The sequence below is a fragment of the Myxocyprinus asiaticus genome, chromosome 3 (assembly GCF_019703515.2).
Source record: "Myxocyprinus asiaticus isolate MX2 ecotype Aquarium Trade chromosome 3, UBuf_Myxa_2, whole genome shotgun sequence".
Lineage (NCBI taxonomy): Eukaryota > Metazoa > Chordata > Actinopteri > Cypriniformes > Catostomidae > Myxocyprinus > Myxocyprinus asiaticus.
In genome coordinates, this window is record NC_059346.1 from 33602259 (window position 1) to 33735000 (window position 132742).

Below are 132742 nucleotides of genomic sequence, written 5' to 3' on the forward strand. Positions count from 1 at the left end.
AATTTCGGGCGTCACGTGACGCACGGTTTGCGTTTCAGGAGCGCATTCATGTAGTCAGTCACTTGGGGAAAGCTGTAGAATGTAACTATTAACTATTTTCTCAAAGTACTTCATTTGTGTTTCTCCACAAACATTTAAGTTAGGTTACACTACGGCACACTTCTACATCTCACGAAAGAAGTGTACTTTTACTTGAATATCCTATAACTTCAGCTGTGTTCCAGTGTGAGGTTCTGTTCACCCCCATGAGTCGCTGTGTGACGGTGGAGGAGGGCTGCTCTGCAGTGGAACATTCGCAATAAAATGGGTGTGGTTGAATCGAGCATTTGTGATGCGACGTGTTTCTGGTGCAAACCGAATGATTTCACAGGGGACTGAGTTGACAGCAGAGTGAGCACACATTATTTGAATTATTTAGAAAACAACTGTACTGTTACTTATGCAGAATTCACCCCGCCTCTTATTCTGGCACAGTTATATGTGAACTGATGGGTGGGTTAAATGCTTCTCCGGAGAGATAGCCAAGTCGATCGCGGTTACTTTGTTTTATTTTAATCTGTGTATTTGAAGCCTATTTGTCTTTTCTTTTTTTTTCTTTCTTCTTTTTTTTTTTTTTTTTTTTTTTTTCTGTGGAAGAGGAGGCGACGGTCAAAACGAAACGGGAAAGACAGAGGAAGGAGACACTTGGGAGGAAAGAGGCGAGGATCAAGCGACGCAATATACAGACAACGACGGTATTTGCTCAGTTTGCAAGCTTTACTGTTTACTTGACGATATATCACCTCACAGGGGCTCAAAAAGTCGTTTCAGAAGCAAGATGTGCTGGAATCAGGAATAACTGTGTGTTAAAGGCTCTCCCCCATCCTCTCTAAACGATCGGAGGACGAAATAGTGGCTTCATGTTTCACGATAACATCGTTTTGATGAAACGGAGTCGCTGAGGCCTAAACAAACACCAGGAAATAACGAAGAGTATGTTCATGCAGTCCTAATCATTTTTCCACAGAAACATTCCCTGTGAATTACTTCCGCCACGCGCTACAGCACTTACAGGACGTGGAGACTAAAAGTCAAACAGGAAGATTAACAGGTATTCAGCTATTAAATGAGATTTATCAGAATGTTGAACATACTGTATGGATGAAAACCTCCATCCTCTGACGCACGCATCATCAGCATGGTGTTATTTATAGTGCATAGGAATATTATGGAGATTATATATCCCATCACATCTGTATTTCAAGGTGCGATTCAGCTACATGGCCATCGACTCATTTCAGGGTTGAGTCGTGAATTGATGGAGTCTCCTGTTCTTCAGTTGGCCGCAGCTCCAGCATTTCACTCAGATGCTGAACGCGTGTGTCGTTACATACAAGATAATAGGACGTTAACCGTGCAAATTGCTTAGTGCGTAGACTGTCCTGGAACTATCTGGGAAGGTTCGTTTATGGTTTTAAAAAACTGAAAAACAACGTTCTTAGAACGTTACGAGTCCCCAAAAATAACAAAATGTCTACACCTGGCGCGTCCGTTGACGCGACGCGCCGCATCGGCTTGAGGCTGTCTACTGGACGCGTCGAAGTGAACATTCTAAATGACGTGCGGAAAGCACGGATTAATCAGCTGTGAGCTGGGAAAATAACCGTTATTTTTAACGGAAATCCACTGGTGTAAATATTTACTTATTATATCATTATTATTGTAATGTTATTGTCGCTAAAGCTGCGGAAACGTGTGGTTAGACACAAAATATTATTTAAATAAGTAGACCAGAGATCATAAACATCACGAACTGGGTTTAATGTAGCAGTCAGAAGTTCTTTAAATATGTAATAAATAAAATCCATGACAAAAAGATAAGAAAAAAAATATGATATTTGGAAAGTAAAATCATTTTATTTAAAGGGGCTGGAGTAGCTCTGCAGCGCGTCAGCAATAGAACACGACGCGACGCAACGGACGCATACAGTGTAGACAGGGTGTAACGTTAGGGGAACGTTCTGTGTGTGTATTTGAACGTAACCCCGTGCACATTTCGGCTGTTTACAACTGTCTCTCAGGTTGCAAGGCAATCACGAGTCACGACCATAAACGGCTTACATAGGTTACGGTGTCCGTGAAAACAGCAGTTGCGGCCTTGGTGGCAGTAAATGGAAGAAACCGCTTACTTTCCTCCCTCTTCCTCGCTATTAGATGCCCGCAGAATGCAGTGTGACAGTGTGCTTGTCATTCCGCATTGAGTGGTAAGGGGTGGGGTCAAGCCTGGCATTTCTCTACTCCATTCTACTGGACCAGTACTGAGACACAACTGCATTTAGCATTATGACGTGTTATTCCCGTGAGTATCGGAGCGTTCGTGTCTGAAATGGAACTGTGTTGTTTCAGCCAAAAATTATTTTGTGGATTCGCCATCATGTGACGCGCTAAAATGTCTGCGCTCGTCTGCTCATGATGATGGAAGACGGATGCAACATCCTGTTTCATCATGTGTGGCATTTCAGACTTCTGTCTGTGAAATAGTCGTGGAAATCGTTTTACTTGGGTTTTATGGCGTTGGAGAAAGCCTCACCTTGAACTAGGCTTTGCCTACACTGACGCGTTGGCCTTGTTTGTTACTGCTCCCAAATTTGTGTTCGGCCGTAAGTCCCATGAAGTCGTATTATTTTACATAGTGGTGCTGGGAGTAACCTAACCCCACTGCAGAAGAATAAAGAAATACAACAGGTTAAATAATAAATAGGCCTAGATGTTGTTTGTTTTTACTGTTCTGAATGATGCTTACTGAGGTGTTATCTGTATGGCGTCATTTTTATATCAGCAGAACTTGAATTTGAAAAAGCCTCCGAATTCATGATCTTGAAGAAAAGAGTAATTTGGTGTTATTGAAAAATGTTGCTGTTCATTTTAAATATTTGAAAATGTTTTGTGTGAATTCACCTAAAAAAAAAAATCAGGTTGTGAAATTCAAGTTTTTATTATTCAAGTGCTGGATTTCAGGTCTCAATATTCAGGTTATTGAATACAGGTTGAGAAATTCAGGGGGTAAAATTCGAGGATGACATCCGGGAAAGCAAGGAAGAGCAAACCAGTGTTGATGTAATCCATTTCTCTCTTGGACAATCGCAAAGCGATGGAAACCGCACAAAAGTCATTTTAAATGAATATATACTCGCTGTCTGATGAAAAACACGTATCTCCAAAAAACTAATTTTTTAAGAGTATGGAAAAACTATTTTTCTCATAAACAATCTTACAAGATACTTGTTAAACAGACAGCCTGATTAACATCTTTTCATTGGTCATTTCGATGCACAATTCAAACAGTAGGAAGAGTATTCAACCTGAATATTGAGACCTGAAATCCAGCACTTGAATTATAAAAACTTGAATTTCACAACCTGAATTTTTTTTTAGGTGAATTCACACAAAATATTTTCAAATATTTAAAATTAACAGCGACATTTTTCGATAACATCAAATTACACTCTTTTTTTTTTTTTTTTTTTCAAGATCATGAATTCGGAGGCTTTTTCAAATTCAAGTTCTGGTAAAATAAAAAGTACGGCATATATCTGTAGCTGAATACCAATAATGGTGTTTCAATTACACATCAGTCAAGAAGGCATTATGATGCACTATGCGCCAATGGATAATTAAAGGAATAGTTCACCCATAAATTAAAATTCTCTCATCATTTACTCACCCTCATGCAATCCTAGATGTACGACTTTTTCTGCTGAACACAAACAAAGATTTTTGAAGAATATCTCAGCTTTGTAAATTGATATAATGCAAGTGAATGGTGGCCAGAACTTTGAAGAGCCAAAAAGCCCACAAAGGCAGAATAAAAGTAATCCATATGACTCCAGTGGTTCAATTCTTGTCTTCAGAAGCAATATGATGTGTGGGTGAGAAACAGATCAATATATAAGTACTTTTTTTCCTATCAATATCCACTTTAGCTTTAAAGGTGCACTCATTTTTTGCTCATTAAAAAATCTGTACTCCTTAAGAAATTAATTGTAATTTGAAAACATATGTAAAAAAATAAATAAAATCATGCACTCACATGGGATGAAGACTCCTGTCACACCTAATAGCAAGCAGTTTTATTCTACATGGAGAGAGTCCCCTCATGGGGGCTGCCATGTTAGAATCAAATGACCAGCAGAATACTACTCTCTTAGTACTCACTACTCTCAGTAACTGCCCTGTTATTGGACACTTTTACTCATGGATAAAATTAATAATGGCTGATTGTGTATTTGGAATTTTTACAATGGCATCTGTAAATTAAAACTATTGCGTTTGAATGATGCTGTATCCAGGCCACTAGGTGTCAGTGTAAGTCCCAGATGACGTGAACAAAAAACGTTAACTTTCACTTTCTTCTTCTTTTGTATTTGGCGATTCACATTCTTTGTGCATATCGACACCTACTGAAAAGAGAGGAGAATTTATTGGAAAAATAGACTTAAATATTTATCTGTTTCTCATCCACACCTTGATACACTTAAAAAACAAACAAACAAAAAAAAATGTTGGTCACCATTCACTTGCATTGTATGGACCTACAGAGCTGAGATATTCTTTAAAAATCTTCTTTTGTGTTCAGCAGAAGAAGGAAAGTCACAGACATCAGGGATGGCGTGAGGGTGAGTAAATGATGAGAGAAGTTTCATTTTGGGGTGAACTATCAAGCCTTCTTTCCTTAATCACTGCCCTTTTCACATTTTTAGAACGTGCAGTAGGATTTAAAAGATAGGATCTGGATTCCTCAGATTGAGTGCAATCATGACATATAGCTGTTTAAAATGTTTTGTGGGAAGGTGGAATTATAACATCACTACCACTTCTCTCTTAGTGATAGGCTTTGATATGAGTTTTTCAGTGGGTTTTGTGGGCTCTTTATGTTTGTTCTGAATGATGGGTTAGGAACTTATACTGATACTGCTTTGAGTTAAATTCTCTCAGATTGACTCTTGGAGATCAGCACATTGTTGATCAGCTTTCTGCCTGCTGTGGTGTTGTGTTACTGTGTGTGTAAAAGAAGTTAAGGCACTTTAATACTGTAAATACCTGTCGTAAGGGGGTAATAACAATGATTTTTGCATCCATGTGCCATAGCTCCCATTAGCATTGCTACGGTAACCATACAGATATCTGAATGATTCTAACAGGAAAACATGCAAATTAAAACTGTTCAGAAGAACCAAAAGAGAATGTGACTGGTTGGTGATTTGAAACATAGTTTACTGTGAAAAATCCTAAGCATTTTTGCATGGCAGTCTTAATATGCAAATGTATGTAAAAGTTTAGGTCAGGCTACCTTTCCCCATCTCTCTCAACCTATTTTATTATATTTTATAATGTACAGTCGCTTCTATTTACCATGTATTTTAATCCTGATTCCTGATCTTGTTTCTGTGTTTGGAATGGCTCACGGAATGGTAAGCCTATTATATTATAGATTCTTAGCCAGATTACATCAGATTAAAGATTATGCTGTAATGTTAATCTAGACCCGACAGCAAATCTGCACTATAAAATTATGTTTCAGTGTTGCACACTGTTTGTTCTCTTTTAATCTATCTATATATTATACATGTAAAATATCTAACAGAAAATCTTTACACACAAATAATCTTATTGAATGTTTTTGCTCTGACATCTCAACTACTGATATCACATCACTAATACACCAAAAATAAAATGTGAAAATATTAACTTATTAAGTCAGTGTTATAAACCATGCGAGTTGCTATTATACTTGATTTTCACAAATCTGGGTGTCCTGAGAACGTAAAATGTAAAACGCTATTCGATCTTTACGGCTACACAGATGCTGGTTTATGCTCAGCGTTTTCATGGGTAGCAACTTTCCATAAGTGAGTTTAGAATTCAGTATTGTGTGTAATATGAACAGTATTTCCTGTTTTCTTACGTTTTGTAAAACCTGGTTAGCAAAGTATGATTTTTTTTTTTTTTAAATCTCTATAAATAATCTCAAATTGCTATTGAGTCAGATGCTCTTCAAAGTCAACAAACAGCACTGTAAACCCTAATGCTCAAAATAAATAATTGTTTTGAATTAGTTCAAATAAATGAACCTTAATGAGTATTTAGAACTTTCTCTTTCTTTTGAGTTCACGAAACTGACACCTTTTATGTAACCTGAATTGTTTTATTGTTTTGAATTTAATTAACTAACTAATTAATTAATTGACGCTGACTACCACCCCTGGAGTCACGAGTTCGAATCCAGGGTGTGCTGAATGACTCCAGCCAGGTCTCCTAAGTAACCAAATTGGCCCGGTTGCTAGGGAGTGTAAAGTCATATGGGGTAACCTCCTCGTGGTCGCGATTAGTGGTTCTTGCTCTCAGTGGGACACGTGGTAAATTGTTCGTGGATCACGGAGATTAGCATGAGCCTCCACATGCTGGGAGTCTCCGCTGTGTCATGCACAGCGAGCCACGTGATAAGATGAGAAGTGGAGGCAACTGAGACTTACTCACCTCAATCCGGGTGGAGGAGGATAACTGCGCCACCACGAGAACTTACTAAGTAGTAAGAATTGGGCATTCCAAATTGGGAGAAAAGGGGATTAAAAAAAAATAAGAAATATGAACAGTTTTTATGGCATAAAACATTTTTTTTGGCGGCCTCCAAAGCAAATTCAGTGATTATTCATCTTGTGTTTGCCACATCATAAGTGCTTAATATGCTTCTCCTCTGACACGCACATCTGTGTTTCATGTTTGTGTCGCGCACGCTATCTCTGGAGCACGGAAATGTGCCAGCAGGCTTCCCGATATCAGGGAGCGGGATCACTTGCGCTACTGAATAATTTTTTGACCCAGGAAAAACCAGAATGGGAGAAACACTTCTCCACAGAACGGGATGACTCCCAAACAAGACAAGAAAATGAAGAGGAGCTTGCTATTAAAACAGGTGCTACATATGTGGTGTGGGTTCACAAAAGCCAACACAAAGCAGAAAAATTAGATTTGCAAAATGTATCTCACGACGATAATCATTCCTAATACAAGCAATCTATTTTACCTTCTCAAATGAACCACGCAAAAAAATATTATGAAAGCCAAAAGATGCGCTCCGCAGGCTGCTGAGAATGTTTCCTCATTTTGTAAGTCATTTTGAATAAAAGAATCTGCTAAATGAATAAATGTGATGTAAATGTAACTGCATTAATTGTCATAATTTTTTTGCAAGGTGTTTATATTTATTTATTATTTATTTTCTGCTAGAAGTGATATTGTGATATAGAATGACTCATATCGTGATATAATATTTTGTCATACTGCTCACCCCAAATTGGTATGTAATTTTTTTAATCCACAGGTGTCTGAGGGGGTGAGAGAGATCAGAGGGTAAAGGTTAAAGGTAATTTCAAGATGAGTGAGCTCGAGCAGCTTCGACAGGAGGCTGAGCAACTGCGGAATCAGATCAGAGTGAGTCTTAATACTTACAGTACTGCAATAAGCTGTTTCCTTCTGGTGTTTTTTTAAAGATTAGAATCAGTAAGAATACAGCATGTCATAATACAGTATATGATGATTATACCATTCATATAAAAACTTGCTTTAATTTGACTGTGTAGTTACATACGCTTCATATCGGGGTTCCTTATTACCCTGTCTGGGTTTATTTTGCAATAATGTTCAACAGGCTATACATTGCTATTAATGAACTAGAATGATAACTATGTAAATACTATGGACACTTAGGAAATATAAAGTTGAACTTGGGACTCTATCATTCTATTAATATTGTCTTAACAGTATTTATATAGAGCAGGGTGTGGTGGTGGGGGCGTGGTTAAGTGCCGGTGTGTGAATGGAGAGCGAGATCAGGAGATGAGAAATGTTAGGATCATCACCTGGCAATGATTGTCTCTAACAGCTGTTTGTAATTGCAGTGAGAGTTGAGATGGCTTTTAAGAGTGAGCCAGATGCCAGTAAGGGGGAGAGAGCTACCCACAGACACACACTGAAGGAGTGTGTGCTGAGTTGCTCTGAAAAGCGAACTGTGTGAATTTATTCTAAAAATTAATTATCTTTTGAGTTTCATTTTGCCGTCTCCCTCTTCCTCCTTGGACCCCATCCTAAGAACTTTGTTACACAGGGGTTGTCAAACAAACATATTACATTATGTTAAACTAGTGTTGACTTGGTTCCTCAAACTTGGTTACCTCCTTTGCCATATCCTGGATTCATCATTAACCAAAGATGATAGAAGAGGATGTTCCTTATATAAACTATTCAACAAATTAACTGATGCATTGATCCATATTTCCTGACTGTATTAGCAGAGTCCACTATGGGTGCCATAATACAATGTCCAGTGAGGCTAAGGTGGCTCCACTCTGACTCTAGTCAAAATTAAGTGTGTATTGCGATTATCATAATTAGAAAAATAAGCAGATACAATTCTCAAGTCATATCTCAATTCCTCTTTCACTTAAAAATAGTGACAGCACAATCAGTCAGCTCACCTTTTAACACCTTTTGTCCCACAGGATGCCAGGAAAGCATGTGGAGACTCCACACTCACTCAGGTGAGACATAATTACATTTCATGAGCCAATTGGGAATTATGACTTGATCTTCAGATATCTGGTGGTCTTCACTCATGTAGTATTTGTGTGTTTGGTAGATTACTGCAGGACTGGACCCGGTAGGGCGAATAAAGATGAGTACGAGGCGCACACTGCGTGGGCATTTGGCTAAAATCTACGCCATGCATTGGGGCACAGACTCCAGGTATCTCTATCCACAACCTTCACACAACTTTTTTTCAACCAATTTACAGTCTGCTCATGCCCCTGCCATCAAAGAGAACAATAAAAAAATAAAAAATAAATGTATTGTCCTCAGACAAGTGCAGATGTGCATGACTCAATGGTTTTGCAAGTAGGCATTGGGTTTGCACTTGTTGAAGCACAGAAGACAATGAACAACAAGACAAATTGACCCAAATGTTAGCTAATCTTCAACTGAACTAGCGTCAAATTGGAAATGAATTTCTTCATACAAATGTGATTGAATTGAGCTGTTCTTTGAGGTAATTTTAAAATCCCATATTAGGTTTAGACAGGACACACCCTGTACTGTTACTACTGTAAGTTTTTCTAATAGCCGGAATAAACAAACTATTTGGTAAATAGTCGTGAACTGTTTATAAAATAGTTCTTTTGTTTGATAGAACTGTTATCATTATGCATGGTTTAATTATTTTAAAGGTGCACTCAGTCATTTTTTAAATTTTTCGTCTTGGACATACACTAACACCTAGTGGTGTGGATGCAGCATCATTCAAACACAGTTTTCAACGCCATTATACAAATTCACTATTCACAGTCAGCCATTATTAACTTAATTCATGAGTAAAGGTTCCAATAACAGGGCAGTTACTGAGATTAAGCCAGTTGTATGTGGCTGGTCATGTGATCCTAACATGGCAGATCCCATGTGCGGACCCTCTCCATGTAGAATAAAACAGCTTGTATTGGTTACTGATATGATTGGAGTCTTCATCTCATGTGTGCTTATGATTTTATATATACAGTATGTTTTAAAATTACAATTAATTTCTTAACGTTTTAGTAAAACGTTTTAAATGAGGAAAAATTACTGAGTGCACCTTTAAGATAGAAAAACTGGCCTCTGTTTAAATTTACTTATACATTTAGGCATAACATAGGATATCAGGTGTACATTTATCTGACATTTCATGAACATGTCAATGAGTGAATATGCGGTATAATACTACAAGGCTGCTTGGCTTTAATGTATACCAAAAGAGAGATCGGTGATTCCCAACCAGGGTGTATGCATACCTCAGGGGGTACTCGAAAAGATTTAGATTTTGCTTTGTTAAACTAATACAGAAAACAGAAACTAAAACAGAAATTAAATAAAAAAGATTAAAAGAAGTAATCACAACTAATCTCATGATTTTTGTAATCTACTCAGGCTTCTTGTTAGTGCCTCACAGGATGGAAAACTCATCGTCTGGGACAGCTACACTACAAACAAGGTCTGTTATGCCCTCAAAGTATTTACATATTGTATAAAGCACATGAAACTGTTGTAAACATGTTGTAAACAAGTGTTGGGAAGATTACTTCTGAAATTGAATCTGATTACATTTCAGAAGATTACTGATTACAAATGACAAGACTAAAATTGTAATCAGTTACATCTTTTTAGGTTATCTAATCTGATTACAATCTAAGTTTATTAAATAACAGTTTACATAATTTCATTAAACATTACTTAACATGACAGCATACAACAATTTAAAATGTGTCATTCATTGACAGTCAAAACTGATAGGTAATGTAATCAGTATGTAATTATGTAATCTATAATAAAGTAACTGTAGTTTGCAATGTAATCTAATTAGAAGTACTTTTTTTATTTTTATAATCGTTTTTGATGTAGTCCATTACTACCCAACACCCAAGATTATCAGCATGATATCACTGTTATTGTCCAACAATTTATTTTAATGTTTGTTTTAGTAATATTCATTAGTTCCTTATGAACTTCAGATTCATGCCATCCCATTACGGTCATCATGGGTGATGACATGCGCATATGCGCCATCCGGAAACTTTGTGGCCTGTGGCGGTCTGGACAACATTTGCTCTATATACAGTTTAAAGACAAGAGAGGGCAATGTTAGAGTCAGCCGAGAGCTGCCTGGACACACAGGTATGCTTACACACACATCTTTATTTAGAAAGAAGTGATAAACATTGCTAAAAAGTAGAGCTGTCAGAATTAACACATGCGATTAATAAAAAAGTTAACATGTTAATTTTCCTTAATCGTGATTAAAACATTTACAGTTAATACAGCATAAACCAGCATAAAAACTGGCCGGAAGGGCAGAACCTTTGCAATGTGTCTGCCCAGAGTCATTACACTGATGCACACTTTACAACAAAGACAGCAGTGATTCAGTGTCAGTGATAAAGTGATGGAAAAAGGACCTCCTAGCACTATTTGATGTACAAAACAAGCCCAGATAGGACTTGTGATAGAAAGCAAGTATTTTTCAGCCTATTTAAGGTGCATTTTAATTGGCAAAGAAGCACGGCAATTCTTAACTATCACCAAAACGCAGAATGAGATGCTTTTGTCTGCAAGCGTTTTCATGTGGAGTTCAAAGCGGCGTTGACGCCCTGACGTGAATCATGAACGCGTCTACATGATTGCTGTAGCAAAGCAGATAGCCACAGTCTGCCGGCAGATTAGTATTGTGGAGGATGAGAGTTTAAGAGATTTAATGCCCATTGCAATGAAAATGCAACCGATGGGGAGACCAGTTATTTCAATTAGTCAAACTCCCACTTAGACTTTGGGAAATGTTTAATTTTACTTGAATTGGTGATATTTTAGTGTATTTCAATCTTTATACTGTGGAAGGCTTTGTTTGGAAATTGTTAATAAAACATGATATTGTTACATATTGTTTTGTTTTCTTTCCTAAAATGGAATTAAATGCATTTTTACAGGAAAATAATATAGTGTCAAAATCCATGATTAATCGCGATTAACTATGAAAAATTATGCAATTAATCACGATTAAAAAAGGTAATTAACTGACCCTACTAAATGAAAAAACAAAACAATGTTTAGAACAATTTGGTTTTGCATGTGGCATTCAGCTGTATGTTTTTGATGACTAACTGTAAAATATATATATATATATATATTTCTTCCTGTATGTCTGTAACAAAGGGAATCGGATTGCAGATGTTTCTTTACATCCTGTGTAGTTTCAGGATGTGACATGTTGACTTACTGTCTTGTTAATTTCCTAGGTTACCTTTCCTGTTGCCGTTTCATTGATGACAATCAAATTATCACGAGTTCAGGAGACACAACCTGGTGTGTTCACATCACCCTAAATAAATATGTACACAAGTGCACATGAACATATAGTACTGCTGAAACAGTATAGTACACTATGCCATGCTCGTAACAGTTGCTTGTATGGTTACAGCTTGTTGGCTTTCTTGGAATTGAATTTACAATGAAAGAAAATAACCATAATAATACTTTATAGCTTGAAATGTACAGAAAATACAGAAATATATAAAATACAGAAATGTATTTTCTACCAGATAATACACAGACAGCACCATTAAACACAACTTTAAAACATATGACAATATATAACATACAGGCATCAAATAACAATCTAATGAACACAATCAAATGGTCTTAGGGAAAAACAAACAATTCAATTTCTTTGGTCTTTTCTTCCTGAAAGTAATAGTTGATACTCGGAGTGTAACACATGTAGGCTGTCACCAATGATGTTTTGTGCTATTCTCAGTATACTCTGATAGTATCAATTCAATCCTCTGTTCAGGTTGTTTTACTGTTTAACCTTGTGTTTGTATGTGTTTTCCAGTGCTCTGTGGGACATAGAGACCGGTCAGCAGACGACGCTGTTCTCGGGTCACAGCGGTGATGTAATGAGCCTGTCGCTGGCTCCAGACTCGCGGACCTTTATCTCTGGGGCCTGTGATGCCTCGATTAAACTCTGGGACATCAGAGACAGCATGTGCAGACAGACGTTCACTGGTCACGAGTCAGACATCAACGCTGTCTGTGTGAGCACAAAGAGAAACACCAAGCGGACACTAATGGGCTTTCAACACCTTAAATTAATTTATACCCTTGGTTAATGTAATCCTGAGTTATCTCGTTCCATTTTTCACACTTTTTACCAATTCACCCCCTTTATAAATTACAAATGTTAAACATTGCTTAAACCAGGGTTGTAAGTGGCCTCAACAGGAGGTTGAAAAAAGTCAATCCAAGGTTAAGCATAGTGTGAAAATTATTTTAAAAGCTAAACTCTACTGATATTTCTGAGTCAAAGTATTTCTCCTTTACTTTTATTTATTTTCTCTTCTGTCTCAGTTCTTTCCCAGTGGCAGTGCATTTGCAACAGGTTCAGATGACGCCACCTGCAGGCTGTTTGACCTGCGTGCCGATCAGGAGCTGTGTTTATACTCCCATGATAATATCATCTGTGGCATCACCTCTGTGGCCTTCTCCCGCTCTGGCCGCCTGCTACTCGCTGGCTATGATGACTTTAACTGCAACATCTGGGATGCCATGAAGGGAGACCGAGCAGGTGAACTTAATGCAATTATTATTATGCATGAATGCAGTACCTCTTTGCACAGTGTTTAATTGGTAAATTATGAGGTCCAGGAATAAGGAAATGGTGTCCGGTGATCCGGCAGTTTGGGGGGAAATGGAACATAAAGGAAAAGGAGTCGTATGTAGTGTTGAACAGTTTTGGGTGTAATCCAATTACAAAGTAATTTGTTACTGTTATGTAATTACTTTATTAAAAAAAAAAAAAAAGGTAGTGTAATGCATTACATTTTAAATTCTTGTAATCAGATTATAGTTGCAGACTTTAATTATTTTCAAGTACATTAAAGAATTATGCTCATTTCTAAAATATTATTTATGGAGAATACATGAATTATGGCCCTGTAATAAGTTACTGTGAAGGAGAAATGTGAGATGCCAAATGTCTGACTTGAGTGTTACAATGAACAAGAAAGAAATTACATTATTTTGAATTTGTTGAGTGGAAAATTGTTTTAGAAAGTAACTTAAAAGTAATCAGTAATGTGATTACTTTTCCAATTAAACAATTAGTAATCGGATTACAATTTTAGAGAAATAGTTTGTAGAGGATTACAATTGTTACTTATCCAACACTGGTAGTGTAGATCGCTGTAATGTAGGGTGTGTATGTGCCATGATATCTGATGTCATAGACTACACGTGATTATCAAAAAACTGCATTGCTACTTTTTGTTTGACATTTGTTGAGGAATATTACAAGTTATTTAATATTACAAGTTATTTAATTATTCATGAAACATACACTGGCGGCCAAAAGTTTGGAATAATGTACAGATTTTGCTCTTATGGAAGGAAATTGATACTTTTATTCACCAAAGCGGCATTCAACTGATCACACTGTACAGTCAGGCATTAATAACGTGAAAAACTACTATTAAAATTTGAACTTAAACTACTTCAAAGCGTTCTCATCAAAAAATTCTCCTTGTGCAGCAATGACAGCTTTGCAAATCCTTGGCATTCTAGCTGTCAGTTTGTCCAGATACTCAGGTGACATTTCACCCCACACTTCCTGTAGCACTTGCCATAGATGTCGCTGTCTTGTTGGGCACTTCTCATGCACCTTACAGTCTAGCTGATCCCACAAAAGCTCAATGGGGTTAAGATCCATTACACTCTTTTCCAATTATTCCAATGTCTGTGTTTCTTTGCCCACTCTAACCTTTTCTTTTTCTGTTTCAAAAGTGGCTTTTTCTTTGTAATTCTTCCCATAAGTCCTGCGCCCCTGAGTCTTCTCTCTACTGTTGTACATGAAACTGGTGTTGAGCGGGTAGAATTCAATGAAACTGGTGTTGAGCAGGTAGAATTCAATGAAGCTGTAAGCTGAGGACATATGAGGCATCTATTTCTCATACTAGAGACTCTGATGTACTTATCCTCTTGTTTAGTTGTATATCTGGGCTTCCACACCTCTTTCTGTCCTAGTTAGAGCCAGTTGTCCTTTGTCTTTGAAGACTGTAGTGTACACCTTTGTATGAAATCTTCAGTTTTATGGGCAATTTCAAGAATTGTATAGCCTTCATTCCTCAAAACAATGATTGACTGATGAGTTTCTAGAGAAAGCTGTTTCTTTTTTGCCATTTTTGACCTAATATTGACCTTAAGACATGCCAGTCTATTGCATACTGTGGCAACTCAAAAACAAACACAAAGACAATGTTAAGCTTCATTTAAAGAACCAAATAGCTTTCAACTGTGTTTGATATAATGGCAAGTGATTTTCTAGTACCAATGATCAATTTAGCATGATTACTCAAGGATAAGGTGTTGGAGTGATGGCTGCTGGAAATGGGGCCTGTCTAGATTTGATCAAAAATGACTTTTTTCAAATAGTGATGGTGCTGTTTTTTACATCAGTAATGTCCTGACTATACTTTGTGATCAGTTGAATGCAACTTTGGTGAATTCTAGTACCAATTTCCTTCCGAAACAGCAAAATCTGTACATTATTCCAAATTTTTGGCCACCATTGTATGTGCAGGTCAAAGCATTAATTTCGTTCAGTGGCTATTGAGGTGGGGAATCCACTAAAGTAGGTGCCGGAACTGGTTCCAGAATTTGTTTCTAGCACAAATGAAGCAGTGTCTTTGTACTATAGCCCTTCCTCTCTCTCTCTCTTACAGGTGTGTTGGCTGGCCATGACAATCGTGTGAGCTGTCTTGGGGTGTCAGATGATGGCATGGCTGTGTCTACAGGTTCTTGGGACAGCTTCCTCAAGATCTGGAACTGACAACACACATGCACTGCTCACTTATCTTACACAGTATTCACTTCTCATACACACTGTATGCACAGTATGTACTTTACTGTACATATAATGTACACTTACCTACACATATTCACATGCCTGACAAGGACAAAAACTGTACATACTATATATAATGGCAATTAGTTATACGTTTACACCAAATCTTTTCAGTGCCACATAATTCTATACAGTATATATTGCGAGTCACACTGTAGGCAAGTTTGGACGAGTTTTAAACAGGAATGTTTACACGCACATATTTGTTTCCCCTTAAGGTTTGCTGGACATATACAGTACTTACACAGTACCATAACTGAAAGTGACATAAGTGCACTTGGAGAAATGTGTGTTGAGTTTCAGATGCGTCTAATTTGAGTGTACAATCCAAAACATTTTTCTTTTTAAACACCACTCTTACACTTAGCATACTTTTGATCAAGTGATGGCAGGAGCACCATTTAAGACTATTCATCTTATTTTGCATTTCTGGTCATTCTGTCCTCAATACTCAAATATAAGCCTTCGGTGCTGATGTTTCCATGATGTAGAGTTTGAAAAATGAAAGACGTGAGGCAGGGTGGAGTTATCCAGCAGAAATGTCCTAATGACACAAATCACACTTCATGTAGTCATGTTTTATAGATGCGTATGCCGGCATATTACAGTATATAAGATATGATGTTTGTCTTTAACTTTCATGTTCATATTTTACATTTTTTAAATGCTTATTTTATTAATGTTTCCCTGTGTGCCACACCCTAAGGAGAATAAAGAAAACAAAACAAATTTTTTTTAAACTTGTGCCACTATATACAGTAACCACATGTATTTACAAGAGGTTGTGAGAATCTTGATTATTTTAATGTACTCAGTTAAGTTTACAGTAAGTACATTTTCATGCACAGTTAAAATCGAGCTACAGTGGGTTTTGAGCTACAATCGTAATCTCTCCAAGTACACGACACGATATGTAATTGCATATATGAAGGACGTCAGCTAAGGAAGTGTTGCAAAAAATGTTACACACCACATCTGTCTGTTGGAGCATGTGCACAACGCAGAGGCCAAATGCAGACTGATTAATGTGTATACAGTACATGCTAGACCTAGCCAAGCTTAAATAACATTATCTAGGTCTTTTAGTCCAACTTCTCAAAAAGTAAATTGGTATAATTTCTGCCGGATTAAAGCATTTACACATTTAATAAAGATTGTTTTGGTCTGACTGAAATGGAACTATAAAGTGCATGTAAACGTACTGAAAGTGTTGATGGAAAACTATTTTATTGACTATTCTTTAACAGACCATAAAAATACAGTGCATGTACAACAAAGTTAAAAACGTGTTTCAAACAAGTTAAATGTATTGTTTTTATAAATAAAATTAATAAAGTGGATTGAAAGGGGAAAAAAGGAGTAACAATCTTAACAGAGATCAAGTAATTTTTATTCTCAGATAATGCTTTAAGACATTACAGACTTGTGAATGCATTTTAAGACTTAAAATCATCTGAAACATTCACTCTCCTAAACATAAACACTAAAATATGGCTGACACATCAACTTTTTCTGAAACAAAGACTTGGGGGGGGAAAAGAAATGAAAAGAATGATAATCAACCCATCACAGAGGATCAACTTTATTAAGACCTCCAAAACAACCTTTAACCTCTCCTGGCTACTATAAGATGAACCCAAAAGAACAAAAACAAACTACAAAGGCCCCCCCCTCTTTGGAGTAGTAAATATTTTACAAAATCAGCTAAGGGATTAATTCGTATTACTAGAGAACAACAAGAGAAATGCCATTTGTTAGCATAGTGCTAATAGCATGTAGAATAGATAAATACCTCAAACACAGCAGTAAAGGCCTTAATCTAAAACCAGATAGCTCCAGACCTTTCTACGACTGCTAAACACAACCTGGTCTAGCATTTGAAAGACTGGCTATTGTTGAACATTAAAGTGAATGAGCAAGTGGATTTAACGATAATGTCTGAGGAGCATTTGTTCAAATTTGTTTTATCTTGTGGACTGTGCAGGAGGGAACTTGTGGAATGGAATGTCAAATCTCATCTTCACATATTTCAAATGAAGCATGTGCACCTGAGCCAGAATGAAGACAACTGCAGATATAGACATCTGACCCAGCTGTCTGATAAGTCTTCAATCCAACAGAGCTCAAACTCAGCATCAGTTCTTCCCCCATTCATTAAAGAGCACTCACATTTGAGAATTTCAAAAGTTGGCAACATTTTATCCCAGTCTGGCTTTGGGTGGTTGAACAGACCAGGATAAAACAAACTGAATACATTCATTATGCCTGGAAAGTTTCCAATTAAGCCAACGACATGTGTACCTGTAGAACTACCCTCACACGAGAGAAAACATCCATATTAATCAGCTATTCGAGCTAGTAGCTTTAATTCTGAAGTCAGTCTTATACTGTGAGATCAAGAGTGTGGTCCATTGCTATAGAATGGACTAAAATGTTAAATTTGGATATTGATGGCTTTTATAAACATGACGCAAGTCATATTTGTGGCTTGAGTCCAGTGATGATGATTTGAGTGCATGTTTGACCATACTGGTCCTCAATAGCTTTTGACTGGTCTTCTTTTCTCCCCCCACTCTCTTTCCACTAAGGGAATAATGAACAGCACACACTCGGATCAAAAATAGCTCTCCTATTCACACATGCACATTCGCACTCCCACACTCTCTCTTTTATAACACTCGCTGGGAAAAAGAGGGGAGAGAGAGGAGTCTAACTGAATGTACAGCCTTAGGTACAGCTTTGACTGCGACACAGAAAGAAGCATTGGACTCATATCGTTATCCAGCCAGCAAAATGTTACATGTACAAATGCATTCATTTATTTATTGATTTCTATGGTTATGTTCATTAAATTCTTTTTATAGAAATGTACATATATTTTAGGTCTAAAAGAAAAATAATTGAGGGATTATATAATAATTTCCTCAGTTTTTCCAACCAGACAGGCCATTATAATCCTAATATAAACTCTTCCATTTAACTTAGTGTCATAAAGCATGTTTCCTCTCTATAATAATTTCTTTATTACATCAAAAATCTGATATAAAAACATAAATTGTCATCCAGTAGCGTGAAAAATGTGTTGTATGCATTCACTAGTAAGCATCAAGGCAAAATCTCACCAAATTTCAAGAGCTTTCCGGAATGCTGGGAACCATTACATCACAATGCATGAATCAAGCTCCTCACCATGACAACCCAAACCCTTTATAAACGTTTGTGCATGAAAACCAGGAGGATTCCCCTCTTTGGCAAAATTATAAAGCCAATGAAATTCAAGCTAAAAACATAATCATCCACTCCAGAATAAAGTGCTCGATCTTGTTATCTAACTAGTTTTTCGACTAGTTGTGTGGCGTTTAAACAAGCTTAGTCTAAATACTGTGGAGGAATGCACTGCACTAAAACTGCAGCAATGAACTCTATATGGCATGGCTTTTGTGCTAAAAAAGAGTGAGAGAGGAGCCTGTCTTGGTGCTCTGGCTTTTGTCAGTTTAAGTGCACTTTGTTGGCACAAGACCCCTAACTGAACAACGAACTGGATTCGGCTTCATTTATTTTTCATCTCTATCACTAACTTTTCTCTTCCCTGAAGGACAATCACTTGCTCATTCATTGCTCACACATACACACAATCAAGCAAATACACCCAACCCCAATCCAAGGCACTGTTGTTTCAGTAAACATGGCAGTTTGATTTACTAAGCACGAAAATGCTTAAAATTGTATAGTAAGAGATTGAAAGAGTTACAGATAATAAGGGAGGTGGACAAAATATTTTAAATGTTTGAAAAAGAGAATCTGTGACAATGGCACAGTAGTGTCCAATTCAGATATACATATTTAAGTTTGGTTTGTTTTTCTCCAAAATGCAATTTTAACAATGTATAATTATTTGTACTTGTCTGAAGTGTTCCACTCAACATTGCTTTATTTTAATGATGACTGACTGAATGTGTCATCACCGTTTAGTGCTTGTCTAGACAAGTGTCACTGTGTGACAGCAGCCAATATGTCCAGCTTGGGGAGGGGAGGGGCTATTAGGTAACTGATGATGATGATGATTGTACTGCCACAAGCTAATGTACAAATCAGTGCTTAAAAATTATTTATGTTTATTAACTAGAAAAATGTTTAGGAAGGACCAAAGTGCATCAATGTGTTCAAATAGAATTAGTTCATCATACACAAGCCGTTTTTTTTTTTAAAGGCAGCATTTTTAAGTATGTAACATACCATCTTGTATTTAACAAACCATCTTTGTTAAATAGGGATAGAAGAAAATACTAGATTCTGAACAGGTATTCTAAAATGTTTTAGACCAGTAAGCAGGTAAATACTATGATTATGTTCAGTATGCTGTAGATGTAGATGAGGGAATAGCTAGAAAATAATCTCTGGTTTAGTATTGCAAAGCTGGAGACATTAATACCAGGCACAAACCAATCACTAATCATTATACTGTACTATTGCTTTATACTGATCCTACTGTAAGTTACCGAGTAATATTTCCCATTGATACATACACAATCACACACACATCTTTCTTTTGCACACCATCAGATAAACAAGAATATTTTTGCTCAGATCCACGCCCAAGTCTTTGTCTAAAACATTACATTTTTGTTACTAAAAATGGTGGGTCCAAACACTTCCCTGATGCAGCCAGCATTAAAAAAAAACAAAACAAACAAAAAAAACCCTACATTTCCAAGAACATCAAGCAATTTTGACAGCATAAACACATGACACAGTTATGAAATCACTATCAGAGGTGAGAAAAATGCTAATGTTGTATTATGCAGTAGTGGTGTTTTAACTTTAAAATAATCATGTGCCTAGTGCATACAAACAATATTTTTATCTAAATGCATTCATGGCTGCTATGTACAATTTACACAGTGGTAACTGAACTATACATTTATGCTGCCAAAAAAAAAAGCACTTAATCATAACTTCCTGCCTCTAGAATTAGAATAACCAAAGAGAAACTCCCTCGTAAAACTTCATACAAGAACGAGCACACAGCACGTATTGCAATAGAACAGCTATAGAACAGTAGATAATAAAAGTAGGAGTAATACAGAGTACGTTTACGTACAGAGAATATCAAACTGTAGTAGATGATGATAGTTCTTTGAAAGTGCTTTAAAAAGCAAAACAAAAGACCACTGTGGGTGACTCGTCTCACCAGCTGACAAGTGGAAATGCAAAATGCTGGATTCTGCTCTGTAAGCGGCCAACAAAGGTGTTTCCATCGAACAAACAGTTTGGCAAAACAGGCGTCGGATTATTGTTTATTTATCGAGAAAGCAAAACCCATTCTCTTCCCTCCCTCAGAAGGGTAACCATCTCAGAATGTTAAAACTGATATTGTTTGATTTCTGAAATCATTGTCTTAACTTCTACTTCTTGAAAAGAAAACATTATATCACTTGTATCCGAAACTTTGAATGCAACCAGTTACAAACTACTACACTATACAGTGGAAATGGAAAATTACAGATGTTGAAGTACCTCTACCACTGCAGAGTTTCAAGTTGTTTCTGCTGCTCATAGTAGCTTATAAAGTCTCTCAACCACACATACACACTGCTGCTGTGTCAGACATGCAGAAATGTTGTCATTCTCTTAGCTTGCATACATTTCTAGAAAGAAAGTACAGTAAGCCTTTTTGTCTGGTCTTAAAAATGTCACAAATTATCAGAGAGGGATGTTGTTACAAGGCTAAGTGAGCTGAAAGCGAAACGTTTGGAATTAGCTGTACACAACATTGCTCTGTCAGAGGTCAGCAGTGCTCACAGTACATACACACACTCCTTGTACAGTTGGCTCAGCGATCAAAGATGGTGAAGGAGTGTTTTCAGGAAGTAAATAACTCTATGTAAGTGTATGTATGTTACGTCTGTAGGCTTGTGCAAGATTATGTGTTTGTATTTACAGAGTGTGTATGTGAGAAATTGTAGTGTGTGAGGACTCTTCAGTGTTTGTATGTGTGCACACAGCAGAATCTATATTTAAGTGGCAGCTCTTTCACCAGTTCATGATGCAGTTTCTATTGAGGGTCATGAAGTAGACCTGACTACTGCCACCAGAACGCACTGATGCAAAAAACACCTGAAAGAAACAGAGTAAGAAAGAGATGAGGAAATGATGATTACAGTAGTGGATGAGTTTTAAGAGAAGTAATTTTTAGTAATCAATTTTTAGTAGTCAAGTAAAGATGTATCCCCGAAAGTGACATAAGACCCCGATATACTTCCAAAGTTCTTCTTTCGTTCTTCGTTCAGGGGTAAAAAGAGGTTCTAAACAGTCGAGCAACGGTATACTGTTTGCAAACATTCAGACACCCGCCACACCGCTGTGGGAAGCGTTTAGAAGTACATTTATATATGAGGACGCTCAGTAAAACCTTAACTAACGTGACATTCAAATGAGATATCAATTAATTATGCCTCATTCTATGAGTAGAATTCACATGAGGTCAGAAAAAGTTGTTGTTTTAGCCACTAGATGATGATTTCAATAATATCTATGTAGTAGAAAACGTTTAAATCTGTCATGTTTACATTATGAATTCATGAAGCTAATGCGCTAACACGCTATACTCGGCCATAATATGAGCCGATTACACTGTTCTTGTCATTTATAATGACACTAATACGGTTGCAAAGATGAATATAAAGTTGTTAATGTGCAGAATAAGGACAAAAGATTGATGATAGGCTTATCTTACTTTGGGCAGATGTGTGAATGGCTTTCAATGCAGATGTCGTACCGATGTAGGTAAAATTGCGCCAGCTTGCTAAAAACTCTGCCCGCCGGTGTGTTCATGCTGACTGATTTTGACTGACTGAACAACGTAAACAGAATGAGCTGTCTGCCTCAAAGTAGGTGGAGCTCTAAGTCACATCTACCGATGATGTGGACCAATGGCAGTAAGAAGGTGTTTAGAAGCCAGTTAGAAGTTTTCCTAAAAGTTTGCACAGGCGTGCTGTTACGAACCACCGAAACGAACGCAAAAACACTTTTTGGCCAAATTTTGTTCTAAATGACGTCACACCCAATCATTCTTCGATTTTGTATGAAGTATATCAGGGCCTTTATGGGGCGTCCTCAACTGGAAAAACAATTTATAAATATAGTAAATGGTGTTTTGATGTTCTAAAATGCAACAAGTTTTTCCTTTAGGGGTTTACAATAGTCTAGTAATAACTGTATAATTCTTTTTATAAAAACAATAGAAGACTGTGGTATGTCCCTATTTAGATAAATAATTAAATGTGTGTGTGTGTGTATCACCTTGTCATTTCTTTCACACAAGAACTTAAGCCTCTGAGCTCTCTTGTGCATGAAGACTCCATCCAGGTGTCCCGTCTCAACAGATCGAATCTCAATGGCTTTCTCTCCCCAGCCCATAATCTGATTAGAGCAGATATGGGCTACACGAAAAACACAAAAACACACCAAAAAGAGAGCCTTGTATCATTCACTTGAATAATAATGTCTCCTTAAAAGGCATCTACAACAACAAAAAACAAACTGCATTACAATACACAAAACCTATAAATATTATTACTTTTACCTAACAGAACATAATCCTCTGCTGTTGAATTACTGTTTCTTTTTTAATTAAAATTGACTATTTTACACAATATCACAGTGTTAGCTTAACAATGTGTTAAGATCATTTTTATAAAGTACGGAGCTGCTATGTAGAGTGTTTCAAATCAGCCATTTCAGTTAGGATGCTGCATTGTATGTAGGCAGTAGACAGAAAGGCAGCTCATGCTTCTCACCAATTTTGCTATTCTGCAGAAAGAATATGCTCCAGACATTGTGTGTGTGTGTGTGTGTGTGTACGGTATATGACACCCACCCACAGATGTGGGCATTTCTCCCCACTGCAGCACCACATCTTTAATGATGCGTCCATATGTGTTGACATAAACCCCCTCGTCCTCATAACACAACAGCATCTCCATCCCATCGGAGTTGGGCAGGAATACAATTGCATGAGGAGTCACCTGGGACTGGATCTACAGCATCAGATAGATGTGCAGAGAGCAAGAAATAAACAGAGCAGACTGTTGGACAATAGGTGTAACTTTTAAGTTTTAAGATTTTGTTCAATTTAAAATTCCCTGATATTTCCAGTTTTCCATGACCTGAAACCCTGTGTATAAGACCTGTACAAATAAGACAATTCATCTGTCTGCAATCGTTCATAAAATATAATTTTTCAATTCACCCACAATTTACAGATTGCTTCAATATGACCCACTATATTTTTGAGGGGGGAAAAAAGTGCATCACATGACCAGTGTCTAACTCACATGCACAGGAATGTAGATGTCATAGTTGTTTCCGGAGTCGACATCAATGGCATGGAAGCCAGCACTTGACCCATAGATGACCTTTAACCTTTGGCCTTCCTCCACTGTGAGGTCAACCAACAGAGGCCTATGAGGCAGGTCACCAAATGACTGGAAAGAAAGACACACACAAATGAGGCTCCAATATAGTACATTACAAAGATTATGTGAATTGAAAAAAGAAAATATATTTTTACAACACTTACAGTAGTTAATAAAGTAATGCAACTCAAAACAACTCGAAGTGTACCTGAAACATGATGCTAATAAATCAAAAGATGACTGCTGCTTTGAAAACATTAAGAAAACCACTCATAACTGTAACAGTTTAGGAAAAATACTGATGGATATTTGATGCGATATCAAATAAACTGAAAATTTCAGTATCTTCATAACGATAAAGCAATGGTCCTAGATCTCTTAAACCAGAGCACATATCTTACACAAATATCAAAATAGTTTGAAAAACTTTGACTGTACCTTGAAGGCCATGAATTTGTGGTAAGGTTTCGGAGCCCAAGCATAAACCTCCACGGCATTCTTCAGCGCGATAACCAAAAACTTAATCCTTTCATATTTCACTGGGAAAACAAACATAAAAAAAAAAAAAAGAACATTGTAAGCAGAGTCAGAGGCCTAAGACGAAGACAAAAGAAGCTGAAATAAACGTGGCTGATGTCTTCCGAGCTTGTCTACTTTTTAATTTTTTTTAATTTTGGTATGCCCTTGTAGTGCACACTTATTCCTCTCTCACTTGACTGAGAACACTTATCCATTTTGCAGTGCACATTCACTCTCCATATTTCACATTTTGCTGTGCACAATGTAGCATTTCAAAGTAAATACATTGTAGCACACATGTAGCCAAGTAAGTATACACTTACCCACTTTGTAGTGGACACAGCCCTCCATTTCCCCTACAGTGGTCCAGCCCTGTTTCTTCTCCACCTCTGGGTCATTATGGAGGATTTTGTTCCTCAGCCAGGCCAGATAATATACACGCACCTTATTTTTCTTTCCTGAGAGAGGGAGATAAGGGAATATGAAAATTGCATGTATTTTGCCTGATCATGTATTTGTGTGTTAAGAAAGACTGATGAGTAGGCATGTATATGAATGTAACCTTTTACAGTGATAAGTTCACGGTTATATGAGCATAACATTCTAGAGTGGGGAGTAGGTATGTGTGTAACATGATATACAGTAGTGAAGAGTTGGTGTGTGTGTGTGTGTGTATAAACAGGTTTGCTGCGGAGTTTTTAAAATCAAATTTAAGATTTTAAGACCTTTTCAAGGCCTGAACAAATAAAATGAATACCGTATCCCCATACCAAAACAAACAGACACAATCTCAAAATAAATCATGCATCACAGACTCTTAAACAGGCAGGGGCACACATTCAACATGGCTTTAACATTGCTTATCAGTAAAACAGGGTAGGCTATATGCAAGTTTATAATACTCAAGACATATTTTCCACATACTGTATATCACACATTAAAATTGGTTTACATACCTTTACATAAATAGATACAAATTAGAGGTTGACCGATATTGGATTGTGCTGATTCAATAATGTTGAAAGAAAGCCAGTTAATCTGACAATAGTTTTTTAAAATTGGTAGCCCATATGAAATATTCTTAGGCTTTTCTTCCTATGATGGGGCGGGCCAGACAGAGGCTACAAGAGTCCCAATTTATTTGTATTTTTTTAAAATAAAAATTGGGAATTGGGAATGCCCAATTCCCAATGTGCTCTAAGTCCTCGTGGTGGCGTAGTGACTCGCCTCAATCCGGTTGGCGGAGGACAAATCTCACTTGCCTCTGTGTCTGAGACCGTCAATCCGCGCATCTTATCACGTGGCTTGTTGAGTGCGTTATTGCGGAGTCAGTGCGTGTGGAGGCCCACGCTATTCTTCGCGGCATCCACGCACAACTCACCACGCGCCCCACCGAGAGCGAGAACCACACATTATAGCGTCCATGTGGAGTTTACCCCATGTGACTCTACCCTCCCTAGCAACTGGGCCAATTTGGTTGCTTAGGAGACCTGGCTGGAGTCACTCAGCACACCCTGGATTCAAACTCGCGACTCTAGGGGTGGTAGTCAGCGTCAATACTCGCTGAGCTACCCAGGCCCCACAAGAGTCCAAATTTAATTAAATTCCAGATGCACTTTATGGTTTGGCGGGGGCAGATTTGATTAACAGCATGGAACTTTTAACTATAAAAGGCACTTTAACTTTGAAATACAACGGGAACTCTTATTTTGAAATGTTTGCGCTTCACTGCTTCCAGCTGCTCATTCAAACAAATAAGGGATATAAAATGTGCACTCCTACAATAATCTACAACGTATTACAATATAAACAATTAAAAGTAAACACTGTCATATTTCATCAACACTATATCATCATCAATAATGGTTGATCTTTAGTGATAGTTTGTCAAATTTCCGATATGGCTTAATGATTGTGAACTGCTCTGCAACAGCTGAAAACACTCACAAGCCCCCACGTGCTTGGAGAAAACACAACAGTGCCGCATTTTCACTTTGAAGGATGCAGTGCATGCATTTATTGAATTTAATCGTATTCTTTTGAAGTCTGATAATCACATTAGATCATATCATGAGTCCTGTCTTTCCGCCCCAAAATTTAAGACCTCTTTAAATAAAAATTAAGATCTTTGTTGAATCATTTAAGTTAAGATTTATGACCTTAAATTTGAGAAAACTAAATTCAAGCCATTTTAAGACATTTTAACCCATGTTCAACCTTTGGGACATTTTTGTCTTTTTCATTTTCATTTCGTTTCATTTTGGCTGTTAATGCCAACGGCATAAATTTTGCCAAAGGTGTGCATTTTTGGGGGAATTTTGATATTTCAACCTCAGTTCCTAAAATACATCTATAATACACTGTGTACACAAAATAGTTACACTCGGGACCTTCAGGACAAAAATGTCCCCTTTGAAACTGCAATATTTGATCCCAGTGCCATTAAAGCATAAAATCATGAATTCTATGATATTATGCTTTCATTCCGGAGCCATGGCTTTATTGTTTTTGTTTTGTTTTATATTTTCCACCAGATGGCGCCATTTTTCTCATGTTTAGCCTATGGAGCAAATACATGCTTTTTTCCTATTTTCTGTTTGCTGTATTATAGAGCACTGCAGGCCAATTGAATTAATGATGCAGTGGGTGTATTGGTATGGATGTCACAGTGTATTTTTTATGTGTGTATGTGTGTGTGTGTGTGTGTGTGTGTGTCAAAAAACAATAGTGGCATTATATAAACAAACTAGCATTTAAAGGGTTAAAATCATGAAAATGAATGAATATTTGGTAGTTATGATCAGTCAGTGAGTCAGTGAAAGTGGAAAATAATATTAATATATAATATTATGGCAGTTTTTTGACGTGGCATTTTTGTCCTCGAAGGACCTCTGAGTAACTATTTTTAAATTGACGCACAAGTGTTAAGGATCTGCGGGAACCCTGATAAAGTAATAACCTTATATAGTGAGTGCATTTAAATTAGAGCTGTCGAAATTAAAGCGTTAATGCATGTGATTAATAAAAAAAAACAATTTAATGCAGTAATTTTTCTTAATCACGATTAACGCATTTACTGATTTTCACATTCGATTCTGACATTTTATTCAGCTCCGTGTGAGTGCTGAACCCTGGTTGGAATAAGGCAGAAACTTTACGATGTGTCTGGGGTCATTGCACTGATACACACAATTGCAATTCCGCCTCAATGGTCAAGTGATGGAAAAAGGACCACTAATTTCTGGTACAAAACAAACCCAGATGGGACTTGTGATAAGTCACATTCACACAACCCACTGGAATGAAACATTAACACATCCCCGGTGTCACGTTGCAGACAATTCGGATTAAGTATCATTACACTGACAGTCCCAGCACTAAAAACAAAGCAAGATGTTTTCTGCACGTGCTTTTATGTGGAGTTTAAAGCAGCAAATCATGTAAATGCGGCTTCACGATTGCTGTAGCAAATAGGATAGCACCTATTAATACTGTGGAGGATGAGGGTTGAAGAGATTTAATGCCCATTGCAATGAAAATGCAAACTACCGGGACTATATATTTCAATTAGTTAACCTCTTAGACTTTGTGAAATGTTTAATGTTACTTGAATTGGTGCTATTTCTTTATTTATACTATGGAATGCTTTGTTTGGAAAATGTTAATAAAACATTATTGTTGCATATTGTTTTCTTTTCTAAGAAGGAACTAAATGCATTTTCACAGGAAAAGTATACAGAGACACTTTTAAAATCTGCGATTAATCACAATTAACTATGAAAAATCATGCAATTAATCGCAATAAAAATTTTTATTTGACTGACAGCACTGATTTAAATACAATATTACTATGTTTAAGGTCATGTAAACACCATGATTGTTTTTCTTTTATCTAGAAAAATATAAATGTTTAAGCAAAAACTGATTAGAGCACAAAATTTTTTGCCCATTACCCACATTTCGCTCTGCATGTAAACACCTTTACCAGTGTTCTGTTGACTCAAACAATGTGTGCATGTGTTGTGCAGATGTCTATGTTTTGATGTTAAAACCAGAAAAAAATTCAGTGTTGTCGGCTTTTTGGAATGAGCTGATTTTTATAGGGTATTGTGCATGCTGTGATAAGTAGAGTGTGTGTGTGTGTGTTAGTGTGATAACCTGATATTGTAATGAGTAGATTGAGACCCTCCAGAACGTCCATCTGCTGAAATCTGCGCGAGTTGATCAGTGGATAAACTTTCCCCTGTCCACTGCGATCCAGCAGCTTCAGACCGTTCTCTGTTCCTACCAGCAGATTCACACCTGACAGAACAAACACATTACACACAAACATTTACTATTTAGATAACTAAATGAGTAGTTATGTAAATATATAAATGAGAACATACCATAGACATGTATTGTTTTAATACAAAGCCATTTATAATGACTACAGACTATTTTAATATCCAAATAAGGATCCCCAAAGGAAGGTTTTTATATTTAGCTAAATTCTGGGGACAAGTTTCTTCCAAAACTATAGCTAATTATATACACCACACACACAATGTTTGAGAAGCTACTGTACCAAGCTACAGGCTACAAATACTTGAAAATAGTTTAGCTACAAGTTTTGTTATGCTGCACCACTAATTGTTGGGAAAAAAATAGCTTGTTACTGGAAATGCAAAACAGCTATCGGAATAGCTGAGCTAATGAAATGCAAAAGGTAGTTAAGTTAGTAGCACTGCTGCTTAAGTAAACTACACAGGCAACCACACAACTACATAGACAAACTGTTGTCATTGTGCTCTTACCCCAGAGAGCAGCACACAGGATCTCAGAGTTAAACCTCTTCTTGTACTTGCGGATTTCAGGAGTGTCACTGACTGGACGAGTGTTGGTGGGATTGACATTGACCATAGAGCCCTTCCTCACCTCCAGCTTCAGCTGCTCAAAACGAGAGCCCAGACCTACAACACCCACACAACACCACCACCAGAGAACAGAGAAGTACAGCACAGAGAGACTTGAGTCATAGAGAGAACAAAAATCAAGCAAATTATTCATAATCAAACAAAAAACTTCAGTATCTTCAATCAAGAAATGGCTGAATATCTATTATGTCTGTGCAGTTACACTACCAGTCAAACATTTTAACATGATTGATTAATTCTTTATTATTTCTAATTTTTTCTTCACATTTTATTATTTAAGTCATAAAAACTGTGAAACAGCACAAATGGAAGTATGGAAATTAAGTAGTAACCAAAAATGTTAAATTAAAAATGTATCTATATTTTAGATTTTTGCAAAGATTACATCTCTGCACACTCTGGGCATTTTCTCTTAACCAACTTTGGGAGGTATCCACCTGGGATGCTTTTTAAACAGTATTGAAGGAGTTTCCATGTATGCTAGGCAGTAGTTGGCAGCTTCACCTTTAGTAACGGTCCCAAAAATGTCATTAAAATGTACGTTTTGTAAAGAAATTCATACATAGGCACAATTTATATTTGTCTACAAAACTAATTTCAAGCATTCAAGCATAAGCCTTCTGATCAAAAGGTTTTTATTAATAACAAATTCAGTTAAACGTGCCCAAAAGTTTGACTAGTAGTGTATCTTAAACAAATAACACTAAGTAGTTATCAAATAGTTTTGTACTATACCTCCAACAGGCATGTTATCTCCTGTGCCTCCTGAAGGTTGGTACATTCCAAGGTCCACAAAAGTAGTAAATGAGGATTTTCCAGAGGCCTTCACCAATCCCCTGGACTGATACTGCAATTGATTGCATAATCTGTATCAGCTGATCAACTACACAGATGTTGTACAATATATCTTATTTATGACTCGAATAAATAATACAAAGTAAAAAAATAAAAATAAAAAAGTGCAAAGAAAACTTAAATTCTAAACTGTTAAGAGAATGAAACATTAGAAGTTGGGTGGGCAGAGAGCTCACATCATATGTAGAGTCTTTCCCTGGAGAAGAGTGGGAGGCCGAGTCTGTGGGAGAGTGGGAGGGCTGAACCACATCAGGCAGGTTGGTGTATCCATTATGACTACGCTTCTCTGGGGTCTGCCAGAACAAACACAACACAACATTGGTATTTGGGGGGGGGGGGGGGGGTCCTGTGGGGCTAGGCATATATTATTAAATTTATAATTAAGAAATAAAAAGTATAGATAGGAAATGGTTATATCTTAAACTGTACTATTTTGCATGATAAATCATTAGCTTAACAACATGGTAAAATCAGAATTTTACATTTACCATGAACTGTGAGCCTCACACCATGTCCTAATTAGGCACAATACAATACAATTCCAGTAATTTGTCTGCAATAACTGAACTTGAAACTGCTGCACGACATGGCACAATCAAGAGAGATTTCACCAATCAAGAAATTTGTTATGCAAGGGATAATGTACAGTCAGCTAGTTATCGCAAAAACAAAACAAAAATCTCAAAAAAATTAATAACATTCAACTACAATAATGCCTTCCAAAATGCTCAGAAATCTAAGGGTAACCATTGATAACCAACTCAATTTCACAGACCACATTTTAAAGGCAGCACAAACATGTAGATTTACACTCTACAATATCAGGAAACTAAGACCTTTGCTCTCTGAACGTGCCACACAACTTCTTGTTCAGTCACTTGTCATAACTAGACTGGATTACTGCAACGCTCTCATTGCAGGCCTCCCTGCATGCACAATTAGGCCCCTGCAAATGATCCAGAATGCAGCAGCACGTCTGGTCTTTAATGAACCAAAGAGAGCACGTTATACTACTCCATGTCTATCGTCACTAGCTGCCGATTGATGCACGTATCAAATTCAAGGCTCTTATGTTGGCATACAGAACAGTCACTGGGTCTGCTCCAGCATACCTCAAATAAATTCTGCAGAGCTACGTTCCCACCAGAACCCTGCGGTCAGCTAATGAGCAGCGCATAGTTGTACCAACACAAAGAGGAACCAAAACACTTTCCCGGACATTCGATTTCACTGTACCTACCTCGTTGGTGGAATGACCTTCCCAACTCAATCCGTGAAGTAGATTCACTCGCGGTCTTCAAAAAATGGCTAAAAAAACACATCTTTTCCATGAGAAATTAACCATGCACTAAATGTTTTTAAAATAATAATAATAATAATAATATTAAAAATATTCTTGTTGCACTCTAATCTGTCTTGGATGCTATTGTTTTGTTGCTAGTGAAACTTTGTAATGCAGCACTTTTCGTACTGCTGTCTCCTTAAGATGAATCACTTACGATGTATTATTCCTCTTTTGTAAGTCGCTTTGGATAAAAGTGTCTGCCAAATGAATAAATGTAACTGTAAATTTAAACCCTGACAGGGTGATTAGGATCCGGACGCAAAGCGGGGGCTGAAAAGCTGATTTGCACCTCCAGTTTGCATCAAAGTTAGAGTGGTGTTTATTTGCGAAAATGTCTTGACTGCTCATTATCCTACTTATTATAGGACTTACTACTTGCCAAATAAATAAATAAATAAATGGACATGAAACATTGATATAAACTGAAATTATTTTATTAGTTTACTTGTAGTGATCGCAGAGTGATTCGAAAAGTAGGAAAGATGACTTGCAATGCCCTGATAACCAGTCTGATATGACTTAATTCCCGGAGGTGCAGTTGTTACTCAGACCGCTAGATGGTGTCATTGACCAAACAGAAGAGTATTCCAGAAAGCAGTGTAATAACTTGTTACATATGTAATATAAAATGTTATATATACATATACACTCACCGGCCACTTTAGTAGGTACACATGTACATCTACTCATTCATGCGATTATCTAATCAGCCAATCGTGTGGCAGCAGTGTAATGTATAAAATCATGCAGATACGGGTCAGGAGCTTCAGTTAATGTTAACATCAACATCGTTTGAGTTTTCTGTAACTGCTGATCTCCTGGGATTTTCACACACAACAGTCTCTAGTGTGTAAAAAAAAATGGTGCGACAAACAATCACATGAATAATTAGATGTACAGGTGTACCTAATAAAGTGGCCGGTGAGTGTAGATAGATTTCACGGTGACCAGGACAACACAACGCTACAGAAATAGAAATCAAGCAACTGAAAACAAATTTGTCGCAGCTGGTTAGGACAAAGAAAAAAAGATATAGCTTTTATCACTTGGTGCTTTATTATGTCATCTGGTTAGCACACTGCATTAGACAAGTCTATTGTGCAGTTAACATGAGAAGTGCTGTTTGTGTGGCAAATGTAAGTGTTTGTTATCGAAGCTGCTTGTGATGAAGAGCATCTCCGATCAGTTATCCAGTAGTTTGTATTATATATAGGATTCTGTTTATACAGAGAGCAGCCCATATAAGAGTTTGACAGCGGTCATTCACTAGGTTTTGAGACAAAGCCAGTTACACAAATATCCTACCCTCTGTACAAGCATGGTTTGGTCCCCATATCCTCCAGCACGTTCTTCCTCTCCTCCACCTTCCTCCTCCTCATGGACCACCATAGTGTTCACAGAGTCAGAATCTGCATCACGTGGGCTAAAAAACACGTTCCAAAATGGTGAAATTATCAAAGCATTAATGTCCATAATAAGATTTCTATTAATAATCTAAAATAGTTAATATTTAGTCCATATTAGATATTTAGATTTTATTTACATAGCTAAAGACCCCATGAAACCACTTAACGTATTTTCTATTGAAACAGAAGTTTGATAGGAACATTTTGAAGGGCTTGTCTTTTTATTTAAATAGTCAATAGGCTTTAGCCACTAGGGATGTGCCAGGGCGGTAGACTAAACAGTTCTTAGATGACTAGTCGATTACTAACATTAATATTTTTAGTGGTGGTGGTTTTAATGGGAGACGCAATTTTCAAATTAATTGAGAGAACTACTTAGAGAGCATTTTTGCGTAATGATTGAACAGTCAGCAGCACAGTTGTCTCTTAAATGCTTTAGGTTTAGTCTTTTTATGTGCTGTTGTTAAAGAAAAGTGCTGCATCAACAATACATTTAAAGACGATCACTGTCAGATATGAAATCCTCTGCTGTGATTAATATTCCCGTATTTGTGAGGTGCTGTTGAGAGATTAAAGTCTTTTGCCGATTTTGTCTGACACTGCTTAAATAAATAGTAGCAATAAAAAAAAAGGTTTAAACTGCTCGATGTTGTGAACTGATATGTAGCCAGAATATTATCTGGCAGTTCTGCACTTTTGAATGCGTAGCGAGGATCACCCTGAAGCACTCCAGTTACATTGAAGTGCGTCATTCTGTGTTCAGGATGTGAAAATAAGTGTTTTCCTGCAGCTCTGTATTGGAGCCTTTCTATTTTCGTACTTTTCTTACTTTGATAGTTTTGTGCAATAAGATTTTATAGTTATTTAGCCTATTTATCTGTTGCATAACCGTTGGTCACCATGTTGAAATGCTGCATTTAGTAGGGATGCACCAATCCGATATCTGGATCGGTATCGGCTCCTATACTGAAGCTTTTAGACAGATCGGGTATCGGTCCGACGAGCCCGATCCAAATCCGATACTGTGTGTTAGTCGTGTTCATTACTGTCAAGCTCCAAAAATGACAAAAAAGAACCATAAAAACACTATTAAAGCAGTTCATATGACTCGTGCATTTTATTCAAAGCCACTTGAAGATGTGCAGTAGCTCTGTGAATCACAAAAGGCTGTGTTTAATAAGTAAATATATAGTATGTGCAGTGCCAGCACGTTAGTGAATGGTGCTGCTCTGCTCACACAAACTCACGCACAGGCTGGTGATGCACTCGTGGCTATTTTTAGCCTTCACAGCGGTGCGCAATATTTGAGTGCTACTCAAGAACAGCATCTCAGATGTAGATGCTCAATAGTTCGGTTCACTTATAATATGCATTTAGAATGGCACCGGAGGTGCATTTTTCCAGAATTTGAATAAGAAGTGAATTAAACTACTGTGAACTTGCCTACAAACAGACACATACAGGACTTCCTGGAGAGTTTAGAATGACAAAATAAAATCGTGTGGGTTTAAAAATTGCACGATTTAAATATATTACTGTTGTATTTAAAAGTCAATAATAATAATAATAATATTAATAACAATTTATTATTATTATTATTGTCATCATTAGTATTTCTTTACAATTTATAACAATATTTAAGTTGAATGGGTTCCAAAAAATAACTGTGTGAATGAAAAGTGGACTGATGTCTTACAACTAAATTGAACAAAAAAGAGATCTGAATCCTTTAAAGTCCAGATACAAGTTGATAATTTTTTGCTTCTTTTCTACTGATGACTTATACTGGAATTACTGTTAATTTTGCTGCTACATTATCCAGTATACTAGTTAATAATAAAGTGTTTCTTAATAAGCTATACATTTATATTGAAATAATGTGTAGTTAGAGGTTTGTGTTTCTTTACATATTAAAGAGTACTCACAATTAATTCCACAAAATAATGTAAATATATTCTAAACTGATTATGCAAAAAAACAACACTGGGATCGGCTTGGGATCGATTTCTGATATCAGAATCGGAAGAGAAAAAGTGGTTTCGGTGCATCCTATATACCTCTAAAAGTCATCTGATCGGGGTCACGTGACCATAATGGAGACTATTTATACATTATTATCCTTAACACCGACTGATCGTTTAAACAACTGACCGACTAGTTGAACATAAAAATTGGTAGTTTTACACATCCCTATTAGCTACATCACAGCCATGAGCCATGATCTGCAGGTGGTTTTAGGGACATTCTCATTCTAGAGAGTATTTGATTCATGGGGTCTTCAAATATTCACACATTCTGTTTACCGGTCAGTTGGGCTCTCCTCTTCGACTCCCTCTCCACTCTCACTCTCTTCACTGCTCTCACTGCTTTCTGAGGAAGAGGAGTAGTCATTAGCCTTCACCGGGGGCCGTGGCTGCTCCTCTGCCCGCTCCTTAGAGTATAGTCCATGGTCCTGACACATTCACACAGAGATCAAGAAGACATTATTATTTACCTGCATTAATCACACTTCACATATCTATAGTCATAACCAGCCCAGACGGAACCTGCAGACTTTTTTCACATTTTCTGCGCCAATTTTAGGGGAAAATCTGTGGAATTCTGTGAAATGTTGATTGAAAACTAGTTAAAAAAAATTAACACATAAGGGGCTGGACATGAATAGAACTTTGTAAATGAGTGACATTCAAATTCTGTGAAAATCTGCGCAGTTCGGTGCGTGCAGATTCCGTATGGGCCTGCCTATAACCTCCAACAGTCCCAAAAATCAGGAACATTCTTGTGTGGTGTGGGATAGGACTTTTGGGTGGACAGGTTCGATGTGGTCACACAGAGACCGAAAGATGGGGACTGTCGCCTCAATGGAGGGTGGTGGTTGAATTCTGGTTTACACTGGTATTCAGTTGAAATAAAAAAAAAGAATGTAGAAATTTAAGTGTAAAGGATTTCAGTAACAGATCACCAGTTACCCTCCTATATTGCAGTGATTCTGCTTATTTTACATTTACATTTTTTAAAGTGATTACAGAGCAATTATGCAATAATTACCAAGAATATATATATATTTTTTTTAAATAATTATAGTATACAGGTATTCAATGTAGGGCTGTCGATTTAACAAGTTAATTTAGTGTGATTATATGAAAAATAATGTGTAAAAAAATGTATGCAATTAATCATGCCCCCTAAATTCTGTAATAAGCGTAGATGTTTTTGCGATCAGCAGTCAGCAGGGGGCAGCCTCAGCTTGGACTGTTCTCTGAACTCCTTGGCCTGTACAGTCAACACACCTCATCAAACCATCCAGAGCATGCAGTACAAAATAAATACGAAGCCTTTCACAGATGACGCGCACATCAGGTTATTAATATGATTAAAAATTAACCGATTGACAGCCCTAATTTAATGTATTGATAAAGCACATCATCAATCTGATATTCAGCCACATCCACAAGGACATCATCATGAAATGTAAGCATGCAAGAATACACACAGACTCATGCTGTTACACGCATGACATGTGGGCACTGACCTCTCCTATTGCTCTCTTATAGCTCTGAGGACAGGGGAAGAGCAAGGAAAAGAGATTGATGTGAGAGGGTGAGGAGGTGATGCAAGGAACAGATTTTAGTGTTTAGAGTATAAATAGAGTGTTCATTCTATACAAGATACAGACAAATAATTTGGGAGTCTATGTACGTGAGCGCGTACGTTTTTATGTTTATATGCAAATTAGTTTTTGTATACGTGTTTTTAACCTCCTGAGACCCAGTAATTCATATTTGTTGTTAGTGTTTAGTGAATATATCAAATGGATATAGAGACCATTCATGCCAAATTCCTGGGCTTTCCTGTGATACCATTATTTTTGTGATATGAATCTAATTTTAGGGAAAATGTTTAAAATCTAAATGCAAAAACCAGCCTTTTTCTTGATCTCAGAAGGATATGAAAAAAATAAAAAGAGGTAGAATAAACTTCTGTTGGAATGTGTGTGTGAGTGTGTGTGTGTCTGTGTTACCGCTGGCCTGCTCGGTCTGGATGAGGTCCGGGATTCTCCTGGTTTGTGTCGACCATCATGAGACAGGGTGGGGGAGGTGTCCATCTTTGACGAGCCTGAAATGAACCCAACAATATTACACACAAAAATTCAACATGTACCTTAGAACACTTTTTTATATATCCTCACACACTTAAAAGGAAAACTACACAAAACACACACTCACTGAGTATGCGATGTCTCTCTAGAGAGCCAGTCTGTGGCAGGCTGGACATGATGCTCATACTGTCGCCTCGCTCCCAACGCTCATTACGACTCAGATCTGGATTACTGACAAAGAAACAACAGACAGTGACAAGAGTCATTGCAGTCACCTGAGTTACATGACTTCAGTCTCTCTCTCTGTGTGTGTGTGTGTGTGTTACCTTGCTCGGACTGGGTGTCTGATACCAGAGGAGAGATTTGTGTTCAGTGCAGTGGCTATAGAGGCTGTTCTCTGAGGAATCTTAGGGAGAGAGAGAAAGAGATCAGGAATTATGTACAAATAATACATTAATCACATTGATAGACTTTAGTCAGGGTAGACACCATATTACATGTGACACAAATGAACATGAGTCTGTGAAAGATAGACTTTATGGCTGGGTATTACCAACCACTTCACAATACAATACATGTAAAGATTGGGCTGAATGATTTGGAAATAAAAATCGAATGATTTTATTTGAAAAACATTTCTATTTGAACTGCGATATGTTAAACATGAAAAATTTTTGTAAGTGATTCCTTTTAACCAAAATTAAACCACGTTTTACCCATACTCTACTGCCGACCAGAAATGCTGTTCTAAAAAGAGTATTCACACTTGAGTCCTTTAAAATAGAAGCAAACTAAATAAATAGATCAGTAAAACACAGAGGGAAAAAAACATCACAAATCACATTGCATCTGTCTGCTGTGTACATAATTTTTTTTTTTACAATTAACTTTTTTTTTTTTTTACTATTTGTGAAAGGGTCAACCCACTTTTCCTCATGTTTTTGAAACCCAGTCAAATTTAATATTATATTATTTTAATATAACAATAATAATAAAAAATGTTAAGTTAAATTATTATTGAAATACACTCACTGAGCACTTTATTAGGAACACTATGGTCCTAATAAAGTGCCACACATGGTCTTCTGCTGTTGTGGCCCATCCGCCTCAAGGTTCGACATGTGCATTCTGAGATACTATTCTGCTCACTACAATTGTACAGAGTGGTTATCTGAGTTACCGTAGCCTTTGTCAGCTCGAACAAGTCTGGCCATTTTCCGTTGACCTCTCTCATCAACGAGGCGTTTCTGCCTGCAGAACTGCTGTTCACGGTTTTTTGGGGGTTTTTTGTTGGCGCCATTCTGAGTAAACTCTAGAGACTGCTGTGTGGGAAAATCCCAGGAGATCAGCAGTTACAGAAACACTCAAACCAGCCCATCTGGCACTAAAAATCATGCCATGGTTGAAATCACAAAGATCACATTTTTTCCTCATTCTGAAGCTCCTGACCCATATTTGCATGATTTTATGCATTGCACTGCTGCCACATAATTAGCTGATTAGATAATCGCATGAATAAGTAGCTGTACAGGTGTTCCTAATAAAGCTCTCAGTGAGTGTAAATTCTTTTTATTAAATAGTAATTTATTTCTTTAATAATTTCTTAACTTGCTCGTGACACAGCTATGCAGTCCGGTTAAACCCTCAAGCCTCTATTTTGGTGGAAAACTGAAGGAACTAGAGTTTCTGTTGTTTGTAGTCGAGATGACAACAGCCTTTTAATTAAGTGAAATGCTCTCATCTCCCTGTTTCATGGGGTTATTTCTGATTTGTATAGTAAACTGTAGCGGCCAAATATATGTGAAATCAGGATATTAAATATAATGCGCTTAACACATGTTAGCACACCGAACTCCAAGCACACACCTGTCACTCAGGGCACCAGATAGAATTAGTGTTTATCGAGTACAGAATCGCACTGAAACCACTGAAAATGTGTAATACACTGACCACATGTATTTAAGCTCAACACAACTAGGCACATAAACACAACACAGCAGGCAGCGTTTTCAGACTATTTATATATTTAATTAAATTGCAGACCTCGTTTGATAATCGCACTGGGTCATGTTGCGATTTCAGCTTTATTTTAATTCATTGTTCAGCCCTATGTCATGATTCAATATAATTATTTAATCAACTGTGCCAATTTAATAATGAATACATAAGTAGATGAATAAAAATATTGATACAGTGATCTTAAGTATCGATAAATATATATTAGGAGAAAAAGTATTGCAATATATTGATATATGATTGTATCGGAATAGCCCTTATCGATGTTCAGTATGTTTAACTGTATGTACTGTTACGTCTTAGGTCACATCTAATTTTCACAACCTGCTTTTTTGAACACTGGAAAAACATTTGGAATTTTTTGTCAGCAGAAATATCGACACCATGGTATACAACAGTAAAATCCATTGATCAGTCTGTGCATCTATCACTCACAGCCTCCCTTACATAAAAAATGGTGTCAACCTTGACTAAATATAACATTATGCAGCCGAATGAGAAAGAGATTATTTTAAAGTCTTATGTTATATTCTTAAAGTCTTACTTTAGGAGGCTGCTCAATCTCAGGAAGACGGATCCAGGGTCCTCGGTCATCTCTCATTGGCCGTGACTGTGGGGCGGGGGTCTCGGAGGTGGGGTCAGAATTTTGACGGACTAGTTCTCTGGAGTGTAGAGGGCGAGGTGTGGGTGTGGGAGAGGGATCCTGGGTGGGGAAGGCAGACATGGTCTTAGTGGGCTGATCGCAAAGAGACTGAGAGCGAGGGACAGGAGCAGCGTACGGTTTTAACGGCACCAGGTGGGCCATCTGGAACTAAGGCAGATGGGAGAGAGGACAAGAGAAAAGATAGAGGAAAAGAGAAGAGAGAGAAAGAGCAGCAGCATGCCGATGTAAACCGATGTGATCAGTGTGATAAGGTTGGGCATGGGCAATTGGGCAGAGGTTTGAATGGGAATTGGGAAATGATCAGGAGTATTATATAGTGAATTTTGAGAGTGTGTTTTAAAGGAAGGGGAACAAAAGTGATGTTAGTGGCAGGAATAAAGTACATTTGTAGAAACGGAAACAGGAGTGTGTAATACAGAGAAGGGAAATGACCCGGGGGGGTTGAGCAGGAGAGCAAGGTAGAAGATCCAACGCAAGTGAAGAGGATGTCCCCGAAAATGATGGAGGATTACAGAGGAAGCGAGAGGGCCCCGCAGCAAAGAAAGAAAAGAAAAAGTAAGTCACTGAACAGAAGCAGAGAAAAGATTTAGCAGAGCAGTACATGAAAACATTAAAGGAAAGAACTGATCGCATCTTTCCATTTTGAATTCGCTTTCTTACCTTTCTTTAATATTATAATTTTTTTTAGGTCTGAATGAAATGACTTGTGAAGTAACTCACTACATTTATACTGATTTATAGTGGGAATAAAAACAACAGGTAGCCCACCTTTCCCTGTCCACCCTGCAGTTCCACAGGTCTCTGCATGGGTGGAGTCTGAGCAGCTCCTGATTGGTTGATTGATTCAGAACGTGATTGGATGTTGGTGTCAGAGACTGTAGTGCAGATTTTGGGAGAGCCTTGTCTATTTAATTTACTGCGCTCCTCAACCTAAGAAAGAGACAGAGAGAAATAAAGAGACCTCATATATCAGAGGCTGGGTTGCAAATAATGATTATTCGTCACTTTGAGGGACAGGGATGTACATTTTCTGTCATGCTCCATTTTTATCCTTTGTGGCTTTTATTTTTCCAGAATTCAGCCTTGTTTCAAAGCTGTCACAAATGTAAGGTATAACGTACAGCTAGTCTGTAAATATCACCAAATAAACCCTGACACGGTGATGAGGACCCCAGTGCGAATCGGAGGTATCACCCTGATGGAAGCTGATAAAGATTTAAAGAACTTAAATCATAGATGACTGACAAGCTGACAAGCCTGAGTTTTGTAGAACTGAGGAAAACATTTGATTTGAAAAGCCAAAATTTTAATGCATTGCATCTATAACAAACTTTCTGTTTCCATGTCATTCAGTAAAATATTGTAACGCTTGGAGTTTTTTTAATGTGACATTGATTTTACAAGAACTTCTGTGGCAAGTGCTATTTTAGTCTCGCACCAAGCGCTGTTGCAGGTTCTTGGCTCTTCATATCATGATCTTGTGCTCACGCAATGTGAAAAAAGAATCTGTGGTTTCTCTTCCAAAATTCTCACTGATATCTCTATCTACAACTTGACTTTCTCCCCGTTTCCAAAGAAGAGAAACACAACAGACCAGTTACCTTATTTTATATCTGTCAAAATGACAAAGTATTGTGAATCATTTGTCAATATTTTTTGCAACCTCTGTGGTCTTTGCTCCACTCCTACCCTCAAATAAATATCAAAGCAGTTTTATTAAAGAGAGATATTGTCTTATGACTTGAACAAAATGGCTGTGTGCGTGTGTTATGTAATTGTGTATATATATATATATATATATACACACACACACACACACACCTCTCTAGCCCAGGCTGGTTTGTTGTTGTCTGGGTTCTTGCTGTAGTGGTACATCTGTGGTTTCTTGTCTTGCTGCTGCTGTTGTTGCAGTGAGACGAGGTAAGCGTGCTCCTGCTGCAGCTGTCTCTGAAGTCTCTCCGACTGTCTCTGCTCCTCCAGCTGTTTACGCTTGTACTCCTACACACATGAATCCACAATTAATAACTTATTAACTAACAAATTACAAAGGAATCTGAATTGCATGCACAAAGAACAAGTAATACACAACAGTACATTGCCACGTGCATAAACAGACTAACAAAGATGCAAAATAGACGACCTATCCCCAAAACATGCAAAAACAAAATGAATAATTACAAACAAAAATGTGATCATTTCATTTAGATTTTGACTGGGGATGTTAACGAGTAATCGATTAATCAAGTACTCGTTCAGCTTTAAATATTCGACTAGTAAAAACACTACTCGAATATTGCAATTTTATTTTCCTTTGTGCCTTTGCCTGGTGTGGGCAACAATGAAATTGCTTCTCTCTTCTAAATCTTGCAGCTACAACTTATGTGGATACATGACGTTAAAGGAATAGTTCACCCAAAAAGAAACTTCTGTCATGATTTAAAGTGATTGTATCACTTCAGACGACTTTGAATTAGGCATGTAATGATACACAAGTTTCACGATACGATGATATGCATAGTCTCATGGTACAATATGATACGAGGACCCACAAATGTTTCGCTCAAACCTATTTAAAGATTCAACATAAATGTCTTTTAAAACCTAAATGCCACAAAAGTGTCTGACATTGGCAACAAAAAACAGAGCTCTAGGTAACTTAACAGCACTGCATTTATTCTGTTTGTTTGTTAAGAAAAACTAATATGAACTCACAATTTTCATGTTTTTCTTAAGAAAATAAGTGTCTACACTCTAGTCATTTATATTTGTATTGCACCTTTCACAACACACCATTTCAAAGCAGCTTCATAGAAAATCATGCCTTCTTGTCTTAAAGCCCCCAGTGAACAAACTGAAGTGACTGTAGCAAGGAAAATCTCCTTTCAATGTTATTTAGTGATGAAAAAAAAACCTCAAGGAGGAACCTGACCTCTGGTTCAATGATGTATGTATATAATCCAATATTATTTAGCGGCTTGAGCAAAAATCGATTGGCACGTAATTTTTTCCCCCTCTTCCCCGTTTCACTTTGCATGTTAACTACACTGGCGTTATTACTGGCTTATAACGTGCACAAGTGTTGATCTCAAATCTGTTTACATTTCGAATGAGTGTCTTGCAGTACATGTCATGCTCAGTGTCGGCTGGGAGATGCGGCTGTTAAACTTACTGCTGCTGTTTCTGCCTCACAAATCCACCGATTTGTGTGTGGTGATCTTGGCGTAAATAAAACGACATGTTTGATGTACTGTAGCACCAGGATATAACACTGATGTTTAGCAAATTCGTCAACCTGTACCGCTACAGAACAATCTGTTTGGCATTTGCCATTAATCTTCTTGCCTATGTACTGTTAGTGTGCTGCTCTGTTTTCCTGTGAGCGCTCAGCGCCACCTCTCCGAGGAGGAGACTGTTCTGCAGCTCGCAATATTGCGCTGTTTGTTTTTAAATACACTATAATGTGTTTGGTTATGTTTCATATGATACATATGGTATTGTATAGTGAGCGTCGTATCGTACGATACAATATGATACTTTTTTTTTTTTTACACCCCTACTTGGAATGTATGTTTCTGTGTGAGTGGTAATGTTTGTTTGTGTTTTTTTTTTGTTCATTTTGAATCGAGATGTTGTTTGTGCACAGTGCTAATTTTTTCATTAAAAAACAGGTTCAAAGGTTGAAGGTGGAACTTAAATTCTTAAAAGTAACTGATTACTCTACTCAACTACACAATTACTAAAAATGCCTATCCCTACAAGTGCAAAGTCTGTTTAAAAACAGGCAACACTAATTACAGTAGCTGGTACCAAAAGTCAAATTGCTTTTCGAATAAAAATTTTTCTAATTCGACATAGGGTTCACTGAGCAACTGAATAATCTGTAAAACAGCTCTAGTCTGGGTAAAGAGTGATATATTTATTGTGTAATCATGTTCATATTTTAAAAGAAATGTATCCAAGAAATATAAATTCGAAATTCAGTCCTTTATGATGTATTGACAAAAACACGCACAGGGATTTGATTAGTCTCAGCAAGGTCTCTTCCTTTAAGACATTTTAAAATAAATGTATATTTTACATTACAACCCATGACCGTGGCATTGCTAGTGCCATGCTCTACCAGTTGAGCTACAGGTAATGTAAAACAACTGGCAGTAGTTTCCAAATTTCCAGATGCTCAATAATCCTAATTTCAAGATAACTTTGAAACCGAAACTCAGTTTCTGATCATTCTAGAATAGTCTAGGGGCCCTGTGGCATGAGAAACATCAAATCTGTCCATACTGACACAGCCAGAGCAAAAAAGAGAGGAAAGGGAAAGAACAGGACTGTGTTACCATTAGCAAAGCCTGCTCCTGCAGTAATTGCTGCTGCAGTATCTCTAACTGCCGCTGTTCCTCCTCCAACTTATGTCTTATAAACTCCTACAGAGAGAGAGGGGGGGATGAAATGGGGAGCAGTGGAGGAGAAGGAAGAGACTGATCAGAATAGACTCGAAAGGATGGAATAAAAAAAATATTTCAGGGAGTGGAGAGATACACCTGTCTATGCAGCCTCTAAAGATCGAGGCAGACATTTTTAAAGAAGTGGGCTTTTATTAAAAAGGCTGAAGGAGATTTGTTCCACATGCTTCATTCAGTCAGTTACCCATTACTGCACCATGTGTGTGGCTAAGGTTTAAGCTGCAACATCACACTTCTTTTATAATATTAAAGGGATAATTCAGCCAAAAATGAAAATTCTGTCATCATGTTGTTCCAAACCCATATGACTTACTTTCTGTTTTTGTGGAAAACACAAGATGTTTGACAGAATGACAGTCTTAGTCAACATTTGCTTTTATTGCATGGAAAAAAGATGCAATGAAAGTGAATGGTGACTGAGGTTACATTCCACATAACATATCAATTTGTGTTTCCGGAAGTCAGTCAGTCATACAGGTTTGGAAGAACATGAAGGAGAGTAAATTATGACTGAATGTTTTAGGTGAACTATCCCTTTAAAATGGTGCACAGTGAGTGTTTACAATTGGCTCCTGTCACATTGAGGAATGTGTTGCATATCCGTGTGCTTTTCCAATAGTTTTAAGGAGAACACTGAAGGAAGTGTGTATTGTATGATAAAGGTCACTTTAAAGAGTGTGTCCTGTGGCATACTGTGCACTAATTCATGCTGATTGTTCTTTTGTGTTTGTCAGTTTAAACTGCATTGAATGTAGGCACGGCTCAGCTCACCTCACCCACCCCCCCCAACACACACACATTCAGAACTGCGTTTGAGAGCCTGCTGCCATGGCAACCACTCCACAGACATTCCAGGGCCAGAGCTTTGTCGAGTGGAACACCCACTCTCGGCTGCTATTGGCTGGACGGCTACCGTTTCACGGCTGTGATTGGTTACCTGCTCTCTTTCTGCCATCCTCCTGTCTTCCTCTCGCCTCATGTCATCGAGTCTCCGGTGAGGAGCTTTATCCTGTTGCTGCCGCACCATCTCCCTCTCCTTCCTCTGTTGCTGTGTGAGAGTGACAGAGAGTGAGTCACTTTAACATATTTGGCTGAAATGAGAGCCTTCCTGTTGCTAAAAATCATCTAGTGCTTTTGAGAGGGAAAATTAAGGGGGTGAGAACGAGGAACATTGCCAGAGAAGAGAGAAAGCACAGAGAGAGTGACTAAACCATTGGGCACAGTTATAGCGAGAGAGGGCGAGTATAGTGATATTGGTGACTCAGTGCACTGCGGTGTTGTATTTAGTATGTTAGCAGCTAGATTGTGCTGTGTGCTATTCAGCAGGTGGATATAACCCTGTAAATATACTATATAATGGCCCCAAAAAGAATTGACAATTTTGGACACTTAAGTCACACAAAAAGTCTTAATGTTATTACATTAGATACAAAATATCATTAGATCAGAGTTCCCGTTAAGAAATTTTGTTGCCGGCCAACGTGTATGGGAATGATCGAGTTTGCAGAACAAACTGGAAAAAATTTGGTCATCTCATTTCTGTTTATTTTGCACAATAAACATAATGGACTGTGCATAATAATGTGATATAGGCTAATAAATGACACAATCAAGTCAAATGAACAATAAACTTTTGTTCATTACAGCTGCTTTTTCATTAAAAAAAAAAAAAAAGCACACAAAAAAAGATGGAGTGAGCATCTAATAAAAAAAAAACATTCAACAATGGGGGCAAAACAAAACAACTAAACTGCAATTTGCCACATATCTTTTCATTTATAAATAAATATTAAAATAAAAATTGTTAGGTTGTGTCATATAATTTCTCACCTTGGATAATTTCCTTGGCTCTTTATTTTTATGACAATTTTTTTTCATAGCACAAAAGCGTTTTGCTACCAAAGTGAAGTCAAATGTGTCCAGTGTTTCTCTACAACTTGAGATTCACACAAGCCTGGTCTCCTCCTCTCCAGAAGACTGCAACGAGAAGCTTCTCACTGTGAGCACGTGAAAGTGAACGCAGGCTGCTTTTGTCAGTGTGCGGGATACAACATGCTGTAGTCGTGGATTAGGTTTTAAAGTTTGTGGGAGCAAAGAGCCGTTATCATTGGCATGACGTCACATTGTAAACTTGAGGCATCAACTAAAGGAGTTGCTGATGCTTCGCATTAATATTTTCACCAGACATTGTGTTCGACAATGTTTGAATCTGTCAGACATTAGGACATTTTAATGGTCAAAACCATTCATTACTAATTTGTTTTTATGATTATCCTCACTCAATTAAATTCTAACATCTACCAAGACAAACCGTGTTTTGTGTGTGTGTGTGTGTGTGTGTGTGTATTTACTAAGAGATAATTAAGAGCTGTGTTCTATAGCCCTCACCCCAAACAAGGCTGCACCCCACATGATTTCTATTTAATTTACTTAGTTGTGACTATTACACAGGCTTGACTTTGGGCCTTGAACACACTATCTCATTGTATAGAGTCAGATATGAATATAATGGCTTATGGTGCTTATTACATTTAATAAACACAATCCTTTGTGTTCTGGCTTGTTCTAATCTAATCAGCCATTGTGTCCCTCCACAGTCATCCAATGACAGTCACCTCTCAAACTAATTCAGTTAAAAGACTTTGTATGGCATAATGCATAATCCTCACTCGTTTACCCCTTTCCTCTCTGCCAAATCCACATGTACCTCTCTCACATTAAAATTCCACAAATACCTCAATACATTCACTTAAATGAAGAGAGACTTGTTCCAGATAAGAGAAAAATGTTGAGCTCTTAAACAAACATTGCTGTAAAACACCTGTCATGGGTTTTATTTACAACAATGTGGAACATTTTAGAATGCTTTCCTCATAAAATTTTTGGCCTCTTTTCTGGGGTGTTTTGAGTCTGACCAATGTTCAGTTAACATTTTATGGACCAGAGATCAAATCACACTTAACCCTCAGAGACCCAGTGTAGAAGAATTAATTTTTTGGTTTAAAGTAATTAAAACTACACATAACAATAGCTGGCAGTTGTAGCACAACAAATGTGCATATTAACTGTCACAGCCTGTTAAGGTCACACAAAAATGTCACGACTAGTTCACACAATTGCTAACACTTTTAGAGCAAATCTAGCAAGTATTTTACCTTTTATTTTTATACTTTTTCTAAGCCTATCAAATGCAATGCTAGGCATTATTGGTCAATTGTTTTCTATATTCACACAATGAAGCCTATTCAGTACATCATAAACTATTCTAAATGTTTTTCAGCTGTTTTCTGTGCTGTTCTGTACTCAGAGAAGAGTATTCTTTTTTTAATTATTATTTTAATTATACAAATATATCTTCAATATTAATAGTTCTCATTAGTTTTAAAGTCAGCTTTCTTAACTGGTCATTTATTTACTCTTACTTCTTGTAATAAATGATTTTTCATATACCTTTGTGTACTGTCTAAAAAAACAGTGGTGAAATTTCTCAACCCTAAATGCCCAGCTTTGCAATTTTGTAACATTTTTCCAAAATTCGCCCCAAAACAAAACATCCATAAAAATGATAATTTTTATAACAAGTGGTTTCCAAATAAAATTTTCAATATCAGTGCTTGGGTCTCTGAGGGTTAAAGAGACAATTCTGTCATCATTTACTAACCCATCTGTGGTTCCAAACCTGTATGACTTTCTTCAGTGGAACACAAAAAGAAATGTTTGGCAGTTTTTCTTTTTTTTTTTTTGTCTGAATTACTTTTCAATTTAATTGCATATTTGTTCATACAATGAAAGTGAATGGTGATTGAGGCTGTCATTCAGATTGACATATTCTTTTGGGTTCCCACAGAAGAAAGAAAGTCATCGGGGTTTGGAATGATGACAGAGTTTTCATTTTTGGCTAGTAAATTTATACCAATGGCTTTAATGACTAGCACTCTGCCCTTGACATTCCCTGTGAGAAAAGAGATCATGATCATGTACATGTGTATGTATACCTCCTCTAAGCGCCGCCTCTGTTCTTTCTGCTCCTCTATCCGTTTCTGTCGGTCATGCAGCAGCTGGCGTTTGTGCTCCTCAGGGTCTCTGCGTTGAGCGGCGAGCTGCACCTGCTGTCTCTTTAAGGCCTCAGAACGCTCCTTATTCTCCTGCTGCAGCCGCAGGAAATCCCTCCGCAAAGTCGACTCACCCGGAACATTCAAAATAGAGCTAAAGAGAAATGGAGGAGAGTCAGCTGGTACAGTACAAATGCGGTAGAATTGTGTCTAGATTCTGTGGTGTGCAAGAAGGATTTTTATTCCACTACCCTCTCAATTACATCAATGACATACATCAGCATTCCTACTGCCTTGTTCAAACAAACAAGTAGTCTGAACGCCATTGGTTGAGCCTGAAGTGAACAGAATATAAGACAATGTTTTGAAAGCTCCACAGAGTATACACTATATTTGGGAAGTATACATAAAAATGGCTTAAAGTTGTCTCTGCTGGTCAAGTTCCTGAAGCAAGTCTCATGTCTTTGATGTGGAGTCAAAGTCAAATCTTTCATCTATAAAACTAAAGTCAAAGTTAAGTCTCAAGTTTTTTTGTCTCAAGTTCAAGTCAGAACTCAAACTGTTTTTGGTAACAGTTTTCTTTATGCTGCAGGTTAGCTTTCTAAAAATTCTGTCCCAGGACAATTACCTCCATACATTATTAATAATAATAATAATAATAATAATAATAATAATAATAATAATAATGATGATGCCAAAAGGTGATCCATTTTTATTTGAATCAAAAGACTATGATTTTATCTTTAATACCCTACACCTTTGGCCAAACCAACAGAAAAAGACATTGTACAACTTTAGTCAAGTTATTGTATTTCTGCAAATTCCTACTGAATAGAAAATGTGTAGGCATTCTACTTTATTAAATGAATTGGTACTTATGGTACAGTAAACTGGGATTTGTTTACCACACCCCAAATTTACACACTGACGACTGTATTTATACCTACATTTAACATTGTTATTCTGATTTTCTACCATGCTTTATGCTGAAATTTCCACAGATGGGCAAACAGTTTTTTAAATAGATGTTACATGCTTGTCGACTGCTGTACTTGTCTGGCTGTTAAGGTTTTAAGCCTTGCAAATACACACACATTCATTAATTTAAAAAAAGACTGCATCCAAACATCTAAAAAGTGTTTGGTCATCTTGTAGAGCTATTGACTGATGTTCACAAATCTCAAGTCTCAAATGGAGTCTCAGTCAATTGTTTAAGTTGACTTTAGGAATAGTTCACCCAAAAATGAAAATTCTTATTATTCCCTTACCCTGATGCCATCCCAGATGTGTATGACTGTCTTTATTCAGCAGAACACAAATGAATATTTGTAGAAGATAGAGCTCTGTCAGGTCCTTATAATGGAAGTACATTGGTGCCAGCACTTTGATGGTCCAAAAGTCATATTTAGGCAGCAATAAGTAATCCACATAACTCCAGTCGATCAATGAATATCTTCTGAAGCAAATCGATATGTTTGTGTAAAAAATAAATAAATAATTCAAACATTATTAACTTTTAAAAAGCACACTTTTGTAAAGCAGCTGACACGAAGCGTGACGTAAGCGCGTTGGCGAGTTCACCCGAGAATTCGGAAGCAGCGCTAATTTACAACAGAAGAATGAACGTCACGCGAGAGTTCGGCCATTTCAAACTGCATCAGAGCCCTGGATGGAAGCGCCGATAAAAAAAAAAGTTTTAATTATTTACTTGTTTCTTACATAAACCTATCGATTTGCTTGAGAAGACATTCATTGATCGACTGGAGTCACATGGATTTTTTTATTGCTGCCTAAATGTGACTTTTGGACCGTCAAATTGCTGGCACCCATGTACTTCTATTATAAGGAACTGACTCTATCTCTAGCTCTATCTTCTACAAATCTTAATTTGTGTTCTGCTGAAATAGACAGTCATACACATCTGGGATGGCATCAGGTTAAGTAAATAATGAGAGAATTTTCATTTCTGGGTGAACTATTCCTTTAAGTCGAGTGCGACTTCAGTGAGTTTCAGATTAGAGATTCTCTGGTCTTTGCACATTAAACTGGAATAGGAGAAAGCATTTGAACAAATTACACACTTCACCTTCAAGGGTCAACAAACCACCCAACTTTGTTTATACATGCCTACAAAAATGCAACTTTGAAAAGATTATCAACTCAAATTTAAACTGCCATTCATACCATTTACTTCAGTAATAAGTTCAGTTATTTAACACAAAATTTCCATTATAATAATAATGCAATTTAAATCTACTGGAAAGGAACTTCTGTAGTGTTGTGTGGAGTTAATTACACGCAGATGCTGCTGTGTGTACCTGGACTCTCTCTCATCTCCTCTGTTCTCATCCTCTTCATCACTACCGCTGTACTCATACTCAGTCTCCTCTGAGAGAAATCAAGAGAAAATGAGAAAGAGAGAGAGGGGGCAGAAAAATAATGAGAAAGGCTTTCGGCATTAATACTGTATAATACGTGGCTTGACACTCTTTATGTAGAATGGAGCACTTTAGTCTAAATCATCTGCACTCTTCTTTAACTGATAATGTAAGCGCTCTAAAAAGACTGCTGCAGGCTGGATGCTTCCATTTTTAGCTGTTCCTCATCCTATTTATGCAGAAAGAAACATAATTCAAGCCCAGCTGTGCTGTTTAGTAACACTACTGGGCACAGATCCGATGAGTAACTGTAAGCGACATGAATGATGCATAAGTGATACTTTTGTGGTCCAAGTCAAAGATGAGCTCTGATTGGACAGGAATCTTAGTGACCTTACTGAACTAAGGCAAGTAAATAAACTATATTAAAAATTCTGGCTCCACACTTAAAGGTATAGTTCACCCAAAAATGAAAATTCTCTCATCATTTACTCACTCTCATGCCATCCCAGATGTATATGACTTTCTACTGCTGAACACAAATTAAGATTTTTAGAAGAATATCTCAGCTCTTTTGGTCCACAAAATGCAAGTGAATGTGTGTCAAAATTTTGAAGCTCCAGAAATGTCAGCATAAAAGTAATCCAAATGACTCCAGTGGTTAAATCCATATCTTCAGAAGTGATATGATAAGTGTGGGTGAGAAACAAATCAACATTTAAGTCCTTTTTTTACTATAAATTCTCCTCCCTGCCCAGAAGGTGGCATATGCAAAAATAAAACAAAAGAAGAATAATGTGAAAGTGAAAGTGGAGGTTTATAGTAAAAAAGGACTTAAATATTGATCCATTTCTCACCCACTCTTAACACTTCTGAAAATATGGATTTAACCACTGGAGTCGTATGGATTACTTTTATGCTCCCTTTATGTCCTTTTGGAGCTTCAAAATTTTGGTCACCATTCACTTGCATTGTGAGGACCAACAGGGCTAAAATATTCTTCTAGTATGTGTTCAGCAGAAGACAGAAAGTCAGACACATCTGTGATGGCAAGAGGGTGAGTAAATGATGAGAGAATTTTCCTTTTTGCGTGAACTATCCATTTAATACCACAGAGCTCCAGTATACAAGTAGACAGATACATTGAAATTCTAATGTTCAGGAGCCTCAACATCTGTCCTGACTCTGAAAACAAAACTGATTCAACTACTGGATTAATTATTCAACACTTTTAACAGAAAATGTGGAACAGAAAGATTGTGTCTGTGGCATCTATGATTGAAGCTGGAAAATAAAGCTTGAAACATGGGACCCTTGTTCTTGTATTTTGAGCACAGTCATTTGTAAAGATACAGTTCAACATGAAACAACACATCAGCACCGTGCATATACACAATTGTACATACCCTTTTCACCACGTTTCTTGCGTGTGCGGTCGATGTGATCTTTGAGCTGGATGCGGACCTGTCTCTCTGTGGGCTGATCTCTGATGAACGAGTGCTTCAGTAGCTGTTCTGTGGAAGGTCGACTCGGATATGACTTTACCAGACAGCCCTCGATGAAGTCTATAAACTTTTTGGACCTGAAAAACATAGTAAAACAAACAGGAAATTAATGTGGGTGCAAGTTCTACAAGAAAAATCTGATACCGTTTAGTTTGTTCCAGTAATCTGATTAGACAAGTGGAGTTTCAAGAGTGCTGATATTTAGTATAACAGCACTGGAACAATTTACTGTTTGTATCACTACATTTGCCTGTGTTCACATCGTTCCAGATAGAATGCCAATTTCTGCATTGCTCATTAACATGCAATAGTTGATCCTGCGTTGGCTTTGTTTTAAAGTATTTCCATTGGCGGACCAAAAATAGACAAAATAACTGGCCATATTGTCTCTACAATGTGTAAACTCAGTATTAACTTGTTTAGAGAACTGTTGTACAGTATTAAAACAATATCACTCTCACAATGTGCTGTTGTACTGTACTGAATGTGATATTGCTTAATTCTAGCTTAAAATTTAATGTTTTGAAAAAAAAAAAAAAAAAACAGCAGGTAATATCAAAAAGAATTACAAAAAAACAGTCTGTTTTAAACAAGAGGGAGAATGTCTTACACTTCATCACTAACAAGACACAATGCAGTAAAATGAAAAAATGGCTGCCTTTTTGAAACACAGCCCAACATATGCTCCATCTTTACTTCTATAACCAGCTGTTGAAGGGCCGGGCTTTCACCAGAGAGACCAAAATAACTCTTACTCTAAAACACAGCATGCCAGCATATCACAGCTGGGAAAAAACAAGCATAAGGGGGTTTACTGGTTCTAGCTGGTTTAGTAAGTCTCATAGCCTGGCCAAGTATTTAGTTGGTTGTCCAGCTGGTCTTTCAGCCTGACCAGCAGGCAAGTTCCAAAACCTAATCTAAAACCAGCAAAACAAAACAACCTAACCAGGCTGGGAGAACAGCTAACCCCCTTTTTTCAGCAGAGATAAGAACAACCACCACCAGAAAGAGAGAAGAAACTGTAAACGAGAAAAAGCGATAAAGCAAGCAAGCATTTCTTTATGCACTCTGATGAGCTATCTGTGCCAAGATGTAAGTGGGCGTGAGAGCCAACACTGACTCCTGTCTGAAAAACATCTATAAAATGAGACTATCACAGACGAGAAGCTGACAGCTATATGGATAGGTGTGATGATAGACGTATGCAATGTGTGTATATGTAGAGAGGAGAGGAAAAAGGGAGGGTAGAAACAAGGGAAATATAGCTTGATCTTAAAATAACTGCTGAACAGAGTGTCCTCACCATTTCTTGGACTTGAGTTTAGGAGGAGGGTTCCGTGGGATAAGGAACAAGGCTCGCATGGGATGCATGTCGCACAACGCTGAGAGAGAGAACAGAAATCAAACAAGCTGATACAAGTCTTTTGCACTCATATGCTTAATTATCAGACTAACTGACTCAAGAGGTGACAGCAATTCATGGCCGCAAGCAGAACAATGTCTGAGCCTGTGAAACACGCTGTCCGTGTGAGAGGGATAGTGTCTGTGAGGAAACATGACTAAGTGTGGTGCTGCATAAGTTACGACAATGGAGTATGGACCAACCTTTACCTCTGATTTTCTTATTCAGCTGTGTGCAAAAAAAAAAAATCTCAAAAGACAAAGTTGTTGTTTAAATTTATAATACATATCACGGCCACTGTCAGGGTCACAGTAATGAGGGGGGACCAACTAAGGTAGTCAATGGTACAGCCCGAGCATTGGGCCATTCATACAACCAAACAACTTTAAGCCCATTAATTACACGACAGCCCTGCTCTATATTATTATTAAAACTATGTCAAACATTGTTTACACATATCATGACCACAGCCCAAGTTTCCTTATATTAAAATTAATAGTTGATGGCTGTGAAAATGGAAAAAATGAAAATTCTGCCATAATTTACTCACCCTCATGTCGTTCCAAACCTAACTTTCTTTTTTATGTGGCACACAAAAGGAGATGTTTTAAAAGGAGAATATCATGTTCCGTCTTTTCAGTACAAAGGTGGTTGATAGTGACTCCCTTTAAAGCTTAAAAAAGCACCCAAAATTATCATAAAAGTAGTTCACGCTGCTTGTGCTTCACATTCCAAGACTTCTGAAGACATTCGATAAGTTTTGGTGAGAAACAACCCGAAGTCTTTTTCAGAGACAAATCTAGATGCCCATCATATGGGTTTGGAATGACATGAGGGTGAGATAAATTATAACATTTTTGGGGGAACTATTTCTTTAAATGAGGATTAAACTGTTTTATATCCTATCCTAATATCCTTCGATTTGTAGTGGCACATCTGATCTGTGGGAAATATGCTGTGCACAAATTATTATGTATCTATAACTAATTTAATTTAACTAAAATTGTAAGTATAATAGTACAAACTCAAATTTATTCAGCCCCTTTTGATTGTTCCCTTAAAAACACAAGCTGTACTGCAACTGTACTCTAGTGAGTCTGACAATATTAGCACAAGAAATCAGTCATTATTTAGAGAGAGATTTTTTTTTTTTCATATTAAAAGGAATATTCCAGGTTCAATACAAGTTAAGCTCAATCGACAGCATTTGTGGCATAATAGTGATTGCCACAAACATTTATTTAGACTTTCCCCTCCTTTCCCTTAAAAAAGGCGAAAATCTGGGTTACAGTGAGGCACTTACAATGGGGCCAATCCGTAAATGTTAAAATTAGGGCTCAGTTGATTATATATTTTTTTTAATCTCGATTAATCGAGAGAATTGATTTTGGAAATGCTGAAATTTGACACCATATATACTTATTTTCCTGTCAAAATGCATTTATTTCCATTTTAGAAAAAACAAAAAACAAAAAAATGTAACAATATAATGCTTTATTAACATTTTCCAAACAAAACCTTCCACAACATGAAGATAAAAATGCACTAAAATATCACCAATTCAAGTAACATTAAACATTTCCCAAAGTCTAATTGGGAGGTTGACTAACTGAAAGAATTAGTGCCCATATCTTGAGTATTCATTCATATTTTCATTCATCTCATATTTCTATATTCATAATTTTACATTTAAAATATTCATCTCATAACATTATGTATTTGCAACTGCTGTGTAAATGCATTTATTCCTGCTCTGTGAAAATACATCTAACTGTCACTTCAGATGCAGCTTCTGTGCCACCATTGCTGTGTAAAGATGGCTTTAGTCCCCATAGGTTTAGTATTCATTCCAACAGGCATTAAATCTCTTAAACTCTCATACTCCATAATATTAATCTGCCGGTAGACTGTGGCTATCCCGCTTTCCTACAGCAATCCTGAAGCAACGTTCATGATTCACGTCAGAGTGTCAATGCCAGTGTCCAGCGCCGGTTTGAACTCCACAGGAAAAGCGGAGTGATAGTTAAGACTTGCCGTGCTTCAGTGACAATTAAAATGTGCTGAAAAGTCCCATCTGGGCTTGTTATGTACATCAAATAATAGTACTAAGAGGTCCTTTCTCCATCATTTATCCCTGATAGGGATGCGCTGTTGTGGTGTGCGTGTCAGTGTAATGACTCCAGGCTGACAATATTACAAAGGTTCTGCCCTCCCAACAAGTGTTTATGCTGTATTAACGGTAAAAGCGCTAATTGCGATTAAGAAAATTTAGCGTGTTAAATTTTTTACATTAATCGCATGAGATTAACGTGTTAATTCTGACAGCTCTAGTTAAAATACTCACTATTTCAAAAGTATAGCCACAAAACATAATGTGCTAACATGATTTTAGTGTGATAAAATCTCTTACTAACCTTTTCTGTGTAAAGTTATAGCCAATTTTAAAATTTTGTTGTCATGATAATATCACTTTTTTTTTTTTTTTTTTTTTTTTTAAAGAAATGGACGGATGAGTTGAAATTATTTTTTGTGGTAGTCAACATTATTTTACTTGAACTTAACTTGTAATGAACTCGGAATATTCCTTTAAGGCTTGCATCTACACTGTAATGCAAGGCTGTATCTGTAGACACACAGTTTATGTATCATGTATATAACTGTAACTTACGAGGTGCTCCTTCAGCCATCTCTATAGCGGTGATGCCTAGAGACCAGATATCACTCTGTTGTGAAATAAAAGATCATCATTCAATTCATTCAAAGTCATAGGTGCTAACTGATGTGATATACTAAAAGATACACAGAGTATGTGAAGTAAACTAAAACACACACGATGAATACTTAAAGGTACAGTGTTTGTTCAATATGTCAGTGTTCCTATCACCATGGATTTAGCATCTTACCAGATGTCTCTGTAGCAATAACATTTTCACAGACATATCCGTGACCCAAGATTTATTTATTCAGCAACAAAAAGTGTCAGATAATAGGAGAGTTACTGAGATAAAGTGAGTAGTATTAAGCTGATGTCAATATGGCAGCCATGACGGGTGTGTGGGGGTCTCTTATGAGAGTCTTCGCCTCATGGGAGTGTATATGATTTGATACATATGTCAAAAGTACTATTATTTTCTTTAGAAGTAAAATTTTTTGAGTGGAAAAATTTGCTTAGTGTACCTTTACTACTACAAGTACTACTAAATGTTAACAGTAAGTACTAACACTACCTCACACATTCATAGACAGAAGCTCATTTTACCCTGTAATCATAGGTGGAGTCTGGATTCTCATCACATGCAATGACCTCTGGAGCCATCCAGTATGGAGTGCCAATGAAAGTGTTCCTTCTGCCCACTGTACGATCCAACTGTGCGCTCACCCCAAAATCCACTGCAGAGAGAGAGAGAGAGAGAGAGAGACTTCATTTTTCAGGTCTCTTTTTATTCAATAAAACTTCTATAAAAAAACAAAACATTTGTCCACAAACCCACAAAAAAGTATTATACAGAAAACATTTGCAATACAAAACATTCAAACTCACAGGCAGTCCCAGACGAAATCTGCATGACAAAAATCTTCAGATTTCCACAGAATTGCAACATATGTCATTCATATACAATTGAAGTCAGAAGCTTACATACACCTTAGCCAAATACATTTAAACTCAGTTTTTCACAATTCCTGACATTTAATCATAGAAAACATTCCCTGTCTTAGGTCAGTTAGGATCACTACTTTAAGAATGTGAAATGTCAGAATAATAGTAGAGAGAATGATTTATTTCAGCTTTTATTTCTTTCATCACATACCCAGTGGGTCAGAAGTTTACATACACTTTGTTAGTATTTGGTAGCATTGCCTTTAAATTGTGTAACTTGGGTCAGAGGTTGTGGGTAGCCTTCCACAAGCTTCTCACAATAAGTTGCTGGAATTTTGACCCATTCCTCCAGACAGAACTGGTGTAACGGAGTCAGGTTTGTAGGCCTCCTTGCTTGCACACACTTTCAGTTCTGCCCACAAATTTTCTATTGGATTGAGGTCAGGGCTTTGTGATGGCCACTCCAATACCTTAACTTTGTTGTCCTTAAGCCATTTTGCCATAACTTTGAAGGTATGCTTGGGGTCACTGTCCATTTGGAAGACCTATTTGTGACCGAGATTTAACTTCCTGGCTGATGTCTTGAGATGTTGCTTCAATATATCCACATAATTTTCCTTCCTCATGATGCCATCTATTTTGTGAAGTGCACAGTCCCTCCTGCAAACCCCACGCTTCACGGTTGGGATGGTGTTCTCCGGCTTGCAAGCCTCACCCTTTTTCCTCCAAAAATAACGATGGTGATTATGGCCAAACAGTTCAATTTTTGTTTCATCAGACGAGAGGATGAAAAGATCTTTGTCCCCATGTGCAATTGCAAACAGTAGTCTGGCTTTTTATGGCAGTTTTGTAGCAGTGGCTACTTCCTAGCTGAGCAGCCTCTCAGGTTATGTCGATATAGGACTCGTTTTACTGTGGATATAGATACTTGTCTACCTGTTTCCTCCAGCATCTTCACAAGGTCCTTTGCTGTTGTTCTGGGATTGATTTGCACTTTTGGCACCAAACTATGTTCATCTCGAAGAGACAGAATGCATCTCCTTCCTGAGCGGTATGATGGCTGCATGGACCCATGGTGTTTATACTTGCATACTACTGTTTGTACAGATGAACAATGATACCTTCAGGCATTTGGAAACTGCTCCCAAGTATGAACCAGACTTGTGGAGGTCCACAGTGTTTTTTCTGAGGTCTTGGTGATTTCTTTTGATTTTCCCATGATGTCAAGCAAAGAGGCACTGAGTTTGAAAGTAGGCCTTAAAATACATCCACAGGTACACCACCAATTGACTCCAATTAGCCAATTAGCCTAACAGAAGCTAATTGGCTAATTGCCTACAGGTTTGACATAATTTTCTGGAATTTTCCAAGCTGTGTAAAGGCACAGTTAACAGTGTATGTAAACTTCTGACCCACTGGAATTGTGATATAGTCAATTAAAGTGAAACAATCTGCCTGTAAACAATTGTTGGAAAAATTACTCATGTCATGCACAAAGTAGATGTTCTAAACCACTTTCCAAAACTATAGTTTGCTAATATGAAATCTGTGGATTGGTTAAATTAGTTTTAATGACTTCAACCTAAGTGTATGTAAACTTCTAACTTCAACTGTAAGGTCTACACACATTCCACACCCCTTGCATATTTGTTTATTAAATATTTTGGCTAATTTAATGATGCTTCTGGCTACCAATAAGAGCGCTGTACTCTTAGCTCCATTTAATATATTTTACTATGTTTAAATCCCCTCTGCAGAATTCCACAGGTTTGCCCTCAAAATCACATAAAAAATGCAAAAACATTTAGCAGATTCCATCTCTGTCTGCTCAAAGGGTACACATACAAATTTATTGACTCCCAAACACAGAGAAAGAGAGAGCGACATGTGTTTGTAATATTATAAACAACTCTGCATACAAATGGTCTTTTGAAACCTGTTGTGCAGCTCTGATGTTTATAAACACCCATCCAAATTCCTTCCTTCTCACACACCCACAGACACACACACACACACACACACACACACACACTTTTTAACTTCCGCGATACACTCTCCCTCAGGTTGTGGTTTGTGAAGATATCTGTCAAGGTGTCAGGCCTATATTAATGAGCCTTGGTGCTTTGCTCTAGCTGTTCAAAAATTATGTTCTCTAATCAGACGGGATATAGACTAGAAAACACACACACACATAGCATACACACAAAAATAGCAATCAAATACCACAGTATCAGACAGAGCAAATACAAAGTGAAACTATTACAAGCATGGTTTCCATCTAAATGTTTCACATTTGTAAGCGGCATTTCTAAAAATTAGACTAAAGAAAATATGAATCGTTGCAGGTTTCCATCCACTATGTCATGTGCATTATCTTGAGGGATCCCACATTGTCTTGACGGAGCAGCTGAATAACCTCCTTTCTTCTGGAAGAGTATTATTTGCAGGATTGGGGCAATTTTACCTAATTTTATTGAATGCTGCCAGGAAATGCCACAGAATAACTGTAATATCTAATATAATGAGGGCTAAAATGGATGCGATGCCCATACTCCGCATACCAAAACTGTTCTTGTGGATTGTGAGGACCCACTTCAAAGACCAGCTGTGGGTTAAACTTCCAAATGCCAAGGGCATTTTAACTTATGCAAAACTCTACAAAATCCACCTCCTAGCGCATTAAACTTTATACGAATTTGAGAGTTTATTCGCATATCAAGAGTTTCCATTCAGGATTTCTTATGCGCAATTTGAAAATGTGCATAAAAATTGTTGTATGGAAACCCAGCTACAGACTTAAACCCATAAAACAAAGCTAAAAATGTATTTAAAAAAAAACAAAAAACACTCGCCCACTCACCGAGTTTCACCTCTGCATTCTCTGTAAGCAGTACGTTCTGACCCTTGATGTCTCTGTGGATCACTTTATGAGTATGGAGGTGAGACAGACCCTGAGAGAACAAGGGGCAGAGAGATTGTTTAAATTTACATATAATTATGTATAAAAGACACAAGTTGATGTGTACATGTACTGTATGCCTAAAGTGTTTCAGAATTGTGCTTCAAAATTAAATGTGTTTTAGAAGTTAATTTTGTGATTCCAGAAGTTTCAAGAATGATGATTCATAAAAACACAGTTTTTAGATTTCTTATAGCAAGTTAGATTGATATTATAGCTGATTAACCTATTTTAAATAACCAAGTAATCTTAAGGACCCCTTGACGATGATGATATGAACACTCTAATGCATCACCCTCACAATGGTACGTGAATTGTGCAAAGTGATTTCACTTAATACATCTTGTGCCTTGACGTTAATGATATAAAAATAACATTTTGAAAGAACTGTACAGTGGAGCACTAACTGGGAGCAAATTTGGAGCAAGGAATGAGTAACGGAAAACAAAGTGGAATTGGAGCGGAGTGATTACAGAGTGCTTTGAGCAGGGAGGGGAAAATGCTGCCGCTCTATTCCACTCACATACTCGGTGTACAGCTGTTTTTATAAGTTTGTAATGTGTGTCTCACTCTCAGTATCTCTCTGCAGATATATGCAATCCAGTCTTCTTTCAATGAATTTCCTTTTGTGTTCTTCACCAAGTCTGTTACTGAGCCGGCACCACAAAACTCCATCACCAACTACACACAAGCACACACACAATGAGAAGAGTACATTTCTGAAACAGCATGATGATAAAGCACCTTTTATTTTTTACCAAAATAACAGTTTCTCATGACCTTTTAAATGTCAAATTGTCATGCTAATTTATTTTCTGTTAATAACAATTGATTGTATTGTAAATGCATGAGTTTTCTCTGCAGGTTATGATGGGATCATGCACAGACCCAGAGCTGGTCGTCGTGTCCTGGTGGACTCTTCTTCACGAAGGCTCCGTAATAGGTGGCAATGTTTCTATGGTGACTGTACTTCTTCAGCATGTTAATCTCGGCTTTAATCTCCTCCTCCTCTTCTTCAGTCACATCCATGACCTTTATGGCAGCCAGCTGACCTGTCTTTACGTGACGACCCTGAGAGAGAGAATTTCAATTACAAGTAGCATAAATTAATATGTTACATTTGTTAATAGTCCTTATTCAGAGTAAAATCCATATTAAATATGATGCTAATAAAAACAAGACTGTGAGGAATTAAAGTATGATGAAGTTAAGCTGACGAAAAAACAACGAATACTGATGAAAATCTTTCCAAAAACTTTCCAGCTGAGAAAAAGTTTTGTTGTACAAAACAGTACAACAGTTGTAATCTCTCACAGCCAGTTTTCATTCACATCAAATTACCCTTGCAAAAAATCTACTTTTGCTGTACCATGGTACAAAAATGGTATTAGATGATAATACCATGGTACTTTGATATATACCATGGTACTGATGATCACCATATTCATGGACATTTACATGGTACATCAAGGTCCAAGGTACTTCAAAGAACACCATGGAATAACCATGGTACTTTTTTGTTAGTGTAAGTATGATGTCTATGATGTAGAAAGGTCTATTGCATGCCTTATTCTGATACTATACTGATCATTAGACACATTTTTCCACACTGGTCTTGGCCTATAACCTATATATAGAAGCCTATAAACTACATATTCATCACAAAACTAAAGATAAGCTGTATAAACTACACATGAGCTCCACACTACGACGTATAAACCTATAATCTAATCATCACACACAAAAAAACTTTAATAAACCCCACACACATTATACACCAGTATGTAATCTATATCCTCACTACCGCCTATCAACTACACATTTTCCAAACAATACAGCCTGAAGTATAAAATTACACACTTGACAACCTTTAAAGAATGCTCATGGCATTCACTGCAGTAATTACAGATGAGCCTGCAAGTATAATGACTTATTACACACAACAAGTCTAAGAAAGCCATGTGGTTTCTTAAACTGTGAAATTCTTCTGTACTCATTCTGTACAGTTTAAGTACAGCATCAATCCTCTCTCACTCCAAGTTATCTCCCCTCAATCGTTCATTCTATCATCCTTCCGGTCGAGACTTCTTTATGTCAACAGTGTGTGTATTATTGGCAGGTCAGTGCACAGCTGCAGTGATCTGAGGGACCCCATGTGTTATTGCACCTTGCTGAGAGCACAATAACATTCTCACACGTGACATGCTATACTCCATCTAAAACTATTTTGAACAGCATTTTGCTAATTCTTTGATATGTATGCATCTTTTATGCCCACATATTTACCATTTGTACTTTTAAAAAATGTATGTATTTGTGACAGCAAGACCATTTAAAATAAACCATTTTAAATGTATCCCCAAACAACGGCACAAACACTCAGGATATCTAACTGGTTTCTTCTGTTAACACTTAACACACATTGAGTTTTCTTTAGCATTCAATGAGTCATCTATTATTGCATAGTAACAACAATCTAGTATTTACCCCCAGCAAAATATTGGCAACCCTCTTTCTCCCACCCTCCATCTCTCTCACCTTGTACACCTGTCCGTAGGTGCCATTGCCCACGACTTCCACCAGTTCAAAGATTCCTGCTGGATCCTGTCAGAGAGAAAAAAAATATATATTGTAGCAAAAACGTAAATACAATCAGAGTTTGATTCAATTTAGAGCTAATTTAGCTTGATGCCAAAAAAACAACAAACATCTTTGAGGCTTATCGTTTCTATCAGGGGAAAGCTGACATTGTTCTTTTAAAAAAACAAAAAACAGACAGAGCTGAAAGCTAAATCTTCACTCTCCTGCTCTGTTCCAAAACCTAGTGAGCTGTCAACAAAGACAGCATTTTAAGGCATGTTTCAGATTTAACGTTTCAAAATGTTGGTAATTTAATTATGGTACCTCATAAGAGACCTCATTTTGTGTAAATAATAAGGCAGCATTGCATGTAACCTTCATGATGGTTGCGACAAGCTCTATGACAAAAATAAATCCAATCCAAATTAACAGTATAATCGAGAACACTTTGTTATCAAAGATGGATCTGGAAAGGAAACATCTCATTTCCTAAAAACAAGCTTATTTTAGAGACTCAGGATTATATAAATGACTCTCTGCAGGCTCAGAGGAGCAATGACAGAACCATTAACTGCTCAGTTATTGAGCACAAGACAAAGCATCATGTTTTTACAAACACAATGGTTTAAAAAGAGAATTAATGCCACAGGGTTGTGTGTTAAACAGATCCATTACGCAACTCTCATGAAGCTTTATGTGCCTCTTACGTGTGGCTTCAACTGGGGAGTACAGCCAAACACAAGAATGAGAAGAGCTTTAAAAACAGCCAGCGCAGCTCTCATACACACACACACACACACACACACTTTGATTCAATATGGCCTCGGTACAGCTCTGTGGGTGGACAGGGCTAACGTTCTTCCTCGCTTACACACACACCACAATCATCTCTCTCATCTGCCTCCAATAACTGCAATCTTTTTCTCTCTCACTCTCTTCATCTCATCTTTTCTCTCTCTCAGAGATCTGGAGTGCTGAGCTGTAAGAGAGCAACACGCTTTCATGTGAAACCGAACGCAAATGAGAACAAACACAAACTCACAGTATTAAAAATTAGACCTTATACCACAAAATAACATGTTATATAAAACATATGACCTCATAATATCCAAACTAAGTATACAATAATAATAAAAGGATAATACAATTGACAAGATTGCAGTGGTCAAAGACAGACACTCAGTCTACAGCAGTAGTTCAGGACTTTACATTGATTGAACATCAAGTGGCAACCCAACATAGTACTAAAATTGCTTATTGTAAAAAAGCTAACAAAAAAGTCTTTAAAATTCATATTTATTTGAAATTGCATAGTTTTGTTCATGTTTTTTTAGGATAAGGGCTTGTCAGACAACCTGTCCATGTTGACATCTGCTTCTACAAAGTGAGCACCAAAATACTGTAGAGTTTGGATATTATTTTCACTTCCCTTTTAAAAGTTGATATGCCCATTTATTTTGCTATCTTAACTATACATGATTTTATAGTTAGTTGACAGGTGAATAGGGAAATGAACAAATGAGCAAAAGATTAAGTTGATAAACCGATATTAAGGCTGTGCCTAAAGACAAAAGGACGACAAATTGGGAAAGGATGAGTCACACATAATGACAAAAAGAATCAAGGTAATAAGAATATAAACATATAGAAAAAGAAAGGCAGAGGAGGCAGAACATTTGTTCAAAAGGTTTCCCACTGCTTTTTCAGAGATTGTGAAACAGAGAAGAGGAAAGATGGAGAACAGAGGTATGGAGCAGCACCAGCAAGCTTCAAAATTAAAAACAAAGGTTATAACTTTAAAACAAGTCAGTGTTATGTCATACAGGTATAATGAGGGATAAAAACTGCCTCAATATTCATTTACTGAAAAATCCCACTTTAAGCATATTTAAACATATAGATCCATCAACAAATTTAGAAATATCTTGATATTAGAATTTTTTTTTTATTAATGTTTAAACTGTTAACAGAGAAATGTAACTAGAAAGTCTACTAATCACATCTCGCTTTTAAATTCAAAACTAAATTCAAAACTAAAATTCCAAAACAGTCTCGCATTTAAATGGATAGTTTACCCAAAAATTTAAATTCTCTCATAATTTACTCACCCATATGCCATCCCAGATGTGTATGACTTACTTTCTTCTGCTGAACACAAAGATTTTTAGAATAAAATCTCATCTTTGTAGCTCCATACAATGCAAGTGAATGGTGACCAGACCTTTGAAGCTCCAAAAATCACATAAAGGAAACATGAAAGTAATCCATTTGACTCCAGTGGTTAAATCCATATCTTCAAAGCGATATGATAGATGTGGGTGAGAAACAGATCAAAATGTAAGTCCTTTTTTTACTCTAAATCTCCACTTTCACTTTCAGATATTAAAAGTGAAACTAATAAAGGCACCACATGTGTCTTTCAGATATAAAAGTGAAAGTGGAGATTTAGAATAAAAAAAGGACTTAAATTTTTATCCGTTTCTCACCCACATCTATCATATCGCTTCTAAAAAACATAGATTTGGATTTATAAAGTCATATGGATTACTTTTATGTGGCCTTTATGTGATCTTTGGAGCTTCAAAAGTTCTGGTCACCATTCACTTGTATTGTATGGACCTATAGAGCTGAAATATTCTTCTAAAAATCCTCATTGTATTCTGCTATAGAAAGAAATTCATACACATCTGGGACAGCATGAGGGTGAGTAAATGAGAAAATTTTCATTTTGGGTGAACCATCCATTTAAATTTAAATGATTATTCACTTACGATACAATGTAAATTATTTGCAAATTGTGGAACCTAGCCTTTCATTAATAATGATATATGGAATAATCGGTTAAGAGCTATTGATTAATCGTTGCAATAATCGCTGAATAGTCGAATAATCGTTCTAATAATCGTTAGATTAATCGATTATCAAAATAATCATGTAAGTTACAGTGCAAGTTTTAATATCTACAACAAAAAAGCATGGTTGTGTCACTTACACAGCGATGTTGTTGATTAATAACACAAGCTGCGTTTAAATGCGCAATCTCCTAATCATGTCACAGGTAATAGAGTCATCTAGTGTCCCACTGTCAGTAGATGAACACCCGTGCCAGTGCCTGAATTCGTGTTCACGATATACTAATTCACGACAGAGGGAGCTTGGAAGTGAGATCAGACCCTCTCTTTCTCTTATATGCATTTTAAGAATTGCAGCTATCAAACTGCAGGTATACATGATTATGTAAGACATGTTCATAATGTTTATAATAATAGTTTTATTGTTATCATATGTTATAAAACTACAAGTGCACTGTTGAGTTCTTACAGCTAGACTACACACCCCAAAAAGACAACATAAGGCATCTTGACATATGACCTGCACTTACATAAGCCATTAGACACAAAAGTAATGTTCATCAGAGTCAGCCTACCGTTATCATTATTTAAACAAGACTAGATCAAGTTGCATCATTAACCTGTAACCTCAAATACAACTACCATTAAACAGTGATAAATATTTGGTCCTTGACAATTTATCACCGCAAACATCTGGTTTCTCTCACAGCTGCACTTCAGTTGGTTTATTTGACAGCTGGAAGTTTGATCAGCAGGACGATTTTGACAAGCTTCTGCTACATTTCTATGGTCTAACAGAATGTGCTAGTCATATCCAATCATGCATAGCCATTAGTTTGTATTTGAAGTAGTTTGGTTTATAACTTCCATTACAGTCTCTTTATTGTTTGATAGTTTGGTTTCTGTTATGACATCATTAGCTTATCACCTCATTTACATAAGCATTCTGACCTTTAGATGATTGCTATTATGCATCAGACATATTTAATTGTATGGTTTCACAAAACAGATGGATTCAGACACTTGCCTGTCACCTTTTTTTAAGCTAGATTTGATGCTCTGGCAAGTCTAAGCCTGGTGTTATTTAAAGTGCTTCTTACAAGAATTGAAACTAAGATGGCCACAGGTGAAATGTAGAGCAAGGCGGTTGTTTTAGGTTAAAAGACTAATGTAAAAAGGTAATGTACGGTTCTAGCTAGAGGGCCAAATGTAAGGAAGAGACTTCTGATCTTCTGAATGTGTTTTGCTCCCCTAACTGTGCATACAAGAATGTGTGTGTGAGAGACAGAGACATATATTCGTGATTGTGTGTATTCAGCATGTGGGTGTTATATAGGACAGCTATCAAACAATGAGCTAAAGTGAATCATCGAGCTCACAGTGCTCTTTCACTCTCTAGGGGCAATTTTACACAGCACACCCTGCAGAGCCGTGCCCAGTAACTCACTAAAACCAACACAAGTGAAAGAGAGTTACAGACAAAGCTGTACATTCCTGTCTTATTTACAGCTGACTGACAACACCAGTGTCTCCCACATAATAGCATAAAAGAATAGTTCACTCAAAAAGGAAAATTTGTTTACTCAACCTCATTTAATTCAAAAAACGTGTATGATTTTCTTTCTTCCATGGAACACCAAAGCTGAAATTATGAAGAATATCCTGGGCCACTGTTTTCCATTTAATGAGAGTGAATGGGGACTGGAAATGTTAAGCATCAAAACTACTACAAAACAGCACCATAAAAGTGGCCCAAAGTGCTCATGCGCTCTAATCCAAGTTTTCTGAAGCTGTTTAATAGCTTTGTGTAAAAAATAGACTAAAAGCCCTAAAATTAAGTCAAAAAGTGAACATTTTATGTTCCATGGTAGAAAGAAAGGCATATAGGTTTGGAACAGCATGAGAGTGAGTAAATAATTAGGGATGTCCCAATAAAAAAAATTTTTGGACAATGATTATGAGTACCGATACTTAATTTTTGGTACTCGCCGATACAGAGTCCGATACTTTTTTCTAAACTCCATATCAATAGTTTATTTCACTTTTATCATCAAAATGGTGTTTAAATAAATGAATTAATTAAAACTTTAATCAAATGAAAATACTGACTCCAGTCAGGCTTCCTAAGCAACCAATTGGCCCTGTTGCTAGGGTGGGTAGAGTCACGTTGGGGTATCCTCCTCGTGGTCGCTATAATGTGGTTCTCGCTCTCGGTGGGGCATGTGGCGAGTTGTGCGTGGATGCCGCGGAGAATAGTGTGAGCCTCCACACGTGCTCGGTCTCCGTGGTAACGTGCTCAACAAGCCGCGTGATAAGATGCGTGAACTGACTGTCTCAGACGCGGAGGCAGCTGAGATTCGTCCTCCACCACCCGGATTGAGGTGAGTCACTATGCCACCACGAGAACCTAGAGCACATTGGTAACTGGGCATTCCAAATTGGGGAGAAAAGGGGAGAAAATCCCCCCCCCAAAAAAAATATATATCATGAAAATAAAAAAATAAGTCTACATAATATTGTATTCTTTTATCAAATGAAGTGCTTTTATACAGAACCTCACAGCACAATCAAAATAAAGCATTGGAGTTATATTTGATCAAATAAAGTGCTGCATAACAGAGCATCACAGATGTGACATATTGCTTAAATACAATTACTATTGATTTACTGTTATTATTATTATTTAGTAGTAATACAGTGAATATTACATAACTTTAGAGTAGTGATATATTTCTGTCATACTTTTCATATAAATTAAGCTTTAATATTTAAGTGTTTCTGTGTTATGATGGCAGCTTTACAGTCTGATAAAGCCTGTCATTACGTGACCGCAAAGGCTGTTATTTAATGATGTACTTTGTGCCTTGCGCTACAACATGAATTTGCGCTCCGTTCACTGTCTTCTGCTACAAACAGAGTGTGCGATGGTGTTTTCCCTTTATGAGCCAAGGAGGAGCTTTAAAAAGGTAAGTGCTACTGCCGTCGGCACAAAACTGACTCCGAACGTTCACAAGTATGGCGATACAATCAAATATCGATATATCGCAATACTTTTTCTCATAATAATGTATCAATACTTAGATCCATGTATCGTGATATATCACGCTTCTACATGACACGAAAGAGACTGAAAATGACACAGCAGGATTCACGGTTTATCTCACAGGCATGCTGGACCTCTCTCACACATTTGGATCTAGGGCCAGGCAAAAATATTAATTTTCTACTTAATCTTCATGTTTATTGATGTAATACATGTAATATATATATATATATATATATATATATATATATATATATATATATATATAAAAAGCTAAAGTCACCAAAATGATGAAAAACTAATGATAAAAGAATTTTTTTTAAATTGATACTATACGTCCGTAATTTAACAAGTTAGAAGATCCCCTTTATAATGAATAACAACACTTGCTGAAAGAGAATTTTTTTCATACAGTATGTAAGCAAAATGGACTTTATAATTGAAATATACCCAAATTAATTTAAATTAAAAGCGAAATCGAATCATGATATCATAATGTATCATGATATATCGAATCATTACGTGTATCGCAATACATATCATATCGTGAGGTAGCTGGTGATACCCAGCCCTATTCACAAGTGCTCACATTTGAAGCGCTGCACATGCAAACTATATATTTACTAGTGCCCGACTGATTTATCGGTCAGCCGATATTATAGGTGTATATGTTTACCGATATGCGCAGATATGAAAACTTTTTTTCCAGAACATACAAAGCAGAAAACAATGCTTCAGAATTGGTGTCATAGCGTAGTTTGTCCAGCAGACCGTGCTCTGACTCCACTGTTTACAGAGCTGACTCTGATCTGACGGTGGTTCTGCTAATGGTGCAGAGTTAAGCGGTGTCTTCTCGGTAAGTTGCTAACTAGTTTGTGAAATACATACTGGAAAGTTAATAAACAATGACCCCATCATTTCACCTTTTCAACATAACTAATATAACGTTAACCCTGTCCCTGACAACCATGTCACTCATGTCTGTTTGCTGTTAGCCAGCTATAGTTTGTCAGTGCAGTCAGTAATGTAGCAGATTGAAAGGTAAACATCAGAGCATCTTTTTGCAGCTCAGCAGACAATGGTGCGGTGGTGGACTGTGTCTGAGTGTTGATTTCACACTATGTTGTTACCTAGTTGGTGAGACGCAATGCTGGAAAGTAAATAAAGTCCATCTTTTACTCTCCGTGACAACGAGCTTATAACTAACTAGCTAATCACGTAGCTACTTTCATACCTTGTCAGCGTGTAAACATGTATTCATCGAACTGTTTTGTTCAGGATTCACAGTTTGGTACCCCCTTCAACTGAACAGTTCCAGTCATTGCATTTATAAAATGTAATATTTAAAACTCTGGTTTTCCACTGTTAAAAGTTTCCCCTGAACTTGTATAGCAGAATACAGTGTAACACCGCTGCTGCTGTTTATCTCTTGTCTCGGCAGGTGTAAATGCTTCTTGTTTTACAACCTGCCAATAATTGACTGGCAGTATTAAAATAGTCAGCATTTGACTGATACTAAACAGTACTGATGTTTATTTAGCTATTTATTTTATTTTTATTTATTCTTTATTTAAATGGTCAGCATTTGACTGATACTAAACATACAGTACTGATGTTTATTTAGCTATTTATTTTATTTTTATTTATTCTTTATTTAAATGGTCAGCATTTGACTGATACTAAACATACAGTACTGATGTTTATTTAGCTATTTATTTTATTTTTATTTATTCTTTATATAAATGGTCAGCATTTGACTGATACTAAACATACAGTACTGATGTTTATTTAGCTATTTATTTTATTTTTATTTATTCTTTATATAAATGGTCAGCATTTGACTGATACTAAACATACAGTACTGATGTTTATTTAGCTATTTATTTTATTTTTATTTATTCTTTATATAAATGGTCAGCATTTGACTGATACTAAACATACAGTACTGATGTTTATTTAGCTATTTATTTTATTTTTATTTATTCTTTATATAAATGGTCAGCATTTGACTGATACTAAACATACAGTACTGATGTTTATTTAGCTATTTATTTTATTTTTATTTATTCTTTATATAAATGGTCAGCATTTGACTGATACTAAACATACAGTACTGATGTTTATTTGGCTATTTATTGCATTTTTATTTATTCTTTATTTTCTCAGTGTTCATTTCTAGAATTTGTTAACAATGTATAATAATAATGTCAAATATTCTTTGATAAAAATATTTAAGACAGCAGCTTTCCGAGTACCTTTGCATAGTCATATCTGTACAAAATCGGTGCACAATCCGCATAGAAAAGGTCTGTTTTCATTCCAGCTCTAACTATATTGGTCACCATATCGGTAATCAGTGAATTTTCCCCCTCTAAAATCAGTATCGTCTCAAAAATCCCATATCGGTTGGGCTCTAATTTTTACGTAGTTTGCTTGTATCATATCGGGACATCCCTATAAATGATAACAGAATTCTCATTTTTGGGTGAACTATCCCTTTTGGTGCCAAAAGAGGGAAGGATTGAGAGTCCTACACACACAATTTACTTCTTGTCCAGTAGGGTCAAACCTAGCAAGATGTGTTAGGCTTTATGCAGTCGAACATGGGTACCGCAATATTCAAAAACAAGAAAACTATTTTTATTTGTGAATGACAGATAAGTTACCTTATCTGCATGCAGGAAGTCTCCTAATAATCAGTGGCAGCAAGTAGCCCTAAAACACTGGATTAGCCACCTGCTATCATACCACTAATCTATGACTGGATTAGCCTTCTGCTCACACATGAACTAGGCTACATAGTGACTATTCTGAAAAACTCCATGTTAGTTGTTCTCCAGCTAACATACATATTAGATAAAATGCGAACAAACACCAGCAGCTTACTGTCAGTCATTAACATATGAAAGGCCTTCACACCTGACAGTCGACACTTCTCACAACAAGCATAATTTCATCTGCGTACGTCCATGAACATTCACAGATTCCTATACATTTCCGCATATGCGAGGTATGTATTTTTGTCAGGAAATTTACTTTTCCATGTTATCTAAATCTGTTTTTTCCACATATATCTGGCAAACGTGAAGATGAGTGGGTGTTTACAATGGCCATTTTTTTCCGAATTTGATTCTTCATGATGTGGCAGATACAAGGTTAGTAACATAATAAGGACTTTAAGGCTATCTATTTGCAGACACAAACTGCCTATCCTCTGGATTACCATGGTGTTGTAATAATCTGTATTAAAGTCAAAGAATAATTCACCAAAAATTTAAATTCTCATCATTTACTCAACATCCCAAATCCCAAATGTGTGACTTTCTTTCTTCTACTGGATACAAAGATTTTTAAAGAATATCTCAGTTCTGTATGTCCATACAATGCAAGTGAATGCTGACCAAAACATTGAAGCTCAAAAAAAGCACAAAAAGCCAACATAGAAGTAATCCATAAGATTTAAGTGGTTTAAATGTCTTCTGAAGAGATCCAATCAGTTTTGGGTGAGACATACTGTACATTTTGCCATTGCAGTCTCTAAGCACAATCATGATTTCAAGCTTGATTACACTTCCTAGCACTTGATACATGCGCAGAATGCTAGATGGCGCTAGGAAGTGTAATCAAACTTGAAATCATGATTGCCAAGGAGACTGCAGATGTCAAAAATTAGTTTTGGTCTATTTTTTCCCAAAACCTATTGGGTTGGTTCAGAAGATTGGATTAAACTACTGGAGCCTGATGCATTACTTTTGTGTGGCCTTTGTGATTTTTGTGAGCTTCAAAGTTCTGGTCACCTTACACTTGAATTGTATGGACCTACAAGACATACAATTGAGTTCTGCAGAAGAAAGAAATTCATACACATCTGGGATGGCACGAGGGTGAGTAAATGATGAGAGAATTTTCATTTTTGGGTGAACTATATAAGTACTGAATAAGACAGTATAAGTACTGAAGACCCACTAGAATATTAAATAAACTATCACATATGCATTTACATTAACACAGAAAGAGTGGTGATATAAATGGAATATTACAGTAGTGTTTTGCTTGGTATTCCCCATATAACAATGGAGCTATTCAAAGGTTAGAAAGCCTATTCTGTGTCAACACTGATTTGCAAGGTAGGCCCTCTCAAACCACAACTGTGTGTGTGTGTGTGTGTGTGTGTGTGTGTGTGTGTGTGTGTGAGAGAGAGAGAGAGAGAGAGAGAGAGAGAGAGGCAGACCTAGGCATGGTCAGGCATCTTTACACAGCCGAGTTAAAGCTGCTCTGCACCTGCATCAATTTCTGTGTAAAGATGCAATGCTGCATAAAAGCCAGACTAAATTATTCCTGCTCTGACCATCCTCAGCCCCAAGTATCAAATGCAGTTCTGATGCTGCTTTGGTTCTGTGTAAATGAAATGCAGCATCAGAGCAGCCTGCAACATTGTTGTGGTCATGACAGAGCATATATTTCATAATTGTTTCATTTTTAAAAGCAAATACTCCAATTTTCATTCGTTTCATATTTCTATACTTATAACTTTATATTTAAATCATTCATCTCATTACATTTAGCAACTGTAATTGCTGTGTAAACGCATTTGCGCCTGCTCTGAGAAGCAATAAAAACAGCCATTGTAAATACACCTAAATGCCACTTCAGATGCAGCTTCTGTGCCACTTTTGCAGTGTAAAGATGGCTATACTTGCATATATACTGTAGGCTAACTCACACAGAAATACTCAACTCTCCAGGCTTGGATTATTATCTTACAATACAGGCCCAAGGAATCGCCTGTTCGCAGAAAGAACATTCACAAGACAGTGACACACCTTTTTAATCCTTTAATTTTGCTCTTAACTACCCTTTAGTATGTATACCATCCCTTTCACATGACATCTTAACACAAATCCATCAGAATGTCGTCATATTCAAAATGATTTGAGTGTGAAGGCCTCTGGCAGGTGAACACACACACTCACCCGCAGGGCGGCCAGGTCGATGTCATCCAGACTCCGCGTAGGTGCGTTTTCTGACATGTTTACTGCAATTTCTGAAGGCAGCGAGGATTGTAAATACGTACTCTAAAACAGCAGCTAAGGGCGCACTATTGTTGTGATTTCTTTTCCACGATGTTTATTTCAAAGGACAGTTCAGAAAAACTTGTGAGCTTCCAGGAGAAACATTTGGCTCGTCCCCGTCGCGTGCAGTTTAACCGCGTGCGAAAACAGCTGCAGGATTTCTGACCATAAAAACAGAAAACGTTTGAATCAGAGAACAAGAGGTTCCCCAAGCGATCCTGTTTTTGCGATGGAATGTTAGTAGAAGATGATCGAGAGCCTAGCGAGCGTTTATAGATGATAAATGGCCGTGCTTTAGCCTATAATCCTGAAGATTGCATGGCAATATTTACATGAGCTTGAAGTGGCGCTCGGATCCAAACAGACATGCCACACTGCGCTCCGTCTCTACACTCATTTTGGCAGCACTGCGTAAACTAAACCAAGCCCACCTCAGTCAAAATCACTAGATTTATAAATACACGAGCAGTATAAACAGAAATATCTCGACAGAAAGGTAGAACTTAGAAGCCCAGCTCCTAAACAGCGGCGCTCGCGATATCCGCGTCAATCTGCCACCACCTTCATGTTACGGCGCAACCCACGCACACGCCTTAAAACAGGATTTATATCCGGATTTCGATGTCACCGCTCGCCTGAACAAATGTCCGCAGTTTCCAGAAGTCTCTACAGTGTGTCTCAGTTTGAAATATGCGGTCCCAATGTCGAAAACAAGGGGTGTTTACGTCGAATATTATTCCGCCCGCCTGGCAAACTTTCGTTCCCTCCTGCCGTCAGTCAGTCAGCGGCGCCACCCGATTGTGCGCAAAACACTCCGCCGATTTGTTGAAGAGAAAGAGAGGGGGAAGAACAGAAAACCATAAACAGTCCTTTGTTTATTTTTAAGCCCAGGCCATTTATTTCAGCGACTCGTCACGATGCACGCATATTATTTTGCAAATATTCTTGAACGATTTGTCTCAGGACTCTTGTGGGAAACAAAAAAAAAACTTTGTTCAACTGGTGTAATATCTTATGTTTTGATGTCTCCGATTGATCTCTCTCTCTCCACTGTCTTGGTATGATCCTATTCCTACTTCTGCTCTCTGTGCTTGGACTATGACGTCCCTCCTCTGCAAGAAAACACAACACTATTTTCCAAGCACTTTCATTTTTTTTCCCCCTCCCCCCACACTTCTCACTCCTGTCTTCCTGGATTATTAAAGTGCTACGGTGCTACAAAAGGGACAAACTACCTGAATAAGCTAGTTACAATGGAGACAGGTGGTGCCAGGATAATACCCCACCCACACAGGCACATACAGTAAAAACAGCAACCGCAGCAACTATATAGATATTCATTCAGACGGAGAATGTAGAAAAAATAATTGCTCAATGTTTTGTGACGTGGTGATAATTTAGTCTGCAAACCAAGGACACATTTGTGGCAAACCAGCTTTATGTTACAACGTCCAGGAATTATAAAAACACAGAGAGACTGTTAGACAAGGTTCATTTTAATGAAGTATTAGTGGGTTCTCATCTGTACTGTTTGCTTTCTACAGAAAAGCAATTCCATTTACATGCAAAAGTGCACTACAGAGCATGTATACATTAATATGTCTGAACAATGTGGACAGTTGTAAAAAAAACAAAAAAAAAAAAAAACAATTGTCGGTTCATAAATTTTTTTTCTTGATTGCTTGATTTGATTGGAATGTTACAGTATGTTATGGTACTATCTACAGTGGTTAAAACCTAAAAGATTCTGTTAAAGGAATATTCCGGGTTCAGTACAAGTTAAGCTCAATCGACAGCATTTCTGGCATAACGTTGATTACTACAAAAATTCATTTAGAGTCGTCTCTCGTTTTCCAGCAAAAATCTGGGTTGCAGTGAGGCACTTAAAATGGAAGTGAATTCAAAAGTGTGTTTCAAAAGTAAAGCAACAAGATGTAAACTTTATACAGAGTTCTATCCAATCTAACAAATTTATTGCCAATGTCGACGTAACAACATGACGGCGTAAACCCTAAAACTATTTTAACAATTTTACAGCTCAAATACTACATGAGTTTCTGCCTTTAAACCCTCCAAAAATTGGCCCCATTTACTTCCACTGTAAGTCCCACTGCAACCTCGATTTTTGCTTTTTTTAAAGGAGGAACAAGTCAAAATTAACATTTGTGGGAATCAACATTATACCACGAATGCTGTCGATTGAGCTTAATGTGTATTAAACCCACAATATTCCTTTAATGTGCAAAGTCACATATAGCATTCTATATTATTTGTACAACATTACACAGGCTGATTTGTAATAACTTCTTATAAAACTTCAAAATGTGATGTTAAAATGGGGCAATGCCAAAATTATCTTTGCTTTTCTGGCCTCCAGTCTGCTCTACTTGTGTTGATCCCTGTCCAAAACAGAAAGTGGAATCGTCTGGATCGCTGACATTATTACATAACAATAATTTCTCCTGGTTGTCATGGAGATGGTAAATGAGCGGAGACTCCCCCCGACTATCTCTCCATGTTTGATGCCCCACCTGATCCCTGCCCTGTAACACTTCCCACTACCTGCTTTAAAAAACACTTCATCGTTTGCATGAAGTGCTGTTTTTCCAGCTTTTTAACATTTATGGTTTATCTATTTTTTCCTCCTGCTTTTCTCTCCCAGGAGCCAAGACCAAGTCAGCTCTTTATACCCGTCACCATAACAACCACAAATGTTCTGAGAGATTTGCTGCCACTGCATTGAGAGGTGTAGTGCACACAGGAATGAGAAATAAAGAGAGAGGGAAAAGAAGGTAAAGCAATGCCATCCACTCATACATTCACAACAATAAATGTACATTCTGTTCCATGGTCATCAAAAATACTCCACTTGTGCTCTCTCATTTGCCTTGTTTTCTCTTCTCTTCTCTTCTCTCCTTATTCCTCCCTTTATATGTAGTACTTAACATTCTGTGCCATCATAAATACTCAGATCATTACATTCATGAGCATAATGGGCATTGGAATACATCAATTTCATTGTCTCCATATAATTTGCAACAACATGTTGCTGGCATAAACGTGTTTATCTTCTAATACATAATTATGCTAATCATCAATTAACTACCATTTTCTTTAGTCCAAACCAAACTGCAAGTTGTGTAATTATAACTCTAAAATGTCATAACTTGATCTTAAGAAAAAATATGAATATGAACTTGCTCTTAAGCAAGTTTTAGTCAGTTTTAACATCACCCCTTCAAGAGTCTGTCATGTAAACAAACCTGGGGTCAAAGCAGCTAATGCAGAGACAAAGAGGTGTATGTTTTCCTCTCAAAATCCTGTTCCCTACTCCAGAGTAACTTGGTTATGGGCCCGCTGTTTTGAATTTACATTTCGAAGGAGGAGGAATAATGGCAAATTTGCGAGACATTTCATGCCTGAATGCTTCCAGAGGTGATCACAAATGAATGCAATGCAAGTTGCATGGGTCTGGAGTTTATTCATATTTTTTAATGCCGGTATCTTGGGATGTACATCACATGTAAGTGTTCTTTATTGTTTCTATTTAGTGTATTATGATTCAAAATGTTGGGATCTTTTACGCGCTTGTTTCTCATTCATTTGCATTGTGCTCCAGAATCGTTGTAAGCAAAGACCGCGATGTGCTATGTGCGTTTGTGGGCTTGTTACAGATTAATGTTGTCAGTTAGATCATCGTTTGGTTCTCAAATAAGTGGGGCACGGTGAAGAGAGAGAGAGAGAGAGTGTGTGTGTGTGTGTGTGTGTGTCGACTACAAATGGAGTCTGCCCCATTTCAGTATGAAACACCCACTTTTCACAATCCAACCAACAACAAATGGATAAAATCAAGTCCCCGCCCTATATTTGTTTTCTTGTTCGATAAGCCGTTTCACTCGGAAATACATCACAATATGGAAGAAAAGTAAGTCGCAACTTCCGACTTTCAAACTAAAGTAGCTATAGGCTCAGTTAGTCCAGAGGATGTGATTTTTCCCCCTCACCTTCAGTTTTACTGGCACACTTTAAACTACACTGTTTGATATTCTTTCCTACTATGTCCACACCTCCGTTGGAACCATTCCTTCTTTGCTTTTAAGTGGTGGGAGCAAGTACTCCTCACACAGAAAGTGCAACGGGAAATGGACCAGGATGCCTCTGATAGCCTGTAGCTCTTGGTTGGCGTTTTCTGGGTCTGTAAGGCTGAGATTCTCAGCGTTCACATGCTCCATCAGCTCACGCAAGCTGCGGATGGAGTCCAAAGGAAGACATCGGAAGACCTACAGCATGACACCATGAAGGAAAGCCAGAAAAGTTCTTCAGTAAAACAATTTTTAGTGATGTCACATTTATGGAGACAATTTAGGGACTCAAAGTATTTTGAATCTAAACATTTCAAAATGAGGCCAAATATTTGTCTGAAAAAAGTGAATGTTTAAAATTATAGAGCAATAAATCCTGAAAAATGATGTAGATGATTATGTTTACTGAAAATAAAACTTGAAGTTTGAAACCTGAGATTGGCACTGAAAAGAGCATTTAAAAAAAATAAAACTCGAAACTTCAGGCTTGTAACATAAAAAATAGAGCACTTTTCATTCCTACTTTTCACATTCAAATGAATTTTTTTCAGATTCAAAATACTTTAGTCCCTATAATGGCTACATACACAATCCAAAGTTTATTTTAAACTGAAAACATTTTGGAAATATAATCCATAACTACCTAAACAGCACCTTTAAAATCCCAGCGATTAGCATTGTGAGCATAAATATAGGGGTAGTATTACCAGTAAAGTGTATGGGAGTGGTGCTTTTGTCTAAGACTTTACTGCAGAACTACTCACAACCTGCAAATTACAGTAATTACAGGTTTTGCCATCGTTCGACCTGCATTCAGTGCATTCTCCCTGTGTATCAGTTTAAACCATTCACAATAACTTTAAATAGGACATCAGATACATAATTGACAGAGTCATAGTATCCAGGACTGGTGGGACTATAAGCTCTGTCCCTCACCTTCTCATAGATGACAGCATTTGATTGGGCAATTTTGTTCCAAACATTGTTGAAGAAATGATCACTGACTGGATCGTCAATGTTGAGAGTTGGGTCAGATTTCGCTCCGAGAAGAACACTGAGGAGAGAAGGTAAGTGTGATTTTAAAAGTAAGACAAGTACAGTAAAAAAACAAAAAAACATTTAGATTAAAACAAGTTTACTCTCAAATTTATTTAGGTTCAGCAGTCTGCTGGAATATATCAAAATCAACCTAGTTTACATTCATTAGTTTGACACTTTCCGACCAAAGTTAAGTATTAATTATAGTAAATTAGTAAAGTTTTCATTTAATTTTTTAGCTTAAATATTTTTTAAATATTTTTTTTGTACATTAGTGTCTCACACAAATAAAAGTGTGGAATGTGCAAACACAAACCATTTGCTGTCAGATAAGGAGATTAATTCAGTCTAATCAAATGATCTAGAGACACGCATCAACACGCACTGAAAACACAGTCGCTTGAGGTCACATCCCAAGGCCAGCAGTGAAAGGTTCTACAGATACACGCATCATTAGAAGCATCCCCTTGTTTCCCTTGGTAACCAAGAGATGTTCTGGTAGCTAGCAGTATGTAACGCAGCGTGCCAACACAAATTGCTCCACTCACGCACACACACCTCTCTCTTTCACTCACACACTCCCACGCAGGTTGGGGAGAAAGTTAGACAAAAGGGAAGCTGAGGTGCTTCACTGCACTAATGCAGATCTATCACAGCTATTGCTACAGAACCACTCTTACACTGTAGAGATATTTTAAGACCATGATAAATCAAGGCTTTTTATAGAAAAATATGAAAAAAGAGGAAAAGCAATTGGCTATTGGTGATGGGATATTTCACTAACATGTGCACACTGCACACATAAGGTAACAAAAAGGATTACATTAATCAAAAGCTTTGTTAAAGTCAAAGCTTCCTCATTTTGCCCTAGACACACATACACACCTGAAGCACTCCTTCCGTAAGGCGAGTGCTAGTGGTCCAGCCTGGTACTCCTCTCCATTCATGACAGAGGGAACTCTTTCCTCATCTTCCACCAGCACCGCCAGCTCGCTGTCACGACTGCCCAGCATGCTCCTGTCATTGATGTTGGCTGACCCTGATTACAAGAGGAAGGACATTTTGAAGAACTTTAGATATGACCTACAATTCCATTATCCACCAGGAGATGGCCTTTAGAGCGCATCTTCACCACAGAAATAGTATGTATCTTTGCTTACAGTCTGACTGTTAATACAGTAAAAATATCTAAACATCCTTAAAACAAGATACTTTTATTTGAGAAGCAAAATTTTGTAAGATATTATAATCATGTAGAAGAATAAGACAAATTGGCACTTTTTCTTGTTTTAAGCATAAAGCTTAATTTGTAAGAACTGTCCTTAAAACAAGAAAAAGAAAACAAAAAAATGATTTACCAATGGGGTAAAAAAAAACAAAAAAAAACTACAAGATATTGATATATTCTCTGAAAACAAGTCTTAAAATATCTGCTTCAAGTAAATGTATTTGGTTTAAAGGACATTTGGATATTTTACTGGAAAACAAGAGTTTATTTTGTGACAGATTGTATTAATTTGATGTCACGTGTCTTACCTATGATGTAGCATCGGTCATCAGAGATGAGGGCTTTGCTGTGGACATAGATGAGTTCTGTAACAGGGGAATGGTCCAGCTGAGAGTGTGTGCGCAGACCACACAGAGAAATATACTGAGTCCATTCGTCCTGCACTGATAAGGAGATGGGGCAGTCATTAAAACAATACACTGGCAAACCATCGGTGTTATTGGTTAATGGGTTTAATGCTATAATGCATGGCTGAGTGAAAAATAAATAACAGTTACACTGAATAATTTGCTAACGTATTAACAGAGAGAAGGGAAAGTGACAGATGGAGAACAAGACAGGATGTGAAAATCCTTAAAAAAAACATTTCTTAATGGATCAAATTTAATAAACAAATGTACCAGAGTGGCAGAATAACACAATTATTTTCTTAATCAGTACTTTTGCCTTTTTCATAGTAAAAAAAAAAAACATTTACTTGGAAGCTAATAACACATTGTTTTCAAAGAATATACAGTATCTTTGAATTAAGCACATTTTTCATACTCTATTGGCCAATTATTTTGATTTGTTTTAAGCATAAACCTCCTTAATATTTTTAGATTTACAGTATTCTTAAAACATTAAACAAATTAACATGGGGGTAACAAAAATTAACAATTCAAGATAAATTATCTACAAACAAGTCTTATTATCTGACACAATTTTGTCCCTCAAGAGAATTTCTCTTGTTTTAAAGGGATAATTCATCCAAAAATGAAAATTATCTCATCATTTATCTAAGATGTGTATGAATTTATTTATTCTGAATTTGTATGAATTTATAACAAAATCTAAGATTTTTAGGAGAATATCTCAGCTCTGTAGGTCCATACAATGTGAGTGAATGGTGACCAGAACTCTGAAGATCTAAAAAGCACATAAAGGCAGCATAAAAGTAATCCATACAACTCCAGTGGTTTAAGCCATGTCTACAGAAGAGATATGATAGGTGAGGCTGTGAAACAGATCCATATTTCAGTCCTTTTTACTATAATTCTCCACCTTCACATTCTTCTTCTTTTGCTTTTGGCAATTCGCATTCTTTGTGCATATCACCACCTACTGGGCAGGGAGGAAAATTTATAGTAAAAAAAGAACTTAAATATTGATCTGTTTCTCACCCATACCTTTCATATTGCTTCTGAAGATATGAATTTAACCGCTGGAGCCGTACGGAATACTTTTATGCTGACTTTATGTGCTTTTTGGACATTCAAAGTTCTGGCCACCATTCACATGCATTGTATGGACCTACAGAGCTGAGATATTTTTCTAAAAATCTTCATTTGTGTTCAGCAGAAGAAAGGAAGTTATACACATCTGGGATGGCATGAGGTTGAGTAAATGATGAGAGAATTTAAAATTTTGGGTAAACTATCCCTTTAAAGATATTAAGATTTTTTTTGTGAAAAACAACACAGAAGTACTGAGAGATTTTTGCAGTGCAGACAGCTAAATAGGTTTTTGTAAGACACTTACTTTGTCCCTTTAATCGTGAAAGAATGGAGTATTCTCCTCGATTAATTGTCCTAAAAAAAAAAAAAAAAAAAACTGTTACTAATAAATTTCAATACAAGTATTTTGGATTGTGAACGTGTGTGTGTGTGTGTGTGTGTGTGTGCACCTGTAGGTGAAGTGCAGTATAGCCTGAATGGCGTTTCCTCCTCCCTGACTGATGTCACCCTCAAAGCCGGGCAGCAGAGGAATCACAACAAACACCCTGTATTTTTTCCCCTCACTATACCAATTCAGAGTTACACACACAAAGAAATAAACAAGTTACACTTTTTGTTATGCTAGAAAAATAAATTTAATCAAACAAAAATTCCAAAGAAAATTCATTTTGCAGAGTTAGCACACCTGTGAGCACGCAGGATTCGTTTGACAATAGCATCTCCGATGGTGTTGTATACACTCTTCTCATCTGAGCAGCTGATGAAGAACTGATTCTGTAAAAGAGGAGGAACCAAGAGAGATTTGGCTCACTTGTTCGCTAAACTCTTGGCTAAATCTGACATCAGGTATTGTAATAATGTGATTGAGTGGCAGGATGCTGCTGTATTTGTTGTTCGATGATATGTGATCTTTATAAAAGTTCAAGATTTTCTCCAATATTCACATTATTTCCTGTCATAAAAGAGCTTAAATAAGCTTAAATATTCTATAGCCAGGCAGAATATGCAGACTTTTTCACATGTGCTGAACTGATTTGTTGGGAAATCTGCAAAATTCTGCAATTTGGATTTAAACATGGGAAAATGTGTTAACCGGAGCTGAGAGTAGTACTACACTTTAATTGGTGGCTGAAAGCATAATCAAATCAGGGAAAATATTGACTAAATGATCAAACAAGGGGTGGGGGATATGTATAACTTTGCGAATGACTGGTGTTTAAATTCTGCAGAAATCTGTGAAGCTTTCTGTGATCGGAGTGCTGTGAGTTCTGTGATGATTTTCATTATTTTTTTTTATTCTTTTCTTTCGGTTTTAATCTGGAAGTAGTTTGAGGGCATCCATTACATTCTTCCTAGTTTAACTGACTGGCAGGACCCTGTTTCTGGGCATGAGGAAGATGACTATTGTGTCCCAGCTGAATGCAGTAGAATCACATGATACTGCTGGGAGAAAACACTCCACAACACTGAGACTCTGTGTGTGAACAGGGCAGAGTGCCTGTTTAACTGTGTGTGTGTGTGTTTGTGTGTGTGTGCACTGAGTCAGAGGGAAATACTGTTGGCTCACTAAAGTTATAGCGTGTGTGTGTGTTACCTCTAAATAAATGTAATGTTCGCTCTTCTCAATAACATGTACATAGGCATTAAGGATAGAGTGTTCACATGTGCCAGCAGACCAGCGATCAACGGAACGAAGAACCTGGAAGAAAGAAAGAGGGAAGAATAATGTCAGAGAACAAAATACAGGAGAAAGGGGAGAGAAAACAGCATGAAATGTCATAGAAAATCGTGTACCTGTACAGAGGCTTTGTTGGCTCCAGGGACAGTGAATGGCAACTTATCTGCTGTGCTGTGAGATTTCGGCAGTAGGTACGGGTAGAAGTCGATCTTGTACTTATTCTTAAAGATCTTAAAAGACATACATGTATAACAATGTAATTTAACAGTATAAGAAAAAGAAAAGCAATGATAACTGTTTCTACCGTAGACTCATAAAAGAAATATTTAAATTTGATTTCTGACCTTAGTGAAGTTCCAGCGCTGGATGAAGTGGCGTGCAAGATCTCTGGCTGCTTTCCCGTGGTGCACTGCACCCAGATCACGCCAGGGAATGCGTGGCACCTGAGTTCTGTCAACATTGTCTGTGGGAGTAAAGTAAAAATTAGATGTTACACCAATGGCTGAACCTTTAATTTGATGGTTTTGATTAAACTGGTTTTGTTTCAGGACCCATATTTTACATTGGCAACCCAACACAGTAACAAAATTGTTTATCATAAATGTACTTAAAACCAAATATGAAATGTATTAATATTATCATGAACTTCATAGGCCCAACAATATGCAATATTGATTTGAAAATGTGTCTTGAATTTCAATGTTTTCATGCTCTTGGCAGTTAATAATTTACTGCAACTTGTGCATGTTGGCATCTTCCTAATTTGGCTTGCTTCTAACAAGTTACAGATGAATTTGCACCAAATTACTGTATATTCTGATAGGAACCACAGCCTTTGAAATCAACAACAAATTAAGGTATGGCAAGCATTTTTTAAAGTTGATAAGATTTTTTTGTTATCCTGTCCAAACAATGAATGCTTATATTGTTAGTTGCATTTTATTATTTGCATTTAGCATGTTTTTTTCCCCTGCTGTCCACAACCCTAACAGAACTGACCTGCAACTCATCAGTCGAGAACCACTGCCTTAAATGACCCACATTTGAAAGAATATTCTGGGTTCAACTCAAGTTAAGCTCAATTTGTGGCATATTGTTGATTACCATAAAAAATAATTTCGACTCGTCCATCCTTTTCTTTATAAAAGCAAAAATCATGGCTAAAGTTCAGCACTTACAATGGAAGTGAATAGGCCCATTTTGGAGGGTTTAACGGCAGAAATGTGAAGCTTATAATTGTATAAAAGCACTCACATTAAATATTCTGTTTAAAACGTATGTATTATTAGAGCTGTAAAGTTGTTTAAATCATAATTTTTACAGTCATAATAGAGTTTTAGGGTCTGTTGGCATTGCATCGTCATGGCAACGAAGTTGAAAAACTGGCTATAACTTTACACAGAAAAAGTTAGTAAGTGATTTTATCACAATAAAGACATGTTAACACTAATGTTGTTTGTCTTGTGGCTATACTTTTGAAATAGTGAGTATTTTAAGTACTTCAAAGACAAAGGACAACTGGCTCTAACAAGGACAGAAAGAGATGTGGCCAGATGTACAGCTAAACAAGAGGATAAGTACATCAGAGCCTCTAGTTTGAGAAATAGACGCCTCACATGTCCTCAGCTGACAGTTTCATTGAATTCTACCTGCTCAACACCAGTTTCATGTACAACAGTAAAGAGAAAACTCAGGGGTGCAGGCCTTATGGGAAGAATTGCAAAGAAAAAGCCACTTTTGAAACAGAAAAACAAAAAGAAAAGGTTAGAGTGGGCAAAGCAACACAGACATTGGAATAATTGGAAAAGAGTGTTATGGATCTTAACCCTATTGAGCTTTTGTGGGATCAGCTAGACTTTAAGGTGCTTGAGAAGTGCCCGACAAGACAGCCACATTTATGGCAAGTGCTACAGGAAGTGTGGGGTGAAATGTCACCTGAGTATCTGGACAAACTGACAGCTAGAATGCCAAGAATCTGCAAAGCTGTCATTGCTGCATGTGGAGAATTATTTGATGAGAACTCTTTGAAGTAGTTTAAGAAGTTCTGAACATTTTTCACATTATTAATATCCTGAATATACCTTGTGATCAGTTGAATGCCACTTTGGTGAATAAAAGTATCAATTTCTTTCCATAAGCGCAAAATCTGTACATTATTCCAAACTTTTGGCCACCAGTGTAAAACTAATTTCTGAATTAGTTTATAGTTTTACATTCATAAAAAGTGAAAAATGGGTGAGAATTATTAAATAAAAACTACAGAATTATACATTTGGATTGGACTGTGTACCTTGAAAGGGCTGGTCCAGCTGTGTCCAGTCTCTCTTAATAAAGTTGCTGTAATCTTTTCCCAGCCACAAGAGGGCATTACAGCTCAGATCGACTTCATCCTCACACTCTGGAGCTGACACAGATTCTGTCAGAGGAACAGCAGAGCCATCCACAGCATCAGACTGAGAGAGGGAGGGAAAATAAAGATGGGGAGAGAGAGAAGATTAAGGAATCAGTACTTCATGTAAGGATAACATATCATTCACAACTGAATCTACTGGTTACAAATTTACCTCTGGGGCTGCTTTTGCATGACTGGCTGTTTTTTGGATTGCCAAATCACTCAGCCTATAGTCACTGTCATCCCACCTTCCAAAGGCAAGGTCCAACCCACCCATGAAGGCCACTGATTGGTCAATAGCAACCATCTTCTCATGATGAGCCCAAAGCAACACAACTGCGGCCACATGATCAGGGTGACGCATCACCTAGGCAACAGAAATCCAAATTGAGTCATATTTAACATGGTCCAGAATAAAAACAGTAAAGCAGCTTTTGTTATGTTTTCCCTTAAGTGGAATTATTTTATTCTTGCAAAAGAAATGACAGCAGAAAGAGAGAAAGGGTGTGCGGTGACACTTTACAATAAGGTTCAACTCGTTAACATTAGTTAATGCATTAGGTATCATGAATTAATAATGAGCAATATATATTTTTACAGCATTTTTTAATCTTTTTTTAAATGCTAATTAATAAAAATACAATTATTCATTGTTAATTCATAGTGCATTAACTAATGTTAACATATACCATATGCTTAACATTTACCTTTGATTTGAAAAATTATATATAGATATATAGGGGGTGAGAGAGCGGACAAACTGCAGTATTAAGAGTATCAAACCTTAATGTTAGGGTGCAGATTCATGAGTGTTCTCTTGCTGTAGCCACTGTTAATACCCAGAGCCATTTCCAACTCCTTATACAACAACACACAGACTTTCACTCCCTGTTCCTAAATACCACACAAACAGCAGGGAGAGAGGGGTCAGATTAAAGTTTATTCCAACATATCGAGAACTATCTGAACTATATTGACAGTCTGACAGATGGATTGCTTTTTTAGCAGAGTTTCTGTGTGCAGGGTTCCCACACCTTTTGGCCAATTAATTTTCATGAAATGTGCTGATTTCCAGTCCTTTGTAATGACTGAATAAGGATTTTTAAAAACCTTTTTTATAGAGATTGCACTCACAAAGAGCCATTAACTATGGAAATTTCCATGACTTAACCAGGCCTGGAAATCCCAATTTTAAAATTCCCTGGATATTTCCAGGTTTTCAATAATTGTGGGAACCCTGTGTGTGAGAAGGAGAAATATATACACCAATCGGCCACAATATTAAAACCACCTGCCTAATATTGTGTAGGTCCCCCTCGTGTCGCCAAAACAGCACCAATCGGCATCTCAGAATAGCTTTCTGAGATTATCGAAAGATGTACAGAGCGGTTATCTGAGTTACTGTAGACTTTGTCAGTTCAAACCAGTCTGTCCATTCTCTGTTGGCCTCTCTCATCAACAGGTCGTTTCCATCCACAGAACTGCCGCTCACTGGGTGTTTTTTTGTTATTAACATTATTCGAGTTAAGTCCGAGTAAAAATGCATCCGAGTCCGTGACAAGTCCAAGTCCATTAAAACTGGACTACTCGAGTACCCCAACTCTGTTATTCTGAATAAATTCTAGAGACTGTTGTGTGTGAAAATCCCAGGAGATCAGCAGTTACAGAAATACTCAAACCAGCCCGTCACCAACAATCATCCATGCAATTATCTAATCAGCCAATCATGTGGCAGCAGTGCAGTGCATAAAATCATGCAGATACACGTCAGAAGCTTCAGTTAATGTTCACATCAACCATCAGAATGGGGAAAAAATGTTGTTGGTGCGAGATGGGCTGGTCTGAGTATTTCTGTAACTATTGATCTACTGGGATTTTCACACACAACAGTCTCTAGAATTTACTCAGAATGGTGCCACAAACAAAAAAACACCCAGTGAGTGGCAGTTCTGTGGATGGAAATGCCTTGTTGATGAAAGAGGTCAACAGAGAATGGCCAGACTGGTTTGAACTGACAAAGTCTATGGTAACTCGGATAACGGCTCTGTACAATTGTGGTGAGAAAAATATAATCTCAGAATAGCATTCTGAGATGCTGTTTTAGCGGCACGAGGGGGACCTACACAATATTAGGCAGGTGGTTTTAATGTTGTGGCTGATCGTGTATATATAGAGAGAAAAGGTTTCATCCCCATACCGCTTTGCGTTTAAGAATCTTGTCCAGCCGCCAGTATGTTCCTGTAGCTGGACGTTTGAGGAAAACCTCTGGACTGAGCCTGTGGAGAGAGAAACACTTTAAATTACACTGAAAACAATTTCACCCATGCATCTCCCTTCAACATACTGCTTTGTGATCAACGCCTTTTTCAGGAATCGATAATCGAAAGATATATATCGGGATTTTTTCAGATATAAATAGGGCTACCCATGGCACAATAGCCTTTGTTTTTTCAAACATATTTCTCAACACAACTTTGGTAAAGTGTGGGTGGCAAGGTAAATTAAAGGGGGGGGAGGGGTGTCGCACACCAGACGTGTCTGGCGGACAACAGAGCATGTACTAAAATTCTAAATAATTTTTCTCTATGAAGGTATATTACGCACACAGCACGGCCTCGCCATCTCTGGAGGCTGCTCAAAAATCTGCAGCGCCAAGGAGCATAAATCGCATAGTTTTCCATTAAATTCAACCCAAATCATTATCAAAGGACAAAGATTATTTACTCTAGCCATCAGTGGATGATATATTGTTGGTTTGATAGCGTGAATGAAACCTACATGCAGAGAAATTGCATAATATTTTCTAATTGTTCAGTTTGCGAAGTTAAACCAGTTTCATACACTAACCTGCAAACTCATCAACATCACTTTCATTCTTGAAGAAGTACAAAAACCTTTGTAACTTTTGTGTATGTGTCCTGTGCAATGAGCTCTAAAATACCAGTCCTGTGTTGTGATACCTGTGCCTTGAGACCTGCTTCAGTAAATGTTATATCACCCCCTTGTTGTCTCCAAACGCTATTACGCCAGACATTAAACAGAATCCCCACTGAGTGAATTGGAAAGTACGCAAATTAGGCTTCTACAGTAATTTAAATGTTGGCTAATGTTAATATAATGATGCATCAAAAATACATAGATAAAATAACATGCCGTTCAATAGTCGATATATATTTTATGACATGCCTATAAAACACCTATAATAACTGAGGGACTGAAATGTGATTCATTTGTTTTTTAGTTCAAATTAACTTGATTTGTAAGTGGCATGACATAGAACAATGAAAACAGTATTGTATAACTGAACTATCACAGACACTGCCCCATGCAGGCCATGAACGTGTGTGTGGTAAAGTACTAACCACCAATCAGTGATGAAGATCTCCTCCTTGGCTTGTTCCAGTGCATCAGCCAGGTCTGAGAAATACCCACTCCCGTTAACATACCTGTCAATCAAACAATGAGTTAGTCAAGTGTGGTCACACTAGGCTTTGGGTATGCAAAATTACTTTGGACCCCACAACGAATATGATCAACGGGATATTATGTTATAATCTAGGGCTTCTTTTTTCAATAAATAATAAATGGCAATATCACACTCAAAGTGTTAGAATATACTGTATTAGCAACTCAACTTTCCACAACATTGCAAACCATGCAGCTTTTAAGCTTGTTTTCTTTGTATTGGGCTAAGAGGTCAGTCTGTTATGTTTAGATCTCTGTTGGTCAAATGTCTTTTCGCTATCCAAATTCGCAGATCATTGTTTAACTTGAAATTTGGTACACGGTGGAAGACAAAATTTCTATGCATGTACTTTAGTTCCTACTTCATGCATACACTTGCATATGAACAGAAATGAATAGTGCACAAAGTCTATTGTGACCACACCTTTACACAAACAAGTCAATCAATCTTCCTTGAAAGAAGGTACATCCTCTGAAATATTCCATAAATGCACACACCACTTTGTGAGGGTGTCAGGTCTGGGTGGGGCGAAGCCTTCGAAGCGATGTGTCTGGATGAAATCACAGGGTTCAGAGAGACTCCGAATCTCATGACTCCACCACTGAGCCTGCCGGTAGCTATTGCACTTAATCACCAGCTTCCTGCAAAACACATACCAGCTGTTGCTGCACACTGCTGTAACGTCTTTGCTAACCAATTCCAATAGTAGGAAGACTTCCTAATCTTGGTCCTGAAACCTATTCAATACTAATGATCAGCTCTGTCATGATGCTCATCGCTCATTAGTGCACCATTTACCTGCTAAAGTTCTCAATGCAGACTCCATGCTTGGTATCAGTGTAGCAATGCCCGACCAACACCTTCAGTTCAGGATCAAACAGCAGAACAAATGACACAATGCCTGGATCTCTGCTCACCCACAGCAATAATAGGGGGGAAAAAAACATAATATGAGTCATTAAAATGTAATAATTAAACATTAATCCATCTTCCGTCAGAAGAGGCAAGGGAGGCTGAGCCCCCTTTAAAAAATTTTGGCTATTTAAAATAAACATAACAATTAAAGGTGCTGTAAGCTATTTTTTTCATGGAAAGGTATGCAAAACATGTTCCTACTCCCTGAAAGATATTAATGAAATAAGTGTTGTGAGATATCTCACCGGTCTGTGACAGCTCAATATGCTGTAAACAGCAACAAAAAAAAAAAAAAGTTGTTCGCGGGCCGTGGTCTGTGACACTTTCTGGCTGTCAATCATTATGCGTGATGGAATTTCAGTCCTGCCCATTTACTATTTTTTGCTGCTGTTGTTTTTAACAACTGCATCTGCTCGGTGTCGGTCTTAATAAAGCTAATTTAGTATCTTTGGAGTGCAGGGTTTTGGAAAGAGGGGGTGTGGCTAATCCACCGGCTCAGCTTGTGGAAATTCCAAAACAGCTAAAATCGCTTAGCAACTTTAAATGAACAGTTTTAATAAAAAGTTGTTTCATCAATTTACCTACTAATCTGCATAACTCTAAAATATATATATTTTTTTTATTTTACGTGCGGTAGCCGTAAAAGTGTTTAAATCACTGTATGAATCAATATGAATGCCAAAGGAGGCTGACACTGATTAGTAAACTAATTAATCAGAATGGATATTTAAATGATGCAACGTCATATACTTTCATCCAAAAAGCTTCAGAAAAAGGCAAATAAAAATTTGCCACTGTGCAGGATTATCTATAATGGCAGACAGAGGGCGTATTCAGGTTGGGAAACTGGTTTAAAAGCAGTCAGTTTTTGCAATTCCGCTTGGTGACGCTAGTTGCGCAGAAATTACACACTTGACCTTTAAAGATTTTTAGGGAAATAAAGAGGGAAACGAGTAGAAGTGGCAATTTTAATTTAAATAAAATACAAATCAAACAGGATTTAAAGTGTGTAACGCATTTCACAACACACATCACACAGCAGCTTTACAGAAAATCATGCATTAACAAAAAATGAAACTGTAATATCTGTAAAGTCTTAGAGTGATCATTGTGTAGTTTGATTAAATATGATTGTAAATTGTGTATAAAAATTTAATAATTAAATAATAATTGTATTTAGAACCCCTGTGAGCAAGCTAAAGGCGACTGTGGCAAGGAACGCAAAACTCCAGAAGAGAAAAATAACCTTGGGAGCAGGCTCATTGTGGGGGCCAGTTCCCCTCTGGCTAACCAGCATGAATATAATGCCAGTATTAGTTATTTATGTGCAGTGCATGTCATGGTTTAAGATTAGTAAACTAAGTAAGTGTTAAGGTCCAGTGTTTAAAAAAAATAAATAGCTTTTTTATGAACTGTAAGATTAATGACTAATGTCTTTGAAATACATCCTGGATTAACTGCAGAAGTTTACATATATGCATTGTCCTTTGTTAATTGGCTGATGAAGGCTTTTGTTGGCAATTAAAGTATAGTCTATGTATTCCATTTCAAGAGTGTAGTCCATCAATAGACAAAGGCGATGCAGGCAGAGATCAAGGAGGTGCATCACAGTTCAAACAGCAGGTCATTTTGGTGAGGTTCGTGGGGTCCATCCTAAATCCATGGTTCAGGCAGTGGCATATGAAGTATCTGATGTCTTACAGTTGGAGTTGGCATCAGTTCATCCTATGAAGTCCACCATAAAATACTGAGGAGATGTCTGGCTAGCACCAGCTGCATTTAGTCATCATCACTTAGAAACACATAGCAGTGGAGTCCGACACCAAGCAGGAACGGAGCTGGATCTGGCTGGTTCTGGTAACCTCTAGATATGAATCCCGAGGTTGACACATGGAAACAAATAGAATAATATTAGCATAGATGTCATTCAATTTTATACAGAGTTATAGATCATGATAGATGTTTCTGGTTCCGGCAGACCTAACTAAAGCAGCCTAATTGTGAGTTGATGGATAAATTAGGTGTATGCCTTGCTAAACAGATGAGTCTCTAGTCTAGACTTAAACTGAGTGAGTGTGTCTGCATCCCAAACAGTGTTAGGGAGACTACTCCATAGTTTAGGAGCCAAATAGGAAAAGGATCTGCCTCCTTTTGTGGATTTTGATATTCTAGGAACTATTAAAAAGCCAGATTTTTGTTATCGTAATGAACATGATAGAATATAGCATGTCAGAAGGTCACTTAAGCACTGTGGAATTAGACCATTCAAAGCTTTGTATGTAGTTACCTTCTTTCCTAGCATTTGTCCCGCATAGGTGCAGGGTCCGCTTTTCGGCAAGATGCTCTCCATTTCTTCCGATCGAGGGTATCTTTGGGGGCGGGCGTTGACGTGCCTCATATCTTCCTTAATCTGGTCCATCCACCGTTTCTTTGGCCGTCCGCATGGTCGTTTTCCCTCGGGGTTGAGGCGCAGCGCTCTCCTCACCACCGACTCCGCTGCGGACTATGTGGCCATACCATCGGAGGCATGCTTCCCTCATCTTGTCCATGATCGGTGTCACACCCATAATTTTCCTGACATCCTCATTCATCACCTGGTCCCATCGGGTCAGTCCTAACATCTACCTGAGCATGCGCATCTCCATTACGTGAAGGGCCTGTTCATGCCTGGTGGTTGCGGGCCAACACTCTGCGCCATACAGGGCAACTGGGCGGACGACTGTCTTGTGGACCTTCGTCTTGAGGTGGTTTGGCATGCGTTGATCGCAGAGTACGCTAGTTACCTGGCGCCACTTCAGCCAGGCAGCAATGACTCTTGATCTTGTATCTGGAAGACTGTTGCCATCAGCCGAGATGGTGGAATCGAGGTACTTGAATTGGGTGGCCTTCTTCAGGTCTCTACCGTCGATCCTGATGGTACTGTCGGTCTTAGGGCCACACTCCATGTACTCCGTCTTGTCGAGGTTGAGTCACAGGCCATTCACGTCCAGACGATCTTTCCAGTGCTGTGTTTGGTCTTGGAGGTCTTGCCGTTCCCTGTCAGCGAGAAATACGTCATCAGCGTAGAGTAGGGACCAAGGGTATGGTGGATCTGCAGGCGCCATCGCCATATCCATACAGGTGATGAAGAGCAGTGGCGAATGGGCAGACCCTTGATGGACTCCGATATTGATGGTGAACGGTGGTGATATCCCGGCAGTACAGCGGACGGCACTCGTAACGCCTCGATAGAGAAGCTGCATCCAGTTGACATAGGCCACAGGGACGTGGTGGGATCGGAGTGAGGCCCATCTGTAGTTACCAGAACTTTAAAATTAATCAGAAATTTAACAGGTAGCTAATGTAACGACGATAAAATGGGGCTAATATGATCATATTTCTTGGTTCTAATCAGCACTATGGCAGCTGCAGTTTGAACCAATTTAAGTTTATTTATTAAACTTGCTGGACATCCTCACAGTAATGCATTACAATAATCTAGTCTTGAGGTCATGAACACATGAATTAGTTTCTCGGCAACAGAGAGCATGTGTCATAACTTAGCAATATTTCTGAGGTGGAAGAATGCTTTTCTTTTTCTTTTTTCATCCCTTTTTCTGCCAATTTGGAAAGCCCAATTCCCACTAATTAGTAGGTCCTTGTGGTGGTGCGGTTACTCCACTCAATCCAGGTGGCGGAGGACAAGTCTCAGTTGCCTCCGTTTCTGAGACCGTCAATCTGTGCATCTTATCACGTGGCTCGTTGTGCATGACACCGTAGAGACTCCCAGCATGTGGAGGCTCATGCCACTCTCCGCGATCCAACACAACTTACCACGTGCCCCATTGAGAGCGAGAACCACTAATCGTGACCACGAGGAGGTTACCCCATGTGACTCTACCCTCCCTAGCAACTGGGCCAATTTGGTTGCTTAGGAGACCTGGCTGGAGTCACTCAGCACACCCTGTATTCGAACTTGCGACTCCAGGGGTGGTAGTCAGCGTCAATACTCACTGAGCTCCCAGACCTCTTAGAATGCTGTTCTAAAAACATTGGAATTTGATTTTTAAAGGACAGATTGGTATAAAATATAACACCCAAGTTCTTTGCTGTAGAAGACAACGTAACAGTGCATCCATCAAGAGTCAAATTACATTTTAGCAGCTTATTTTTAGAGGTTTTTGGTCCAATAATTAGTACCTCTAATTTTCATTGGGTTTAGAAGAAATATAAAGTTGGATATCGTCGGCGAAACAGTGGAAACTTATTCCATGATTCCTGATAATATTTCCCAGGGGAAGCATGTATAAGGAGAAAAGTAGAAGCCCTAAAACTGATCCCTGTGGCACTCCATACTTTTGTTTGATTTGACAATTCCTCGTTTACACACACAAAGTGGTAGCGGTCTGATAAATAGAACCTAAACCATGCTAATGCAAGTCCACTAATGCCAACATAATTCTCCAGCCAATTCAAGAGAATGTTGTGATCTATCGTGTCGAAGGCAGCACTAAGATCTGAAAGCACTAGAAGAAAAATGCAGCCGCGAAAAGATGATAAGAGCAAGTCATTTGTAACTCAGATAAGTGCAGTCTCTGTACTCAAATCCTGAATGAAATTGTTCATATATACCATTTCTCTGTAGAAATCCCCTCCCAATCCACAACCCCACCCTAACCCTCAACAAATATCCCTGTGGTTACATTCGAGTATACACACACAAACAAAAAGAAATATATACATAGAAATATATAAAAAAATAAAATCACACACATTTAAAACTACACTTCTCTCTCCACTGCCCCTACTCAAGAGCCCTCCAAACAAGCCAAATAGCTGCCCCGTTTTTTTATTAAATGAATCTAAGTTGCCTAGCCTTCTACATGACATTTCCTCAAATGCCGCTACCCTGCCCATCTCTGTGCACCACTCTTAAAATGAGGGCGCTCCAGCCGACTTCCATTCCCTAATGATCTGCCGATCATAACACTGGCTAGGACCCAATTTTTTATGCGCTTATCCCCTATATTAATGACTGCCCAATCACCTAAAATACAGAGTCTGGGGCAAAATGAAATTTGAGTACCCAATACGTCACACGTAAAACTCTGAACCCTCAACCAAAATTCTTGGATCTTAACACACCACCAAAAAACATGGGTTGTGTCCCCATCTTCTGATTAGCATCGCTAGCAGGTGGGTGTGTCTTTAAGACCAAGCCTATACAATCTAGAGGGAACCAACAGAATCGATGTAAAATCTTAAATTGCATAAGGCACACCCTTGCATCTCTAGATGTAGACTTGACGTTTTTTAGAATCCTAGCCCACACTCCTTCCACCAATACCAAGTTTAAATCTTTCTCCCATAATCTCTTGAGAGAAGTTGAAGCTCCGTCCCCCAGACTCTGAATTAGCAGGGTGTAATACACTGATGCCTCATGACCTTTTCCAAAAGCAGTAATCACCACTCCCAGAGTATCTGCCGCTCTAGGGGGGTGTATGCTACTCCCAAAAAGAATTGAGACCTGGGAATCCCAAAATGTTGAACCATATTTTCAAAGGATCTCAACACTCCACTCTCATATAGGTCACAGAGTGTATTAACCTCCCTCACAATCCACTCTGTCCAGCAGAAAGGGGACTTATTAATACATAACTTTGGGTTCAGCCATATGCTCGAAGCAACATTTAAATAAATGTCAGAATTAAACACTCTGTACACTTTTGTCCAAATCGAGTGCAAATGCGAGATAATGGGGTGTAACAACTTCTCCAGTTAGTTTGATAGAAAGGCTTTGCAATGGCGAAATAGGGGCAGGCACTTCCTGTTCAATACAAAACCAGGGAGGGGCTCTCTCAGGTGGAAGCGACCAATGAGCCACTGTCTGAGACCGAATACATAATAAAACAATTCTTGGGTAGGCCTAGCCCACCTTTGTCAATCGGCCTATGCAGCTTACTGAAATGTAATCTTGGACGTTTACCATACCAAATGAAGGAGTTAGCTATGCTATCAAATTGTTTGAAATAAGAGAGGGGGATATTTATAGGGAGAGACTGTAAGCAGGTAGTTGAATTTGGAATACAATTCATTTTAATAACAGTAACCTTCCCAGTCATAGATCAATGTAATGAATCCCACCTGCCCACATCGTTCGAAAACCTTTTTATTAAAGGGTCAAAATTAACTAACTAAATCACACAAATTTGCTGGGAATAAAATACCCAAATACTTAATGCCCTGTTTGGGCCACTGGAAGGCCCCCGGCTGAAAAGCCGTTACCGGGCAGTACGCTGTCAGAGCCAAAGCTTCAGATTTAGATCAATTCTGTATCCTGAGAACTTAGAAAAGGAATTAATAATTCTGTGGAGGCAAGGCACAGATCTAGCAGGATCGGAGACGAATAATAAAATATCATCTGCGTAAAGCAAAAGCTTATGCGCCACACCTCCCGCCATCACCCCTGGAAAATCATCCTCCTTTCTTATCGTGGCTGCTAATGGTTCCAGGGCAAGACAGAACAATAATGGGGAAAGAGGGCAACCCTGCCGGGTGCCCCTATCCAGAGTGAAATAATCTGAAATTAATCCATTTGTTTTTACAGCCGCTACAGGGTGTCTATAAAGTAACTTAATCCATCCAATAAAAGTTCTCCCGAACCCATACATCTCCAAAGTCTTAAAAAAAGAATCCCATTCTACCATATCAAATGCCTTTTCAGCGTCAAGTGAGATGGCAGCGACCAGAGTCTGATCATTCGCCACTTACCACATGATATTGATGAAACACCTAATGTTATCAGAGGAGGTACGGCCCCGAATAACCCCCACCTGATCTATATGTATAAGAGATGTCATAACTTTGACGCTAACTTTGACAATATTTTAACATCTTGCTAGATCAGGGAAATTGGAGTGTAACTCTTACACTCACTTGGATCTTTGTCCTTTTTAAGAATCAGACTGATCCGGGCTTGTCTCATGGTTGGCGGAAGCTTTTCATTCTTTAATGATTCTGTAAAAACTTCTAGCAAAAGTGGAGCCAGTTCTGTAGCATAAGATCTAAAGAATTCAGCAGCAAAGCCATCTGGCCCCGGAGCCTTGCCTGTAGGCAAGGTCTTAATAAATAAAAGGTTATCTCAGAATCAAGAGAATTTCTTTGCTCAGTCGTCAGTTTAGGAAGTTCTAATGGTTCCACAAAGTTTCTAATATCCTCATCAGTAGACGAAGACGTGGAACTATAGAGATCAAGATTAATATTAATATCAATGGCCGAAGTAAATACTTCACCACCAGCAGATTTCAATGAGGGAATGGTAGAAAAACACTCTTTCCGTTTTATATATCTAGCCAGAAGTTTCCCTGCTTTGTCCCCCGACTCAAAGTATGAGTCTTGCCATGAATAGCCAAAACTCCACCTTCCGCGACAAAATAGTATTATATCTGTATTTCAATCGGGTCAATTCCCTGAGGCCATTAGACGACATTCGGCACTTCAGCTCTTCCTCTGCACTTTTAATATTCCCTTCCGATTCCACAAGCTCACGTGCTTTGGGTTTTTTGGTGAATGAGGCATACTGTATGATCCGGCCCCTAAGAACCGCCTTAAGTGCCTCCCAAGCCACACCCACAGAGGGTACTGAGGTCCAGTTGGTCTCCATATAGACACTGATTTCAGCCTTTAGCATTTGTTAGAATTCAGGATTTTGCAAAAGGGATACATTAAAGTGCCAACTGTATGACTTCTTTTTCTCCATATGTGGCAACACCTCTAAACACACCAGGGCGTGATCTGAGACTAAAATGTTAAACATTTAAAATGTTTTCTTGAATTTTCTTTAATTGAAGGGGGGCGACACTATCAAGAGTGCTAGAGAAGACCATTTATATTTTCTGTTATTACATCAAGTTCCTCTAGACTTTTTGACTTACGGAGTATGTGAGACAATTCTGGAAGATTATTAGTGAAGCTATCTTTAGTGGTCGAAAGAATAGTTCTACCTGAACGATAGCATGGTGTAGATTGAGTGACATAAGCTGATCGCCGCAAACAAGAGACGAGGTAATGATCTGAGATGTTATCGCTCTGCGTTAGAATTTCTATAGTATCAACATCAACTCCATATGACAGAATTAAATCTAGCGTATGATTATGGCGATGAGTTTGTCTTGTCACATTTTGTCTGACTCCAAGAGAGTTGAGAATATCGATAAATGCTAATCCCAATGTGTCATTTTCATTATCTATGTGAATGTTGAAGTCACCAACAATTAGAGCTCTATCTATATTAAGTACTAGATGTGATAGAACATTTGCAAATTCACCAACGATATCTGAGTACAGCCCAGGTGATCTCTATACTGTAGCAAGGGCAAAAGATGACAGAGATTTTTTTATTTATATCTGACGGTGCCACATTAAGCATTATTAGTTCAAAAGATTTAAACTTATCTCCTGTCCTCTCAGTAACACCAAAAACTTCACTGTAAATTGTAGCAACAACCTTCAGACAAGGCTTACGTTTATAACAATAACCTGAGGGAGTAGATTCATTAATATATTAAATGATTAAATATATGCACACTAATATATTCATCCGGTTTAAGCCAGGTTTCAGTCAAACAGAGTGCATCCAAACTATGATCTGTAATAATTTCATTTAGTGTTTTGGTAGAAAGAGATCTAATGTTTATTAGTCCTACCTTTATATGCTGTTTATCTTCAAACTTTTGTTTTATTTTTCAAGTCTGACCTTAATCACATTTTTTCTAAATGATTTAGTGAGGGGTTTGTGTTTGGTAGTTCGAGGAACAGACATAGTCTCTATATGATATCTAGGTGATACAGTTTCTATGTGTTGTAGTTTATGTGACCTGTGTGACGTCTCAAGGCAGCTAGCAGACGTTTGGAATAGCCAGTTTGCCTGCTTCCTGACCTGGGCCCCAATTAGTCAAATACTATCACTATTAAGACTATGAGCCACAATACTAGAGAGGAGAGTGGCACCTTCCCTGGAGGGATGGAGTCCGTCTCTCTTTAGCAGGTCAGGTCTACCCCAAAAACTCTTCCAATTGTCTATAAATCCTATGCTATTCTCCAGACACCACTCAGATATCCAGCCGTTCAGTGACACTAATCTACTATAAACCTTGTCACCACAATGAGCAGGGAGGGGGGCAGAGCATATTACAGCATCGGACATCATTAGTGCCGACATGAATAACAATTTTAGAAAATCTACATTTGGCATTAGCCAGCACTTGTAAATTTGATCTGATGTCAGATGCTCGAGCCCCGGAAATGCATTTAACAATGGTGGCTGGTGTCTCTATTTCCACGTTCCTTACAATAGAATCACCAATTATTAAGGCTCTTTGAACATGGTTCTCAGTGGGTGCATCACTGAATGGGGAGAATCGACTGGAAACCCTAACAGGATCGGGAGAGTGGTGTCGCTTTGCTGAGCGAGTATGCTGCCGAGACGTCACCCAAATGCCCTGCTGTGGGGGCTCTAGAGCTGGAACCAAAGTGTGTGTGTTGCTCGCTGTACTACCCACATCCGAAACAGTATCTACCGGCTTCTCTTTCTCACTGACCTCCACTAGTGTTCGGATGCATGTCTCCAACTCATTAACCTTTTCCATCAGCCTGACTAATTCCTTACATTTATCACATGTGAATCCCTCACTGCTGACGAAAGAAGCTGTAGTAAACATGTGGCATGCAATGCAGGAAGAAATAACGTGAGCGGATGCCATGACTTCCACAATTGTTTGTTGTTGTTGTTGTTATGGTTTTTCTTGAGTGGCGAGGGTTTGAGACTGATACAATAATCCGTGTAAAACACAGTGGAGAAAACGAATGCATGCAGTAAAGACACGAGATGTAGATAAGCGGGAAAAGAAAAAAGAGAGAAAACGGGTGCGGGCTGTAAAATACACGCAGTTGAAACCGTAGAAAAGCGGAAAAACCCAAAGCACGTGGTAAAATGGCAAAGGATAAAACAATGAACGTATAAGAATAAGCAATGCTTTGCAGGCTAGCAAGCTACAAACACTTGTGCAGCATGCCAGCAGCAACCGGAACAGGAAGTCCTGCATTTTGTATCAAATTGTCCACGGAAGTGTGAAAAAGGAAAGGGGCATTAAACTCATTGTGCTGAGGGAAGTGAAGGTCAGGCTGTGAAGAAGGGTGGGAGGTCCAGGCAGCAGTATTGCTAAATCAAACCTTCTTGGGGACTCAGGGACATGCTGCCACCAGTAATCAGTAGCTACAGTATATACCTTCTCTGAGCATTTCTAGCTCTAAGATAGTGACAGGTCTGGAGAGCGGAGGCAGTATATTAGAGAAAGGTGCATGTGAAGGATAATGACTATTAAAGAGAGAAAATGAAGAGAGAGATATATATTTCATGAAATAAAGTACATTAAGGATTGGAGGAAAAAACAGGAGGTAGGAGGTTATATATGGTGCAAATGTGCACTACAAACACTTTATCTAGATAAATACAGTATGATGAAGAGGTCCACACCCAGATCAGGCAATTCTGATCTTTCTTTTTGTGGAAATGTTTATATGTAAATAGGCAGGACTGAAATTTCCATCACAACACATTAGGAAGTCTCTGGGGTCTCAAATATTCTATATTTTATGATTTACAGCCTTTGTTTTTGTCTAATGTATTTCTGTACATCAGTTACTATTTTACCCTCAGGGTTCTTGCTAGCACACAATGAAGGGCTGGGCAAAGTTGCACCTCTGTTTTCCAGGAACTTACACTGAAACATACTGTTTGGCCGTGCAAAAGCTCTCAGGCAAACTTTGGCATACCTTCATGATCTATTGTTGTTACAAGAAACTTATTTAAACTGGCTCAAGCCCTTACAGGAAGAAAGAAAATGCTTTTTAATGTGTGTTTCCTGAGATATTATGCAGTTAAATCACTGACAAAAGGCATTTGTTGGTTATAATGTAATTTCATTGTAATGTGTGCAAGTTGTGTGGCTGAAAAAATACAACCCTTCTGGCCAGTGCAAAATAATTCTGAATTGTATTAGAGACACAAACGTCCATCCACAGAGTGACAGACCTCTAAATGCCTAGGCCTGATCTGTCCTGATTGGTGGTACATGCAAACAGGATGCAGATGTCCTCTACACTGATAAACTATTGGGAGAACTTGTTTGACAGGTTTCCAACCCAAGCACTCTAAGCTCCAACTACACCTTTAACCTTTCAATGACCTACTGTGATTTTGTTGCAGGAAGGAAGCTCCAGGCTGAGACAGATCAATATTTGTTTTGATAGACAACCATTTCCACTCTACATTGCACAATACTGCACAATGTAAATTAAACGTACAAGATATAGGATCTCTTTGCTGGATGTGGCAACAAGTGACGTTCATGTTTTTTTTTAGGGTAAAATTAGACATTTATTTATCACATGACAATGGAATGTACTGAAAAATAACTTGAACTAAAAAAATGAACTAATTTGTGAAAACTATTGGCTGTTGTGTGTCCACTGCCGGTATTTACAGCTCTTCTAAAAACATGGACCATAAAACAACAGAGAAAAGCTTGAAGTAAGGTGAGGTCACATAGATAACAGACACATGCTGGAGACACCAACCTGGACATGTAGAGAAGGAATGAATCCTTCACAACCAGCCAGCGGCGAGACCATCTGAAGCAAAACTGATGGTGTCCGAAACAGTTGAGCCCCTGGATGCGGTGACCACCTGACCTTTTTAGAATATAACCTTCTCTGTGGAAAAAAAACAACAACATAAACTAAAATAGAGTAACAAAAATAAATTCAGACAACAATAAAATCAAATCAAATCACTTTTATTGTCACACAACCATATACACAAGTGCAATAGTGTGTGAAATTCTTGGGTTTGTGGAATAGTATTGAATAGTATTGAAATCGACAATCACAAAACAAGAGAAACAATCTCTACTCACAGTCCTTTGGGACCAAGGTCTCTGATGAAAGAGAGTGGACCGATCGACAGGAAGTCCAGCTATGTACACAACACACATATGTATGAAATAACACGGGCCACCAGAACATTTGGTGTACAACTGTGTAGTTGTGAATGGGTGTGTTTGTGTGTGTGAGCCTCTCACCATGCCATGATAGTTCCTGTAGAAGGTGTTTTCCAGTAAATTGTTTAAATATTCCTCCAGGTATTTCTGAAAAACACACATAAAGAAATAAACACCCAGGTGCAAGGAAAAAACAGAAAAAGTCCCACACACTGTAGTAGCTTGTAAAAACTTTGGTCAACGATCTTCTTCTGGTATCTGAAGAAAAGTCCCTGAAGCAGATCTTTGACTGAAAGGTTATTTAATAAAGATTTGCAAACTGCAACCATTGCTTTATTGTTTTAGTATCCATATTGGTTGCATTAGTATGTACTGGTTTGCTAGACGTTCTGCTGATTCTATTTGTTCCATGTAAAGTCGGCATCTCTTCTGTCAAACCCGCCAGCTGTTGTCTCTGAATGGCAAATCTAAAGAACACAAAGAGCACAACACAAGTTAAAAACTCTAGCCAAAACAAATGTTGCATTGTGAATTTGCATGTGCCTGTGTGTAACCTCACCTCCCCAGAGGCAAAAACTGCAGCATCACTTTGTGTTTGTACAGGTCCCTGTGGAGCTCCTGGAAGTGCTTGTACTTTCTTTTTACCGTCCATGTGAACTCACCATGCGTCAGACGAACCGTGTACAGATTGCAAATGCGTACCTACATACAGGATATTTCGGTTATCAGGTACAGTGTCAAGAAAAAGTATGTGAACCCTTTGGAATTACCTGCATTTATGTATAACTTTGTCTTAAAATCTGGTTTGACCTTCATCTAAATTACAATAATGAACCAACACAATCTGTTTTAACTAATAACACATTAATTATTGTATTGTTCTTGTATATACAGATTACAACATTCAAACATTCTCAACCCCTAGGCTAATGATGTCAACAAAACCTAATTAGTCATGAGTCAGGAGATGGCAAATCTGGCATCCAATTAATGAAGCGAGATTGGAGGTGTGGATTACAGCTACTTTGACTTATAAAAAGCACTCAAAAATGTTGAGTTTATTCACAAGAAGCATCTGCTGACATGGACCATGATGCCTCGCAAAAAAAAGAGCTCTCAGAAGACCTATGATCAAGAATTGTTGCTTTGCATAAATCTGGAAAGGGTTACAAAAAAATCTTGAAGAGCTTAGATATTCATCTGTCCACAGTTAGACAAACTGCCTATAAATGGAGACGACTTAGTACTGTGGCCATTCTCCCTAGAAGTGGCCGTCCAGCCAAGATGACTCAAGGGGCACACCGCAGAATGATCAATGAGGTTAAAAAGAACCCTAGAGTAACAGCTAAAGTCTACTATATGGAATACATTAAACAGGCATGGTGTCCATAGCAGGACACCACGAAGGAAGCCACTGCTTTCCAACAAAAACATTGCTGCGTGCCTGAAGTTTGCCAAAGACCACATTGACACTCCATAATGCCACTGGGAATATGTTTTGTGGACTGATGAAAATAAGGTTGAATTGTTCGGGAAGAACACGTGGCACTATGTATGGCGCAAAAAGGGCACCGCATACCACCATGAAAACATCATCCCAAAGAAGTACGGTGGAGGAAGTATTCGATTTGGGGCTGCTTTGCTGCTTCGGGATGCCGCTTGCCATCATCGAGGGGAAAATGAAATCCCAAGTTTATCAAGATATCCTGCAGGATAATTTAAGGGTGGCCAATAGAGATGCTGTGGAATGACCTCAAGAGAGCCATTCCCACCAGACATCCTAAGAACATGGCTGAGCTGAAGCAGTTCTGTAAGGAATAATGGTCCAAAATTCCTTCTGAACGTTGTGAAGGTCTAATCCGGAGCTACCAGAAATGCTTGGTTGAGGTTATAGCTGCCAAAGAAGGATCAACCAGTTATTAAATCCTACTTACTTTTGCCACAGCACTGTGAAAGTTTAAATGGGATGTGTTCAATAAAGACATGAAAGATTATAATTGTTTGTGTGTTGTTAGCTTAAGCACATTGTGTTTGTCTATACTTGTGACTTTGATGAAGTTGAGATCACATTTTATGACCAACTGATGCAGAAAACCAGCATATTCCAAAGGGTTTACATAATGTTTTTGCCACTATAATACAATAATATGCAATCATGTACAAACGCACCTTGGAACGGGTGGTGTATCTTTCTGTATTTTCCACTTTGCAGGTGATAGGCATGCCATGGATGAGAGGAGAGATGGCTCCCTCCTTCAGATCTGCCAGGTGATGCACCACGAAAAAATCACGCTCCTCTGATTGAAAGACACACAAACACAAAATCTCAGGAGGTGGAACTCAACAGGTGGGCTGTGACCCAGACAGTCAGAAAAACAGCCGGAAATATTATTTGCAAAAATAAAATGCATCTAACCATATAACATAGTTACAACAGCAAAAACACAAATCAGACAGATGCCAACATGGACAGGTTGTGCCCCATCCTCAAAAAACACGAACAAAACTATGCAAGGTAAAATACAATACGACTTAGACTACATTAACAGAGGTTTACCCAAAATGGCAATTCTGTTATAATTTAATCACCCTCATGTTGTTCCAAACCCCCATTAATTTTTTCTTCTTCTGTGGAACACAAAAGGGGACATTAGGCTGAATGGTCAGTCTTGGTCACTATTCACTTTGATTGTATGGAAAAGATGTAATGAAAGTGAATGGTGACCGAGGCTGTCGGTATCTAACATTCTGCCTAACATTTCTGTGTAAATAATAACAGTTTTCATTTTTGGGTAAACTATCCAATTGCAACTGCATATGCAGTTCATGGTAATATTAATACATTTTAATGTTTGATATTAAGGACGTTTTAGTTTAATTTTGGTAATGTGTAGGGTCGCTAACTGAAGTCCAATGTAAAATCTGGGCCCTGGAGAAAAATCAGTTGCGAACTAAATTGAAGGGTTTTTTCCAAACATGTTATAAGAACAGAGTATTTTCTTGTGTAATTGTTCCTATAATGGTCCTCTCTTTTAATCACATTTGCTCTCTCTTCCTCCCACTCTGCCTCTCCGTTTCTTGCTGTGTTTTGAGGAACAGCCATTGTGACAGGCCTCACTGTCTACCATGTTATATGACCAGCGGTCAAAGATCAGATGAGTCACTTCGTGTCAGATTCATCTGTTCAGGAACATGATCCTACTAGAAGTCTGTGAATGAGAGAAAACTTGAGGCCTGTTGCCACAGCTGTGAAGCTGGTCAAACCTCTCTCTGTATTCCAAATTTTTCACAATCTTTTCACAGGGAATTGTAAGGACTCACAGTCATACATGCGAACTTTGAATATCTACTCTTGCAGCATGACTGACATATGGATGTGGCACAAAGAATCTTTTGTCCTCTAAGACAAATAAGCAGTGTTAGGTGTAATCTGATAACAAAGTAATAAATTACTGTAATCTAACTACTTTTTAAAAGTCAAAAACGTTACACATTACATTTTATATTATTGTAATCAGATTACAGTTAATTACATTTAAAGTATATTACTTGGGTTACACATATCTAAAATATTATTTATCTAGAATAAATTTAAAACATGAATTATGTTCTTTTGTACTTTTTTGCATTTCTTTGACATCTGAAAAACTTTAAATATTAAAATAAATTGAAAAAAATTCACTAGTTTTAGGTAAAATAAAATGCTGCACAATTGAGTTTCACAGTATAAATGGAAACATCAATGAAAAAAATCTGATTACCTGTGGTACAAGGCTACTACGGCTAAATCACAGTGTGCTGACATTTGGTACACTTGTTTTTGTGATATTGCTTACATATAATAATAATAATAATTAGTAGTAGTAGTAGTAATATTATAAATAATGATACGAATAAAAAAAATGTATTACAACTATTTATTATTAAATATTGTTATTAGTAGTGTTATTGCTATTCCTTTGATAATAAAACACACCTGAACCAGTCAATCAAGGTTTTTTGCATTCAGTTGAAAAATTTGTGATCTCTCACTCACTACTGTGTGCGATTTCTCTCACCACATTTGTTTTTGATAGATTTCAGTTGATCCTCAGTAAGACTGAACACCACAGAGTCCACACATTTCCGCCACCTTTGTACTGCATCTGTCTCAGGACCAGCCATAAGGCTACTGGTCAATGACTTTTTGACCTGTGCAAACACAGCCATGCACACAAAAAGAAAAGCAAAATGTTAGGTAATATAGGAAGCATAGAAATGTTAGCATGCCATTAGATCAACGGATAAGACAGAAAATCAAGTCAGGAATCTTGGTGTCATTTTGGAACAAGATCTTGATTTCAGTAGTAATATTTAAGCAATAACTAAATCAGCCTACCACCATCTCAAAACTTTTGCAGAATTAGATGTTTCATATCCAGTCAAGACTTAGAGAAACTTGTTCATGCTTTCATTACCAGCAGGGTGGACTACTGCAATGGACTCCTCACTGGCCATCCCAAAAACACCATAAGACACCAGCAGCTCATTCAAAATACTGCTTCCAGGATTCTCCCCAAAAACATTTCACCCCAGTCCTCAAATCATGTAGAATCAATTTTAAAGTACTATTACTAGTTTATGAATAACTCAAAGGCCTAGGACCTAAATGTGGACCTTTAATTTTCCCTTTCACATCTAAAAGTCACATCGTGGTAGTTTAGTTTCACTTTCACATCTGAAAGTAAAAGTGGAGATTTATAGTTAAAAAAAAAACGTAAATATTTATATGTTTCTTACCCACACCTATCATGTCTCTTCTGAAGACATGGATTTCACCACTAGAGTCTAATGGGTTACTTTTATGCTGCTTTTATATGCTTTATGGACCTTCCGATTACTGGCCACCATTCACTTCAACAGAGCCGACATATCGTTCTAAAAATCTTAGTTTGTGTTCTGTAGAACAAAGAAAGTCACACATCTGCAATGGCATGAGGGTGAGTAAATTATATCTTCCTTGAGGTCCAATGGCAATGGTACCAAAACAGTCACAATTTAGTAATATTTGATCATTTTCTATGCTGTTTTTGGGCCTCTGTCTGAAATGCTCAGTTTTGGCCTAAGCGCCTCGTTAAAACCTCAACGTAAACACCCACTGTTCTGATTGGCTAACATCATGCAACCCCTCAAATTCAGCAAAATCAATCGGAAGAACATTATAAAACAAAATTGCAGGGTTACACATAACGCACATCCAGCACATTGCATCTGAATATGACGCATGATGAGACGTTGTGGGATGTGTAAATACAAATGAGCAATGTTTCGTGATGTCAACAACAGACAGATTTTAAAACGAGACATTTCAGCAGGGTGGCAACTATAAATGCTCTTTTTGACTGGGGAGGAAGTTTGAGTTCTGAAATTTACAGTATGTTTTTATAGGACAGTTACCTCTTATATGTCTAAATATCAAGAAAAATTTTATTCTCCATTCTCCATTCAATGAGACAACGTTTAGCTATTATGCCACCAGCAGCTGAAACCAAAGGTCAGATGTGCTCCAACAGTAGCCACATTCAAATCCAGACTGTTTAGCTGTGCATTTACTGACTGAGCACTGTACTGCACTTTACTTATTGCACTGTATAATTTTATTTTTGTATTTGTTTTTCTTCATTTTTATTGATTTTCATTCATTTTTAAATCAGAAATTGTATTTCTTGTTCTTAAGTCATTTTAAAATTGACTTTTGTTGGGCCTCATGTACTCAGATAGGAGACAAAGGCAGGCCTACATACAGTCATAAATCCTGACTGCGGCCTGTAGGAACACTCAAAGTCTGATAACACAAACGGCACCAAAATCAACCAAAGGGAGTCCAAAATAGACTTCAGATCCCATCGAGCCTTGCACACTTTACACCTATGTGTGAAATTATTAAGGATCGAACTCTCAACTCCTATTGGATTAAAAGCACAACAGAATGCGTCCCTCAACCATGACGTCATCGAGAGTATAAAACCTCAGAGATCCTTCTAAGCTTTGCTTCCAGCGACAGTATGCACCACGTCTAGTTTCAGCCCTGCTGCTCCCAGGTGTAGCCTCATTGCCCAAGGACATATGTACCTGAACTTTGGCCATACAATCTTCATCTTGCTGGATGAGCCGAGATTTCTCCGTGTTCCATGAGCACGCTAACGGATCCGAAGGAGACTGCCGAGCAATCCGCGTCTCACCCTTTTGCCTGCAGTAGTGAAGAAAGAAGATTTCTCTTCCTTCTTCAACTTAACTGATATCGTCGCCAACCCGCCAAGAATCAGCCGCCGTACCGCCCGCCGACAGAGCGAGGAAACGGCCTCCCGTCATCACCCGAGCTTCGAGGAACCGAGTCGGAGTCAAACGACGGACGAACACGCATTCTACCCGCGTCCTCACGCGACTCACGTAAGAGGTTTACGTCTGGGCAGAGATAGATTATTATAGTGTGTTATTCTTTTGTATCAAGGCTATTGCTTGTACAGTTTACAGACCGCCGAGTCCGCTCATTCTTGATAATAATACACAAGGTATTATTGTAATTTACTGTTACCATTAATGTGATTTGCTGTGTTGTCGTCCAACCACGTTGGGCTGCTTGTGCATTTCCGCCATCGCGGGTGAGACCGGCACACTGAGTTTATCCATTAAAGAACCAACGACCGCGTCGGACAGATAACGAACCCGAGTCTCCGCGTCTCTGAGTGATAAAACTAATGGTTGCCATCTCTCCCACGATCGCTAAAACCAGCTTCAGTGCCGTCACTCTGTTCTCTCTCTCTCATACTAACCGCACACACACACATGACCCCTCACAAACATACCCACACACACATTTGGCCAGCAGATAACTTGGTGATAGAGTCCAGCTTTGTCCCTAAGTTATCATACCAGCGGAGACATGCGTTAAACGGGCAGTCGCCATTAACCAGTCTCTCCGCCCACATTCTTTGGCCGGAAACCTCGCGTGATGTACTCTCCATGAGAGCCACACCCGCCATTTTGTGCCCTCCTTCTCTCCTTACACACACACACACACACATACACACACACACACACACACACACACACACACACACACACACACACACACACACACACGCACGCCTAACCTCCTCATGTATTATAGGCTTATTTGTTACCATTTCTAATCATGTTACTGTTTAGTTTGTAGTTGGAAGTAGGAAGTTTATCGACTACATTGTATTGATTATTAATTGGTATTACTGCATCAATAAACTTTGTTATACTTTAAAGAGAAGTGTTTTGGTATTGCACCTGTGCCAAGGGCTGGCAGGGGATGTCAGTGCTCGGATTCAAGCCTTCATTGTTTTCCTTTTGAATGTCGATGTTCTCCGGACGTCAACTTTCCTAAGAGAACAATCCTATATTGAGACTGCTATACTATCTGGTTATTAGTCCCCGATTCCAGGGTGGTGCCCCGGCGATATTAATCCTTATTAATATTCTATTGATTTTGATAATTGATAGTTATCTTTGATGATTGTTGATTTGAAGGATTCATAAGTTAAAATTGATTCTAATCAATGTTCTATTGATATTAATAATTATCTTTGATGATTGTTGATTTGAAGGACTAATAAGCTAATGTCATTTCTAATTAATGTTCTATTGATTTTAATAATTAATAATTATCACTGATAACATTTAATATTCTATTGATTTTGATAATTGATAGTTATCTTTGATGATTGTTAATTTGAAGGATTAATGAGCTAATGTTGATTCTAATCAATGTTCTATTTATTCTAATAATTAATAATTATCTTTGATAATTATTAATTATTGCTAATAACCAAACCCGCTCCTTAATTGCTAATAACCAAACCCGAATGAAGTGCCCAACACTTTATTTTCTTTCTCTTTTTCATTTCTATATAAAGCACTTTGAATGACCTTTGTATATGAAATGTGCAATATAAATAAACTTGACTTACCTAGATAAAACTAGAAGCAAACAGACTATGGACTGGATGTGGCAGAACAGCTAAAATATATGCAAGCATAAAAAGAAAGCATTCTCTGAATGGCTAGTAGATCCTGCCTGGGGTCAAATGGAAAGGATCACTTTTGTCTCCTCACACTCTCACAACTGGGATACAGCAGTTTGTGTTGGGATCCCTGCCCTTCTCCACTTGTACCAGATTGCCCATGAAATCAGTGGCAAGCAAGTGTTGTGTACTCTCAGCTAAAAATCCTTCTCATTGCAATTTTACTTGATTGGTGCACATCTTTGCAAGCTCCTTACATTACAAATGTAATGGTTTTTGAGGCTGTCAGTTTTAAATTAGAAATCTGAATATTCGATGAATTTCAGATAAAAATGCACATTCCAATGCTAAAATGATCATTCAAATTTTGGATGTGTGCCAAGCACTAATGATGACTTACAACCCCAATTCCAAAAAAGTTGGGACAGTATGAAACATGCTAATAAAAACAAAAAGGATTGATTTGTAAATTATATTAACCCTTTGCTATATTGAAAGCACTGCAACTATACATTTTATGATGTTTTTCCTTGTGAATTTCTTTGTTTTTTGAAAATGTACAGTAATTTAAAATCAGATGATTGCAACACGCTCCAAAAAAGTTGGGACAGTCGAGTGTTTACCACTGTGAAACATCACCATTTTTTTCTAATAACACTTATTAAGCATTTGGGCACTGAAGACACAAGTTTGTTAAGTTTAGAAAGTGGAATTTTCCCCCAGTCATCCATTACATAGGTCTTTAGCTGCACAATTGTACAGGGTCCTTGTTGCCGTATGGTGTGCTTCATAATGCACCACACATTCTCAATTGGAGACAGGTCAGGACTGCAGGCAGGCCAATCTAGCACTCACACTCTCTGCTTACACAGCCATGCACTAGAAATCCAGGCAGTATGTGGTTTAAAGTTGCCCTGCTGGAAAATGCAGGGACGTCCCTGGAAAAGACAGTGCTGGATGGCAGTATATGTTGCTCTAAAAATTTTTATATATATTTGTCTGCATTCATGTTCTCACAGATGTGCGAGTTAACCATGCCACGGGCACTGACACACCCCTGGCCCATACAGACACTGGCTTTTGGACCTGACGCTAATAAAAGCTTGGATGGCCCTTTTCCTCTTTGGCCCAGATAACACGACGGCTTTGTTTTTCAAAAACTTTATGAAATGTGGACTCTTCAGACCAAAAAACACATTTCCATTGTTCTACTTTCCATCTAAGATGAGACCGAGCCCAGAGAAGTCAGCAGCGCTTCTGGACAGTGTTGATGTAGGGTTTCTGCTTTGCATAGCATCTGTGGATGCAGCGGCGAGTGGTGCTGACTAACAAATTTTTACTAAAGTTTTCCCAAGCCCATGTTCATGATATCCATTACAGATGAATGATGTTTTTTAAGACAGTGACGTCTGAGGGATCAGAGATCATGCGCATTAAGAAATGGTTTTTGTCTTGCCCTTTACGCACTGAGACCAGATTCCTTGAATCTTTTAACTATATTGTGCACTGTAGAGGGTGAAATAATCAAAATCCTTCCAATTTGTCTTTGGGGTACATTGTTCTCAAAGTGCTGGATTATTTGCTGAAGCATCTGTTGGCAAATTGACAAGTCTTGAATGATCCTTGCGCCTTTACGCCAATAGGGCATCTAATGCTCTGTGACTCATAAGCGAGGGCGATCGCATCAACGATCCAGTGAGAAAGCCTTTGTTTGGAGACGGACATGCCTTTTGTACGTCCTCCATAACAAACGAAGAGCTGATCTGACAATCTAAACTGGCGAGTGCACTCCACATACGTGTGCAATGCCCACACGAGGCATAATAAATGCACCAACTGCTCCTCATCCGAATTAGATGGTGGAGAAAGGAGAGCTTGTAGGTGCACTATCTGAGCCCTGAAGGGTGTGCAGTTCTCAACAGCCCGTGTGAGGACGCGAAGAAGCTCTCTGTCAGTGGCCAGTGTGCACTCCTCACCACCGCTGGGGGAAGGGGCTGCAGCATACTCCATGGACCATAATCCCATGTCCAATGCCGTGAGGGACATGCCATCATCATCAGACCCGCCAAATACATCAACACCGCGCTCATTCACAGATGGCCGGAGGTCGTCACGTGCGTACTGCACTGGCGAAGACACTGCGTGGGAAGATCGAGGGGCTCGTGGGGCATGCGCCGGCGCGAGATCCTCCTCGGGTTCTTCCATCTCTACCTCGTGGACCCGCAGTGCTTCCTTATGTGGTCCCTCGAAACTTAACACAGAGGAAGCAGTCGGAAGGGAACGGGAGGTAGAATCATCCCTCAGAACGAGGGTGACCCCAGAGCGGAGCATCTTAAGACTCATGTCCTCACAGTGAGGGGCAGTCTGACACCATGAGAGCTGCTTCGGCGTGGGTACGGCCCAGGCAGCAAATGCAGCTCTCATGTTGGTCTGATGGTGCATTGTGTCACTCACAGGAACACTTGCGATATGACATCTTTAAAAAGACGTGTATACACAAGCGGCTCTTTTATGTGTGTTTTACGTCACTCGAACAGAATTATATTATATAAATTGAAAGGATACTCGAAAGGAAGAACTCCTGCCTGGATTCTGCGGGAAGCGGGGACACGATCTGGTGGCAAGACAGAGAAACTTCTTCGCTGGAACACTAGAGGGGGCGGGTGAATCTTCGCTGCAGGCGCTGGACTCAGGCGAATAACGTCCTGATGGTTCTGCAGGGAATCCCATCTACTGAAGAGTGGGCTGATCATGATGAGATGATCCGTCGTAGTCGAGATGAGACGATGCCGGTCTTGAAGGAAGAAATACTCAAGAAATGATGTTTGAGCGCCTGCTTATATAGGGCAAAGGCATGCCTAAAGAAGCGGAGCTCAAACATCATTGCCAATCACGATTGCCGTTATGATACAAGGGCTTCAACTAGGTTGTGGAAAAGGGATTTTCCCCATAGCGTTCAAATGCAATGTCGAGTGAAGTGAATTGATAGGGAACTGCATTTAATGAAAAACACTTATACCGCCACAGTGAGCTTATGTCCGTGGAAGTACTGTGGCACCGTTATAGGCTACTGTTCAACACCAAGTTAACACAGGACATCTACTGACGCGTTTCCTTTCTTGTTTGACTTTTTTACTTAATATTTAGGGTGAGTAATGATTTACCATCTTTCTGCACTGTGTTCTTTTTTACCCAATTTGGAATGCCCAATTCCCAGTGTGCTTTTAAGTCCTCGTGGTCGCATAGTGATTCGCCTCAGTCCGGGTGGCAGAGGATGAATCCCAGTTGCCTCCACGTCTGACACCATCAACCCACGCATCTTATCACGTGGCTTGTTGAGCGCGTTGCCACGGAGACATAGCGCGTGTGGAGGCTTCATGCCATCCACCGCGGCATCCGCGCTCAACTCACCACGAGCCCCACCGAGAACGAACCACATTATAGCGACCACGAGGAGGTTAACCCATGTGACTCTACCCTCCCTAGCAACCGGACCAATTTGGTTGCTTAGGAGACCTGGCTGGAGTCACTCACCATGCCCTGGGATTCGAACTAGCGAACTCCAGGGGTGGTCTTTTACCACTGAGCTACGCAGGCCCACCTTCTGCACTGTGTTCTTAATCCCTATTAGGTGTTAATGATGATAGTGGAGGATTTTCTTTTATTTTCTTTCTAACGTCCTTTTTTTTGTTTTTGTCTCTGGACAAGTAACTTTATTATTCTGGCAAGTGAATGACCAATTGACATGACAATGCTTAATGTCAAGCCCTGCAGAAACTAAAGAATCCTGTTACCATTTATACCTGCTGTATCTTCCAGATAACAACTAAATTATCTAGTTTATCCTCTATATTGTATCTCTTTATGTTTCAGGTTATTTCTTTTGGAAACCACTGTTTATACATAAACTCTTCAGCCACACCACCAGTAAAAAATAAATAAATTTAAAAATCACTTTTTCCTCTGATTACTGTCCTCGTGGTAATTAACCCCTTACATTAAAATACTACCCATTACAGTGGCCACTATCTTTGATTATGACAAACAATTTCACCTTCACCTACAAACCTTATCCGATTGTCACAAAAAAAAAAAAATGTCATAGGATCTCCAGATTGAGCCACACAAAAAATTATCAAAAGCTTTTGATTTATGCAACCATTACCGAATTACACTGTAACAAAATTAACGAGGTCAGTGTAAAACAGGAAGTGAAGCTGTATCTCGGCAGCGCTTTGTCCTATCAAAGCAAAACATAATACACATCATTAGGACCTTGATCTGAGGGTAAAAATCTCAAAAAAAAAAATTTTTTGCCCACAACCTTTGAACAGTTTTTTCTAAAATCTTGACGTTGGTGTTTATTCCTTAGGATCCTGAGGATTTCGACGATACCAGTTTTTGCAAACTCAACCGTATTGGCTCTCCGCTATTTTGAATTTCATTATAAAGTAATGTATCTTTTGAATGCTTTGCCGGAACCTGAAAAATTTTGACAATGTCCTGAGGGTATCTGAGCAGTTTGGAGACAGCGCCACAAAGTGGTCAAAATACTAAGTCAATTCAAGCAAAACAGTTTAGGTTTCCTCCTTGCTTCCTTAAAAAAAAGGAGTAAAAACATCCTTCTAATCCTGGATAAACAACAGCAGTATCTCAGCAACAATTTTGTGCGCTGACTCAATTTTACTGAAACTGAGGTAAGCATAAGATATAGACATTTATGACAATAGAAGGCATGTCAGCATTTAAGGCGATTTAGAAATCCCAGTCTTACTTTTTTAAGGTCCAAAAAAAGAGGATGTCTGGGGAAAAGGATGTGTTGTCACCCTATAACAAGCAGACACTGCAGCTTTTCCGAGACTTATGTCTCTGCAGAACAAAAATGGGCTTTTCCCAATCAGTGGGCGTTTTCAAACCATTGAGATTCCCTACTTTCATTGGATAGTTTAGAAACACCCCTATGGAAAACAACCATTATTGTTCAGCAGAGAACTATACTTGGCTTTTCCTACTTACATTACAACTTGTTGACAGTTTTGCCCGGTGAACATGTGCTGTACTGATAAGCTTTAAACTGGGTGGCCCCCCAGGATCTGTCAGTTTTTGTGTCTACATCTTGATTTTTAGCTGCTTAAAGCATTTGAATTAAGTTATATTATTTGAATTATTTGAACTTATTTTAAATATTTTTATTCATCTTTTGGCCCCCTTGGAAGTTTGTTGCAGCCCCCTGGTTGAGAACCACTGTCGTAATCCATGTTGTAAGTGATTAACGAAACAGCATAAAGATACCTCAGGTAATTTGATACTGTATCTTTCTACTACAGAGCCATGTCTCTGGGATTAAATAACAACACTGGATAAGACAGTGACATCATGACTGACACATGATGAACATTTTAATAAAAACAAAGTATTAGGATATCGTTTTACAACACCAAGTTACAACAAGTTATGTTTGTATACATAGCCTTGTATACATAGCCTAATTTATTGTAGCTGTATTACTTTTCAAATATTACAAGGTAATTTTAATTAAAATAGGAAGAGATCATGGAAAAGTACACCAATTAAACAGAGGAAAAAATCAACAGGGACAGGACATTGCTTTTTTGCCTATTGACCTCGAAAGAACTGATATAGGAAGAGTGAGTGAGAGACAGAGAGAATATTAGTGGATGTTGCAAAGTGCTCTGACTGGCTGTGCCCACTGTTGCCAAGGAAACCAGGCTCCAGGTGAAACACTACACAGTTTAGGGAAGAGAGATAGAGAGCGAGAGAGAGAGAGAGAGAGAGAGAGAGAGAGAGAGAGAGAGAGAGAGAGATTTGTTAAGAGCGTTTGCCAGCATTCTATATTTACAACTGTTTTGCCTAGATATGAAACCACAGCTCAAACCACTTTCACTCGACGGAACTGCGCCCATGTATGTCAATTGTCTGTGCTTGCTTTAAAAAGCTATATCAGCCTGATAACAACAGCTCAAGCAGCCTAATACCACATTTCCATGAAAATGTATTCTATACACACTAGGGCTGCACGATTATGACGAAAATCATAATTGCTGATTATTTCCTTTGATGTTGTAATTGCGATTATTCATATGAATTAAAGTAATTTATATAAAAATACTTGTTTTGTGTGGGGAAGTTGCATGCCATATTCTTTATGTAGGCAATGCATCAAAACAGCTTGAGAACTATGTTCCTGCTTTAATATTTTAATTGCATGTAAAACAAAAAGTGTTATTTACACTTTGAATAAATTGTACACAGTATAATTTAGATAGTGAGCATTACTGATATACCTTTACACTTATTTAAATGCATCAGATTTGCCTCTATAGAAAATCATTAAATATTTTAATTTTTGCGCAATGGGAGTACACCTAAATAGAAAGCTGTAATTGACACTTTTCACGATTATATAATTGTGACAACTGTAACTGTAATCTCGATTATTTTTTCAATTAATTGTGCAGCCCTACTGTACACTGAAAGATTCCTCACAAAGTGATGCTTAAAGGAATAGTTCACCCAAAAATTAAAATACTCATTATTCACTTACCCTGATGCCATCCCAGATGTGTATGACTGTCTTTCTTCAGCAGAACACAAATGAAGATTTGCAGAAGATAGAGCTGTTAGGTCCTTATAATGGAAGTACACAGGTGCCAACTCTTTGACAGTCCAGAAGTCACATTTAGGCAGCAATAAAGTAATCCACATGACTCCAGTCGATCAATGAATATCTTCTGAAGCAAATCGATATGTTTGTGTAAAAAATAAACAGATAATTAAAACGTTATTAACTTTTAAAAAGCGCTTCCCACCAGCAGCTGACACGAAACATGACGCAAGCGCGTCTGCAAGTTCACGCGAGAATTCAGAAGCAGCGCTAATTTACAACAGAAGAACGAACATCACGCGAGAGTTCGGCCATTTCAAACTGCATCAGAGCCCTGGATGGAAGCGCCGATTTAAAGTTAAAAAAGTTTTAATTATTGACTTAATTATGCGACTGGAGTCACATGGATTTCTTTATTGCTGCCTAAATGTGACTTTTGGACCATCAGATTGCTGGCACCCATGTACTTCCATTATAAGGAACTGACTCTATCTCTAGCTCTATCTTCTACAAATCTTAATTTGTGTTCTGCTGAAATAGACAGTCATACACATCTGGGATGGCATCAGGTTAAGTAAATAATGAGAGAATTTTCATTTTTGGGTGAACTATTCCTTTTAAGGAATATTCCGAGTTCAGACAGCATTTGTGGCATAATGTACATAATAACCACGAATATTAATTTTGACTCCTCTGGGTTACAGTGAGGCACTTACAATGGAGGTGAATGGGGCTAATCCATAAATGCCAAAATACTCACCCTTTCAAAATTATAGCCACAACACACGTAAACAATATGCATGTTAACATGATTTTTTGTGTAAAGTTGTAAAATTTTATATAACTTTGTTGCTATGACGACGTAACATTATGCTGTAAACCCTAAAACTACTGTAAAAACGATAATTTAAACAACTTTACAGCTCAAATAATACACAACTTTTAACAGAAGATTTAATGTATGTGCTTTTATACAATTATAAGCTTCACATTTGTCTTTAAACCATCCAAAAATTGGCCCCGTTCACTTCCATTGTAAATGCCTCACTATTACTTCGATTGTTGCTGTTTTTTTGTTTTTTTAAGTCGAAATAAATACTTGTGGTAATCAGCAACATGCCACAAATGCTATCTATTGAGTTTAACTTGTCTTGAACCTGGAATATTCCTTTAACTGAGGGATGTGCATTACAAAGTCTATATGAATGGGCCACAGGAACTGGAGACATTCCAACTTTATAAACAAGGCCGTGAATTCCTCACTATATATATGACTGATATCTACACTTGTCTCTCCTCGTGTCCTGTAAACACAAACCCTTCTCAAACACTTTACCTCGTTAAAAATATACCAAATCTGATTCGACCAAGTGTACGTGATTATCCACAAACACAATCGGATCTGGGCATGAGGAGTATGCCCGGTGTCTCAAAACCTGTTGAGCTGCCTATCTAGATAGCATAATTTGACATATGGGCGGCTTGCTAAGTTTCGTGTGTCTAATGCCCAGTCTATGTGAACAACTCACAAAGTTTACGGCGTCAACAATATCGACTGATTAACATTCCTGTCCCGTGTTTTACGGGACACGTTCTCTTTCCATCGTTACTCGCAACCTCACAATGAATTTAGTTAGTAGGCCTAACTGCAAAACATCTAACAGCGATTTTATAATAATAAAATATTTTACAGTGTGTAACGTCAAGCGTAAGAGAGATATTTTGCAATTCACTGTTGAAAACGTGTCTGCAGCCACATTTTTCAAATGCCCCGTGATCGGAATAATATCTCTTTCTTTTAAGACTTTTTAATTTTACTCACCCAAAAGAAAGGCGTCGGTTTTAAGTGTTTATTTGGGCCCTTATAATTCCGTATATTGTTATTTCTCACAACGACTCAAACTTCTGGATAACTTATCCTCCATCACAACTCCCAAGGCGTTGGTTTTCTGTAACTTTCAACGTAGGCAAACTTGAGATGCCGAATTTACCGTAAAGCCCCGAAAATGATCCGATGCCGCAGACGAAATTAATACATACGCGCACACTGTCCCTGCGTACCAAACGGGATAAATCAGCCTCCAAAGGGCACTTCGATGTAAGAACAGTCATGATAGTCATGCTGTAAGATCGCTTCAAAAATATTTTCCAATCAAAATTACTTAAAAGGTGAGTTCCAAATAAACGTCATTTTTGAGCCCCACACCTTTCAGCCTCCCAAAGCTCTCACAGTGGATGTTAAAGTCTTTGAAGGGAATAGGGATGATCACTTCTGAATGGAACGCACCCACAACAGTGTGTCTACATGCCCATTCTGACGCAGTTGAATGTGATACGTTCAAGTCCACATTTCATAAACAGACTCGTATCGTAGTCTGAAATTGTTAACCATTTATTTAAAGCACTATTTACGAAGAATATTTGTCACTTTCTCTCGCAAAGACGCGACGTGGGCAACCTTCATTACTGCAACACTGACACGCAGCATGTTCTCAGACGCACTCAGGAGCCTTTATAGCCTTCTTCAAAATGTTTGTGTGCTTAAATGGCGCACCGATTTATATCCACACACAGCGAGCTATAATGCAGGAAGCAAATACTTGAAACCTCGCTTATGGTAGCAAATTAAAGGGATAGTTCACCCAAAAATGAAAATTCTCTAATCACTCACCCTCATACCATCCCAGATATTTATGACTTTATTTCTTCTGCAGAACACAAACGAAGATTTTTAGAAGAATATCTCAGCTCTTTTGGTCCTTACAATGCAAGTGAATGATGACCAGACCTTTGAAGCTCCAAAAATCATATAAAGGCCACATAAAAGTAATCCATAAGGCTCCAGTGGTTAAGTCCATAACTTCAGAAGTGATATGATAGGTGTGGTGAGAAACAGATCAGTATTTAAATCCTTTTTTTACAATAAATCTCCACTTTCACATTCTTTCACATTTTGAAAGTGAAAAAGGAGGTTTTTGGTTAAAAAAATAAAAATAAAAAAGGAGGACATATTTATCTGTTTCTCACACACACCTATCATGTCACTTCTGAAAATATGGAATTAACCACTGGAGTCTTATGAATTACTTTTATGTGATTTTTGGAGCTTCAAAGTTCTGGCCACCATTCACTTGCATTGTGAGGACCAACAGATCTGAGACATTCTTTTAAAAATCTTCATTTGTGTTCAGCAGAAGAAAGAAAGTTATACACATCTGGAATGGAATGAGGGTGAGTAAATGATGAGAGAATTTTCATTTTTGGGTGAACTATTCCTTTAACACTTTCAGTGCACAAGGACTTGCAATAGTTCAGGACATTTAGTAATTGTAGAATGGAAACATTACTCAGCTTTGATTAAATAATTCACTTCTCACAGCGCTTCACTTTTTCCACATTTTGTTATGTTACAGCCTTATTCCAAAATGGATTAAATTCATTATTTTCCTCAAAATTCTACAAACAATACCCCATAATGACAACGTGAAAGAAGTTTGTTTGAAATCTTTGCAAATTTATTAAAAATAAAAAACGAAAAAAAAAATCACATGTACATAAGTATTCACAGCCTTTGCCATGACACTCAAAATTGAGCTCAGGTGCATCCTGTTTCCACTGATCATCCTTGAGATGTTTCTACAACTTGATTGGAGTCCACCTGTGGTAAATTCAGTTGATTGGACATGATTTGGAAAGGCACACACCTGTCTATATAAGGTCCCACAGTTAACAGTGCATGTCAGAGCACAAACCAAGCCATGAAGTCCAAGGAATTGTCTGTAGACCTCCAAGACAGGGTTGTATTGAGGCACAGATCTGGGGAAGGGTACAGAAAAATTTCTGCAGCATTGAAGGTCCCAATGAGCACAGTGGCCTCCATCATCCGTAAATGGAAGAAGTTTGGAACCACCAGGACTCTTCCTAGAGCTGGCCGCCCGGCCAAACTGAGTGATCGGGGGAGAAGGGCCTTAGTCAGGGAGGTGACCAAGAACCCGATGGTCACTCTGACAGAGCACCAGTGTTTCTCTGTGGAGAGAGGAGAACTTTCCAGAAGAACAACCATCTCTGGAGCACTCCACCAATCAGGCCTGTATGGTAGAGTGGCCAGACAGAAGCCACTCCTCAGAAAAAGGCACATGACAGCCCGCCTGGAGTTTGCCAAAAGGCACCTGAAGGACTCTCAGACCATGAGAAACAAAGATTGAACTCTTTGGCCTGAATGGCAAGCGTCATGTCTGGAGGAAACCAGGCACCGCTCATCACCTGACCAATTCCATCCCTACAGTGAAGCATGGTGGTGGCAGCATCATGCTGTGGGGATGTTTTTCAGCGGCAGGAACTGGGAGACTAGTCAGGATCGAGGGAAAGATGAATGCAGCAATGTACAGAGACATCCTTGATGAAAACCTGCTCCAGAGCGCTCTGGACCTCAGACTGGGGCGAAGGTTCATCTTCCAACAGGACAACGACCCTAAGCACACAGCCAAGATAACAAAGGAGTGGCTCCGGGACAACTCTGTGAATGTCCTTGAGTGGCCCAGCCAGAGCCCAGACTTGAACCTGATTGAACATCTCTGGAGAGATCTGAAAATGGCTGTGCACCGACGCTCCCCATCCAACCTGATGGAGCTTGAGAGGTCCTGCAAAGAAGAATGGGAGAAACTGCCGAAACATAGGTGTGCCAAGCTTGTAGCATCATACTCAAAAAGACTTGAGGCTGTAATTGGTGCCAAAGCTGCTTCAACAAAGTATTGAGCAAAGGCTGTAAATAATTATGTACATGTGATTTTTTTTTTATATATATAAATTTGTAAAGATCTCATACAAACTTCTTTCACATTGTCATTATGGGGTATTGTTTGTAGAACTTTGAGGAAATGAATGAATTTCATCCATTTTGGAATAAGGCTGTAACATAACAAAATGTGGAAAAAGTGAAGCACTGTGAATAATTTCCGGATGCACTGTAATTAACGAAGCAAGTACTAAAATGTTTTATCTGATAATATTTCTTGAGGATGCTTCAGACCATGATATAGAAGTAAACACCCAGTTAAAACAGGCTTCTATGTCCTTTCAAAATGAGAAAATTGACAGCTATTTTTACATTAAGCCCCGGAGAAAACAATATATATTATCACACCCACAGAGGATTTCTTTCATTGTTCTTCCATGAAGCGTTCTGTTGTCTATGAATTTGAGGTATATGATATGTCTCATATCTTCTGCTTTCGCTTTCCTCCCTTCATTATAAATCTTGACTGTCTTGTATCTGTGCACCTTTGTATTGTGCCTCCAGCTGCATACACACACACACACACACACACACACACACACACACACACACACACACTCATGTTGGTGCAGCTATCATTATGAGGACTCTCCATAGACATAATCATTTTTATACTGTACAAACTATAGATTCTATCCCTTAACCCTAACCCTCACAAAAAACTTTCTGCATTTTTACATTTTCAGTAAAACATCGTTTAGTATTTTTTATTTATTTATTTATTTATTTATTTTTTTTAAGCGATTTGAATCATGGGGACACTAGAAATGTCCTCATAAACCACATTTATAGCATAATACCCTTGTAATTACCATTTTGTAACCTAAATAAAGTCCACATAAACCACTTAAACCTGCCCACACACACACACACACATGTTGGTGCAGCTATTATGAGGACTCCCCATAGACATAATGATTTTTATACTGTACAAACTATAGATTCTATCCCTTAACCCTACCCCTAAACCTAGCCCTCACACAAAAAAAAAAAAACTTTCTGCATTTTGTTTACATTTTCAAAAAAACAACATTTAGTATGTTTTTTTAAGCAATTTGAATTATGGGGACACTAGAAATGTCCTCATAAACCACATTTATAGCATAATACCCTTGCAATTACCAGTTTGTAACCTAAAAAAAGTCCTCGTAAACCACTTAAACCTGCCCACACACAAACATGCCAAAGAGCTAAGTGACTTTCAATGAGGCATTGTCATAGGACGCCATCATTAAAATGGTTTACTGAGTCTGGTGTGGAATAAATAAAGGCCGATATGAACCATAAGCATGGGGTTAGAGTGTGAAACACATTAAACTGGTATCAGAGCTAAAAAATGAATCAGATAGATCTTTATACCTAGGATATACCAGTTGTTTTATTCTCAGTGTCTTTAGTGTATACAAGAACAATTAGACCAGCACAGTGATACTAAGTGTTTAAATGGAGCTCTCACAAGCAGACATTACAAGTACTCATTTCTTGTGCGTTCGCCATACATCTTAAGACAGTGTGAACTATGAAAATTCATTTATTCACTGCAATTACGTCAAAATATTTATTAATGAGTTTCTAATAAGAAATAAACTTAATGCAAAGTCAAAATTAAAAAAGAAAAATTAAAGGAAAGAAAAAGTAGAGAAAGAAGAAATAAACAAGAGATCAAAATACAAATGATCATGCATCTACTCTATTTACGTAAGCCTACCACTAAGCTACCACTTCATAAAAAGTGACCTCATAAGTAAAAGAATCTATAAGTGACTAATGTAATATAAATTTTTAACAGTAACACGTAAACAGAGATGATGAAAAATATAATCAATAACCACCAGGTTTAGGGGTGGAGCCAAAGTGAACAGGAGGGCCACTGTTCTCAGTAACTTTTTGCTTGTGTCATCTAGGACAGCAGTGACACTGATAGTGGCGTGGATGCAGCATCATTTAAAATCAATAGTTTTCAGTCACAGATGCCATTGTAGAAATTCACTATTCACAGTCAGCCATGATTAATTTAATCCAAGTGTAAAAGTGTCTAATAACAGGCTGGTTACTAAGATTAAGCAAGTAGTATTTGACTGGTCATGTGAACTGGCAGCCCCTCTGAGGGGACCCTCTTCATGAAGAAAACAGCTTTTATAAGCTTACTGATACAACTGGATTCTTCATTTCATGTCAGTGCTCATAATTCTATATATATGTTTAAAAATTACAATTAATTTCTTTAGGAGTAAAACTTTTTAATGAGAAAAAGTGAGTGCATCTTTAAGTTGATATTTTAGGCTTATTTATCAAATAAGTATAATGTACATTTCTAAAGAAAACAAAATTTACCCTAGAGTATATATCTTTTAGAAAAATGAGTGCATTCATGACATGTATTATCAGAGTATAAAATTGTTAAGTTAATGCATGCATGGACACCCATAACCCCTAATATCAAATATAAGACAATATGATATATCAAGTCAAATGCTGTTTGAATCATGTTCAGCTGTTTCCAGCTAGTTCCAAGCTCTCCAGCAATTGCTGTCTTGACATTTATCTTATGAGACAGAAAAGAACTGTCTTTCTTGCTTGCTCCAATTCTCTACTGTATGTGTTGGACAGAGTCATCAGAGCTCTTCTCTACTCAGGAACATACTTTTTATTTTCCCAAGGAAATGGGTATTCGGGTGCCTGGTTATAGTGACCCATGAGGAAGATGGCCACTGTGCCAATGGAGAACAGCAAGATGGCTGCCCAGAAACAAACCTTATCAATCATCTTACCAATCAGCACCCAACTTTCCATCTCCTGAGGAACAAAGAAGAAAAAGAGGAACAACATGAAGGAGAGAGACAAGGTGTGGGTGGAAAATACTGCAAATAGAATATCTAAGTAAGTGTTCACTGGCTAGGACAATCCAGACTCCAAACACTTACAGATCCAATGTCATTCTGCTGCTTAGTAGATTCAGCAATGAAGTTACAGGCATCCACACACTCTTTTATCTCTGGTGCTGTCTTGGCCAGACTCTTGTAGAGGTTTGCCGTACTGCTGACATCAATTTCATCCACTAGAGGGAGACATACACATACATATACACAAACAACACGTAAACAAAATTAATCACCGAAAAACCAGTGATTAATCTGGAATCCAAGAGTTTACGTTACCATTCACGAACAGTTTAATGCAAACTAGCCTAGGAATATAAAAAGTATCCATTGTTATTTTATTATGACACTTTTTTGACAACCTGTATCAGTGTATTTCTGTATCAGTAGTTCCTACCCCTGTTCCTCTAGGCCCCCCAACACTGCATATTTTGTATATCTCCCCCATCTTACACACCCAATTCAGGTCTTGGAGTCTCCACTAATGAGCTGATGAGTTGAATCAGGTGTGTTTGATTAGGGAGATATCCAAAATGTGTAGTGTTGGGGGGCCTCCAGGAACAGGGTTGGGAACCTCTGATCTATATACCTTCACAATATGCATAGACTTTGCACTTACAGTTCATAATACTCACAATAATGTTAGGTATGCTTTAGAAAAGTGAGTTCTTGTGTTGTCTAGTGAGTGAGTTACCAATTGACCGCATGAGTCCGTGTCTCTCTCTCTGTTTATCGAACATCATCTCACTGCGTGGCTGTTTCAAAACATATTCCTCTGCCCTCTGCATCAGCCCAAATGAACTTCGCCTCCTCTCTCTCATTTCATACGCCCCACCTCCTGGCTCTCCCTCATCCAGAAATGAGGCCATGCCAAGGAAACGAGGCACCACCTCAAGGAAAATCTAATGGATGAGAGAGGAAAATGCAAAAGAAGGAGATATGCTATTGGAAGTTAGTTTCATTATAAATTAAAGAGCCATTTAGTGAGTAATAATTTATTTAGGGAAAAGTATACAGTAACACACATGTTTGATGGTTTGTGACATGTTGTGTGTACTGGGACTGCGGAGGGAGAAGTTGAGGACAATGATGCAGTTGGTGACGATCAGTGTGGTCATACACATGACGAAGATTAAATACCTAAAACAAGAGTAAGAAAGAGTGATATTAGACATAACACTCCCCCGTCTTTCATTGTTTGGAAACAGGTAGTTCTGCCCCAAACTCACACCATTGGCTGAGCCAATTTTATTGGAAAAAATGCACCACAAAAAGCACACATCAAGGAATAACAACTTAAATGTATCTGATTCTCACACAAAGCTACAGTTTAAAATCACTTATATAGTGCACAAGTCATGGTACACTTTTGTGATACTTTTATGCTGCTTTTTTTGTCTCTTTGTAGCTTGTCAGCCCCAGACCTCAATCACTTTCATTATATGGACAAGAGTGGCCAGGATGTTATTTTGTACTCCACAGATGAAAGAAAGTCAAATAAGTCTGGAACAACTCTTCTTTTTGTTTCTTTTTTTGGTGAACTGTTCTTTTTAAAAAGAAGAGAATATGATGTTTTCACCAATGCACAAATGAAAAAGCTGAATTGTCTATACAGTCTCACACATTGACACTCACTTGCCAATAAGAGGCACAGAAAGTGATGTTTCTGGAATCTTCTGTGCAATCAGGAAGAGAAACACAGTCTGAGCCAACAGTACAGAAATGGACACAGTCAACTTCTGTCCACCAGCTAAGAGAGATAGAAGACGGAAAGAAAGAGCAAGACAGAGCAAAGGACAAAGATAAATGACAGCCAGAGGGAGTACCAACAGTGTAAGGGAAACATTGAGAGATCTTAATAGTTTTAGGCATACATTTGCCTCCACATGCACACACAAACCTTTTGCAGGTAGAAAATAGGCCAAAACGACCAGAGAGGAGATGAGGGAGCAGGGCAGGATGATGTTGATGATATAGAAGAGTGGTTTCCTCTGGATAATGAGATTGAAATACACCTCTTGGTACTCCAGATCATCAGGTGAGTAACGCGAGTTCGTCAGCTTACGGGCGGGGCGGTGCTTGATTGCCCACTCCCCATTCTCTATGAGGCCATGTGATTGAGACATGTGACTGCATGGACTTTCCCTTTAGTATTAAATATGATGTGTAATATTAAATGCTTTTTAAAGGATTGTGTTTAAAGGAATATTTTGGGTTCAATACAAGTTAAGCTCAATTGACAGCATTTGTGGCGTAATGTTGATTACCACAAAAATTTATTTCGATTTGTCCCTCCTTTTTCTTAAAAAAAAAAAGTTGTAAGTGCCTCACTCAGTTCCAGTGAGGCACTTACAATGGAAGTGAATGGGGCCAATCCATAAATGTTAAAATACTCACTGTTTCAAAAGTATAGCCACAAGACATAAACAATATGCATGTTAGCATGATTTTAGATGACGTAATGCTGTAAACCCTAAAATGACCCTAAAAATGATTTAAACAACTTAACAGCTCAAATAATACGCAAGTTTTAAAAGAAGAATTCAGACATGTGCTTTTATAAAATTATCAGATTCACATTTCTGCTTTTAAACACTCCAAAAATTGGGCCCCATTCACTTGCACTGGAAGTGCCTCACTGTAACCTCGATTTTTGTTTTTTTTATTTATTTTTTTAAAGAAAAGGAAGGACGAGTCAATATTATGCCATACATGCTGTCAATTGAGCTTAAATTATACTGAACCCAGAATATTCCTTTAAGTACACTATAACTCAAGTTTCCCCCAGTTCTAGTACAGTGATTTGTTACTATGTTTTTGATTTATAGCTGATTATTTACTTTGATATATCCAGACCTAAAGTCTTTTAGAAGATGTGTTGCACTATGTTACTGACTTCGTATTCTTCCTGTTCTCATTCCTCTCTTTGGGTGGTAACTCCCCCTTCAATACCAGATTCAAAGAATTTTTGGACTTGGATTGAATAACAAATTTTGGAATGTGGACTAGGACTTTGTAATTAAATCAGCTAACCCCACTTCTAAACCCCACTACACTTGCTAAACCTACTAAGGTACAGTAAGTGTGAAAGATGAATAGTAAAGTGTGTGCGCATGGCACCTGTGAAGGCCTCAGGGTCAATGTCCACCCACTCAATGGGCTTTCCTGTCTCTGCATCTTCTGCCAACACCATATAAATTTCATTAGCACTGTATGTCTGAGACCTATAGATATACAAGCCAACAGAAATTGTAATTAGCACTAAATGATTTAGACCAATTGACAAAATCAAAAATAACACCAGAATACAACAATAACCAAAATCCCTGACACTAAAACAAATCTAACTCTGTGCCAACCTGAAGACTAGAGTGCAGTTCTGCCAGTCGAAAGGAAAGTAGGTGATTTCAATAGTACAGGTACTGCGGTAAATGGCAGGGGGAAGCCAGTACATGGAGCCATCACTGGAAATCAGTACATTAGCGTAGTAAGCCACATCAAATTTGCCATCGATGCTGTCAATAGCACAGGAGAGATATGTTTTGGCAACTTCTGAAGCAACAAATGGGAAATAATGCATAAGAATCCTTTACTAACTCACTTGTTTTCCAATACTATATCTGGTAGCCAGACAGTGTTGTATGGCACACGGAGCGTATCAATACCATGATACTCTGATGTATTCCATGCAAGACGATAATCTGACCATTGCTTAAAAAAAAATAAGGAACATGAAAAAGAGAAAACTGGAGAGGGAGAGAACACAATGTACAATGTAAAGTGCAGACAGACTAACTTACAGTAAGCACTGATTATATATACAGTATAAGTGAGCAAGAATAAGAGAGAGAGGAAATATGAGACATTTTTTTTAAATCTTGTATTAAATATATTGTGATGGACATCTTGAAATTAAGTATTTAGTTTAAAATGTTGCGCTATAAGAGAACTCGAGGCAGTAATTTCTTAATATCTTAGGAGGTTGCATAGGCTGCATATAAATGGAGGATGAATCCTTTGGCTACTCACAATTTCAATCCAAACATTTGTAGTGAGAGTCTCCTCTTTTTCATTCTGTTCAGGGAGGAGAAAGTTTACAAAAATGTAAATAGCTTTTAACTATTGTATTGTGCGAAGTCCCTATTAAATACATTGCTGAACTAAAATAACTAAATATATTATCAAATTGATTACCAAAATACTTTACACTGTAAACCTTAGTGCACACATTTCATAAATTAGTACCAGTAATTCAAAGTGGCCCCAAAAAGTATTTGGACACTCAAGCCACACTTAAAAATGTATTTGCATTATATCACAAAATATCAATCCAAGTGGCATTTATTTCAAAGAAATATAACACACACACACACACACACACACACACACACATTTATTGCAAAAACACACAGCAAAATATTTTTTTATATAGCACAAGTTTTTAAGGTTTCTCATTTTTAAATGAGATAAATTATGCAAATTTTACAAAGCATTTAGCAATCTAAATTTGAGATACTTTTCCAAAAAAATTGCAAAATGGCTCAGAAAAGTGAAGTTATTATGAGAAAATGTGTATCATTATTTGCAGGGTTAGGAGGGTTACTTCTGAAATGTATTCCACTACAGATTACAGAATACATGCTGTAAAATGTAATTTGTAACGTATTTCGTAAGATTACTCAAGGTCAGTAACATATTCTAAATACTTTGGATTACTTCTTCAGCACTGGTAGATTTTTTCACTTGTTTTTACTATTAAAAACTCTGCCAGTACAGTAAGACAAAATATACATGTTAAAAACACATTCTCTGAAAAACCTAAATATCTTATGCAGTGTAGTTTCTAAAACAAGATAAATTTAATTTATCTTGTTTTAAGGATTTTTAGATATTTTTACAGGAAAACAATACAAAGATTATTATCGAGAATATGATTTTTGCCCTAATATCAAAGGTCTTACTAGAAAAAAAGAAATTATGATCCAACGTGAATTTTCTTGATAAAAAAAAATATGATCATGCCTGGTAATGTGCATGTAAAATGGCTAGAAATAGCATTTTAGCTTAGCGTAAAGCTGACAATTTACACAAGGTTTATTTCTATTTCTTCTGCTCCAAACTTACTTCAAACTTACTTCTCTGTCTGCTCGTATTCATTTACTAAATATTAAATGAAACAAATGACAATAAAATGCAAAGTAATCTCTTCAGTAATCAAAATACTTTTTGAATGTTACTGTATTCTAAATACCAATGATTTATATTGTAACTCTAATGGAATACAGTTACTTATATTTAACTGTAATATAAGTAATAGTAACTTATTCCCGTTACATGTATTCCGTTACTCCCCAACCCTGAATATTTCTTTGCAAATACCAAAATATTGGTTTTATATTTTGAATCAAATGCAATGACATTCAGACATTTTTATGTGTGACTTCAGTGTCCACAAATGTCCAGATACTTTTGGGATCACTGTAAATGTGCATTCATATAAATCTCCTTCAAATTTAATAAAAGCTACCTTTAGAGGGTAGATCTAATGCATCAATTTACATGCTCATTTACTGGAATTAGGCTAGGGTTAGTTTAGTTAAACCCTTAAACGTAACATTGGTCAGTGTTTGCAGGGAGATAAGAGTACTCACCAAAGAGATGAGGTTGGTGAGGGTTAACTTGACCTGAACCTTCACTTTTTCTTCAGGGGTTCTTGCTGGTCGAATATTTTTATTGTAGTTCTTAAACTTATCTGTGATCAGCTGCAACTCTTCATTTCCACTGACTGCAAAAGTAAAATAATGCAAGATACAGATGAGCTTAAACAATACTTCACACTAGTGAATATTTGTCTTTACAAACCATAAATAATGAAACATAAAAAATTAAATCCTTGTAACATTAGATCATGAAAGACAGGCCCAAAGTTCTGTCACATCAATCACATGAACTCACACACTTATCCATTGGCTCTGATTAAGATTTCTTTAGAAGGTAAATCACTTCAGACAGTTGCTGAAATATTGGTTTATGCACTCATTTGTAGCAATAATAATAATAGTAGTAGTCATTTGTAGTCATCAGAACAACAAAGACATATAGTGGAAAGATTGAAAAGTCTCCAAGTCATAACTGAAACATATGTAAGCTATTTAAATTTACAGTACACTGACTCAGCACTATGAAACCCATACACTAACAGCCTATACTGGGGTAGCCCCTAAATAAAATTTGAATATGTATAACTGTTTAATACCAATATCAATATAAAAAACGGGAAAATATCAAATGGAAACATTTTTTAGAAGTATACATTTATATACACTAAATATACAATTGCTAATGAAAAGTGTGACAGACAAGAGTCAAGTGAGTTATCCTATTCTACACTCACTTGTAAAACGCCAATATTTTGAGGTACAGTACATAAAAAGCACGTACCTTGCAATACAGTGGCCACAAGCGCAAACACGACTATACAAGTCCGGCCGAACCAGGCTTTCATTGCCGTGGTTGGCATTTTTGGTCGCTAACTGCTCTCTTAAAAGCTGGTAACAAAGAGATAGACTCGTTATTTTCGAGAAGTCAGCCACCGCGGTGCTACAGCTGTCACTGCACGCGGCTCGAGTTACAGCGCTGGCCGCGCGCTCTCTTAAAGTCACATTCAGTGATCACACCAATATCGTTATGCCTCTAATACTTGACAGTGACGCAGATTATGTGGGTTACTTCTCTGCTTTTGCTGTAATCGACCACAGATACTATTAATAACCCCAAAATATTGTGACAGGAGCGTCCGGTTCAGGGGACAATCTCAACACTTCTTTTCCGATGCACGAGCACGTGAACATATTTTTGGCATGTCATGCATTTGTGCAAGTATAATGGGTTGATAACGATACTCATAACGGTTATTGATAGTGTTGTTTTCACTCAGGGAATTGTGTTTTAGCCTGAGGCAATGTTAACAGGTGTACAGGAGGCCAGCTTGGGGGCCACAGTAGTGTTGCAGCCACCCCTGCACATGAATATAAATAACCAGTATCTGTCTGGACAGTGTGCCCTGCTGTAGACTCTCCCTGGAACAAGGTAAATGCAGAGGATGTGGAGGGAAGGGTGTGTGTGAGTGACAGAGAACATTAAAGTTCCTTATTGTTCCCAGCAGATCAGGGGTTCAAAACAGTGTGTTATGGGGGACGCCTGAGCAGTGAGCTCATGTCCAAAACTGTCAGACTTATCAGGTTTAAAATTAAATGATGAGATCCAACACACACTATCATAACTACACTAGGCCAGTTAAAAAGTATGACCATACACCAAAGAGAAAATATGTTTTTATTTATTTATTTATTTATTGTTTTTTTTTTTTTTTTTAAAGAGGGAATGTGATGCCGTTTCATTGAAGAGCCTATATTGGCTGCAAGATGACAAAACAAAAACGGAGGAAAAGCAGGAGGGATTGGAGAGTTGAGATGTATTGTTCTCCATTGATTATGACAAAATCAAGTCAAATTCTCTGTGTACATTCTGTCTTAGTCATTACTTTGGCATGATGGTTGATGCATTGCATGACCAGTTGCTTGTCTGCTGGGCTTAAGCAACACGGTACATGAGCTTAAGTGTCACTGGATTGCACAGCTTGTTGGTGGGCTTACCGGAGCATGCATTCCTGACTTCTTCGTGTACTATTAATATAACCTGAAATTCAACCGTTACATGTGGGTAACTGGAAACTCCACATCCGGAGCATGTGAAGTGTCAGGGCCAGTGACTTCTTCATTGCTTATCTTTCTTTTCTTTTTTTCTGTGTTGTTGTGCCATATTCGTGATTGAAACTAAAAGTTAGTATTTTGTATTCATTGACATTCTGTTCTGCTGGGCTGTTTCTGTGACTCTTGGGTTATGATTGGTATTATTAGGTTTACCAGTCAAGTTTTAGTAGTCAGCTCATGCAGAGTAAAAAGTATTTTATTGGCTGACAACCAGGCAACCTCTTCCCAATGAACAGTGAATCCAGCAAAAATATGAATGGCTTGCACGCACAGCGTGAGTCTCGTCACACTTTTATAGTGTTTAGTCTCCCATTCAACTGATGAAAACACACTGCATGATCATGAGGAAGGATTACATCAAGATGTAGATTGGAATGCAGGTGTGTAAAATAAAATAAAATAGCCTGCTCCTCTCTCAATGTTGCTTGCGTGCTAGTGATTACATGATTACAATGATATAATATAAGAAATATTTAAGATTCCACACAATTTCGTGATCAGTAATCAAATAAATTAGTGACATTAACTGTGTTAACTCATTTTGTACAAAAGGACAGGTTTTCTTTCATTAAAGCACCTTCACAAGATGCTTTGTAAAATTCACATGCAGGATCATGATTATGTCATACTCATCGGGTTTTGCACACATT

The 132742-nt window shown here is 37.8% G+C and overlaps 4 protein-coding genes across 9 annotated transcripts; 1 reads left to right on the forward strand and 3 right to left on the reverse strand.

Moving 5' to 3' along the window:
- Positions 1–297: 297 nt before the first annotated feature.
- LOC127429714 (guanine nucleotide-binding protein G(I)/G(S)/G(T) subunit beta-2-like) lies at positions 298–16243 on the forward strand. Of its 3 annotated transcripts, none has more exons than XM_051678831.1 (10): positions 298–734; positions 7361–7470; positions 8538–8576; positions 8675–8781; positions 9994–10057; positions 10575–10737; positions 11853–11919; positions 12449–12650; positions 12964–13180; positions 15333–16243. In XM_051678831.1, exons 2-10 carry the CDS (start codon positions 7414–7416, stop codon positions 15437–15439), a joined length of 1023 nt encoding a protein of 340 aa, XP_051534791.1. In that variant the 5' UTR covers positions 298–734; positions 7361–7413; the 3' UTR covers positions 15440–16243. The 3 variants fall into 3 exon arrangements, with proteins under 3 accessions (XP_051534791.1, XP_051534783.1, XP_051534801.1); XM_051678823.1 differs by having other exon boundaries at positions 299–1090; XM_051678841.1 differs by lacking the exon at positions 298–734 and adding an exon at positions 2039–2338.
- Positions 16244–16882: 639 nt separating this feature from the next.
- On the reverse strand, positions 16883–74823 carry LOC127429352 (misshapen-like kinase 1). Of its 3 annotated transcripts, none has more exons than XM_051678338.1 (32): positions 73557–74823; positions 62647–62712; positions 60997–61179; positions 60679–60789; positions 60010–60100; positions 56811–56941; positions 56220–56274; positions 53453–53531; positions 52051–52226; positions 50585–50654; positions 48210–48420; positions 45152–45262; positions 44089–44175; positions 41573–41749; positions 40520–40681; positions 39632–39898; positions 37398–37477; positions 37199–37302; positions 36994–37088; positions 36505–36528; positions 35276–35424; positions 32872–32989; positions 30398–30514; positions 30102–30213; positions 29247–29402; positions 28609–28752; positions 24774–24908; positions 24370–24470; positions 23851–24000; positions 23394–23553; positions 22817–22956; positions 16883–21631 (listed from the first exon to the last, which is right to left on the reverse strand). In XM_051678338.1, the coding sequence occupies exons 1-32, from the start codon at positions 73611–73613 to the stop codon at positions 21548–21550; spliced, it is 3903 nt and encodes a 1300-aa protein (XP_051534298.1). In that variant the 5' UTR covers positions 73614–74823; the 3' UTR covers positions 16883–21547. The 3 variants fall into 3 exon arrangements, with proteins under 3 accessions (XP_051534298.1, XP_051534315.1, XP_051534306.1); XM_051678355.1 differs by having other exon boundaries at positions 39632–39790; positions 73557–74822; XM_051678346.1 differs by lacking the exon at positions 36505–36528.
- Positions 74824–75130: 307 nt separating this feature from the next.
- Positions 75131–119147, reverse strand: LOC127429462 (phospholipase D2-like). 2 transcript variants are annotated; one of them, XM_051678464.1, is made up of 25 exons: positions 118853–119147; positions 106047–106179; positions 104158–104285; positions 102548–102690; positions 102362–102455; positions 102070–102135; positions 101905–101963; positions 101567–101701; positions 89834–89944; positions 89533–89676; positions 88932–89015; positions 87767–87845; positions 86353–86463; positions 85742–85936; positions 85468–85630; positions 83522–83640; positions 83294–83407; positions 83094–83198; positions 82185–82273; positions 81949–82062; positions 81804–81853; positions 80312–80446; positions 79661–79814; positions 78674–78791; positions 75131–77935 (listed from the first exon to the last, which is right to left on the reverse strand). In XM_051678464.1, exons 2-25 carry the CDS (start codon positions 106150–106152, stop codon positions 77711–77713), a joined length of 2841 nt encoding a protein of 946 aa, XP_051534424.1. In that variant the 5' UTR covers positions 106153–106179; positions 118853–119147; the 3' UTR covers positions 75131–77710. The 2 variants fall into 2 exon arrangements, with proteins under 2 accessions (XP_051534424.1, XP_051534414.1); XM_051678454.1 differs by lacking the exon at positions 118853–119147 and adding an exon at positions 118469–118836.
- A 3177-nt stretch (positions 119148–122324) lies between these two features.
- On the reverse strand, positions 122325–131019 carry chrne (cholinergic receptor, nicotinic, epsilon). The gene is made up of 12 exons (XM_051678671.1): positions 130762–131019; positions 129972–130105; positions 128350–128394; positions 127922–128031; positions 127680–127835; positions 127441–127544; positions 126221–126421; positions 125956–126070; positions 125346–125460; positions 125015–125222; positions 124366–124499; positions 122325–124237 (listed from the first exon to the last, which is right to left on the reverse strand). Exons 1-12 carry the CDS (start codon positions 130838–130840, stop codon positions 124070–124072), a joined length of 1569 nt encoding a protein of 522 aa, XP_051534631.1. The 5' UTR covers positions 130841–131019; the 3' UTR covers positions 122325–124069.
- Positions 131020–132742: the final 1723 nt, after the last annotated feature.

Coding starts and splice junctions, on each gene's coding strand:
- chrne (XM_051678671.1), bottom strand. CDS start 130,840: ATGCCAACCACGGCAATGAAAGCCTGGTTCGGCCGGACTTGTATAGTC. Junction 130,106..130,761: donor TGTGGCCACTGTATTGCAAG/GTACGTGCTTTT, acceptor TTACTTTTGCAG/TCAGTGGAAATGAAGAGTTG. Junction 126,071..126,220: donor CTATTTTCTACCTGCAAAAG/GTTTGTGTGTGC, acceptor TATCTCTCTTAG/CTGGTGGACAGAAGTTGACT.
- LOC127429714 (XM_051678831.1), top strand. CDS start 7,414: ATGAGTGAGCTCGAGCAGCTTCGACAGGAGGCTGAGCAACTGCGGAAT. Junction 7,471..8,537: donor AACTGCGGAATCAGATCAGA/GTGAGTCTTAAT, acceptor TTTGTCCCACAG/GATGCCAGGAAAGCATGTGG. Junction 12,651..12,963: donor CAGACATCAACGCTGTCTGT/GTGAGCACAAAG, acceptor CTTCTGTCTCAG/TTCTTTCCCAGTGGCAGTGC.
- LOC127429352 (XM_051678338.1), bottom strand. CDS start 73,613: ATGTCAGAAAACGCACCTACGCGGAGTCTGGATGACATCGACCTGGCC. Junction 36,529..36,993: donor CCAGACCGAGCAGGCCAGCG/GTAACACAGACA, acceptor CCCTGTCCTCAG/AGCTATAAGAGAGCAATAGG. Junction 28,753..29,246: donor CCTGTGTGCTGCTCTCTGGG/GTAAGAGCACAA, acceptor TTGTTCTGTCAG/GTGTGAATCTGCTGGTAGGA.
- LOC127429462 (XM_051678464.1), bottom strand. CDS start 106,152: ATGGCTGGTCCTGAGACAGATGCAGTACAAAGGTGGCGGAAATGTGTG. Junction 102,456..102,547: donor CAGTTTTTGCCTCTGGGGAG/GTGAGGTTACAC, acceptor TGTGTTCTTTAG/ATTTGCCATTCAGAGACAAC. Junction 89,016..89,532: donor CCTGACACCCTCACAAAGTG/GTGTGTGCATTT, acceptor TTTGATTGACAG/GTATGTTAACGGGAGTGGGT.